This window comes from Labeo rohita, chromosome 5 (genome assembly GCF_022985175.1).
Source record: "Labeo rohita strain BAU-BD-2019 chromosome 5, IGBB_LRoh.1.0, whole genome shotgun sequence".
NCBI classification, from domain to species: domain Eukaryota; kingdom Metazoa; phylum Chordata; class Actinopteri; order Cypriniformes; family Cyprinidae; genus Labeo; species Labeo rohita.
Genome location: NC_066873.1, coordinates 897,124 through 1,033,066, shown reverse-complemented (window position 1 = coordinate 1,033,066; position 135,943 = coordinate 897,124). Strand labels below are relative to the sequence as shown.

General features: G+C 38.3%; 5 protein-coding genes across 5 annotated transcripts; all 5 read left to right on the top strand.

Annotated features, from left to right (window-relative positions):
* Positions 1–14,868: 14,868 nt before the first annotated feature.
* On the top strand, positions 14,869–27,410 carry stip1 (stress-induced phosphoprotein 1). Its single transcript, XM_051110518.1, has 14 exons — positions 14,869–14,985; positions 16,950–17,159; positions 17,277–17,418; positions 19,675–19,816; positions 20,859–21,024; positions 21,724–21,850; positions 23,648–23,750; positions 23,837–23,957; positions 24,111–24,207; positions 24,318–24,442; positions 24,668–24,704; positions 24,795–24,898; positions 24,994–25,166; positions 26,565–27,410. The coding sequence occupies exons 1-14, from the start codon at positions 14,977–14,979 to the stop codon at positions 26,635–26,637; spliced, it is 1,629 nt and encodes a 542-aa protein (XP_050966475.1). The 5' UTR covers positions 14,869–14,976; the 3' UTR covers positions 26,638–27,410.
* Positions 27,411–31,998: 4,588 nt separating this feature from the next.
* Positions 31,999–44,729, top strand: im:7154036 (fermitin family homolog 3). The gene is given in 17 exon segments (XM_051110517.1): positions 31,999–33,308; positions 33,495–33,624; positions 35,156–35,262; positions 35,265–35,324; positions 35,326–35,389; positions 35,599–35,715; positions 35,853–36,021; positions 36,185–36,287; positions 36,544–36,651; positions 36,802–36,930; positions 40,301–40,347; positions 40,498–40,622; positions 40,703–40,809; positions 41,466–41,681; positions 42,224–42,348; positions 44,020–44,161; positions 44,276–44,729. Coding segments are annotated over 16 exon segments (1,923 nt in total). The 5' UTR covers positions 31,999–33,308; positions 33,495–33,500; the 3' UTR covers positions 44,456–44,729.
* Positions 44,730–50,748: 6,019 nt separating this feature from the next.
* kat5b (K(lysine) acetyltransferase 5b) lies at positions 50,749–60,123 on the top strand. The gene is given in 16 exon segments (XM_051110521.1): positions 50,749–50,766; positions 50,878–50,915; positions 50,917–50,942; positions 51,403–51,471; positions 51,595–51,731; positions 51,911–51,979; positions 53,295–53,468; positions 53,680–53,751; positions 54,249–54,311; positions 54,691–54,939; positions 55,342–55,431; positions 55,611–55,751; positions 57,020–57,113; positions 57,309–57,468; positions 58,053–58,134; positions 58,915–60,123. Coding segments are annotated over 16 exon segments (1,614 nt in total). The 5' UTR covers positions 50,749–50,751; the 3' UTR covers positions 59,050–60,123.
* Positions 60,124–70,676: 10,553 nt separating this feature from the next.
* On the top strand, positions 70,677–90,550 carry LOC127165674 (phosphatidylinositol transfer protein beta isoform). Its single transcript, XM_051110525.1, has 11 exons — positions 70,677–70,708; positions 73,698–73,728; positions 75,179–75,324; positions 75,458–75,549; positions 75,765–75,772; positions 76,268–76,342; positions 76,883–76,966; positions 81,874–81,951; positions 82,855–82,965; positions 83,212–83,334; positions 89,109–90,550. The coding sequence occupies exons 1-11, from the start codon at positions 70,689–70,691 to the stop codon at positions 89,154–89,156; spliced, it is 816 nt and encodes a 271-aa protein (XP_050966482.1). The 5' UTR covers positions 70,677–70,688; the 3' UTR covers positions 89,157–90,550.
* Positions 90,551–95,950: 5,400 nt separating this feature from the next.
* mn1b (meningioma 1b) lies at positions 95,951–110,426 on the top strand. The gene is made up of 3 exons (XM_051110508.1): positions 95,951–96,237; positions 96,668–101,367; positions 109,152–110,426. Exons 2-3 carry the CDS (start codon positions 97,884–97,886, stop codon positions 109,358–109,360), a joined length of 3,693 nt encoding a protein of 1,230 aa, XP_050966465.1. The 5' UTR covers positions 95,951–96,237; positions 96,668–97,883; the 3' UTR covers positions 109,361–110,426.
* The last annotated feature ends 25,517 nt before the right edge of the window (positions 110,427–135,943 follow it).

Below are 135,943 nucleotides of genomic sequence, written 5' to 3'. Positions count from 1 at the left end.
AGCGATCTGTAATTTCTATCTTGCAATAGCACGCAGTTGTAACTTGACACCTTATTAGAGCCCAGCGGCTTGTGTAGCGCCACTCTGTCTGGGCTAAGAGAGCGCCTGCGCGCAGAAAGTTGTTTACCACAGGTTTATCGTTACATATGGAGAAATATAATAAACGTTGCATCAAACCGGAACATAACTCGTCTTATTAACAACACATGTAACATTTAACACTCTTAATAATGTAGATAGATACGTAAACACACAACTACGGGGCTATAGGCACACTTACTATGAGAGCACGCAGATAACTAATAAACATCGTTACCTCACAAGTATAATCACTCGTTTAAAAGAGCAGATTTGTCTTGCATCGATTATATAATTAACGATTCAAACTTACTTTTACATTCACGCACAACACTTGATCCAAAAGGCGATCTTTAAAGAGTCTGAAAAACGAAATAGTGCACAGTAACTTTAGCGTCCATCTCTGCCTCCCGCTGCACTGAACTACTGTCTCTGTGAGGGCGGGGGAGATCATGTGATCCAGGTTTCTGGACGCTGATTGGCTCAGGTGAAGTGCTCTATGTATGTGTGTGTGCCTCAACAAACAGAAGGGAAGATTTAAGAATGAGGGGTTAGAATAACAGAAAAAAACTTAGCCTTTTTTACAGTAAGCAAATATTCATTGCCCGCTTTTGACTTTGGTAATGGCCCGACACAATCCACTATAAGGCTATGTTCACACTTGGCGTCTTTTTTGACAAGAAAAAGTTGACAACGGCGCTTTTTTAGTAAAAAAAGAAGCTGGCAGCGTTGCAGCCGAGGGCGTCTTTTGTTGCTATAACAACAGCTGCAATCATATGAATCTCGAGAAAAGGGGAAGCTCGCTCTTGCGCTGGTGTTTTATTATTATTATTATAATTTTTTTTTTTTTTTTTTTTTTTTTTTTTTTTTAAACATTTTTGCCCTTTACTTGATAGGGCAGTATTTAGACGGGATCGGGAAGGATCTGCGAGTCTGCGGGACGCCCGAAGCGCAGCGGCGTTGATGTTGACAAAAACCGACGCGGGGCTCCGATAGCCTTGTGGGCAGCGCGTCGGTTTTTAAAGTTAACGGGGAGAAGAATGTCGGTTAACAACAATAAAATAAAAGTCTATCAATCGGCACCATCTCCATTTTTCTTGCTGTTCTTGTTGTTATGGAAACGACAGGTCTCGCTACTGGCTTGTCATTGGTCAGCTGTCAAAAAGGCGCTTGACGTAGGGCGTTTCTTTCAGAAAAGTTGAAATTTTTTCAACTTGAAAAGATGCTCTGAGCTGCAGAAAAAGACGCCGGCGGTGGCGTTTAAAAAAAGCGCTCATTACTTTTTTGAAAAGACGGTTTACTCCATAGAATTATAATGTAAAACAGACTGGCAGTTGTGTGAACGTAGCCTTTAAGGTGTTCAAATGGTTGACTAATAGCAGGAATTGGATAGAGAGGAGCTGGTTTCATAACCTGGTTTGGCTTACCAGTAAGCTGAGACGTTTGACAAGACTTGATGTATTTAGATACATCACGCTTCAATTTTGGCCAAAAGAAGTTTTTCAAAAGCAATTTGTACGTTTTTTTTTAAACTCCCAAATGTCCAGATGTATCATGTGCCGTTTTTAAAACAACTTGACGGAGCGATTGAGGTACTACAACTTGCACTACAGGATCGCCAATTACAAATTCTCCATGTGGTACCCACTTTCGACATAACACATCTTCCTCCAGATAATATCCAGAAGGAAGATCAACAATTGTATCGTAGGGAACAACTCGATCAAACAACTCAGCGAGAGCAGAGTCAGAATTTTGTTCTTTAATCAAATCATTTTGTGACACAGACAAGAGGGAGGGGACTTCTAGAGGTCTACTCACCCTCTTTAATTCAGGCTTAAGATCAGGTTGCTTTTTAGCCACAGAACGTGTTGTCACATGACGGGAAAACATTTGACGAACAAAAAAATTTGTCAGCACCTGTCTCAGAAGTCACAGACGGTGTTACCACCAAATTTGGTGAAACATCTCGCCAAACTCGTTCACCAGCCAAATCATTTCCCAGGATTACCTGCACTCCCACACTACACTTCCACAGGCAAACAGGAACGCACTGCAACCTCCACCTCACCCTGGATCAAATCAGGATGCAAAACAATTTTATGTATGGGAACAGATATCACATTCAAACCAATGCCTCTAATCAACACATTGTTTCCAGTATAAGAGTCATTTGAAAAAGCTAAAACAGACTCTAAAACAAAAGTTTCTGCTGATCCAGTGTCACGGAGGACCTTGACTGATACGGCCTCAGTAGAAGTAACCAATCTCACTGAGCCGTCTGTAACAAATGGAGAGAAAGCTGAACCGACTGACGAACAACTCTTTTGTATATTATCTACTTCTGAGGTAGTCACCACAAAAGCTACAGGTTTAACTGAAGGTAAAGACTTAGATTTCGTTTTAGCAACGTCTTTTACTTTCAAAGATGGACACTCATTCTTCCAATGACCAGTGGCGGTTCTAGACAAATTTTACTAGGGGGGCCAAGAAGGGGCCAGTGTTTAACCAGAGGGGCACATTAAAAAAAATGACAACAAATGATATTTAAAGATTATAAACTTTATTTTACTTTAAAATCATACAAACATTTATTATGTACAAGAGTGAGTGCAGGTGCAAAAGAGGTAGGGCCATAAAAAAAATGATAAATACAGTACAGTGTACAAATACAGTGTGTCAATTCAGTTGAACAAAAACTCCAGCGTACAACATGAAATTGTTTCGCTTACCTTCGACTCTTGCAACAGGAGAAATGAATCGTAGCTCCTCTATCCAAGAGTAGTTAGTTGTTGCTGCGCTCTCATTCACCGAGCAGCGCCACAGTGTTTCGGTGAGCCGCTCTAATTTACCCGTGTAGAACGATGCGTCGCATTAGTTCCGCTTTTGGCGCTCGTGTGTAAAATCTTAATAAATTCATAATTGTTTTATTTGGTCAGCACGGGGGGGCCACAGGGGTGGCCAGGGACATGTCTACAGAGGCACGGGCCTCCCTAGGCCTCCGTGTAGAACCGCCAATGACCCATCATGTGGCAATAATTATGTTTGATCTTTCTTTTTCCCCAACATAACCTAAAAAAACATAACCTTGTCTATCAGGTAAAGCACGTACAAATTTAGAAGACTTATTAGGATCATGCCACGATTGTTTCGGAAAATTTCCCTCAGTCTTTCTGTGACCAAAAGAGGTCTTATGGATCAGAAAAAACTCGTCGGCCATAACGGCTGCCTCACTGACCGTATCGGGTTTAACGTACGTTCATTAATGTATGTTGCTACGCGTTCTGAAACGGAGTTTTTAAACTGTTCAAGCAACATCAATTCCTTCAAATCTTCTAACGTTTTTACGCCAGATGCTGTACACCAACGATTAAAATAAACGGAGATATCGTGCACAAATTCAACATGTGTTTGTTTTTCCGTTTTTTTCCAAGATCTAAACTTTTGTCTATAAGCCTCTGGGACCAACTCGTAAGCCCTCAACACAGCGTTCTTAACAATCAAATAATCCTTAGCATCTTCTACACTAAGACACGAATACGCTTCTTGAGCTTTACCTGTAAAAACAGACTGCAGCATAAGCGTACGATCTTCGTCTGGCCAATTACGCGCATCTGCCACGCGTTCAAACAACAAAAAGAAACGCTCAACATATTTCTCATGAAACCTAGGGACCAACCTCATATTAGCCACTAGATCAGAATTATACGAAGCCATACTCCGTTCCCCACTATGTTCTACACCTCCAGATAAAAATAATTTACCCTCCTTTATTAAATCTAAACGATAACGTTCAACGTCTAGTTGTTGTTGTTGAAACTGAAGTTTAGACATCTCAACACGACTTCGTACTTCCAACATTTTTTCTTTCATCTCATTTTGAATTAACAACAACTGTTTTTGCTGCTCAAATGTTAAATGAGACATTGTAGACGTGGCATCAACTAAATTGGACAAATTCTCTGAAGGCTGAGACGCTAAAATTCCACCTTCAGTTAATTCAGTTTTTATCAATAACTTAACGTTATCTTTAAGACGTTTGTCTTGGCTTACCAAATTAATTTCATAGTGGCCTGCAAGTTCTATTAGTTGATCCTTAGTGAAATTATTTAATAAGTCTTCCGACGGAGCAGTAACAAATTCTTCAATTTTCGAAGTCATTTTCAAATCAAACAGATCGCTATTAAATCTTCCAAAAAATATTTGAGGAGAGTAAAACTGGACTAAACAATTCCCTCTAACTAAATTTTAAAACTACCTAAACTCAACCCTAGTCTTCGTACAGTTACTTGCAGCGGGTTCTTATACACTATAAACCAGTGTTTGCAATAGCGACCGATTAACAAGTCACCAATACCAAACACGGACGTGTTCCCGAGACAACTGACCTAACTGCTTTCACCGTACAAACAAAACAAACTAAAAAAAAAAAAAAAAATCGAAGTATCCTATTAAGGATACCTGGCTAAACCTACCCAGGGAAAAGCATAATCCAAAGTATTCTCTCCTCAAATATACAAATAATAGCCGACACTTACCAGAGTCGAGCTCCCGCAACCTAAGAAACCAAACCAACCGACATGATCCTCCAAAGAATTTGTACAAACAATACAAATATTACTCAAAAAAAAAAAAAAAAAAAAAAAAAAAAAAAAAAAAAAACATACTTAACGAATTTGTTTAAAATTTAACGAAATAAACCAATTAAATAAACGGACGATCCCCCATATTTGTCACGACATGCTCAAAGCCGCGACAAATCAATGGAGGACAAAGTCTTGTTGGTTAGGTTGCAACGAAAAAGTATTTATTTAACATAAGTAAAAAACACATAAGACACAAAACCAACTTCCAACTTAAACACTATTTCGGTCGGACCATGATGACAAAGAGTCCGACAGAACCAAGGTTAACTCATAACGAAATCTAAATAAACAAACAAAACAAAACAAAACAAAAAAAAACGGGAGCAGGCCACCCCACCCCAACACAGCCCCAACATTTATGGCAGGAAGAACAGGTGGAGATCGTTCACTTGATGAGTCTCCCGGCCCCGCCACTGGCCAGTGTTACAATATATTCGGTTCCTGAAATATTTGATTCCAATGGGCGGCGCAAGAGTGAATGTTAATGAGTTTGCACTTTTGTGGGCGTGTCGTTGAGACAAAGCGCAAACTAATGGAACTGAAAATATTAGTGCACGCTCCTCTAATCGCTGCTTGTCTAATGGATTATTCGGAAAAGGTAACGACGTTTCAGTGTTAAGCATTAAAGCATTAACTGCAACAGTGTCAAAACAATGCATAGTTTGTGTAATATGATAAATATATAAGCTGTTTTGCTTGGTTTGCTTAATTACAGGCACGAAGCAACGCAAACAATAAGCGAATAACCCATGTTAAGCTTGGTTAAAATTTTGTCTCTTCGAAGTGTTTAACTTTGTATACTTAATTTGTGGTGCTTTCATTTTTGCTTGAATAATTGATTAGCCTTTACTAGTTGTCATTGGTGACTATTGCTGCAGTACTGTATACAGTACGTTTGAAGTGGATCCAAAAAAAAAGTTCATCAAAGTTGTCCTATAACAAGAACGGTATTGTTTTGGTTTTTAAGAACAACTTTGATGAAAGTTTTTGATCCACTTCAAATGTTGACTAGACATGAAACAAACCTCTACAAATGTATCTGTGGCAAAATAAAATGTATAAAAAACTAGACTGGTGTGTGTCATTCATAACTTTTTTTTTTTTTTCTTGCAGTTAAAATGTTAATATTGTAATCATGATAATTTGTAATCGATCAGACAGTGCATAAACCTTAAAGCATTGTTCTGATGGCACAGTCTTTTTGGACATAGGACATCAGCTACTCCAAGAATATCATTTTTAAATTGGGATAAGAAATCATACGTCTTCATTACCAGTGTCATGATGGCAATGGCTTTGATTTGTTTTTGTGATGTTTCCACATATATTTATCATCATGTAAAGTAACTGTCTGTTTCAGATTGGATGTGAAAGCTGAAGTCACTGGTATCTGGTAATTGTGTGAACATTTAAGTGGACATACATAGAGGCTGTTTTCATTGAGTGCCAAGGCCTGACACCAGACAGTCAATTAATTTTGCATTGCTTTATTCTACATACATAAAATGTCCCTTGTCTTTTCAATTTGAGTTATATTCATAACAATTGATTTTGTTTACAATTTTTAAAGTATTTGTCAGAGTGACAGTTAATGAATGTAACTAATAATTATAATACAATTTTCAAATTAAAAAACTAAAAAGGATAGTGTCTGTTAACCTGTATGACATCGGAGAAATGTGAACATAAAAGTATGTTGTTTGTAAATTACTGAAATATTAACTTTAATTAAAGATATTAATCTCAGGAGGAGACAGGAGAACAGAGTTTGGCTGACAAAGGCATTTTCGGTTCCATTGTATGCATGCTTAGATTTTTAAATGTTAAATATGCTTAACAACACTATGGGTTATGAATTTTTGGATGTTTTTACAGACCATTCGTAAAAATGACATGAAAAAGGTTTGTCAGTGCAAAATTTGGTCAAAGAATGGACACAATGTATGCTTATGCCTATGTTATTTATTATAATATTTAGTAAGTAGTTCTTTTTTTCTGATTCCCTAAACTCTTAAGCAATGTTATATATTTGGCTGTTAATTAAATACAATAAAGAAAAAAACATGACATGCTTTTGTGGGTCCATTTTAAAAGGATAGTTCATTCAAAAATAAAAATAAATAAAAAACCTTAAAACTGTTGTTTTATTCTTCTGTAGAAGATACTTTGAATATATATATATATATATATAGTTTTTTTTTCATACTGGTTTCAATTGGGTGACTAAAGTTGTCATTTTTGGGTGGACTTGGAGATTGGTAATTCTCAAACAGGTTTTTTCAAAAAAGTAAAATTAATAATAAGAGAAAATATGTGTCTGAATTTGAATATAGTTCCACATGATATCCAGTTTAATATGAAAAAAAACAAGAAATTACTAGCTAATAGACAAAAAAAAAAAAAAAAAAAAAGTGAAAGAAAGAATAACACAGGATACTCACACCAAGCTAGCTTTTATACAGTTTATTTGGTCACAAATACATTTGTAATGTTTGTTTCATGTATAGGTTAGCAAAGGTTATTAGTTTCTTTTTTGTTTTGCTGTGTGCCTGTATTCAATCAAGCTGCACAGCTTATAGACGATTTATCATATCACACAAATGCATTGTTTTGACACTGTTGCAGTTAATGCTTAACACTGAAACGTTGTTAGCTTTTCCAAATAATTCAATTAAACAAGCAGCGATTAGAGGAGCGTGCATTAATTTTTTCAGTTCCATTCGTTTTCGCGTTGTCTCAAAGATACGCCCACAAAAGGGGAAACTCATGAATATTCACTCTTGCGCCGCCCATTGGAACCAAATATTTCAGGAACCGAATATATTGTAACACCGGCCGTAGTAGGGAGAACCGGAGACCCGTCACAGTAGGTTTTGATGCTGGTTTAAGCTGGTCCTTTGCTGGTTTATGCTGGTCATGTTGCTGGTCAAAGACCAGCATAAACCAGCAAAGGACCAGCTTAAACCAGCATCAAAACATACCTACCAGCATATTTTTCACCAGGGCAGCTGTGACACTTGGTGAGTTGGCAGCATTCGCATGAGCTTTGACAATAAAAATGACTTCCAAGAAGGAGACTGGTAAAAATAAAGAAAAATAAAACAGACCGGCATGTGTGTATCACATGTATGCTCTGAAAATAGGGATAAAATTTATGCCAACTTAAAATTACAAGCCAAGTACCTTAAGGGCAGTTTATGGGCTCCTAACCATTTTTAAACATACTAAAAAATATGGAGAATCTGTATGAAACTGTCTAAGAGAGAGGGGGTTCATTGAGACACTTTTTTTTTTTTTAATTTATTTATTTAACAGGGGTGTCATGGCCAAGATATAAATATTGAAAGCTATTTAATAATTTATTGTTACAATATAATTATAAAGATGTTTCTGAGTTAATACCTCTCATGTCTCTAAACCTTAAAAAAAGTGCCAAAGTAGTCCAAGAAAATGATGTGTTGCATTTTAGGCATACAAATAAAGGCCCATGTGCATATTTAAAATATTATTTGCAGATTTTCCTGATAGAAATGATACGCGAAAAGCAGTAAATCACCATTATATCATCCACTGTGATTGAAGTTGAGTTGGTGACTCCGCTGCTGTTTTTATTGCAACTGTGGAACAAACAGACTAATTAGACATACTTTACTTCTGTGATTTTCTGAGCAGAAACACGAGTCTAAGCGAAAGTCTAACAATACAGACCATACAAACACTGTCCATATAATCAGTGTGTGTTGATACATACAGTTTACAGACTCAGTCTGTATGTATCACACACAATTTGACAACATCTGATATTACCAGATACAAAACACCAGACACCATTATGTCTTTAGAACTGAGAGAGGTGCTTGTGGAGGTTTATGTCAGTGGTGTTTTCTACTGCACTGACACTTACTTGGTGTCAGATGAGCAACATGTGGAGTCGGACTCACCAGTGCCATCTATGACCATTTCCACAGCTATAAACCAGAAGACACAAATGTGCAGCTGGAGGGTGATGTCAACGTGTCTCTGTTGCTGGTCTGAAAAACTGACCAATCCAGTAGGGTCTTCCACAAAAGTGGCAGGAAACAGCAATGAGATCGATTAGGGTGGCATGGATGCTTCTCCTGGAACCTCTGAGGAGAACATCCCAACTGGTAAATGTCAACAAAGCAGCTGAAATGCAATATTGCAATGAGTTGCAAATAAAAATGTCAGACTAATGTGCAGTCACATTAGTGATATTTCAGTTAAATTTAGCTGGTAATAGAGATTTATTGTTTAATTTAATAATTTCATTACTGAATAAAATATGGTTCTATCCTTAAATATACAGTCTGTCATTACTGCTGCAAACAGCTGCAACACACTGTTTGCGCTGAAGTTTTTTTCAGAATTTGCCAAAGTGAGGAAGACAATTAGTGAGTTCTTCTACACTGGGATCTCAGCACATCCTAAGATGAGTCGCTGTGTGAAGTGTCTTCTGAAATATCTCAGGAGAACATCCCAACAGGTAAATGTCAGAAGAGCAGCTGCAAGGCAACACTGCAATGATTTGCAAATAAAAATGTCAGACTAAAGGTCCATTGTGAGCACATCTCACACAAAATATATTCCGCACACAGAGAAGTTCTACATGTGCAGTGCTTAAAACCATGTTGCAATTGTTTCAAACCAAGCAGCTTTTCATTAGTCACCGTGGTGAATTCAAGTGACCCACATGAAATTAATTGAAATCTGAAATTCATGTTTAATCTGTGGTTAGACATGTTTCTATGTTTTAACGTGTTATTTTTCTTCTTTTTCAGAATTTGCAAGAGTGAGGAAGACAATTAGTGAGTTCTTCTGCACTGGGATTTGACAGACAAAGGTGGATCTGACTGTTTCTGAGTTGCTGTGTGAAGTGGCAGGAAGCAACACTGAGATCGATCAGGATGGCATTGATGCTTCTCCTGAAACCCCTGAGGAGAACATCAAAACAGGTAAATGTCAACAGAACAGCCGAAATGCAACACTGCAGTGAGTTGTAAATAAAAATGTTGGACTAAAGGTGTGGTACACATGCGTGCCGAACCCGTTACACCTCTATTTTAAAACCAACAGCTTTGTATTGTTCAGCATGGTGAATTCAAGTGGTGATTTTTTTCACCCTCACTTGAGTTTGCCGAGCAACAGGTAACCGTGACCACACTTTAATTGTTCTTCTTTAATCGGTGGTTAGAGATGTTTCTAATAACACTGTTTTTCATCTTTTTCAGAATATGCCAAAGTGAGGAAGACAATTAGTGCGTTCTTCCACAAGTGTTGTGAGATCTCAGCACAGCCGGATCCAGAGTCACAGTGTGTCCCAGATGCAAGCTCTCCCGATCCAACTTCTGAACCTACAGAGCCTGAATTGGATCCGGTTGATCCTGAGGAAATGTGTATTCCAAGCAGTTCTGAACCAGAACCTGTGTCCTCAGAAGGTTTGGTGGCTGACATCAGCGATGCCATCTCAGAAATGAGTAGCCCAGCGCTGGTGTCTGAAGATCTGGCTGATCCAGAAGAACCTTCAGCAGCAGTGAGACTGACGCTTCTCCTGAAACCCCTAAAGAGAACATCCCAACAGGTAAATGTCAACACAGCAGTTGAGTTGCATCATTACAATGACATGCAAACAGAAATGTCTTTCAGGTTGGACAAATTATTCACGTTTAACCTGTTGTCAGAGATCTTCCTAATAACATATTGTTTGCCTTGTATGCCAAAGTAAGAAAGATGAACAAAATTAGTGTGTTCTTCCAAAAGCTGTTTGGGATATCAGCACAGCCTAAGATGGATCCGGCTGTTCCCGAGTGTGAGGGGCCAAGGACAGCCCGAATGGCAGGACTGGATATTGATGGGCCACTCCCTTCAACGCAAATCTCAAGAACGTTCTGTGACAGGGTGCTAACTGGATATGAAAGTTACCGAGTCATTGTGTGTGCCAGAAGCAAGTGCCCTGAACAGGAACCTCAAGTGACAGAGCTGTCAGTCTTAGAGAACAACATTCCTCAAAATGTTTTCCAGTTGAAAAACCGTGTGGAGGAATGTACACTGTCTGAGACACCTGTAACTAATGTCTGGCCCAACATCTTCTTGGGAAATAAGTAAGTCTGCAACACATATAGACTGACATAAACCATATGATCAAGTAATAATGCAATGCAGGAGTATTTCTGTAGTAGAACTGTAGTTCTATGTACATTATAATTCCTCTTTGGAGAAAGACTAATCTAGGTTGTTGTGTTCTTGTGCAGAGAGACAGCAAAGGCCAAACCAAACTTAAAGAGATGGGTATTACCCATGTCTTAAATGCTGCAGCAGTGAAGAAGAAGCAGAGGGTCTTGTTGGGAATGCTGAAACAGAAAGACCTGAAAAAAAAAGATTAATACAGGAAAGAAGTATTACCAAGGCATGACAATCAAATATCATGGCTTGCCTACAACACACAGAGAAGGTTGCGACATGGGCATGTACTTCTGGCCAGCTGCCAAATTCATCCACAAGGCCCTGAGAAACCCAGAAAGTAAGATCTTTTATCTTTTAAATGTTCTGCTGTGACAGATTGTTTGGGAATGAGGTGTTTTGACCATCTTTCTTTTTTTTTTTACTTCCACAGATAAGGTGTTCATTCACTGCAGTGATAGTGTCAGCCATTCCCCTGTACTGCTGCTGGCATATCTGATGATCGAGTGTGTGATGGGACGTGAGCTTAGAGCCAACACTGAAGCAGGCCCAGGGTGGTAACCAAGGTTGTTTTCTCCAAGCATCCTCTGAAACACCCTGGTGTAATCCAAGATCGCAGTTGAACTGAGTCTATAACTATTCCCAGAAAGGAGACTTGCTATCAAAAGGTTCTTGGTTGAATTGATTCTCAACTCAAGATGCTCCAGATGGTTGAGCAAAAACAACCTGTGAGCAATACGTTTCCGTTCTGATCTGGCTAGTATCAGACAGTCACCGAGGTAATTCAGAATGCGGATTCCCATCTGTCTCAGAGGGAAAGGAGTCTCGTTCACGCACTTCGTAAAAGTGTGAGGGGCCAAGGACAGTCCGAATGGCAGGACTGTATATTGATAGGCCACTCCCTTGAACGCAATTCTCAAGAATGGTCTGTGACAGGAGACTATCTGGATGTGAAAGTACTTGCTTCCAGATCCAGAGACAGAAACCAGTCCTCAGGACATATTTGCATGAGGATCTGTTTTAAAGTTAACACTCTGAATGGCCATCACATGAAAGTGTGATTCAGACACCTGAGATCAAAAAGTGGTCGGACGCCGCTATCCTTCTTGGGAACGAGGAAGTAGCAGCTGTAAAAGCCCAACTCGCTGTCCGTTAAGAGGACTGTTTCTATGGCACCCTTCGCAAGCAATGTTTGTACTTCAGACCGAAGAATATGTGCTTCGTTGTCCAGTACCAAAGTCTGGGTATTTTTACTAGCTCAAGCACCACCAGATTAGCCATGGCTTTGCCAATCGCTTAAGCAGTCACCTTGGTAGCATGCAAGGCCAAGTCCGTTGATATGCGCTAGGATCCTGGCCAGACTCATCCATATCCTGGAGAAGTTTGGCCTGAAACACCTGGAGCACCAACATAGTATACAGGGCTGAGCTGGCCTGGCCAGCAGCAGCATAAACCCTGTTGGCCAAAGAGCATGGTAATCTGCAGGTCTTACATGGATGCACTGCAGCCTTAAGTCCTCTAGTAGACAGTGGGCAAAGGTGAGCAGTCACTGCCTCTTCAAGAGAAGGGAGTTTGCTATACCCCTTCTCTTCAGCGCCGTCAACGGAGGTGAGAACAGCTGCAATAGAGGGGTTAACACGGACCGAGTAAAGGGCTTGCCATGTCTTGGTGAGCTAGTTGTGGACTGCTGGCATAAACGAAGCTAGTTGCTGGTGGGAGGATGGCTGAAAATATCCCTTTAAGAACCACTCGTCGAGGAGGCCATGGACAGACCATCCATTTTTGGCCGAGTTCCTCCAGAGCCCTTGACAGAACACAGATCAGCTCAGAATCAACTCTCGGGCTGCACAGACTGGGACAGAGAAGGAGCTTCAGGCTTCTCGCCGGAACACACCCACTCCTCAGCATCGGACGCCGCCAAGGACATTGAGTCTTTGACGGCAACCTCTTCCTCGGACGCGCCGAAAGAAACTAAGCTGCTCGCAGCCGACGAGGGGGCTTTGTTCCTCCTCTGTGTAGCACAACGAAAAGACAAGCACCGTGGGGAGAGCAAAGCACAAGGACGATGGATGGATGAGACCCACTGCTCAGGAGAGAAAAGTAATGGGAGAGCAGGCCCAGGAGGACCACCTTCATGAAAGAAGGCAATCTGCGAGTGAAAACAGGCAAGACTCATGCTCTCGCAATGGGAACAGGTTTTCATTGAACGCATTCTCTGCGTGGGCGCTGCCCAGACAAGCAGTGACTCACTGTGTCCATCTGTGTCAAGCAAGGGGTCCTTGCACGAGATGCACTTGTGGCACGACATTTGAAACAACACCGCTGAATTTACTCTAGGAAATTTGCTCAGGATTTGCTCTAAGAGAAAGCCGGCTGGATCTCTTCCGTTGCTGGGGCTCTTCAATGGCAATGAGCAGGGTGAGCTTCTTCTTTTTCTTCAGCTTTGTCACAGAGTCAGCGAAGAGATGGTCTCATCGCTGAAGATTCTGATGAAATGGCGCTCTGAGATGGCTTATATAGCCAATGGATCCTCCCATTCTGGCGGGCTAGAGTGCCATTGGTTTGTGCAGCTACACAAATGTGAAAAAGTCAGGCTTCAGTATCAGAGTAAAACAGAGCTTTCCTCATAAGCAACGCAACGCAACAGGAGAGGCCGTTCAATAGGAAATTTGTTGGTTTAGATGCAGGGATAAGTTTATTCAGCTTTTCCTGTTCTATAGTTGGTAAGCACTGCAGTGTTTTTTTAGGTGTGATGAATCAAGCTAAATTACAAGACACTATAGATTCTACACTTGTTATTGTATTTCTGGTTCTGATCTATTTTATCGGTGATTAGTACTAAAATCGTTACTACTAAACTGTGAGGGAATATTTAGTTTGGGTGATATCTGATTATTTTCTCATTCTCGCCACTGTGATAAATAAAAACCTTGGATTAAATGAATTATGTTCTATAAGTTCGCAGTTTGGCCCTGGCAGCTTGAACCTGTCTATAGCTGGACATATTGTTTTCCAACACAAGTGAATTTTTCTCCATTGCACTCAAGATCATGGTTTTGTAATAATACATGCATATGAAATTCTTCAAACAATCCTTATAAAAATATTTATATACTGTATACTGCTTTCTTCTGCATAGCAATATAATCACACAATAGCATAAAATTTTATCATCAAATAAATAGCTGGTAGTCAATTTTGTTTTATATGTTTATTGTTGTTGTTATTGACAATAACAAATAACAAAGAAAAATAATTGTAAATTGCACAAAAAAACCTCCACACACTTTACACAAACAGTTTACAAACTTGAATAAGTTTTGAGAAGAATTACAAGACAGGAACAAAATTACAAACATAACATTTTACAGTTGTTTTGTTCTCAGATAACTTAATCAAGAGTCAGTGCTCAAATGTAGAGAGAGTGAGAGAAAGCCTTCTGAGTGTTTTTGGAAACAGTGTTTTTACAAGATGGAGGAATTTGATGTCAAAAACATACGAGATTATCCTGGAAAAAATATTTTCCATTTGGACATGGCATGCTGCAACGCACAGAATTCCAGAACAGTTCTGGAACATTCAGCATTACTTTCCTCATCAGCTCTAGCGTTTGTTTAGTCACCAGTCCACCACTGATCCAATCAGAGACCGCAGCGCAGCTGACGCGGTGTAAAAAGTAACATTTCCATGTTCTTCGTCTCGTATGTCGTTTTCACTCGGGTTGCCATGCATTACGCATCGATTGTAAATCCGTGGCAGAATTTTCTAGAGTCGATTTTGCTTCATGATTGCATATTCCATCTTTTATGAGCTGTTCATATGAACGAAAGCATAACAACTTTAAGTAAGTAGTATGTGTGGCTACGGACAGTTTTTAGAATGTAATTTCATTTCTGTTATGCATCCTGACATAACACGGTTACGCTTACAAAACTTTATTTTTCAGGGTTAAAGTACGATACCTGGCAACCCTTCTCTCGGCTACACTGATAATAGGCAGAGAGGCGGGGCCACGCTAGTGTCTTGGTAGATTCTGGAACCTCATGCCCACGCTATGGAGAAAGTAAGTAACTCCTATAGAAAATATTCTACATTACATAGTATGAAGGAGACGCGGCTTTTTAAATAATTGTGCAGAATAAGCCTTGTTAAAAGTGTTATATCTCTTTACGGCTTCAAGACATGCGGAGTGTAGCTCATTATAAACCGCATCAATGACAGTAGGAGCTAGTAAGCTAACAACGCGTTAGCAGCCGAATCTGACACGCTGTGCTTTAACCTGCCATCTGTACAAACAGTTGTTCTGCAAGGCTTGTCTTAAAGAAGATAATCATTCCTAGTAGAGATTTCGATCTGTGTCAATAATGCACGTTTATTCATTTGTTCGATCTCCTCCATCAGTTAGCACGTTAGCATAAGCTCACGTCAGGTCTAGAGACTTCTGTGTGTGTGAAGGGCGGATCGTCATTTCATTCAGCTGCTGATGGGGTTTCCTATCTGTTATTGTTAAATATTATTACACGTCACGTCAACCAAAAGTCCTGGAGGAATATGTGTAGGTTTGTGATTTCTTCATAATCCGGATCACGATGCGGAACTTCCTACAGGATCCTAACACTCATCAGAAACGAGTTTTTAAATTGCTCTCGAGGAGAGCACACATAATCCTGTTTATCCCGACTTTTTTATTCCATTGAGATTATGCAATTCCTATTGGTGGCTGTTGAATAGTTCAGTTATTGAACGGAAATGTAGATAGTTTGAGCAGTGATTTAGCAGGCAGAAGTGCTGCAGACAGTGAGCAGTGATGAATGTGAATGTGTCAGCTGTCAGTGGCGTTTATTTCGAGTCTGGACAACAGATGCTGATGCGTCCATCTCCCACAATCCACTGTTTCTAGGAGATTCCGTTTAACTCCATACCAACGCCAGTGCATGTGGGACCAGTGTTAAATAAATAAGTACAATCAATATTTTCTTTGAGTACAATAACACTTCTTTTTGTAAGTTTAATATGATGCAGACACCAACATGGGACATCTCATCTTTGTCCTGCGTACTGTAGTCAAGGATTAGTTTACCCAAAAATAAAGCCCAAAACTGATTGTAGTGATGGTTTTAAAACTAACACAGGATTCTGTAATGTAATGCGTAAGCTCGTCTCACGATGGTACTTGCTCATAGAAACAAAAATGGTTTATTCTCAGTATTTTGACGAAGTGCAGCGGTCAGCTTCTGGAAGGAAAAACTCCATTCATTTTTCCCATAGGTGAAATCATTTTTAACAGCAACTTACAAACTTTTAAAGGCAGACTGAAGTTGTTAATCGTTGGTGTTTTTGTTTGAGCCATCCATTTGCATTATTATATTAACTTATTTTTTAAAACAAACATGTTTAACAGCTGAGTTCATGGTGAAAAATGGTCAGGTCCGAAGTCTGTCAGGAAAAACGCTGATCTGCTATTTTCCGTGGCCTCTGCGAATGTTTTATGTCGTTACGGTTCAGCTAAGTTTAAAATATTTAGTAGTGTGTAAGTTGTAACTTTGGGCCATTTACGCCCTGGATGATAACTATAATAATAAAGATGTAGTTTTAATAATTATACTCAAGTTAAGATTATTGCCGAGTCAACACTGTAATGATGACAAGAGAAGAATAAAATTCAGAAGAGTCTGAAGAACATTAAAAACATGGACAGCCAATCAGAATGCATCCCTGCTCTAAAGCGCTTGAGGAATCAAAGCCACAGGTGACAAAACTGCAGTGTGCTTATAATGAGCAGAATGTTGTGGACACTAATGTAGTCATCGTCAGAGTTTATAATCTTTATAGTTATCACTCCTGGTGTGAACAGACCTTTAGTGGAGCTCATGTCAAAACAACGCTGAGTTATAACTTACAGCTGCACACAGCCCTGGTCTCCTCCAGTGAAACGCTGTTTTCGTGGGCACTGTTGTTCTCTTCCTTACGTGTTTAGAAAAACATATTAAATGTAATTGTGTATCTTCTCTCCATCGTTCTCCCTAGGCATCACAACTGAAAGATCAAGGTAACAAGGCGCTGAGCGCAGGAAACGTTGACGAGGCGGTCAGGTGCTACACCGAGGCGCTGACGTTAGACCCGTCCAATCACGTCCTCTTCAGCAACCGCTCCGCCGCGTACGCCAAGAAGGGCGACTATGACAATGCCCTGAAAGACGCCTGCCAAACCATAAAGATCAAGCCGGACTGGGGCAAGGTGAGCTGTGTTTGCTGTTAGTGACGCTCTTCTCCTGAATTCTCCTCCTGCTGCCGTTTCTGCTTTAGTTTTTGTTTTCTTTCAGAGTTGTAATCTTAAGTTTTTGTCTTTTTTAAGGGTTACTCAAGAAAAGCAGCTGCTTTGGAGTTTCTCGGGCGACTAGAGGATGCCAAATCAACCTATCAGGAGGGCTTACGCCAAGAGCCGTCCAATCAGCAGCTCAAGGAGGGTCTTCAGAACATTGAAGCCCGGTTAGCAGGTAGAGAACTGACACTAAGCTCAACACTAGAGTGGATTTTTATTTCAACATCCTCCTACTATATATATATATATATATACACACACACACACACACACACACACACACACACACACTATCGTTCAAAAGTTTGGGGTCAGTACATTTTTATTGTTTCTTTTTGTTTTGTTTTTTTAAGAAATTCATACTTTTATTCACCAAGGATGTATTAAGTTAATAATTAAAAGTTTATTAAAAGTTCATAATAAATAATTTACATTGTTATAAAATATTTATATTTTGAATAAACACTGTACTTTTTAAACTTGTTATTCATGAAAGAATCCTGAAAAAAAAAAAAAAAAAAAAAAAAAATCACAGGTTCCAAAAAATATTTGGCAGCACAACTGTTGATATTATCCAACATTGATCATTCTAATAATAAATCCGCATATTAGAATGATTTCTGAAGGATCATGTGACACTTAAGACTGGAGTAACAGCTGATAAAAATTCAGCTTTGCATCACAGGAATAAATTCTATTTTAAAGTATATTAAAATAAAAAACATTATTTTATATTGTAAAAACATTTAGCAATATTACTGTTTTTTTTTTTTTATATATTAATCAAATAAATGCAGCCTTGATGAGCATAAGAGACTTCTTTAAAGACTATTACAAGTCTTACTGACCCAAAACTTCTGAACGGTAGTGTGTATATATATATATATATATATATATGTATATGTATGTGTGTGTGTATATAATAAATATATATATATATATATATATATATATATATATATATATATATATATATATATATATATATATATATATAAGGGCTGTAACGATAATCGCACGATGTCGTGAGGCGCGTTTAGTCAATGAAGCCGGTACTTTGATTAGTAGTAAAGCTCCATCACGTGCGTTCAGCTGGAGCGGCAAGTAATACACAGAGCCGTAAAGCACTGACAAGCTACGCCAAAATCGCGATTCGATTTTGCTTTACTACTAATCAAAGTACCGCCTTTGACTAAACGCGCCTCACGACATCGTGCGATTATCGTTACAGCCCTAATATATATATATATATATATATATATATATATATATATATATATATATATATATATAATATATCAGAGGTTGCGTTAACCAAAAATTGTCCGTCATTGACACCATTTTTTTTTATCAGTGATGGAAAACTCTGAAGGCCATCTGTCACTTTGACAGATTACACTGAGGGTGATCCATATTAAATTGTAGCTGTAATTCCCACCCCTGTCCAGTTGGTGGCGAGTGCGCTCCAGTTTAGCAGCAGAGCACAGGATCCAGAATAAAAACGAAACTGTCATAAATGTTTTCCTATGCGTTTGATTACACACAGGCAAGTACACAGAAGTTACAACGATCTCTCACACCACATTAAAGGGCACCAAAACGGTATTTATTGCTTGAGTTTCCTGATGAAATTGACAGAATTTGAAATCTGAGACTTTGTTTCATATCAAAAGTAACACAAAGCCTAGCCTATTGCTGTTTATTGGAAGAAAGACGCACTATGTGCTGTTCATTCATCAGTTGAAAACAGCATAGACCAAATGATTGATTGGGATTTAAGAACTGATATTGGTTCATAAAAATGAGAATCTATTAAAACCGCTGTGGGGTGTGGTTTTGAAAAGTTACGCAGTCTCATCTGTTCATCTGCTCTTTTCAAAATAAATGCATAAGCGTATGTCGTCCTGTAGGTTCTTAACTAAAAATGAAAACGTGTCCACGCTAATAGCGGTTAGCGCGTCGACATATAGTGCAGCTGCACTCACGGCGAACCGAGTTCGATTCCCATCTTGAGGTCCTTTGCCGAACCTGCTCCCCTTTCTCCTCCCAGCTGTTTCCTGTCATCTCTCTACTGTCCTATCACAATAAAAGGCATAAAAAGCCCCCAAAAAATAAGTTAAAAAAAATCAATTAAATGTGAACAAAAATAAAATCAATTAAATGTGTTATTATAATTAAAATAATAAAATTAAAATCACAGGTAATAATAGATTATGATGGAATTTTTATGACCCTGTCAGTCAAAATAACAGACAATGTTAAAGTCTCCCACAACCTCTGAGAGGTTATATAATATATATCTCAGAAATTAGTGTTGTTTTTACATTAAATTAATTTTTAAATGAAATGATTGTGTGTAGTATGAGTGGAGGAGAGTGGTGAGAAACTGAAAGAGTTGCTGTGAGTTCTGATGTTTTCATGTTATTTTCAGAGAGAAAGATGATGAACCCGTTTTCCATTCCCAACCTGTACGAGAAGCTGGAGGGCGACTCTCGAACCCGAGCGCTGCTGTCTGACCCCAGCTATAGGGAGCTGCTGGAGCAGCTCAGGAACAAGCCCTCGGAGCTCGGCACGTAGGTGCTCTGTGTGTGTCTCTGCTGTACCCGCTCGCTTTGTCTGTCTTGGCGTATAATGCGCAGTCAGCCGTCGTCATCACATCATAATCTGCAGCACTAAGCAGAGCTCTTTTGTACAGTAGTTTGCTGATATTTAGCATTTCTTGTTGGCATCAGCCCATAAATGTCTGATGACTTTGACATCACTGAGAAGTTGACTTAAGTTACTGTCTTTGACAAACAGTTCTAATAAATTGGTAAACAAAGAAAAGTAAACTTTCATTATTAATAGAAAGATAAACACTATAAATAAGGCAACAAAGTAAATAGTATGTATCTATTTACTAGTTATTTTCTGTCTTGAAATAGTGGGATATCATATTTGTCAGTTTTGTATTAGCCCCTCTCCTCTCTAAAATATCAGCAATGGAAAAAACCCCTGCGTCTCTCGACCGCTACTCTTCGTATGATGCCGGTCTGACTGTACAGTGTCCTGCGTGCACTCTGTTATTTCGTTTGACACTGGACCTGAAATATCGATTTGAGATTTATGTGAGAAGAGAGAAGACAAGTGACACAAAACTGTGCAGTTCTGTAGGAAATAAGTTGTCTGGTCTGCAATCACTTACACAGTTTCACAGTTTTCACACAAACATTACGCAGCACAACTGTTTGACATTGCATACGAAGACGTGTTTCTTGAGCACCAAATTGTATGAAAATGATTTCAAAGATCTTTTGACACTGAAGACCAGAGTAATGATGCTGAAAATTCAGCTTTATGATCACAGGATAAATTACATTTCAAAATGTATTCAGTTTCTTAAAGTGGAATAATATGTGCACACACATCTTTTGGCATTCCAGTTAAATGAGGCAAAATAAAGTTAATATTGCCTGGCTGAAATTCTTTAATAGAATAACCCACACAGTGTCCTGGTGTACTGCACATTATGGCAAATAAAGTAGTTCATCTGATGTTATGTGGGAATGTAGACATGAGCATGTGTTCTCCAGAGTTTGTGTGTTGTAATCTCCAGTCATGTTGTTGTGTCTGTAGGAAGCTGCAGGACCCGCGTGTGATGACCACTCTCTCTGTGCTGCTGGGGCTGGATCTGGCCGGCATGGATGAAGAGGAAGAAGCGACTCCACCCCCTCCACCCAAACCCAAAGAGACGGCCCCGCCCCCTCCGAAAGAGGAAGACCTGCCCGAGAACAAGAGAATGGTACTCCGTCACGGCACATGTGCTTTGCTGTCGCTCTGCTCTACATGTACTGTATTTCCCATAAAACGCACACCTGCGTAAGCCGCAATGAGACAAAATTGCACTGTTGAGAGAATTTTTTTTTAAGTTGCATGGTGCATGTGAGTGCATTTAAAAAAAAAAAAAAGAAAAATGGGAAATTATCAGTAAATAAAATATTAATAAAGAAATACTTGCAGACATTATAGTGCCATTTATTCTAGACATCATATACAAGTATACACAGGCTAAAGCGATAAACTAATTTGTTTAAAGTGAAACTGAAACCAGTTTTGGGCTCACATCCAAATCTTTTAATAGCCTGACGTTTGCTTACTAAACTAGTATTGAGTATGTACACAAGTCTTTGAACTTCACTTGTGTGCGAGTGTCTGTGTGAAACGGTTACAGCGGTCACGCTGACAGACACAGCCCACATTTAACAGACCATTTAAACTGAGCTGATTGACTCTTCTGTGTTTCAGTTTTATGATGAATAGGCTGCGATATGAAGTTAACAGTGCTAGAAATGCGAATAGACGACGTGTCATATTGTGCGTTTTGCATGCTTTGGAATAGAACTTGCAGTGCGTTTCAGATGATTAAAAAAATGTGGCTCATATTCAAAAAATACAGTGAAGCTGTGACTGGTGTCTGTCTTAATCTTGATGGTTTTTCCAGGCCTTGAAGGAGAAGGAGCTGGGAAACGCAGCGTATAAGAAGAAAGATTTTGCTGCTGCACTGAAGCACTATGAAGAAGCTCTAAAGCACGACCCCACCAACATGACCTATCTGTCAAACCAAGCAGGTAAGAATTATTCACACCTTAAAGCTGCGGTGTAGTCTGTCGTCCCTTTTTCTCGCTTCTTCCGCCTTCCTGTCTATGTCAGCTCACAATAGACAGTGGAGGAAAAAAAACAAAACATGCATATAACAAATGCATATAAGATGCAAAGTAACAGTTAATATACTGTTGTTTAGGACTGTTGTTACATAACTGAATACACACTAAATTAGACAAGTGGCCACCTAATACAGCAGGGCTCTATGCTTACTTTTCTTTTTAGGAGCACTTTAGTAGCACAGTCAAAATTTCAAAAGCACCTTCTAATCAATAATCAAAAAACCTGATTTAAAAAAAAATAGCCTTTCCATTACGAGGTGGTATTTGAGTGATTTACAGGGGAATTTTGTTTTTACCTTTGTAATGGCATGTTTCTAACTTTATTAAAAGTATGTCATATTAAGTCAAATTTAAAAAAAAAATTATAATCTTTTAAAAATTTAAAACAACACAATAAGAATATGTTACCAATTAAATGAAATCTGTATTAACAAAATTAATTAGTACTACAGAGGTGGTTTAGAAGAACACAGAAGTGGCATGTAGGTGTATTTTCATGTTTAATGAGGCTCAGAGGAGGCATGAGTGCAATCAAATTCATAAATTCATGTCGAGATTAATGTTTTAAATAAAATCTTTTGAATACAGAAATATGAAATGATTTAAGTAACTGAAGATACTTTAAAAATGAAACTAAAACTGCCAGTAGGTGGCGGCGAGTCACTGATTTAATTATTGAATCATTCATTCATTTGATTCATTTGACTGTCGTTATGAATGGGAAATTAAATCACTGACTCACTAGGTTCGTTAAAAAAACGCACGTTCATTCATAAACGAAACACTGCTGCGTTTGAATGGAGATGCGCAGCCGCTCAGTTGTGACTTGTTTCAAACTATTTTTGATGATGAAATAAAGCAAAATCGGGCAATAGTGTTATAGTCAGACAATGTAAGTCACTTAATATGAACTTTTTGTTTATTGAACAGTTGTGTTAAATCAATATCTCATTTACAAACTCCCTTAAAAATCATTAAAAGCTGTCAGTCATCTTAGTTCATCACGATCTCACAAAGTTCCATTATAATGGACGCAGCTCTCTATACTGCACAATCAGTCTCTTATTTACACTCTCTCTACACTTTGTTTATGAGAGGATTGGTGAGATATGTGTGTGATTCATTACTCAACGTTGCAAAAACTTGTAGAAGCCTTTGAATCTCCCCTCAGCGCAAACACACATATGCTGATGGGGTCAGTCGCACTGATGCTCGTAAATATTTTTTCATAGTTGCACGCAGTAGTTTTCAGTCGCAAATGCAACTTAAACGGTCGCACTGTAGAGTCTGTGTAGTAAAGAAATGTGTGTTGGGTGTGTTAATGTTATCGGGAAGCTTTATAGGCACAACGATATGCAAAATTGATGTTAATGTAATTTGTTAATATAAATGCTCTGTACTCTTAACACTTTTATTTTATTTTAGTGAAAAATAATGCAGTGGAATACGATAAATGCGTTCTTTGTGCGAATGACCGCTCACAGCAGTGAGATGCATAGCACTGCGTTGTGTGTGCACAGCTTATGGTGTTTGTTAGGCTTTGCTCTTCCACTTCCGCTCTCGTTCAAATGCGCAGATAAAAGCGTCGATGAGGTTTAATTTAAAGTCTTACATAATAGGAAACCACTTTAACTACTCTCACAAACCCACAACTGCTATAAGTGGACACTTTGGAGTAAGAGCGTCTGTTTTCTCTCTCAGCTGTTCATTTTGAGAAGGGCGAGTTCGATAAGTGCCGAGAGCTGTGCGAGAAGGCCATCGAGGTGGGCAGAGAGAACCGTGAGGATTACAGACAGATCGCCAAGTAAGTTTTCTGTACCGGAACACAACTGTAAAGTGTTTGTTTATTTGTACCTCCGTACTGATGGATTTGCCTGTGTTGGGCTGCAGGGCGTACGCCAGGATTGGAAACTCCTACTTCAAGCAGGAGAAATACAAGGAGGCGGTCCAGTTTTTTAACAAGAGTCTGACAGAGCATCGCACGCCTGAAGTGCTCAAGAAGTGTCAGCAGGTCATTGCTTTTAAAAAATTAATATGGTGAAGTTTCCTTTCTTTTGTTAGAATAAAACTTGGTAATAAGTGTCCAGTGAGATTCAGTGTAATGAGACTTAAACTCAGCAGTAAAATCTCTGTACTCAAAACGCCTCCTCCTGCCCTTTTACAGGCGGAGAAGATTTTAAAGGAGCAGGAGAAGCAGGCCTACATCAATCCAGATTTGGCACTGGAGGAGAAAAACAAGGGCAATGACGCCTTCCAGAAGGGTGTGTACACGAACCAGAACAACGCTTCTGTAAGACTCAGATTTAATAAGATGTGTTTGGAAATGGTTTATGTTGTGATTTGAGTGTTTGTGTTGGTGTGTCATGTGTAGGTGACTATCCTTTGGCCATGAAACATTACTCGGAGGCCATCAAGAGAAACCCGTACGATGCAAAACTCTTTAGCAACAGAGCTGCCTGCTACACCAAACTACTGGAGTTCCAGCTGGCCCTCAAGGTACCGTCTCACACACACACACACACACACTCGGTGTGTTACACATGCTGGTTAAAGTGCAGAGTGAAGTGACGTGAAATGTAAATGAAGTGTTACACTGTTGTGAAACAGTAGAGTTGCTGTTTTTATTGCCAATATCAGAGCATCATCACATGAAAGCTATCTGCATTAACCCATAAGAGCACAATCACAGGAAAATACTGATTCTGTTTGTCTGTTTATCAGGACTGTGAGGAGTGCATCAAACTGGACCCGAACTTCAGTAAGTGCTATACGCTCTGTTTGCTCCGCTTCAGTGACGCTCAGTTTATTTATTTTGCAAACACCTAATTCTGTCCACTCTAATGTTCAGTAAAGGGTTACACGCGCAAGGGAGCCGCACTGGAGGCTATGAAGGACTTCTCTAAAGCTATGGATGTGTACCAGAAAGCTCTGGAGCTCGACTCCAACTCGAAGGTACTAAAGATCCGCTCCGGCATCTCTGAGCTCTCCAGCAGGATTGTGCTGGTGACATATTAACGTGATATCTCTCCTCTTCTCCGTGACTGCAGGAGGCCACAGAGGGTCTGCAGCGCTGCATGGTGAGCCAAGCCATGCGTAACGACAGTCCAGAGGACGTGAAGCGGAGGGCCATGGCCGACCCCGAGGTGCAGCAGATCATGAGCGATCCTGCCATGCGCATGATCTTAGAGCAGATGCAGAAAGACCCACAGGCCCTCAGCGAGTAAGAAACCATTCAGACTGTATTTTTCACAATTTGGCTTCCCAAGTGCACTGGTTCTAGCATCCTCAATTCAACTTGCATCTTATTGTTGTCTCTGTACGAACTGAGCTGCAGTCACACTTTAAGTACACTGCAACTCTTCTCACATATAATCTAAGTTATAATACATCCAAAATGTAAAAAACATACCTCCTCCACATTACTGCAACTCTGCAGTCCTGAATTTGAAAAATGTGGTGTGACCACCCTTAAAAATGTGTACTGGGAGATTCTCAAAACAAATTAAGAAATCATGGTATAAAAAATTCCTTCAAATTCTCATGATTGTACGGTGTTTTCCCCCCTATACTTTCCTGTTATTTACACTGATTACACTACCAGTCAAACGTTTTTGGACACTAAGATATTTAATGTTTTTTTAGAGAAGTGTCTTCTGCTCCCCAAGCCTGCATGTATTTGATTCAAAGTACAGCAAAAGCAGTACAATTTTGAAATATTTTTACTATTTTAAAATAACTGTTTTCTATTTGAATGTGTTTTAAGATGTAATTGATTTCTGTGATCAAAGCTACATTTTCAGCATCATTACTCCAGTCTTCAGTGACACATGATCCTTTTAGAAACCATTCTGATTTTCAATATGCTGATTTGCTGCTCAACAAACATTATTATTATTATTATTATTATTATTATTATTATTATTATTATTATCAGTATTTAAAACAGGTCAGTACTTTTTTTTTTTTTTTTATTTATTTATTTATTTTTTTTAATGGAAAGGTGCAAAGATCAGAATTTATCTGAAATAAGAAGCTTTTGTAACATTTATACACATTTATTTAGCAGGGATTCTTTAAATTGATCAAAAGTGATGATAAAGACATTTATAATGTTACAAAAGATTTCTATCTCAGATAAATGCTGTTATTCTGAACTTTCTATTAATCAAGGAAACTTTTTCAATTAAAAAATAATAATAATAATAATATATTATTGAAATAGTGATTTCTGAAGGATCATGTGACTACAGTGATGCTGAAAATTCAGCTTTGAAATCACAGGAATAAATTACATTTTAAAATATATTAAAATGAAAAACAGTTATTTTAAATAATAAAAATATTTTACAATTATACTTTTTTTGTTGTATTTTATATCACATAAATGCAGGCTTGGTGAACAGAAGAGACTTCTTTAAAAACATTTAAAAATCTAAATGGTACATGTTTGTGTGTTTGTGTTTTTTTTTTTTTTTATTATTATTATTTGTAAACCCTATAGTTTTATTATAAATATGTGCAGACATGTTCTTGAATTTGTGACATTCATTTCATTTGAATCCCTCAAATTTTTCTGTATGTCTCATTTCATCTGCTGTTTTCTTCTCTGTCCATCCAGTCATCTAAAGAACCCTGTCATCGCTCAGAAAATTCAGAAACTGATAGATGTTGGGCTAATAGCGATTCGGTGATCAAAGGAAGCAGAAGAAAACCCAGGACATTATTCATCTACAGAACAGCAGCAGAAGACTACGACAGATGGCGGCATTCCAAACAAATTATTCACCAAATATAACAGAACCCTTCTCCTCCCACTCGTCCCAATACAAATGAATGTGTGTTTTTGTTTTTTGTTTTTTTTTTTCCCCTTAATTGGATTAAAAATATGGCATGATTGGTCTGTCCTCAGCACTGCATTCACTAGTATCAGCTATTATGGTTTTTGGACATTTTATTGTTCATGAAACAAAAATACTTGAGAGCATCTGGTGAGACATTAGCCTGTTAAAAGAGTGGATTTTGAGACTTCATGTTAAAAGCAGTTTTATTATTTTTATGTTTTGTATTTGTTTTCTTTTTTTACATCTCAGTATTTGGTAGATTAAATGCAGATTCGTTATGAATCTGTCCTCTTATGGTTTTTGTACATGGGGGTTTTGTTTCTTCGTGTTTTGGAGGAGAGGGGAGGGAAGCGTTGTGACATTCGCTCGCCATCACTGATTAATTTCCACACAGTAGGCCTGTTAGAAACCTGTCTGTCTCTGAATGTGAATGCGTCGCTCTTATTCTACTATATAATGCACTTCTGTTGGTGGGGAGAGGTGGGCAGATCAGACGGCTCGTTCAAGCTCAACTGCCTCCACCTGTTTGGCTTCGGTTCATAGTTTGCGATCGATTGACTGTGATTTCAGCTTCACCGTATTGAAATGCAACATCAGTTTAATAAAAGTTCTGGATCCATGAAGTTGTGTGATGTTTGTATAGCTCAACATGCATTCATTGTGTGTATGTTTGGAATGGTGCACTGCCATAATACTGTATTTAAGGTAATGAACATGAACATGATGTAGGGAATGACAGGATTACCTATGGAGTATAATACAATGTGCAGTATATAAGCACAGCGTTTGGAGTACTGTATTCCACAATGCAATGTTTTCAGCTCAATCAGTTTTGAGTGTGAATCAACTGAACAGGAAGTAATATCAGCTGCCGTTTTTGCCGTAGCTTTCACACCCTGGCTGTTTAAAATGGGCTGCTATTATTTAACACTCTCCCGGAAGAGATCCAGTTCAAGACAGCAGGTCCGCTGCTTTGTTCACTACCCTTGGTATGTACACTGCTTTGAGAGACAGGAGTTTCTGAGATGACCACAAAAGTAGCCTTCTTGTCACCTGGAGACAACGTGCTGATCTGGTGCCACCCTGGGGTTGATGTGATGCACTGCAGACATATTGTCCATCCTTTTCAAAACATGCTTGTTTTGCAATGATGGGAGAAAAGTCCTTAGGGAGAGGTAAACTGCCCTGAGCTCCAGCACATTGATATGTTCTAAGGTCCAGGGAGGCTCCCAGAGACCTCTGACAGATCTGCCTTCACAAACTCCCCCCAATCCTGTCAAAGAGGCATCCGTTGTTATCGCTGGGATGTTTCCTAAAGGAACCCCTTGTGATAGCAACCTCTTGTTCTTCCAAGGGCGTAGCATCTGGATACACCTCTGTGTAACCCTCATCCTCACACGCCTGCCTAATTTGGGATGCAGTTTGAAGCCGTTTACCCACCGTTGTTGTGGATGGGCTCTGAGGAGGCCAAGAGGAATCACAATCACTGCCGCTGCACTCATACCCAGCAACTGCTGGAACTTAATTAGCTTCATCCTCCTGTTTAGATTAAATGACTGAGCCACACTGGACAACTTTGTCACCCTCTGGGGAGATAAAGAGGCCATCGTTAGTTGGGAATTCATTGAAATCCCCACAAACACTGTGTTCACGAGGACTTGCTCTCGTCCCAGTTTACTTTGAGACCGAGAGCCTGAACATGCCGAATTACCATTTCCGATTTCCATGTCGTTTATAACTTGACTGCAAGTAGGTCCACAGATTAACCAGTCATCCAGGTAGGGGATGGAGGGGATGAAGGGCTGCTGACACCACCCTGGTGAAGACCCTTGGAGACAATGAGAGGCCAAATGGTAGGACCCTGAACTGGTTAACCCGACCTTGAAAGGCAAAGCGTAGAAATGGGTGATGATCTTGACAGATGGGCACATGGAAATATGCGTCCTTTAAGTCTATGGAAGTAAAACATTCTCCTGGTTCAATGGATTTTAAAATTTGCATTGTTGTCAGCATCTTGAAAGGCAACACCTTTATAAATCGGTTCAGTTGTCATAAATCCAGGATGGGCCGAAGTCCACCATCCTTCTTTGGTACCAGGAAATATTTCGAATAGAATCCAGTGGGCTGTTCGCTGGTGCTTACCTGAACAGTCGCCTCTTTCTGTAATAGGGTTGCAATCTCATTGGCTAAAATTTGTGCCTGGACTGGGCCTTTGACTATGGTCATATGAACCTCTGAAAAAGTAGGAGGGTGCCGCAGGAACTGTATCCTGTATCCTTTCTTGATGATATCTAGGACCAAGGGACCTGATGTGCATTTCTCCCAACTGTCCAGGTGTAGTTGGGAGCATGTCCCAGTGACTCCAAGACTGTTGTGCAGGGCCTCCCCGGGGTTCAGAACTTCTTCAGAGGTCCCCCCTTAGCTGGAGGTTGGTCAGTTTGGGGGGCTTCGTAAGATTGGCTGGTACCCCTATCATGGGACTGATAACCCCTAATTCGCCTTCTGTCATACCCCCAAGGTTCTGAAAGGGCTGAGTACCTTTATGGCCATAGCTAGTTGGTCCAACATGACCAAATGTTTGTTGGACAGATTCTCTAAGTATCTAACATGGACTGAGAGTCAGGGTGGAAAACTACCAGGAACAGCCGGCATATTAGTCAATTCCTTCCTAATAGTTTCAGGCAAGGAAGTCTGAGCTAACCAAATCTGCCTCCGGGCTAAAATTGCTGAAGACATAGATGCACCAACATCTCTGGTAAGCTGTGATGTGTGATGAGTGTTGCATCAGCCAGATTCATAGCATCAAGATCTTCTGAACTGATCACCTTTCTTAAGGCAGCCAAGACTGTCGCTAAAGTGTTTCCCGATCGGGCTGCTCGAGTAGCTGCATTACATGTTTGGCACATTAGCTGATCTGTCTTCTGACAATCTCTACCAGGGCATCTAGGATTATCCGTGACCCGATCAGGTCCCAAAGTGGTTAAAGCTGCATTCTCTCGCTCCACTGAAGGCATGTTACCCACTCTCAGGGGCATAATTTTATCCTGACAAATTGCCTACAAGATGCATTAAATTGGAGTGCTGCTTTTGGATTATTCCAGGCTTTTCTTAACATCTGGGAATAATCTTCAGCCACAGGAATAGACACAGGGGGCTAAGTTTTACTTCAAACGTAATCCACCGACCCGGTCTCAGATGAGGCGAGAAAGGCAAAGAGGCAGTGGTTGGTCCATCCGGATGTTATATAACAGCCAACCCCTGTTATATAAGGTCAGTCACCTGACATTGTTGTCATTAGGTCTCAAGGATAAGCGGAAGAATGGTGTCATTCAGGATAAAAACGTGGTGATGGTCTGAGTGAGGTTGAAATAGATCAACATTTGTATTTTAAATGGCAGTTTGAGGGTACGCATTGACGTCACTTTCCCGCTGGAACACGTCCCCTCAGCCGGACTGAGTGGCAAAAGAAGCAGCTGCATGAATGGATTTAATAGGGAAGATGCGAAAACGCAAGTAAAACAAAACGATAATCATGTTGCTAGTATAATGTTCCTTACAACTTACCAAATATCCAGTGGTCCATGGATATTGATATGCAGCCAGGAATCGTGTTTCCTGACATTTATATGTGCCTGGCTTCAACGCTGGGGAAATAAACAACGCAGATTTGCCTGTGAACACGTTTTGTAAATACAAATTAGGCTGGTCTAAACCACGATGATCACTTATATCAATGTTATATTTATGGTCATATGGTCCAGCCCAAAATCTTATATAGTGTTTATTTAAAAACATCCAGTTATGCAGAATTTAAGATGGCAAATATTTAATTGATGAGTTGTCAGTATGATATATGACAATACAACATATAGGGTGCCATTCTACCGCAATATTCAACATATTAACATGAAATGATAACTGCAAATTCATATTTTGCCACCTGGAGTCCATTTGTTTCTTTGAATTGCAGCAATTGCAGCAATTTTTTTCTGTAGCTTTTGGCAGCCTGTAAAAATATACCTCAGGTTTCTTGTCAGTCTTTTTGTACAGTCAATTGCAAAGCTCGTTCTGGTTTTAGAGGTGTTTTGTGTATTCTGTGGCAGCGTTCACTCTGAAACCAATGCTGCCACTCAGTGGGCGGAGCCGCACTCACTCCAGCTGACGGTGACGTCATGTGCATACTCTCTATTACATTACATTGTGCATTTTTTGATAAACAATAACAAAATGTTATTGTGACAGATGGCAAAACATTCATCCTCCAAACGATGTCTTTACCCAAATATTCTTTGATGATCTAGTTTTAGAGCTGTCGGGACGGATTTCGCGGGAAGTTGCATCGATACGGCATTCGCTCGTGCATGTCAGATAATTTCCGCCCACTGAGAAAGTAGCAGACTATTGTCGTAACAACTAACAGAAAAAAAAGTAGCATGGAATTTAAATAAATGGCAAACCCCCGGAAATCATGGGGTGTTAAAAAACACCTTATTTATTCATTCATCCTCTCTGCTATGATGTCTGTACACTGTACACATCCATCCACTCGCAGCAGCAGAGCCGAAACAATATTCTGTCGCAAGACGCATGAAGTTGTACTTTTTATCCACTGGAGGGCCAACAGTTACATACTGTAGTTAAACAATTGAATGGATTGGACCACAACAATGGTAATGGATTTTCATCACCTTTGGGGAAGAAAAAAAAAAAAACGAAAACTTATGGTGGTGATGCAAAATCTACCCAGCAGGGAGCACTCTATAGTTACCTTTATAATAGTTGATCTGTAAGTGCATTAGTCTGAATAAAAGTCACGTTTATCAAACTATACTGAGGGAGCAGAAGTCTTCTAGACGTCTTCTATTAAAAAGGGAATAAATACACATATACATACATGCATACACAAACAAACAGACTGGTGTATATGGCTTTGTTTTGTTTTAAAAGAGCATCTCTGTCACAGGAAGAGGAAGAGAAACCTATTTATGGTCAGCTGAACTCTTAAGAAATCAGCCTGAAAAAGAGAAGAGCTATTGAGTCGCAGAGACGGGTGAAACCTCAGCAGAGAAAGACAGAAAGAGAAGAGGGAGGAAGTGACAGCACATGTCTCACAAGGTCTTGAGAGAGACTGATAGAAAGTGCTAGAGACCAAGGGCGTAGTCTGTACATCGCTTAACATTTTTTGGAACCACAACCCTACGAGGTAAGAAACTGAGAAAAAAAAAAAAAATGCAACACAAGAGAAAGGAAGGGTGGGATGTTCTGTCTTTTATGAGGTTTAGACACGAAGAGAGGGGAGCACACGCACGGCCTTCAGGCCTGCGGCACACCGCTGACACAGCCTTTCTGCTGTCACAGTGACTCCTTAAGCTTGTTTTTTAAATAATTTAAGTGTAAAATATTCTTGGTGCACCTGCTGCATGTGAATAACAAAGGCTTGATCTTGTGTGGGTATACTGAAAGGAAAGCAAAGGCCACTGATTACATGAAATGCACACAGCATGTTCATTCATCTCTTTTTCTGAATGATTGAATTTATGTTTTTGATAATTCTATAATGTTATGCAATGTTTACACAATTTGCTTATATATTTTGCACGCAGATTAAAACAATCAAACACAGTTTAGAGAAGTACTAAAGTGCTGGGAAAGTGTAAAAAAGTCTTTATGCAAAGTACTTTCACACAAGCAAAAATTTGAATTAAATTTACATTTAAATAGTTTATAGGAATCTCTATATATGTGACCCTGAACCACAAATCCAGTCATAATGGTCAATTTTTTTTAAATTTAAATGTATCATCTGAAAGCTTTCCATTGATGTATGGGTTGTTAGAACCAACATTTGGTCAAAATGCAACTATTTCAAAATCTTAAATCTGAGGGTGCAAAACATTCTAAATGCATATTACTAATTGAAAATGAGTAATAATTACAAAATGTCTTCATGAAACATGATCTTTACTTAATTTCCTAATGATTTTTGGCATACAAGAAAAAACAATAATTTTGACTCACACAATGTATTTTTGGCTATTGCTACAAATATACCTGTGCTACTGAAGACTGGTTTTGTGCTCCAGGGTCACATATATGTGCAGTTTTGTAAATCATTACTTTAATTTAATTACCGTTTTTACCTTGAAAACTAAAGCAAGGGATAACTCTTAATTTTTCTGTCAATTAATTACAGTTACTTCTGATAAAATTGAATTAAATACTCTGTAGAATCATTCTATATAAAACAACAGTTGATTTAATATCAAAATGTAACAGCTAATGTTAAAATGGTTTTAATTTAATCTTCTCTTTTAAATGCTTTGGTTAGTTCAACAATGTATGCAGTTTTGTGTTATTTGTTTGATACAATTAACAAAACAATGTAATGTCTTTCTTTGTTTTGGTAAAAATGGTCAGGGTTGACATAGGAAAGTTGATTAGTAAATTAGTAGATAGTAATGTTTTTTTTTTTCTCTCTCTCTCTCTCTCTCTCTCTCTACGAGTAACTTACCCATCACTGTGTATGTATACATATTTATTACTATACACTGTTCATGTTTAAAAAAATGAAGCATGTTATGTGTCAACCACCTGTCTGTAACTGTGGTGATTATAGCTAGTTAAAGCAGGTTAAACAGACTGAATGCAAAACTGTAAAAAGGGAATTAGCTGAGATTGTGGTGACGTCTCATGGCATCTGTGTTCAGATCAGAATGGCAGTGTGGGATCTGTCCGTCACTGTGGAGGAACTGGGACCCGAGGCCCCGCCTCTCAAAATCAGTGTCACCTCAGATCTACATATTGGTGGAGTCATCCTCAAAGTGGTGGAAAAGTCACGTGAGTCGATGTCTGTAAATTTTAGTATGATATGTTTTTGCATTGGTGCATCAGGATTGTTGATTGCAGACACGCCCACAAGTCTCGAGGCTCAGTCTCTCAAAGCAAGTCTCAGATCCATTTTGTAACAGTTTTCTACACGCTTATTTGTTATTTTTATTATTTGTCTACATACTACAAATTGTTTTTTTTTTTCCAGTCAAGTCTCAATATTTCCAAATTGTCCTATTTTAAAGGAGAAGTCCACTTCCAAAACAAACATTCACATAAAATGTACTCACCCCCTTGTCATCCAAGATGTTCATGTCTTTCTTTCTTCAGTCGTAAAGAAATTATGTTTCTTGAGGAAAACATTTCAGCATTTTTCTCCATATAATGGACTGATATGGTGCCCCGATTTTGAACTTCCAAAATGCAGTTTAAATGGTCACAAATGCGATTGTAAACGATCTCAGCCAAGAAAGAAGGGTCTTATCTAGTGAAACGATTGGTTATTTTAATTAAAAAATGACAATTTAAATACATTTTATTCTCAAATGCTCGTCTTGTCTTTCTCTCCCTGAACTCTGTGTATTCTGACTCAAGACAATTAGGGTTTGTCGAAAAACTCCAATCGTATTTTCTCCATCAACTTCAAAAATCATTTCAAAATCATCCTACATCGCTGCAGAAGTACAGACACAGTCTTTACAAAGTGAACATGCAAAGAAGATCAAACACCCTTAACAAAAAAGGTAAAACAGCGATATAGGACGATTTCCTCAGCTGGGATCGTTTACAACCGCATTTTTGATCTTTTGAAGCTGCATTTAAACTACATTTTGGAAGTTCAAAATCGGAAAATCAAAATTAAAAAAAAAAAAACATAATTACTTTACAACTGAAGAAAGAAAGACATGAACATCTTGGATGACAAAGGGGTGAGTACATTATCTGTAAACTGTTGTTCTGGAGGTGGACTTCTCCTTTAAGTTTCCTATTTCATTTTCAAAGTCTCTTAGAGTGTAGTTCTGTTTTCCAAAAAAGGATCCCATGTTGTTCCAAACTTCTGTGATGTTTATTTTATTTTATTTTATTTTATTATTTTTCTTCATATTTTCACAGTTCCCCATACAATGAAAGCACACAGTCAACTGGACAGGTCACCAAAAAGGACATAAAAGTATCTTAAAAGTAGTCCATATCATTAATGTGTTGAATTCTACATCTTCGACAGATTGTGTCCCTGTATGCATTTCTGTCTTCTGTGGAAGATAATTTAAAAATCAAATAAGTAAGTAATAAATTCATTAAAAAAAGTCAACGAGTTGCCGCTGACCACTGACTGACAGAGACTGGAAAATGAGTGAATATTATCATTTTTTAAACAATTTCCCCTCCGTCATTCCCTAACTGAGTAATGTTTGCACGTATTTAAACATCTCACACGGTGTCGCGTTTGACATGTTTATTTGTGTTCCACAGATGAAATAAAATCATATTGGTTTGGAACGAGACAAGACTGATGACAGGATTTTCCTCTCTTCTCCAGAAATAAAGAAGGACTGGTCCGATCACGCCCTGTGGTGGGAACAGAAGCAGCAGTGGTTACTGAAGCCGTCCTGGACGCTGGATAAGTGTGGGATCCACGCAGACGCCCGGCTCTGCCTCACGCCGCAGCACAAGCCCCTGCACCTCCTCCTGCCCAGCGGCATCACCCTCCGCATGAGAGTCTGCTTCTCCAGCTCCGTCTTCCGCACCGTCATGGGCATCTGCAAACTCCTGAGTGAGTGATGAGCTCAAATCAGCTGTAACTCATCAGCTTTTACCTTTCAGATCATCTATACAGAGACTGTCTGTTGCTGAAAGAATGCATTCATTTATGACCAGCACATGATCAGCATCTGCAGTTAATGAAAGCCTTTCAGCTCTTCTAAACAACATGTGGCTTGATTTGACTATTGCACATGACAGCTTTTGTGTTCTCTTCTTTAGACATTCGCCGTCCGGAGGAACTATCCCTACTGTGGCCAGTAGAAGAGAAGAAGAAAAAGAAAGATAAAGATGCTGAGAAAGAGGTGTACGACATCACACGCGCACCACTTCCTTCAGGTGAGCCTTTACACGGATCAAAGTATGCTTACGCTATATTTATTTACTTACCACACACACAAGAAGGTCAGGTCAAGCTGCTCTCATACTGAAAATGTGATGAATGTGTAGACATTTGTTCATTTGTGCAAACGCAGGCACCATCCCGACGCTTGCCAACGGCATGCCTGCTTTCTTTGCTGAAGCGCCCGACACTGAGGCTGCGTACAAGATGTTGGCGGTCAGTCAGCCTGTTCCGGCCCCAGAGACCATCGCCAAACTCTATCGCTCGACTAACATCATGGAGAAAGCACAGATTAACAGCAGGCAGGCTTCACTTTTCTCATTTCTTGTTGGGGCCTCATGATAAAAAGCTTTATTTTTCCACATCATCTACACTCCATGCCCCAAACACAGTTCATTGAGAGTATGATGGAAGAATCATTGAGAATATGCTGTAATGGTCATATGTACTGTGATCTCTGCTCAGGTGGTTGGATTCGTCCCGTTCTCTTCTACAACAGGGAGTCAAAGAAAATGATAAACTTTTACTGCGATTCAAATACTACACCTTTCATAACATCACACCACAGGTAGGTACAGTATGACGAGTGCTGTCCGTAGCATAAACACTTACTATACAAACTCATTTCTATAGAAAGCATAGATTTTCATTTCTAATGTGAATTATGTCACTACCTCAAATATGATCATAAATTTCACAATGCATTTTTCATAAAATCTATTAAGAACCTTGTTACATACAGTACAGACAGTAAAATGAATTATCTAACTCTTTCTGTTTTTCTTCTATAAAAATCATCGAAATCACACAAATGCATTTTCCAGACTGACGCGGTGCGTCTGACGCAGCTGTATGAACAGGCAAGGTGGGCCATCCTGCTGGAGGAAATTGAGTGCACTGAGGAGGAGATGATGGTCTTCGCTGCCTTACAGGTATAGATGATAGAGAGCAGATATCAGCTCACCATACAAGTGAACAATGATCTGTCGCTGTGATCACTGAGATTGGGAAAAATGTTCTAACACAATTGGAGCTGAAGTAAAAGCTTATGTTTTTATGATCTCTGTGTGTGATCACATCAGTACCACATTGGGAAAGTGTCTCTGACCGAGCAGATTGTGGCATCTTGTCCAGCTATGGACGACCTGGATTCAGCTCTGCAGTGTCTGGAGGTGAAAATGGAAGGAGAGAGCAGTGCAGATGACATGCTGGTCAGTGTCATGACATATACTACACCAAACCAATCACATACTGACATATTCTTATATCCATTGCTGGATTGTTCCAGTATATACCTCAACATTTTCTACTGGCTTCTTCTACAGAGTCTTTATTTTAGTATTTTGAATATAGATATTAAAAAGCTTGATAGTTACTGAATAATAAATATGTTTCATTCTGGGATGCTCTGTTGGTTTTCTGTCCTCTATCTGTCCATAAGGCAAGTCTTGGTACCCTAAGTCTTGGGAAAGTCTTTACTATCACAAAGCTTTTGAACACTTTCTCCATTATTGGCTAGGAAATATGAATGCTGTTTATGAAACATGCAGTGATACTATAGCAGAGTATGTTGTAATCTGAATAAGTTGTCACAGGGGGAACCCTGCTCCTGGAGAACTGCCATCCTTTAGAGTTTAGCTCCAAGCCTAACCAAACGCATCTGAACCAGCTAATCGAGGAGTTAAGGATAACTAGGAAAATACAGGCAGATGTTGGAGCAGGACTGGAAAGGAAGGTAGCCCTCCATGAGCAGGGTTGGCTTCCGATACAATAAACAAAGCAGGTTCCCACTGAGACAAATTACCCCATTTAGCATGACAACATGCCCTGATATAGTATTATTGTGTGTGTTAAACAAAGTATATTAGTATTTGCTAGGCAATTATGTGGGAAAGGTTCAAAAGCTTTGTGACAAATCTATGCAGTTCTGTGGGTCCCCAGGACCAGACTTCAGAACCAATGCTCTTATAGATGGGAGTCTGGGAAGGGGAATGAAGTGGACTGCTTTGGGAAAGTGACGCATCATGGTGAGGACTACAGTATTGACACTGGGTGGAGGGAGACCGGCAATGACCTGGAGGTGAAATGGTATCAGGAGGGGGAACATGGGGCAGCAAAGTGCTGCAAATCAGCATCTGGATTACATTCTTAGAGCAAGGCCAATAAGAGAGAACAAAATCAAAACATCCAAAGAACAGAGCCCAGCAAGCCTACCTGGGTTGACCAGATATACTCCATAGCTGTCCCCTTAAGTTACTCTTCCGAATCCAAACAGACCACCAGCACCTCTTTCCAATATTGTAGTTCTGCTCTGCAGAAGACAACAATGTGAATAATAAAAAGCACATAGATGCAACTTGTTATCCTGAAGGGATATTTAGAAAAGGACCTCAGAACATTCAGAAGAAGTGGTGTTACCCAGTTGTAACTGCAGAAAAACTGTTGATAGAAGTTGGCAAAGTCCAGGAATTGTCAGCTTTGCAGAAAGGGTCAAGTAGTGCCCTCTACCTCAAGATAAAGGACTCCAAGAGCAGAACTGGTTGGAAATAGATTTACTTTTCTGCCTTAACATAAACCTGGTTCTCCAGCAGCCTCTGGACCATGCATCTGATGTGTTGGATGTGCACCTGGAGAAAGGGTGATACAAGATACAGATACAAGGTGTCAAAGGTCTGCTCTGGACAGATAGATAGATCATACCAGCCACTGGACAGACACAGACAAATGTGTCCATGAAATTGCCCTCTGCTCCTGAGTCGATGAGCAAAGAACATTGACGAGTTCTGTTGTGGAATATCAAGGAGACTGGCAAGAGTGTACAAGGACTGGTAAATAGGAGGACAGTTCTGCTTACGAGGATTCGCCTGATTACTGACAGGTGATGGCTTATACTAGAAAGAGAAATATGACCTTGACCCCGCAGTTACAGGCACAGACCTTTGGAAAGATGCCATTGTTTCTCCAAAATAATAAGACCCAACCTACCAGTCTGCATGGGCTTAGGCTAAGATGCCACCACAGAATGAAACAGACGGGAGATCAGAAGAATCAGTCCATAACCTGATGGAAGAACCCTGCACTCTGATGTGTAAATCCATGTGATTGTCCAGGTGGAAGGCAAGGCTGATTAGAGCATCACAGACCTCCAGGAGAATACAGGCATAGATCTTGATGTCTTGATGCTCCTATAGACACTTAGCAAAGCATGCCAAGATTAATAGATGGCGAATGGTAAAAGCATGCAGATATACCCCAAAATTAAGCATTCTGACAGTCAACGCAGCAGCAACACTGGGCATCAGATTCCCATACAGCTGCTTCCCACTCACAACCCATCCGTTGAGGAGAAAGATCACATATGGAAAGGAGGAAAAATGGAAGAAAAGATGTGACGTGACCAAGTATCATCACTCATATGCCACCTTGGACCTCTCCATAAGGTATGTCTGTGGCTGGAGAGGAGACACTGCTTCACAACCATAAACAGCGGTTAATCCAATGCATGTGGTAGGGACAAAGAGTGGTGGCTCTTGGGAGCCCAAAATCCTCACTTGGGTCTACACTGGCCCGAGTGTGAAGTCAGGTTCTATGAGAGACAACCCAGAAGCAGAGAGATACTGAACAGAAACTTTATTGAGAGTCACTTGAAAACAAAATCAAGCAGTTGGCCACCGATTCCGTGAGTCGAGCTCCAGCTGGCTGGGCACAGGGATGAGTCGAGACGGGCCAAGATCAGAGCCAGGACCACAGACTAATCAAACAAAGTAACCAAGTGAGAGTCAGAAACAGATTCATAAACAGGCAGAGATCCATACTGGGAAACAGTCCACTAGTGCAACCAAATCCAAGGGATGATCAGAAGATCACGACGGGCATGGAAAACCTGAGTCCTAGTCTTGCTTAGCCAGACCTTCAGACTGACAGCAGAAGGTCTGGACTCCATCACAGCTTTCATTGGACAAGAACCACCCAAGAGGCCATCTGACTACAGCAACCAAATTCAATCAGTTTGTTTGTTCAGTGTCATGTTTAGTGGTGTAAAATGTAAAGTCCATTACTGTGTCTCATTTGGAAGGCTGTGCCCTTCCAGAAGTTGCATTTGTCAGTCACCTGCATCACTGAAGATGTCTCATTTCAGAAAATTAACAATGATAAAATTAACTTATTGTTATTCCATATGCAAAGTAAATTACAGTAATTTTATTTTTCTTTGGAATGTAGTGGTTACTTTTCAGATGAGACACAGCTGAGGTCTCTACAATAACAGACAATTGCTCAGACGGTAAATCATTCCAAGACCTTAAGGTGGACATTTTTACAATTACACTAAAAGGCCTTTTACTTGCAATCAATCAGATGACAGAAGGTGTGGAGCAGATTGAGTACAACATGTTTTTCAGCAGTTTTGATCATGCTGTTAATTGTAGCAACAATTTAGAGGCCTTAAAAAGTATCATAATTTTGACTATCAAATATGATATCGCAGGCTTTATAAAGCTTTACATACTACTGTAGCCATGTTTCAAAACATCACAAAGCACTGTTTTGGTGATAGTCTTAACATCTTAAGTGTCCACACAGGAAACGATGACGGCACCAGAACTACACGACTACTTGAAAATATTCCGGTAAGACATAAATTCCCCTCCCACAACGTCTGTTTCATGTTATTAAATCAAAAATGCTTTATCCTTACGAAAGCTAATTAGTAAGTAGTAATGACAGCATTGTATTGCAAAAAGTGCTATACAAATACACCTGGTTTCACTTTTTCTCAGGCCGAAGAGGCTGACACTGAAAGGATATAAACAATACTGGTTTACATTTAAGGACACGACCGTCTCCTACTACAAGAGTAAAGAGGAGAGCAGTAAAGAGCCAATTCAACAGATGAACCTTAAAGGTGATCACACTCTCATGTAAGAAAACATCTATGTAAACATCACACAAACACACAGACACACAACTTTTTCTTCAACACAGGTTGTGAGGTGGCTCCTGATGTGAGTGTTGCTGGGCAAAAGTTTTGCATCAGATTGCTGATCCCCGGACCAGAGGGCATGAATGAGGTCTACCTGCGCTGTGAGCATGTAAGTCAGTGATTATCAATTAATATTATATATCACATAAAGGCGTTCAGACTTGATGGGGGCATTTACATGACCACTTTCAACTAAAAAAGGGAAAAATTGTAATGCATTTTGGACATTCATTTACACAACAGTGGCATTTTTGACACCAGAAATTGCAAACTTTTGAACATGCATATCTTCAGACTAGAGCAATGTGTATGTGCACAGGTACAAGTGTTTCTTTACAAACTCATATTGCCAACTACTGGCCTGGCATGCATAATGCAGCATTTTTAGTTGCTCTAAATCTAACTACTAAATTTAAGTAGATCCAGAATATAAGAACACTATAGGGAGTGTTTTTCCTCCACAGTGCTCCCTGCCATAGTTTTCCCTCTTGTTGATTAGTCATGTGTTTCACCTGTGTCTTGACCCTTGTCCCTTTTCTGGTGTTAACGTCTTTGTGAACGTCTTGATATGCTACATGCTCCAGCCAGCCCTGCGTAACCCCTTGGATTGTTTATTAAAGACTGTTGTTCATTATTATCCTTCACCTCCTCGTTCCTCACTCCAACACTGTAGGCAATACTGACAAGAAGGAGGCCTGTACAGTGAATAACACAGGTTCACCAACACTGGACAGTAGAACATTGTGTGTGTGTTCTGTGTTCTAGGAGCAGCAGTACAGCCGATGGATGGCAGCATGTCGTTTGGCCTCAAAAGGCAAGACTTTAGCTGATAGCTCCTTCTCTACCGAGGTGCAGAGTATCCAGTCGTTCTTGGCCATGCAGAAAACCACACCGAGTAATAACACAGCTCAGTCAGATGAAAGCATCAATACACACAGCCTCGTCTCTCCACGCTACCAGAAGAAGTACAAACCCAAGCAGGTACCACATTTGGAATACAAGTATCAGCTGGTTAACTACAGCATTATTCATCTTGGTAACACTAATCTACTAGGTAAAAGAACCTTTGCAATTACATGTCAACTAGCAGTCATTAGCGTATTAGTAGACAATCTATGTAATATCTGCTAATGGTTTATTCTGATGGCTTCCTGACAGTCATTCTACTGACTACAAGTCAACTTATTCTACTAACGCAAACCTAACAGTCTACTAATACTCTAATGAGAGTTAATAGACATGCAGTTGCAGAGTTACTTATAGTTCATAGAATGTCCAAAGTGTCTAAATGTCTAATGCAGGGGTGCCCAAACTCGGTCTTGGAGGGCTGGTGTCCTGCAGAGTTCGGCTCCAACATGCCTCAACACACCTAGAGGTTTCTAGTATGCCTAGTAAGGTCTTGATTAGCCGGTTTAGGTGTGTTTAATTGGGGTTGGAGCTAAACTCTGCAGGACACCGGCCCTCCAGGACCGAGTTTGGGCACCCCTGGTCTAATGTCTAAAGCTTTCTCTGTAATTGTCCAGCTGACGCCGAGGATCCTTGAGGCCTACCAGAACGTGGCTCAGCTCTCATTAACAGACGCCATTCAGAAGTTTCTTCAGATCTGGCAGGCTCTGCCTGACTTCGGCCTCTCTTATATTGTAGTCAGGTGAGTTTAGTCAAATGTGTCCATAGGCCGAGGCCTGTAGGGGTGTCAAGCACCTTTTTTTTATTTGTTTGTTGGGTTTTGTTTTGTTTTGAGGGAATGCCAGGGGCTTGTTCCATGATAGTGACTGAAGAAACTCAGGTTTACAGAATTAGTTCAAGTTGACAAAACCAAACCAATCCAATCTGGCTTTATTGGTACCATGACACTGATCATCAGCTTTGTCAACTCAGGCTTTGATATCGAGTTCATCGAGCGCTCGAACATGAAAGTAATGTGGAATTCACCTTTCACAAGAGATTCACTGCCAAAGGTGAAAAGATTTACACCTTTACACAACAAGATGAAAGAGATAAAGAGAGACTCAAAAACCTAAGATCATATGTAGTCATATTTAAAGCTTTATCTACTGAATCTAAAACTTATTTATATTGCATAATATCTGTATATATTTATATTGATTTAAAATAAAACCTTAATAATAATTATTAAAATGGCTTTTGTAATGGATTAAGGGTATAAACATTATATAAATCATGTAAATTCATTTAATTCAGATCAAGAGAAACAGGAGGAGTGGCTTGTGTCAGACATGTGTCACTTTGCTCACAGCTGATTGGTTACATTTCAGTTTAAGATCTCTAAACCAGAACATAACCTTCTCTGGTTAGTTGTGGAGCATTAAAACCACTTTCATGGTACCTAAAACTCAGAGTTGGTGCAAACTAAACTGAAACTTACCTGGCTAGCCAGCCCAACCAGCTTCATGGTACAGGCCCAAGCTCTGGCACTTCTTCATAAGACTATGAGTCCTGCTAGTCCAGTGGTGTCATTTAATGCATTTAATCAGATTCTGATATTATATACACATATAATATGACATTTTTCAAAATAAACCAAGGTAAATTGCAACTGAACTCAACAGCCAGTGATTGTCATGCATTTTCATATATGGAAAACAGTGGGATTGACTTTTTGTTTGTGTTTCATGGGAAAAGCCAACTATATATATATATACCATAACAGCTAGTTACTGCAAAGTTAAACTGTCTCTGCATTTGACAGTACATTCTGTGAATCAGAGACTCTGTCGTTCCTTTAGAGAAATGACACAGACTCCTCAGTTCAGCTGATCTGCAAAAGTCATTCTCATAAAAGCCTGACGTTTAAATGAACATTTTGCTAAAGAATCATGTGTTAAAACACTAGAGCACATGAGGGTGCAAAGTAAAGGAAATCACCCGACCTGCAGCAACTAATGCGATAATGCACAGAGAACAACTGAAATAGACAAGGGTCTGACACACTGATGATAACAATGAGCTTCCATGACAACAAACGAACAGCAGGAGAAACCAAGGCGACACAGGAAACAGGAACTAAACAAATGAAACAAGTCGTGCCAAATGACGCACTACTTACTGTGTGCTTAAGATAGTTATCTACTTAACCAAGTAGTGAATGAACCTTAAAGGGTTATTTCGTCATTCATCATTGGAGTCTGATAGATGAGTTCATTGAAGTCTCCAACATACCACACTAAAGTGCATCATCTGGGTTTTGAACTGAAAACTGTAACATAACATAAAAACATTCAAAATAATCAAAGAAAAATAATGACAGATTGTAAATGACATCAGAAAAAACACGTTATTTCTGTTTACATAACCGCAGGTTTAAGGGCTGCCGCAAGGACGAGGTGCTCGGCATCGCCAACAATCGTTTGATCCGCATTGACCTGAGCGTCGGAGATGTTGTGAAAACCTGGAGATACAACACCATGAGGCAATGGAACGTCAACTGGGACATCAAACAGGTCATCTGACTTTATATATTTCTATGCCAATGAGATTTGTCAGGGTTTCCAAGCTCTCATGTTGATATAAAAATCACAGCGTGAGAGAATAAATTCCTCTCGTATCTGTTCCAGGTTGCCATTGAGTTCGATGGCAATGTGAACATCGCCTTCAGCTGTGTGACAGCAGACTGTAAGATCGTCCACGAGTACATCGGCGGATACATCTTCATGTCGACGCGCAGTCGGGAGCAGAGCAACGTCCTGAACGAGGAGCTGTTTCACAAACTGACAGGCGGCCATGAAGCTCTATGAGAAAAGAAAACATCTGTGCATTTATGGACTGAAGAGAATAAGATCTGCCAAGAAATGTTCATTCATGAAATAGAAAGCATACACATACAGATATGGCCATTCAGGAGTACTTACCCTTGAAAAACACTATTGTGTCTTGACAGGTTTGTGAGACCTGAGGCGTTTCATTTCTGCCTTTGTTTTATTTGGCTTTGATTGTTCTTATGCTAGGATATTTTCAGTGTTACTCTCAACACCGCATCTTGTAGTTATTAAATTTCACAGTCAAACCTTGTCAGCCTTTTGCTTTAATTCATAAGCATCTTACTGTTATTGTTGACTCTTTATTGGTTTTAAGTGTAAGTTAGAGTTCGAGGTCTTGCGCTGTATTAATACAGTATGAAAATCCATTGTGTTGCCAGGCAAGGTTTCAGTGTTTGACTTGCAGCTCAAGCGTTAAAAACGATACCGTGTGACATCACTTGGTGCAGGAAACCACAGTGCAAGTTTCGCAAGCATTGCGTATAGCAGACTATGAAAAACAGCATCCTGTGCACTAAAATGAATTCTGCAGAAGAATTAAATTGCAGTTATAAATAGCAATTCGTTTTTCCATGGACACCTACTCAGAAGTTTTTGTTTTTTTAAAACGTGAGACTCATTATAATTCTAGTACATCTCCTAAAAATGTGACACTTAGCTTTATTTTCCTGTCTCCTGTTAATAATGTCAGACTATTATATAGAGTATGTCTACTCAGCAACCTGTCAGAAAGAAGCGTCTCCTTTTCCCCCCTTTTTGTTTAATAAGCCATACAGATCTTTAAACAATGTCTTTCATGCTTGTTCAAGGAACCATGAACAATTATTGCACTTGTACCGTAACACACTTACAATTTACAGGTGGTAAGCAATTAATGTTGCAATTACAATAATTTTGGACATTAAAGAGAACTTTCTACCGATTTATGTTTAATATACACTGGCAAAAAGTTGCCATTTGGATTTAAATAAGCAAATACTTAAAGGAGAAGTCCACTTCCAGAACAACAATTTACATATAATGTACTCACCCCCTTGTCATCCAAGATGTTCATGTCTTTCTTTCTTCAGTAAAGAAACTACGTTTTTTGAGGAAAACATTTCAGCATTTTTCTCCATATAATGGACTGATATGGTGCCCTGATTTTGAACTTCCAAAATACAGTTTAAATGCGGCTTCAAACGATCCCAAATGAGAAAGAAGGGTCTTATCTAACAAAATGATTGGTTATTTTCATTTAAAAAAACAAAAAATACATTTAAATACTTTTTAATCTCAAATGCTTGTCTTGTCTTACTCTCCCTGGACTCTGTATTCTGGCTCATGACAGTTAGGGTTTGTCAACAAACTCTCATTTCATTTTCTCCTCCAACTTCAAAATTGTCCTACATCTCTTTTTTTCCTTTTTTGTAAAGGGCGTTTGACCTTCTTTACATGTTCACTTTGTAAACACTGGGTCAGCACTTCTGTACTTTCCTAATGAAAGTCTTTAGGATGTGCTGGAATCGACTTTACAAAGCAGTTCAACTCTCCCATTGTGAAAACAAGATCTCAGCCAACAATTATTGCAGCTCTTGATGGAAAAAAACAATGACTACGTTTACATGGACATCAGTAATCTAATTATTTATCTTGTTCTGAATAAGACAATATTATGATTAAGGTGTTTACATGAGTTGATTTTAGAATATTCTTTTCATGTTACCGTTTTACATGTTACAGTACATAAACCGATTAATGGCACACGTCATTACGTCCCCACGCGACACCATCTGACTTTCCCTCTACAATTTGACCACCGTGGACTGTTTAGGTATAAAGGTGTGTCTTTTGAAAAGGCTCCATCCCAGTGGCAGCTTTGTTAAGCTCCATTAAAAAAGAATATTTTCTGAGTGTTCTACTATTTTGGAGAGTGGGATCAAAATGACAATTTTCAGTGATATGGAAATCTCAGTGTGGCTCTATGAGCAAACATTTTCAGTGCCCAAAACAGCAGCTGATACTTTTTTTTTTCCTTTAAATGTCTGAAGAGCAAATGATGTTGAAACTAGTATTTATTTTCCAAAGTTTTGATGTCCACTACTCAAGATGTATTCACATAAAACAACAATGTACATTTTTCAAAGTCCAAAAATACACTGTTATTAAGAAAAAGGAAAACATGGCTATTTAACTGGTGTGATCATTTTATTTCATTTTTGTATTTCAGCTGTGTATATCTACAAATCTCTGCAAGGCATAATTTATGTTTTGAATGTCATCTTTCTCAAACCGATACTGTTTACCAGCGGTCGTTAACAAGACACAGGAGGAGAGACACAGAATGTGGCTGATTGGTCCTCATCAGCACTGTCAGGTATTGAGTAAGGAGCTGTGAGGACAACACAAAAATCAACAATCAAACAAATATCAAATAAAAACTATTCTAAGTGGGAAAAACACTGGAGCAAGATGAGGCAAGACGGGGCTAGACACGGCAGAGCGGGGAAGACGGAGAGCGACAGGACACGGGCAGGATCAAGCCATGTCAGATAGATCGGATTTATGAGCTAAACACATGAACGCTACCACAAAGATGCACCATCTGTGTTGACTAAACATTTATTAAAATGACTGAAATTTTGCATGTAAAAAATACCACTGTATTGTACAATGATGGTACAAAACCTCCATGACACAAAAAAGCAAAACACACATCATATTCATCATGTTTTAGAAGTAAAAAAAAAAAAATTGTATAGAAATGGTTTGTCACCATCTTTCTCTGACTGAAATGACTTAAACACATTTGACATCATCATTACAAATTCACAAATTGTAGATACAATCTACCCAGCATAAATGCACTTAAATAGGGAAGGAAATTAGGAGGATAAAGAGGGACAGCAGGTGGGGCAAATAACGAGAAGGGCAGGGTTAAGACAATAGACAGGCACACATAGAAACAAACACAAGTCATGCATTCACCCTCACAAATAGTGTGCACCATTAAACACAACAACACAGGGACTACTAGTCAATGAAAACACACCAAACTAAGAATAAACCCAACTGAAGCGACCGGCAAACACATTCTGGCCAAGTATCTGCCACTTGGGTCAATAAAGACACAAGAACATCCTTCCTCTCATCTTCACACTTCACTATGATGACAATATGTCACTTCTGATTGTAGACTGTAAAAAACAAACAAACAAAAAAAAAAAACACAATTTGTTGAGTCAACTTTAAATAATTTGTTACCCTGCAGCCTTAAAATTTGAAGTTGAATTAACTCAAATATCTGAGTTGTTACTTAGTACAACTTAACATTTCAGGTTGACTAAACTTTTTTGAGTTGAGTGAACTTAAAATTTTAAGGCAGTCATGTAACAAATTATTTGAAGTTAAATCAACACATTGTCTTTTACAGTGACACTGCAGCAGTGCATTGTCCAGGTATATACCGCTTCATGTTGGGCAGATCTTCAGAAGCCTGGACTAAAGCGCTGGTGCTGCCAGCAGAAAACCAAAGCATGCAAATCTCACCTTGTGCATCTGGTCTAAAACAATGGTGGCTTCTTACCACGTTCTCCTTAGGTTCTTGAGCCTCTATTGTTTCCGCTCCCTGCATGGGCCATGGAAACATACAATCGTGATGTCTCTGGTATGATTTTCCGTCCACTGGAACAACTGGGGAAGAATGAGAATATGGTTTGCGACACAAGCCTGCAGACTGCCCTTTGTCACCAAGAATTCCTATACAATCGCAGAGTAATCTGCCATTGTGGCAATAAAATGCCATTCTGGAGCTGAATGTCTGAAGTCTGCTTCGCGGTGCAGGAGGTTCTCAACATTTTTGAGATTTTTAAACTGACTTGCTGCCTTTGTGATGCCAAGTGCACATTCTTGAGATGACTTAAAACGAAGGAATATACAGTATTTCTCAACATATTCATATATGATGTACATACATGCACAAATAGGTGTATCAAAGCAAGCATTTCAAAACATCATCACTGGAACAGCAGATCTGAAACTAAACTTACCTGATGTTCAGCAGCTGAATCATGTTTTGTGTAGTGACTGGAAGTGCAGAAACTCTTGCATCATCCTTCAGACGGCTCACTGCACAGGGATGAATTGTTGCTTGAGTGTTTTCACAGTAATGTTCCTCAGCTGCATCCTGAGTAATGAATGATTCATTTTCAGCAAAGTGAAACAGCACTGTTGTGCTGTCTGTTGTTAGAGATGCCTTACATGATGAGAGGAAACTGCTTGTGACTTGCAGTGGGCTATGCAGTGGGGTGTTGTCAAGTTCTCCACTTGCCCCGTGAGCTCCTCTACAAAGCTTTCCATCCATGTTATTAGTGTGCACTTTCTCAGAGTGCGTCCACTGCTTGAAGCTGACTACATCCTCATCAGACACGTCCACTGGTCATCTCATAATCACTACTGCCTGGACATTCACTACATCTGTGTTTGCTGTAGATGTCGCGTATGGTAGCCGTTCATATTTAGATGAATCTCACACATATTAATCCGTGTGTTCCTCTTGCTCCAACCGTTACACACTATCGGGATGCAGCTCACAAGACTCGGAAATAACAACTTTGCAGCTGTCTTTGAACTGAGTATAAAGAACTCTTCTCTAATTTTGTGTCTTTTTGCCACTCCCATCTTTCACAAACTTAAACTCCTTTTGTCCAGTTCACATCATTGAATACTCATCATTGTCATTAAAGACAAAGACCTTGTTTACAGGTTTTTCTGACTCAGCTTCTTTCCCTTTTTCATGTCAACCTCGGCTAATACTGTACGCCAGCACTTCTAGCCTTCTTCATCAAGTTGAGACAGTGAACTTGATGGGGCTGATCTCAGAAAATCTGACATTTCCTCTGCATGACGTCTGAAAGCATCATCTTACCAAAACGTACAGTTTTTCACACACTTGCTTCTTTCCCTTACAGGAGAGCTGGAGAAATGTTTAAGCCTACGGCTACCCTCTGTCCTCTTTCTTTTTAGATTTTTTCATTTTTCATGTGGATAATACTGAGAGTGTTCTGTGAAACAGTGATTCTGTCCCTGTGGAGGGTTGTTGGTCCAGAGTGTTTTGTGTCTGGAGTGGAGAAATGAGTACTTGCCAAGAAACACTTCTTCATGATGCGAACAAGGACGCTGTAGACTCGGGTTCTGAGAACGAAGCCCTTCAGAGAAACAGATCATAATCAGCTTCAGGAAGATCAGAAACTTTATTAAGTCCACATTTTCTGGTAAAACATTTGCTGGGGCACTCATCGTCTTTACCCATATATGTTAAAACAAGAGGAAAATTCTTATAATGACAACTATTAATACTAATAAAATCATTAAAGTAAATAATTAAATGCAATTACATTTTTCATTGAAAAATCTAATCTTTTTAAACCTTGTAATTATTTTAAACAATGTCACAAGAGTGATACAACTGTAGGAGTGTTTAGCAGATATAATTAAATGTTTGTTTTTAAAAATATGATAAAAAAAAAAAAGCCATGGGACCCTCTTTACCATCTTTAGAAAAGAATATGAAAAGTGCTTTTTGCCAATTTCGATTTTTTCCCTCCTGAAGGCCAAAAGATTTTACTAATCTAACAATAAAATTGCGCTGCATCAGTTCATCATTCAGATTCCGTTATTAGAGTTTACTGTGCACAGTGTAATTGATTTGTTTTGTTTACTTAAATATAATATTTCCAACTTGATTGCTTGACATGTAATTATAATGAATGCCAGACAGACACAGACCTGTTACTACTGATGACAGCTGTTCTGGGGTGAGTTTCAGAGAAATGGAACAATGCAGCATGGAATCAAATCATCAACAATTCTATTCAAACACGATAATGACGCATGAAGATCTGGCGCAGTGTTTACTCTCCTTAACTGACGGGATTCGCGACAGCGCTGCGTGTGTCACGTGATACGTACTACTTTTTACCGCGGTGGTTACGATGGACCAATCACAGTCGTTTTTGATCACTGCATTTAAAAACATTTTGTGAAGATTAAAAGGTTTTTATTACTATTATTATTTTATTTATTTATATTATTTTTAAACGTTAATTTAATACGTTAAATGATGATATAATTTTAGCACACAGATGTCTGGAGTGAACACGTCGTTAGATTTGATCGCAGCTCGGCGGATCGAGCAGGGCTCGAGCTTTGAGCGCCGTGCAGCGCCCCCTGCTGCAACAAGCCGGCGTTCTCTCTTTACCCACAACTCTGTGCGCTGGAGGCGTTCTGTGATCAAGATGGCGGACTCCTCGGTAAGCAGCTCGCAGTCTATGTGTATTATTGTAGTCTGAATGATGTTTTAAAACGCATTCGCGCTGTTGACATTGGTCGCTGTGGTTCATGAAGGCATTGTCTCCCCATAGGTTGAGATCATCGAAGGCTGCCGGCTTCCTGTGCTGCGAAAACCAAGAAAATGAAGACGAGTGGCGTAAGTGTGAATGTAAACAAAAGACTCGCGGCTGCGCTCACTGGTCATCACACTCGCTCGCTCCAGTGTCAGTGAAAATCGCTCTGCCTGTTCGTTTAGTGAGGGACTGTTTTCTCACCTTAATCACCTTTTCGGACGTGAGTCGCTGGTTGTAGCGCGTGTGGCGGCGCAGTGACGGCGTTAGTGCTGCTGCGCTGTGTGTGAGCTGAATGAACATCATGTGGATGCACCACTGTGTGGTTTATGCGTCCCAAGATGCTTCAGTTACAGTAGAGCTCCCATGGTGCACATCCAAAATACTATACTCCATTTAATTCTTAGTGGCAAAGGTGTTTTCTGTGCTCTTCTCATAATGTTTACACATAATGCATTTTAATTCCTCATTAAGTTAAGATTATAAGTTAAGTTATATTGACTTTCAGCTGTCTGAATGTTCATTTATCCTTTTATTCCTTCAAAGCGTTGGCTGAAATTCTCAGTGTCAAAGACATTCCTGGGAGAAAGCTTTATTATGTTCACTATATTGACTGTGAGTATGAACCATTTGCTTTTACACATGTTTTACGTATCACAAATACAATATGTTTTGTTCACCCTTTTTGCTAGCTGTAGAGGAATATATTTACGTAATCTGTTTTATTTTTTTGTGAAGTCAATAAGCGGCTGGATGAATGGGTGACTCCAGACCGCCTGGACTTGAAGAAGCTCCAGTTTCCCAAGAAGGAGGCGAAGACCCCGACGAAGAACGGCCTGCCGGGGTCCCGTCCCAGCTCCCCGGAGAGAGACGTGGTAAGAATGTCTTTTCCTGCTTATTTCAAATCTGCCTGCAGCGCTCGGTTTTCTTTAATTATGTGTTACGCACCTCCACCTCAGTGGTTGACCTTCATTTTGAAACGTTGTGTCACAAAGAGTTGTTTGTGTGCCATGTAAACCTTTACCAATCTCTCTTCCTTTCTGTTCAAATTCAGAGGAAGAGTCTAGATCTCAACGTTCAGTCCGCTTCAGCTCCTTCAAGAGGCAAAACCCTCCCCACACCGGTACAGACAAACCCGCCCATTGTACACGAATAAAAGGCAATCTGTCCAGAAAGAGCTTTCAATCAATGGGCTAAATTCACTTAAAAAATATTAAAAATCTTACATCACACTTTGCAACAAGTGTGAGGGGTGCAATTTTTGCCTCGTCTCAATTTCCGTTGCCGTTTGGCGAGCGGCTTGAACATTTATGTGATGGTAATGTTGGTGTTGTTATAGGATTAGTTCAGCAAGAAATGAGAATTGTCATCAGTTCTCACCTCATGCTGTTCCAAACCTTCAGTTGTTTTCAAAATGTTGGCTTGTGTTTTCTTCAAGAAATGTTCTGCAGAAAAAAGTATGTCTTAAAGGTTTGAAACAACATGAGTGTAAAAGATGAGAGTTTTCATTTTGGGTTGATCTGTCCTTATAATCAGATGTTATTCTAAACAGCTGCCAAACTATACACAGCACTGTATGTAAAATACATTCATAGTATCTGTTTCAGTTCATAGTATTTGTTGCAGATGTTTTTTTTGTTTGTTTGTTTTTTTTCTTCCAAAACTGAAGTAAATCTATTCAGTGCTCTTTTCCAGTATGCATGTTTACTACTAGTGAAATGTTTGGAATCATTACACATCACACAGTTATTGCATCTTTGCTGAATAAAAGTCTTCCCCAAACACTTTTCAGCATTGATGCTAATAAGAAATATTTCTTGTCCAGCAAATCAGCAATCTATTAGATTGATTTCTGAAATATCACGTCACCCTGATCATCAGTTTTGGCATCACAGGAGTTATTTGCATTTTGTATTTTAATATTATAAGAGACATCTTTCAAAAATGGTTACAAATCCATATTTTGACTGGTAGTGAATATGAAAGCATTTTCCATATTTTTCATAACATTATATATTCTCATCTGTCATTACAAACAAACTCATTATCTCCATTTTATAATGTGAGGTAAGTGGCTGGAGTTCACTCTGTTTATTATCCGTATTAATCATCAGCTGATAGTGGTGATTATTGTTATTAATTAGAGTTGGGGTTGGGGATTTGAACAAACCCCACAGACTGAAGGAGAGACCCAAGCCACATCTAGAGACCAAAAAATCAAGTAGATTTGTTGTGGGAATTTTTGATATGGGCCACTAAGAAACAGAACGACCTAGCAACATGCTAAAACCCACTCGTCACACCTTAGAATAACATATAGGAACAGCCTACCAACTACCTACAACACCCTAGCATAGTAATTATGATTTTTGTTGAATGTTGTGCTTCATTTCCTATGCTGATGAAAAAGTTATCCGTCTTTCTGATTGCTCTTTCAGAAGAGAAAAGCAGAGTCTGTGTCTTTGGCCACACAAGTGACCGCAGCCACTCCAGTGCCTTCGCTTCCAAGTTCTGCAGAGGCAAGTCAGGCGTCCGTCTTTCCGGCCCTGAGGGACTCCACCTTCAGCATTAAATCCAGAGAAGAACATGAGCAGCTCACCTCTCTCACCACAGTAAAAAAACCCCCACAAACAAATCCTCTCAGATGATTGAAGTTCTGCTGGTTAAATCTGTCTCATAAATGTGTCACTGCCATTTATTGATCAGAGCATGAAGAATATGTCAAGAGCTTTTTTTTTTTTTTTTTTTTTAATGTGACTTGAAAAATGAATACTGATTTAATTTTCTTTTTTTTTTTTTACCCTTTGCTTTTTCTTCTGGAAGAATGGCACAACACGTCGTCTTATTCCTTCTCAGCCTGGGAGAAAACGGAAAAATTGTGGAGGGACGGACGAGGTAGGGCCCGCAGCTCGATTTACAGGTGTTTTCTTAGTAAACATTATGCACCTTTTTTTAAAAAAAATCTAAAATGATTAAATCCCAAGTTTTGATTAACACTCAAATATTTTTAATTAATTTCTACAATCAAACATTGCACATTTGTTTGTTTGTTTGTTTGTTTGTTTGTTTGTTTTTGCCTAGAAGTAGCTGGCATAGGGTTAGCACATCCTGTCCGGATTGATTGATTAAAAATTGATTAAAAAATATAAAAAATTAAAAGTGAGCCCTTTTTTGCTTTGCATAAAAAAAAAAAATACATTTTTAGACTTTTGAATAAAACGAAAAATTGAGTCCACAAGTCGCATTGTCCCCTAATCGCCAAACCTGGAAGATGTTTTCTATTCCCTGATCATAATTTGCTGAATTTTGTTTTGTTTTCTCTCTCACCTGTTTTCCTCCACTCTGAAGTAAAATGTCCCAAAGCTTTGCATCCACTTGTGTTTTTCTGTTAGATGGTAAAGGTGTTCCAGAATAACAACCCTCGCTGCTCCACCATCTATTTGCCGCCAGGAGAGGTCCGGCTCCTTTACTTCCCATTGCCTTTATTGTGTGTGTCTGTTACAGTGGAGGCGTAGGACTTCTAGACAAACGTGTGCAGCTCAAACTATAGACATCTAGATAAAAAGCCATTGAATCTTTAAATGCAAGAGTCGGTTTTACTTAGGCTAGTGTGGTATTTTATTCACTAGGTCTCTTGTTAGCTCATTGAGTAATAATAAAAGATGAGGGAAATTCCTGGTATTTACTGGAATGAATACAAGAGTGTAATTGCTCTCCCTAACCATATAATCAAGATCAGAGATTTGTTTTAAATGCAAAGGATGTCCACTGTTTTCATTTGCTGCTGTTAGACGGCGTCCCAGCATCCCTCTTAATTCCGCTCTCCCCTCTCAGGATTCCCAGGACAGTTCTGACGGCATCCCGTCCGCCCCTCGCATGACCGGCAGTTTGGTGTCGGACCGCAGTCACGACGACATCGTCACGCGAATGAAGAACATCGACTGCATTGAGCTGGGCCGGCACAGGCTAAAGCCGTGGTACTTCTCTCCGTACCCGCAGGAGCTCACCACGCTCCCCATCCTCTACCTGTGTGAATTCTGTCTCAAGTACCTCAAGAGCCTCAAGTGTCTACAGAGGCACCTGGTAAGAGCTGGATTGAATAGTCAACATGCTGACGGCATCGTATATGAGTTCTGTCTCAGTGAAACTGCATGCGACAAACACAGTTTTATTTCCTTATTTGTTTTTGAGGCACACAAACTGATTTTGTTACAGGTCTAATATTAAATTCAGTGTAAAGAGCTTTCCAATGAGTAAAACAAAGATTAATTATGTACATTTGTATTTATACTATACTATTATATTTTTAAGGTTGGCTATTTAAAAATTATACGTGCGCATATAGAACCAGTTTATTGTTTTTGCTTATTTTTATTTGCCTGCTGCATTTATCTTTTTTCTGACCCAGAAACATTTACATGAGAAGCTTGAGTCTTGTCGTGTACATTTGCACAGATAAATGTCACCTGTCTATAACATTTACAGACAAAATGCAACCTTCGACACCCGCCAGGAAATGAGATCTATCGTAAAGGAACTATATCCTTTTTTGAAATTGACGGCAGGAAAAACAAGGTGGGTAACCTTTACTTAGTAATGATTCATGTTTAGAGCTGAGTGATCAGACAGAAGCTGTTCAACACTTCATTTACTGCTAGTGTGGTCAAACTGAACATGGTGATTTTAAATTGGGTCGTGAGGCACATTATAAAAAACATTTGACCTTTTTTGTCTTCTGTTCTCCCACCGTACAGACATATTCCCAAAATTTGTGTTTATTGGCCAAATGCTTCCTGGACCACAAGACCCTGTACTATGACACAGATCCATTCCTCTTCTATGTTATGACAGAGTACGACTCAAAGGGTTTCCATATAGTCGGCTACTTCTCCAAGGTAAACTACAGACCTCCTCGCATTAGTGCAGGAACCTCCAGCTTTATGCTTTCCTTGTCAAACTACAATGACTGTTAAACCTTGTTTTTATTGGACTGCACTGTTTTTAATCTAAATAGACAAGAGTTTTATTCAGAGATCTGTTTGAAGGAGAAGTCCACTTCCAGAACAAAAATGTACAGATAGTGTACTCGCCTCCTTGCCATCCAACATGTTCGTGTCTTTTGTTCTTTAGTCGTAAACAATTTTATTTTAAAGAAACGTTTCAGCTTTTTTCTCCATATAATGGACTGATATGGTGCCCCAGGTTTGAACTTCCAAAATGCAGTTTAAATGCAGCTTCAAGCGATTCCAGTCGAGGAAGAAGGGTCTTATCCAGTCTTGCCTTACTCTGCCTGAACTGTTTTTGTTCAGGTTCATGACAGTTAGTGTATGTGGAAAAACTCCCATCTCATGTTCTCCCTCAACTTCAAAATCGTCCTATATCGCTGTTTTACCTTTTTTGTTAAGGGTGTTTGATCTTCTTTGCATGTTCACTTTGTAAACACTGTGTCGGTACTTCTGCAGCAATGTAGGATGATTTTGAAATGATTTTTGAAGTTGAGGAAGAAAATACAATTGGAGTTTTTCGACATACCCGAACTGTCTTGAGCCAGAATACACAGAGTTCAGGGAGAGTCAGGCAAGACGAGCGTTTGAGATTAAAAAGTATTTAAATTGTATTTTTTTTATGAAAGTAACCAATCGTTTCGCTAGATAAGGCTGGGATCGTTTACAACCGCATTTGGGATCGTTTGAAGCTGCATTTAAACTACATTTTGGAAGTTCAAAATTGGGGCACCAGATCAGTCCATTATATGGAGAAAAATGCTGAAATGTTTTCCTCAAAAAACATAATTTCTTTACGACTGAAGAAAGAAAGACATGAACATCTTGGATGACAAGGGGGTGAGTACATTATCTGTGAATCTTTGTTCTGGAAGTGAACTTCTCCTTTAACTGATGTATTTTTAAAATATGTATCACTTTTTTTTTTTTTTCTCCATAGTACCTTAAATGTAACAATAACCTTTAATGTCTTCTATAGCATCTTGTTAATTGTATGACTTTATTTACTCTGCTTTAGCCTTGCTGCTGACATGGAATAAAAAAATTAATAAGTAAAGCTTTAGTGTAGTGATATTCAAACAGTTTGATGTTTTGGCTAGTCCCCTTTTCTTGTACGGTAGCATTGTGTTTTTATGGTGTGTGCTTTCCTCCTATTACAGGAAAAGGAATCAACAGAAGACTATAACGTGGCCTGCATTCTGACTTTACCACCTTACCAGAGAAGAGGCTACGGCAAACTACTAATTGAGTTCAGTGAGTAATTGTATGGTTATTTAAGTCTTTTTTTCTGAGGCACATAGAATGATTTGAAATCATTTCATTAATGTTTTGTTTTTACTGTGCGTTCAGAATGATTGCTTGCCGTCTCAGAATAAGCAGTGGGTTGTGTAAGTTCAACTTTTTCAAATGATAAAAGCTGAATGTTTGGTTTTTGTTCACATTTGTAAGGTTATGAGCTCTCGAAAGTGGAAGGAAAGACGGGGACTCCAGAGAAGCCTCTGTCTGATCTGGGTCTGCTCTCCTACCGCTCGTACTGGTCTCAGACGATTCTGGAGATCCTCATGAACCTCAAATCAGAGAATGGAGAACGGCCACAGATCACCATCAAGTAGGTGTTAACATCTTTCTTTAGATTAACCACATTATCAGTTTTATTGACAAACATCTGAACCATAAAGCGTATTTGAGTGAATCGTGCCTGTTTCTTTTTTTTCCTTTTACCTGTAGCATCAAAAATGGTTTTGGATACATGTGTATTTTAAGACATTGTACCCAACTTAGAAATTGCAGTGTTGTGACAACACTAGTACATCTCAACCCCAATTTTCAGTACTGCAAGGTAAAAAATGAATTTTGTCAAGGGCATATTAAATTGTAAGCATACGTCATGGTAAGATTTGTTGTACTGCCTTTAGTTTGTGCAGATTTTATTAAAATTGTCTACAACTGATGATTCCTGTGATTATTACAGTAATGAGAATCTAATGATGAACATTTGTTTTTATTCTCATAAAGAACGCTGCAATGATGATCACAGCCCTCTTTATGCAAAATCTAGTTTTCTTGTGATTTTTGGGGGTCAAATATGACCCAAAGTTTCTTCCTGAGATTTACCCATTTCCGTTTTTGTTGATTGGTGTTAATGAAGCTTGTTTTGTTTTTTAATATTATATCAATTGTGGATTCTCTCAGTGAAATCAGTGAGATCACCAGTGTCAAGAAAGAGGATGTGATATCAACTCTTCAGTACCTTAACCTCATCAATTATTATAAGGTAAATGATCCTTACGATGCTTGTTTTCAGACTTCCCAGACTCCTGTGGCTCCTTAAAACATCTTCAATTCAGCTGTATCACATGTAAGGTCATAAAAAAAGTCTTCAATGCAGTTAATGCTATGAGAAAATATTTAATTATGATTTCAAGAGGTCTTAAATTTGGGTACAAAAAAAGAGGTATCATGATATGGCTTCATAAAGCTGTGTTTTCAATGAATGAATGTGAGCTCTGCACTTTCAATGTCAAAATATGGTGCTGTTTCTCATTCTACAGGCTCTAGTTTCAGCAGTTTGCAGTAGTGCACATTTATGCTAAGCAACTCTGACATTGACGTTGAAACATGAAAACAGTGAGGAGTTTTGTTTGTGTGGTGAATTGAAACAGACTGTCAAATAGTGCTTAAATACCATATTTTCATGCAGCATACATGTAGTGTTGTCAGTGCTAACTGGTGGATCGACAAGATGCTGATGTGCCTTTTAAAAATCGAACAGTTAGAATAATAAGGTATAGACATAATAATGTGTTTTAAATGAATACACTTGTTTATAATCTTGATCTCAAAATGGTTTAAAGGCTGAAATGCGAGGTTTATCATTTTGTGAAACATTTTGTTTTTATCAACCTGTATTTGAACTGGAGCCCTGTTATTAATTTTATTTGTGCAGAAACGTATTGTAAAACTCAACAGATCATTGCATTTGGTGGTTTATTATTTATTTGATTGTTTTTTTTACATTTTTGTTTCAACTTGTTTTTTTTTCGTCTCCCTGCAGGGTCAGTACATCCTCACCTTATCAGAGGACATAGTGGACGGTCACGAGCGGGCCATGCAGAAGCGGCACCTCCGTATCGACCCCAAATGTTTGCATTTCACTCCTAAAGACTGGAGCAAGAGGGGCAAGTGGTGACGACCGTAAGAGGACCGACCGCTGGCGCCCAGCTAACACGCCACGTCCCGTTCACAAACGGACTCGACCGGAGCATGAGCCTGTGAAAGAGGACTAAAACAGTGTCATGTTGTTAAAGACTCCACAGTCCACATCTGCATGTTATGTGACTTAATTGTGAAATTCATGTCAGTCTGTTACTCGTCTGTATGTGAGAATGAAGGAATGTCTATTTCAATGCAAACGTCTGTCCCACCGTTTCACTACATCCCCTAATTATGTTTACAGTTATGTTTTCAGTGCTATGTTTTATTACTTTGACCAAAAACGGCAGCATTCGATTGCAACATGATTATCAGCCACTGTCCTTTTGGTTTTTTTAGTGCGGGACAGACATTATTGGCTACAGGCTATGTATAATTTGGTGCATATAGCTCTTTATTATATATAGACAACTATAGATTGTTGTATTATACATTTGATCTACAGCATTCTTTGTAAATGCACTTTTCCCTCCAGATTTCCATGTTGTTTTCAGTAACATCTGTTAATGGTGGAAACGCCCACTGGTGACCCACAGTAACGCTGATGGATGTCGTTCCATGTTGTTGATCTCAAATCAGTTTCAATTCTTTCCCATAAAAATAAACATTCTGGAGAGAAAAGGTGATATAAAAATGGGATCAGTGCATAAAAAGTAGAAAAGATATGAAGGTAAAACAATTCATGGCCTTTGCCATTGCAGCTATCGGTTTGTGACCAAAACAACTGATCCATTACAGATGAACAAATGTGCGTTTGTAAGCAGCCTTATTTAATACAAAAAGTTTATTTTTAACAGCTACATATGCTGACTCTTAAGTTCTCCGTCTCGTTGACACAGGGAATCTGCTGCTCATTTGCATAAAGTTACACTTTCCTCAACTTTGCTGCACAGCTGGACACGCCCACATCCTGTCGCTCTCTGAAAATGAAGAGGATGGTGTCAGCTTGTCCCTGTATGTGTCTGCTGGTGTGAATGGGGCTGAATGGGTCTTTACAATGTATTGTGTTGTACAGAACATACTACAAATAAATGTCTTTTCTACACTGGTATTTTATGTGTCCAGGGTCAAATCCAAAGGGATGTTGTTTTTTTTTTTTTAAATGTATTTATTTATTTATTTATTTATTTTACTGAATGTAAACCAGCAAACACTCTCTACGCACAAGTGTTGTATTTTAGGTAAAAAAAAAAAAAAAAAAAAAATGGGGGGGAACAAACATGGGTGTTCAGGTTTCACTGCAATAATAATGCAAAAAATAAACATTTCAAGCTAAACAAAAATCTAAACTTTGACAAAAAGTAGTTTTTGATAATGTCTAAATACATATCCAAATGCAAAACCTAATAAAAGCGAGTAATTCTGTCTGAAAAATGCTGTTCTGAACTACTACATGTAATTGTCTTTATTTCTATCCACCAGATGGCACTGATCTGCCTCCATTCACTGGATTTTAAACATTTTTGCTTTGTTAACTTCAATGCAGCGTTTATTTAAAAAAGAAAATAAGTATAAATGTGTGCTTTTTAATACAATTTGTTTTATTATTTTGCATAAAAAGAAATGATGCATTATTTAGAGGTGAATATTGTGTAATACCAAGAAATCCCCTGAATATATAAAATATTGAAGAAAGAATATTATTAAAATAAAATATAACGCATTAATTTGATATTCATTGCACTTTTGACAATGCACCAGAGGGATAAAATGCCACAAAGACGCGTCCTCGCAAAGGGTTAACGCTGTTCTCATTCAGGAAGCACAAGCACTCAGTAGTAATGTTCAGTTCAACTGCACACTTCTGGAGAAGTGCAGAAACCCAGCTGCAGAGGCTCCTGACACTGCTTTGGTTCAGGCACTGAGGTGAGCTGGGGAACACAGTGAAGCTGAGGTTTGCTAGAAGCGCTTGACTGTGACCATCGGGCAGATTTCCTCTTGGGAGCAGTTCTCATTAAATGATCAATTCCGATAGCAAGGGCAACACTCAGAAAATAGAGAAGAAAAAATAATTTTCACCCTTGCGATCTAGTTTGCTTTGTAGATCAGCATTGAAACACAGCCTTCAATAAAATGTGGTTCCACCCACTCTGAGCCACTCTGCATCGATACATTGTTGCCCCCAGTGTGATGTCTGAACACGTCTCGTAGCTGTTGAATGAAGTAGCCATAGGAAGTTCTAAGCAGCAAATCAGCTTCCCAAACGGCCGCAGCCCAATCAATCGTGCTCGTAAGTGCAGGAGGGAACACGCTTCTGATGATCCTTGTAGACGTTCAAGGTCTAATACACCTCAATATAAACAAGGAAGAGCCGCAGTGAACCAAGACACTCAAGGCCTTCATATGTTTAAAGCAAAGTTCTTTTTAATGTTTCACTTGGGGTGAAAAGAAGTCGGAAAAGGCTACGGAACTGTTTTCTGTTTTCGAACGTCCCGACACCCCCGTGCTGCTGGATGTAGATTGAGTATGTAGATATGTGCTCCTTGCTTTTGTCTCAGTAATAAAATAAATACACAACAAAATGACAGCAGTGAGAAAACCGCAGTTAAGAAAACATCTGATTCACTCCGATCACATAAAGTCAAGCCACGTTTATTTATATTGCACTTTATACAACAAATTGCTTTAAACCAAACAAATTTACAGTATTAAACATCAAAAACAGAGTCAGTGCTGCCTTTAGGTAGAACTACACTTCAGTTTGTAAACTCATCTGTCTTTTATACTCCTGCTGTCAACCTCAGAAGTTGACCTCTAGATCCTGTCTTTGAACTCTAGCAAACTCAACCAAGATGAATGATGTTCTTGTAAGTTTCTAGGAATAGAACCAGTAGGTTTGCGGCAACCTAGGCAACTCATTGTTGCATGTGTTTGTCTTTGAACAACCAGGAAGGTCCCTTGGGGATCTCAAGAGTGACTAGAAGAGTTGTTTTACGCTTTCTGTCGTCTACCACTAATCCGCCTGGTGCTCGGGAGGGTGGCATTGGGTCATCAGAGGGTCCTCATTTTTAAACTTCCCAGTCAATAAGCAGGGAATCGATTATCTTTTACCTGCCATAAGAAGGTACAGGTGACAAGGGAGCTTCAGTAGAACAACTGTAGAATGAACTGTGGTCATATGATATTTCATCAGGCCATATTTTAAAAACAAATGTTCCTGTCCTGTCAGCCGTTATACTGTGCTCGGTGGGTGTGATGTTTAATTGCACAAACAAATGTGGCAGAGAACCCTGTAGCTTCTATCATTTCATATTAATGCACGAATGAAACTACAAGCACGCGTGTCCGATCCGCATCACGTTCAGCAGCGGCAGCTCTTAAAGTAATAGCAGCCAAATAAGATAATAACCCAGCTGCTATGATGTCTGTCAAAGGACAAAGGAAAAAAGAGAAAATCAATAATTGTTGTAGCTTTAAGAACTCATATATATTTCATTTAGAATTTAGTGTTTGATAACACTTTAATTTCCATTTATTTTCTGCTTACTGAAGTAGTTGCTCAATTTTAATTTGAACATTCCTTTATAAGGTTCCTTTTGTAATGAAATCTGTAAATTCACAATAAAAAAAATCCCATCTGCTTTGTCATCATTTATGAAGTAATTCAAATAAATTGCCAAATTTAGAGCAAATGATTTAATACTTTACATTAATGACTCTTGAAAAGTATAAATATATCTTTGAGAGCAAATGATTCTTTCAATACAGATCCTGGTTGTTGGGATAAAATACAGAGTAAAGTATGAGTATACTGGACCTAAAAGGGATCAATTCAATTTAGTTCAATTCATTTCAAATCAAGTTTAATTGTATATTGCTTTTCATGATACAAATCGTTGCTTTACACAAAATTAAAGTTTCTACAATATATTTAGTAGTAGCTTACTAGTGGTGACTATGTCAAGTTGATGTACATATGGCAGAGATGTGTGCCCTTGAATACCTGCATAATTTTCTAGTCGATCTATGAGTATGTCATGATCTATAGCGTTGAACGCAGTACTAAGATCAAGTAAAACTAGCAATGAGATGCAGCCTTGGTCTGACGCAAGAAGCAAGTCATTAGTGATTTTAACAAGTGCAGTTTCTGTGCTGTGATGGGACCTATGAAATCTCTTCATAGAGATAATTTTTGCAAGAAGGAGCACAGTTGAGCAGACACAACTAAAATTTTAGACATAAACGGAAGATTATAAATGGGTCTGTAATTTAGCAGTTCACTAGGGTCTAGTTGTGGTGTCTTAATAAGAGGCTTAATAACCGCCAGCTTGAATGTTTTTTTGATGATCAGAATAATAATCAAAATAATAATGTGCATGCGTGATGGTGTGTATAAGCATAATAAACATCACTTTTAAAAATACATATATATATTTCAGATGTGAACTTGGAGAGTGTGTGGCCAGAGAATTGTATTTTTATTCACCTTCCAAAGGAAAAATGTTTTGCTTTGCAAGTAAACTTTTTCATATTCACAAGTGGATTTAGTGATTGGAACACAGTGGATATGAAGGCTCTGAGACACACTGTAAAGCCATGATAACTTTTTCGCTGGAAACTGGGGCTGAAGAAACTATTTCAAACGTAGTGTGAGTACTGTACTGAAGTATTAAGAAGGGATTTTTTGTACACATCTGTGCTGACTGCTTTACAGGAGATGGAATATATACCTTGATAATTGCAGAGAACAATGTTATGATAACACCAACAACAAGGTGTCAAGGTATTGCGCATTAAAATGTCACGGTTCTTGGGTCCGTGTGTTCATTCTACTGCATTTTAGTCATTGCCTAGACGGTCATCAGTGCTGCCATGACAACCCACTGCACTTTAGTTAATCAGTTAATCAGCGAGTTAATCAGGCCAACTCCACCTGCTGCCACTGTCACGCAGTCCCCGTCAGGATTGCCGTATGCGGAAGCGATCAAGTCAAGTCAACTCAAGTCACCTTTTTTTATATAGCGCTTTTAACAATACAGATTGTGACAAAGCAGCTTTACAGTATTAAATAGAAATATTATAGAAATAGTGTGTCAGTAATGCAAAAGGGCAACAGTAAACACTCAATTTTCAGTTAAAGGCAGTTCATCGCTGAATTCAGTGATGTCATCATTCAGCTCAGTTCAGTTCAAATAGAATACGATATCACTGGAAATGAAGTGTCCCCAACTAAGCAAGTCAGAGGCGACAGCGGCAAGGAACCAAAACTCCATCGGTGACAGAATGAAGGAAAAAACCTTGGGAGAAACCAGGATCAAATCATTCACGGACCTGCATTGAGAACCAGGAATGCAAATTCCAAGCCCTCATTCTGGCGCAGCAGCAGCACCGCAAGCTTTTCTGCACCTGGATGAACAGGGAGATTCCATCTAATCGCATTCACGTGCCATTAACCAAAATAAGCCCACAGGACGACCCAGATGTTTTTGTGGACATGCTCAAGTAGACTCCACAGGCATGTAAATGGGTGGGCCTCATCTCCAGAGATTCTGGTCTGTGGAGGCCTTTCTTGATGACCCAGCAGCTCTGGGATGCCTGCCACAGATGGTTTTTTGGCTGGGGAAAGCGATGCTTCTTGATGTTGGATTCTTGATGTTCTTAGAGAGGCTTGGGAGGAAGGATATTCAGAATGAAATTCAGTATCTGCTGAACCTGCAAGCAAAAGCTTTCCATGGAGAATTTGCTGCCGGCCCAGGACAAGCAGACCTGAATGCACGACGGGGGTGCCAGATTACGCAAACTTACACCGGGAGATAAAGTATTGTAAAGATAAAGTACAGACAGACAGGAACAGGGAACGTCAGATCTATCACCTCTATCTCCTTAAAAAATTAAATAAGATGGAGCCTGTGATGGGAGTGAGTGGAGAGGATGATCTTGGACCTAAAGCATGTATCAAAATGCAATGGCTCGCTCTTGTCCAACGAGGAGATCATCTCTCACTGATGTGGGCAGGTTGCAAGCAGAGTTTGGAGACGTGTTCTCGTCCTGCATAGCTGGACTAACCTGATTCAGCACCACATTGAGACAGAGCCGTGGTGCATGGTGGTGCACTGCAGGCCATAACATTTACCTGAGGACAAAAAAAACTGAATGAGAAGCGATGCTAAACATAGGAGTACATGGGCTAACCCGATAGCTGTAGTACCTAAAACCAACAGCTCAGTTAGATTCTGTGTAGATTATCGCAAGGTGAAAGCTGTCTTAAAATCCACCTTGGTTTACTGCTTCGCCTCAGTCTCCATCTCTGGCCGTTCCACCACTGCCTCCTGATCTGCCAGTTACACCACGGTCATCATCTCTGCCGTGGTCGTGATCCCCAGTGGTCTTCGGCTTCACCTTGGTGGTCAACTCCAGCGCCACCAGCCTGGTGATCAGGTCTGTCTCCTGCTCCACAGCTGCACCCTGAAGGGCTTTAGCTTCATGTGTGCCTGAATAATGGCGTCCACACATTTCATTTCCAGTGTTTTTATATCAGGCCCCTGGTCTCAACTACAACACTGTGTTGTCCGCTCAACCTACTAGCTATCTTACCTTACCTGCATTAATATATCTAACCAAAACAAATCTCATATTACCTGTACTATATTGATAAGAATATGCAATAATAAAGAAATAATAATGAAATAAAAATATAATATTTACTCAGGAAAGATAAAATATTATAATATGATGTTTTATGACACACATTATATCCATTTAAATTACAATGGATTATTGTTCCCAGAGTATTTTAACTTTTTGAGGGGTGAACTATTCCTTTAACTTACATAATTGTAAGTTCTCCACTGCCTGCGTAGTAACAGTTAATCGTACTGTGAATGTTTAAGATGTTAATACACAGAATCAGAAAATCTGTTAATTCCGTATTACAGTTTGCAATAGCTCTACCCTTACACGACCTCATGGGGTTATGAGTTCCTTTTCACAGTGCTGTTTTAGACTGTTGTGAAGCTGCCATACTCAAGGTTAAAAGACGTTATAGTCTCGTTATAGACTCACTATCAAGTGTTGATTATTCTCAGGACTAAAGTGAGTAACCTGAAATTGTATCGTAAATTGTAAAAGTATTTATTAAGGTGATCACACATTTAAAACTGTAATCTTAACCACAAAAGAAGACATTGGGTTAGTTCTATTCCACCTTAAAATGTATACCACATATTTTCATAACAGAACATTTTCGTAACTTTTATAAATAACAGTGCAGTATTTTGTCCTTTCAAAGTTCACTTTTCTCATCCACAAGAATGACTGCATGTTGAAAAAAAAATCTAACATTCAACATTCAAGGCCACACAGTGACGTGTCAGTTCACAAAGGCATATCTGATTCAGGCTCACAATAATCTTCTTAACAACAACAGATTGTTCTTTAGTCCTACATCCAACAAACTTCCAGAAAGGGCTTCAAGTGTCTGTTATCTTTGATAACATCTGCAGTCCTCATATAACAACTGTTTGTCACAATACAGGAAAATATTTCATTATGTTAAATATATATATATATATATATATATATATATATATATATTTATATAATATTATTAAATACTAATATTAAATATTAAATATCAGTGGTGTTTTTATTTTTATTTTTTGGAATAAAATGACTAATGACACACAATAAAGATATTCGGTTCACATGTCTCATATTTCATCTCAAGTGTGTGATCTTCACTGGCATTGTCGTCTCCTAATCAACCGCAACACACAAACTTTATTAGGAGCAAAATAGTTGTTTACCAAGAGAGCAATGATTTTGAGAGTGTATTTTGTATAGATTACCAGTTTTAAATATGTAATTACTCAGATTTCTGTATTTATTAGAGATAGAATGTTTGAGTCTGTGACAATGTATGCATTGAAGTCATTAGAAAAGTAGCAAAAATAAGCTGACCTTAACATAAAAACAATGAAAAAGTGGATAAAATTGTTGTTATCTGGCTACGTTTGTTGTTTTCTTTTATAATCGTCGTTGCAATGAAGGATAATAAGGGGGCTGTCGTGAAGAATTTGACGTAATGAAGAAAGCGCTGCTGATCTCTCTCTCTCTCTCTCTGTCTCTTATTATTATTATTTATCTATTATCTATTATAGTTATCTATTATTATCTATTATTTAAAGAATGCTCAATCTTCCCCGTTGGTTTTTCAGATCATAGTCTAGTTAAGTGTATTGTAACCATGGGGTTTATTATGCCTAAGAGTGCTTATTGGCACTTGAATACTAATGTTTTATGTGATCTTTCTTTTTAAGATGTCTTTAAGGATTTCTGGATTGGTTTTAGATCTAGAAAAGCATCCTTTCAATCTATACAACAGTGGTGGGACCTTGCAAAGATACAAATTAGACAATTGTGCCAGCAGTATACCTTTAATGTGACAAGGGAAAGGAGAAGTATGATTGAATCATTAGAAAAAGAATTAAAGGATATACCACAACATGGAGATGCCTCAGGCGATTTTTGTTTTATAAAGAACTTTCAAGAGAAAAAAAAACACTTTTAGTTAATTTATTGGATCTGACCGCACAAGGAGCATTGGTCAGATCAAGGTTCCAAAATATCGAATTAATGGATGCACCTTCAAAGTTCTTTTTTAATTTGGAAAAAAAGAATGGGCAAAAGAGGTTTATATATAACTTGCGTTCTGAGAATGGGGTTTTATTGTCAGATCCAGTTGAAATAAGAAATAGGGCAGTTGGCTTTCATCAAAAGCTATATCAAAGCGAGTTAGTTTTAAATGAGTCAAACGTGAGTGCTTTTTTTGAAAATTTACCTCAAGTACCTCAGGAACTGAATTCTGTTTTAAGTAAAGCTGTTACTATTGAAGAGTTACAAAAGGCGCTCCAAAGTATGGAATGTAATAAAGTGCCTGGTATTGATGGCCTGCCGATTGAATTCTATAAGGCTTTCTGGGCAGAAGTCAGTATGGATCTGTTGCAAGTACTTAACAAAAGTTTGGCAGATGGGCAGTTACCTTTAAGTTGTAGAAGGGCAGTTCTTACTTTATTGCCCAAGAAAGGCGATCTAAATGATATCAGAAACTGGAGGCCCATTAGTTTGTTGTGTACTGATTATAAGTTACTTTTCAAGGTTTTGGCCAATAGATTAAGTGAAGTTCTTAGCTACATTATTCATCCCGACCAAACCTACTGTGTTCCAAGAAGGCGAATATTTGATAATATCTCGTTCATCAGAGATATTTTAGATATTGGAAAAAATTTTAAGTTGAATTTCGGCCTAGTGTCGATTGATCAAGAAAAGGCCTTTGATAGGGTGGAGCACACATATTTGTGGAATACATTAAAAGCTTTTGGTTTTAATAAGAACTTTTTGACTATGTTAAAAACTTTGTATAACAATGTTGAAAGTGTTTTAAAAATTAATGGGAATTTATGTGCCCCTTTTAAGGTCTTCAGAGGAATCAGGCAGGGGTGTGCCTTATCTGGCATGTTGTATACTTTGGCCATAGAGCCTGTTTTAACTAAAATAAGATCAGAGTTATGTGGACTGTCTATTCCGAATTGTAAAAATCATTTTAAATTGTCTGCCTATGCTGATGACATTGTTGTGTTAATCAATGGACAAAGTGATGTGAACATGTTGTTAAGAATTCGACATGATTTTAATAAGATCTCTGCTACAAAAGTGAATTGGTCTAACAGTGAAGCAGTACTGGTTGGGAGCTGGCAAAATGTAAAGCCAAAGCTCCCAGAAGGGTTATCTTGGATTAAAGAGGGTTTTAAATATTTGGGAGTGTTTTTGGGGAATAATGACATGTTTATGCAGAAAAATTTTGAAGGAATCATTGAAAAGGTCAACGGTCGCCTTGCTAAATGGAAGTTTCTGCTCCCTAAAATGTCATATAAAGGACGTGTATTGATTATTAACAACCTAGTTGCATCTGCTCTCTGGCATCGATTAATTTGTGTGGATCCTCCACGAGATTTACTGTCAAGATTGCAATCAATTTTAGTAGACTTCTTTTGGGACAAGATGCATTGGGTATCAAGATCTGTTTTGTACCTACCCAAAGAAGAAGGAGGACACGGTTTAATGCATGTACAGAGCAGAATAGCAGCCTTTAGGATTCTATTCATTCAAAGGTTGCTTACTGGACCAGTGGACTCAAGTTGGAAGTTTGCTGCTTGTGCAATCCTGCGAGGATTCAGAGACTTGAACTTTGAGAGATCTTTATTTTGGTTGGATCCGCAAAAGATGGACTTGTCTAAGTTACCAATTTTTTATCGGAATTTATTAAAAGTGTGGTCTCTGTTTAAAGTGCAAAGACATGATGTTACAACTTCTCTATATTGGGTGCTCCAAGAACCGCTGATTTATGGATCGCGCATAGACTTATCAAGTGAGGGGATTTTCCCTTCTGTAAACGAGACACTTATTAAGGCTGGGATTTTGACATTTGGGCATCTTTTTGATCTGGCTGGATTGGCCTTTGAGAATGTTGATGCAGTCGCTAGTTGTCTGGGGATTAAGTCAAAACGCATAGTGGCTAAATTGTTGGAAAAATGGAAGTCTGCTCTTAGACCTGAAGAAGCTAAGTTGCTGCGTGAATATACTGAAGGTTTAATTACCCCAAACTGTAATGACCCATTTCCAGATTTGTACTTGTTGACTGATTTTAAAGAGTTTGAGGGGCTTTTTTTACAAAACAGTATTTTGGTTTTAAGGGGGCCTAATTCTGTATCTGGAAGAACTGTGTATAAGAGTTGTGTGAAATCCTTTAATAAGAGTGTTTTACACAAAAGAGCTGACACTCCATGGCGTGCTGTTCTCCATTTAGGGGAGAATGTTAAGCCAGAATGGAGAATTTTGTATAAATCTCCTTTGTCAAAGAAAGTAGGAGACTTACAGTGGAGAATTCTTCATGGCGCTATAGCTGTAAATGCTCTTGTTTCAGTTTTAAATCCAGGTAGCAGTGATGAATGCCCTTTTTGTTTTCAGAAAGAAACTGTATATCATACTTTTGTGTACTGTAATAGACTCTATCCATTGTTTAAAGTTTTAAGTGATTTATTTAATCGTTTTGATGAGACTTTTTCATTGGAAGTGTTTATTTGCGGATTTAAATATACGCGAAAACATCGATTTTGTTGTCAGTTGTTGAATTTTCTTGTGGGTGAAGCAAAAATGTCAATTTATGATACTCGGAAAATTAAGATTGAACAAAATGTAAGTAGTAACTTACAAATAGTTTTTTTTAATCGTGTGAAATCTAGAATTCTGATTGATTTCCGGTATTATAAAACTATGGGAGATCTTATGTGTTTTGAAACGATTTGGTGTTGTAAGAGTGCTCTGTGTGAAGTTGTCAGTGAAGACTTGGAGTTTGTAATGTTTTAATTTATGTATGCATGTGGTTTTTGTGAAAAATGAGTAATGTGTTTGATTGTGTAATGTAATTAGAAACTGTATTAAAGGTTTTTTTAAAAAAAAAATTCTCTCTCTCTCTCTCTCTCTCTCTCTCTCTCTCTCTCACATACACACACACACACACACACAGAGAGAGAGAGAGAGAGAGAGAGAGAGAGAGAGAGAGAGACTGTTTATAAAGGCGCGTGACGTCAGTAGAGTGGCGCGGCCGCGGAGGTGGAGATGGTGCTCGTCAAAGAATAGTAAGTGTTACATTTCAGCTTTTTAGACTTTGGAAATGTTTCAGTTTGGTTATTTCAGATTCGAATAGTTTGAATTGCACTTTACATTGGCGGCTGGAGTCTCGACATAGTTTGTGTGACTTTTACGTGTTTTGTGAAGATGTGTGTGATGCGGGTGAGTTAAGTCAGATCTGCTCTGACAGTTATTAAAGCACATGCAGGTGATCATCATCTTCACTGTTTCACCGTCACCTTCCTCTATATCACATGACGTCATTTTTTTAAAAAAAAGTGTCGCCGTCTTAATATCGCAGTCAGCTCATTTGTAACTTTGTCTGCTTGGAAGTTTTGTGTTTAGGTAGAACTGGCAGTCACAGGTACTAGTAAATATAAACTTTTGAGTCAGTAGTCTATATTAGCGTTGTTGTTGTTGTTGTTGTTGTTGTTGTTGTTGTGTGTTTTTTACTTGATTAATCCAGGTGGACATTTTTGTGTCAATTATATATTACTCTATATCATTATGATAATTTCATATAATTATATATTTTGTAGTATACAGTTACAGAAACCTCAATAGCTCAGGATTGTCTTGGCTTTTCTAGATTTGTAGATTCTAGATTGTGTGTGTGTGTGTGTGTGTGTTTTATTGACCTCACTTTTGGCTATAAAGTGTATGGAGAGAAGTTCTCCACCATAAAAATTTAGAGTTTGAGATTCTGCTGGTTACAGAGCAAGTCCAAATGTGGGACACTACCCCGTTCACACACATTGGCAATAGAATCTGTGTTGCTACAATGGCCTGTACTTTATTTTATTAGTTTACTTGCCAGGCTTTTGACACACTGACACAAAACAAAGATGTGTATGTGTAATATGTATTTCTCTGAACAGGGTTTTTACAAACTGAACTGATAAACAATTTCATGTCATCTTGATCGGACGATACCTGTGATGGGCATTAACGCTGATTATATTGAAAAAACTCAAGGTCTTTTAATAGTACCAGTGTTTGAAATGAACACCGGCCAAATGTGGGTGACAATGACGGGTAACAATATCAACTCACTTTTTGAGGGTAATAATTCATAAACGGTCTGCAGAGCAGGGTAGTAACTTTTACATGTCATCAGAAATAAGTGATCCGATTCCAAAAATGAAGTACTTGTAATTAAAGTAAGTTACATTTTAAAATACTCGTAATCAGACTACAGTTACTTTTTTTATTGATTATATGATAGCATATTATTTACACAATAGCAATACATGATTCATCATTTATTCATTCTCTCTAATTCCTCTTTTTCTTCATTTAAGTTTTCTCTTCTAAAATAGTCTACTGCTGCTGTATACACTCAGAAAGTCTTACAGTTTTGTGGACATTCACACGTGGACTAGTCATTATTCATGTGGCGACAGCATTTCAGGTTTAAGAAGTGTTTCAACATTGCATCAACTACTGATAAACACATTCATTTTTATTTGAATTATCACTCAGTAGAAAGGCTTTTGTCTTTCAAACGCATTCAAATTCTCGTTATTTCCTATTTGCAGACATTCTCAAACTTTTTGTCATCTTAACCTCTTTCACCTGACATTTACTTTAAAGGGCTGCTCAATCAGAAATTCTGTAAAAAGAAAACATCTCCCTTTGCACTGAACTTTGAGTGTTGTACCTTTGCAGATGTACAGCAACATTACACACTCACTAAATGTAAAAAAAGTGAAATCATAATCAGCGACCACTTTAAGTATCACTGAGATTCTAAAATAAATGTTTTAATAATTAAGTATCACATTTGCTTGGACATTGGTTAGTGGTCATATTGTTTGCAGGTAAACAAAATGTTTCATCTTTTTTAGTAAATATAAATCATTTTAAATATCAAAATAATATTTTCATTGTACATTTTAATGATTTAATTACTTGTTAGCCTTTCATTAAACTCACGAACCCCCTGCAGTTCCTTTACCACCCCAATTTGGGAAACCTTGATGTAATATCATGTTTAATTCACTTCATGTTGTTCATTACAATGAAAGGAATATATTTTCTCACTCTTTGTATTTTTACATTATTATGGTACAAAATTATCCTGTTTAAATCAATGTGAGAAACGAGTATTTAAAAAGTAGTCAGATTAAATGACCTAAAACGTGTAATGTAATGGATTACGTTACTGACTACAATTTTTGTCATGTAATTTGGAATCAGTAATGGATTACAATTTGTAAGTAATCTACCCAGCTCTGACATTTCTGATTATAAATAAAGCTGCAGAAGTCATTCAGTCAAGACAAGTGAATGATTCTCTCATTTTATTTTGTTGATTGATAAACATTAATGCCCTTGAGTAGCAAAAAATCGGTCGCAAGGCCTAAAAGCAAGCAAAAAGAAAAAACATTTGTGACACAACAACATAGCAATGTAATTTGTACGAAACAATAAATAAAACAATTGTCAGATATACTTAATATAAGTAAAGTCAGTGTGTGGAAAACACTGAACCACACATACAGCCATTAATCTAATCTAAGAAATGATGCCTTCTCTTCACTTTAAAATGAAAAGCATTCAGAAGACTATCCTTCATGAAATATGTGACCATGAATTGAAGACTTGCTGGTATGAGTTGGGACCTTTTATGGCCTTAGTTCGGTTCTGTCTTTCTTCTGCAGAACACAAAAGGTGATATTCTGAAAATAATAATATTAATAATTATAATGATAATAAATTGTATATAGATATACAACCTATTAAAAACAATACTGAACACCATTTTTGAAAAACAAAACGAAACAAAAAATGATAATAATAAAAATCTTCCTTTGTGTTCCATAGAAGAAACATATAAATCATACAGGTTTGAAACAGCATGAGGTAAATGACGACTAAATGATGTGTGAATCTGTGCTTGTGATGTTTTTGACTCATCAAGAATACATGTGTGCGTTCTGTCGCATCATCTATTTTGTCTGAAGTCTCAACTTAGTGTCTCTCTGTGTGTTTCAGCCGCATTGTTTTGCCATGCACTGTTGAAGAGGTGAGTTTATTATTTTATTTATTTATTTATTTTTTAAATAGTGCACAATAGTTACATTCGTTCATGATTTCAATAACTTGCGTTCTATGAAATGCATTAACTATGAAATAACAGTGAAATATGGAAATTATGTAGTAAGTAAGCAAAAAGTGTCAAGCAAACCAAAGCAATCTTAGTAGAGATGGACCGATTTTAATTTTCTTGGCCGATTCTGATTTACATTTTTTTTGTAAGTGTGACCAGGCGCTTCCAATTTTCTTTCTAAGAGCTATAATTGACAGCATATACAAAAAAAAGAAAAAAAAAGAAAATAATTGTATAATAAAAATGCTAAACATTACAATTCTAAGTTACAGATATTCTCTGTAAAAGCATTTACACTGCAAAATTTCAAATACCTGAATAATTTTATAAGACTAATATTTTAACTTTTTTTTTTTCAGTTTACAAATAAGAAATGTTTGGAAAAATGCCAAACCACCAGTAGGTGGTGGCAAATGAATGAGTCATTTAGTCATTCGTTTAACTGATTCGTTCAAACGGCAGATTCGTTCAGAAACGAGGCAAGTGACTGTCTGTTATGAATGGGTTTCTGAATCACGGACTCAATTGATTCGCTCAAAAACGTGGATACATTCAGTAACGTGACAGTTCTGCTGTGGCTTTGATTGAAACTATTTTCATCAGCGAAATTGAGAAAAAACTGCCAATATTGTGTCTAAAATGTCACTTAATTTAACTTATTTTTTTATTGAACTACTGTTTTATAAAATCAGTGTCACTTTGCAATCATTGTTTCTTTACCCAAATCATATATTATAAATATCTTTTTTTTTTCCTACTGCACTCTTCATCTGTGACTTTCTGTCAGTGCTCATTTGTTTTGATTTCTGCACGAGTCTCTCACACATATTCACTCAGGCTGCACAAGCCTCATCTGGCACGACACAAATTCATTATCAGTCGCTGTAAGTGTGACGTCAAAATGGACCGAAAAACTAATTCTGCTGATTCCGGTCCCTGGCTGGTCGATCGGTGCATCTCTAAATCTTAGATTTGAAAAAAGTATTAAATATGGTGTAGTTAAGAGTGATTTGACCAGGGGCCTCTTCAAACCTCTAAACGGAACAAAACAAGCATTAAAATGCACTAAAACAACAGCAAAAATTTCTGGCTGCTCGCATAACCCAGGATCCCTGAGGTGAGGGCTCGAGACTCTGTTTGATTTATATATTTATCTCAAAAAGCTGCGGCTCCTTATTGTAACACATGTGTGAATGAAACAGCTTTTGGAGTGAGAAAAAAATGTAGGGCAGGATTTAATTGAATGATTGATTGATTTACCGATGTATTTCTTTATTTGTTTGCGACTTTGACCCATTGTGCAGTATGCAGTGACATGTTCTCTGAACATAGGCGAAATGTTGTGGCCTGTTGTGGTTTGTTTCAGTATCAGGTGGGGCAGCTGTTCTCTGTGGCAGAAGCCAGCAAGAATGAGACCGGTGGAGGAGAGGGCATCGAGATTTTGAAGAATGAGCCCTGTGAAAAGGATGGCGAGAGAGGACAATACACACACAAAATCTACCATCTCAAAAGGTGTGTATCAGCAATGCTGTAAGACTGCAGAGAAGCTTGGCTTAAAATTGAGTACAATTTGACAACGTATTAGGAGCATTTCAACAATTCACACATCAGTTGAGGTTTAAATTCAGTATATTCTGCTGCCCAGCAAAGTACCAGGCTTTGTGAAGGTTATTGCACCTGAAGGTTCGCTGGTGTTTCATGAAAAGGCCTGGAATGCCTATCCATACTGCAGAACAGGTGAGTGCACAGCTTTAAAACAAACTCGTCGGTTATCTATCACACAATGTCAGCTTGGAGAAGTGCACAGTATAAATATTCACCACCCAGTAAAATGCTTTAAAATGGTGTCTACAGCTGTTGTACCTGTATCTACATTAGATCTCTAAAATTCATTGGTGTAACCTCTAATCCTGTCTGTTTTTCCTCTTGTATGCTCTCCATGTTTGCCCCAGTTGTAACGGTAAGTGCTTTGATAATATTAACAAACAAATTAAAAGATCTTGTTTGTGTTATGTGAAAGGAATGGGAAATTTAAAGCCTGCGTGAAATCGAATGACACACAGTTTTCTCTGAATTTTTTGCGTACATTTTCTGCTCATCAAGGCTGTATTTATTTGATTTAATAATGCAGCAAAAACTGTAATTCTGTGAAATATGATTATGATTAAAAATAACTCTTTTTCTGTTTTAGTACATTTTAAAAAAAATTTTGCTGAACTTCAGCAGCCGTTGCTCCCGTCTGCAGTGTCACATGATTAGAAATAAAATCCTACTGACCCCAAACTTTTATATTGGATATAGATCCCATTAACTCCCCACTTTAAAATTTTACCTGCCATTAAGATTTATTGGATTGATGTAAAAGATTCTTTAAGAATTTATCTTTTAAGTAATTGTGTGCAAATTGTCATTTACTGCATAGAGAAGAAAATGCTCTATTTTTTAATTCTCCCAGAATGAATACATGGAGGATGATTTTTTCATCAAGATTGAGACATGGCACAAACCTGACCTGGGAACGCTACAGAATGTAAGTGTGTTTGTTTATACTCATTCAACAATAGATTCTCTGTTTTCATGAAACATGTCATCTGCGAATTCAGTCGGCTCGTGAGCTCCTAATAAACCTGGTATGGGTAGTCTAGACTAGTGTAAACGATATCAGATCAAATTCAGTTTTAACCTTACCATTAGGGTAAGCAGTCTTCCTGTAGACATGATTAACCGGAAGAATTTCAATTATTGTGTGAATTACAGTCACAAATGTTAAATGCAGTTTTGCCAGATAAACCATCAAGTGACTTCAAACCTTTCAAGCGCAGTCAGACAGGAACTCACTGTCTGATACATGGTTTCTGTGAACACACACACAAAGCTGCTGTTTATAATATGCCGCTGTTTAATAATAATAATTAATGTTACGATAAAGATAATGTAGTTTAAACTACTAAATGTAGTTTCCTACATCCCAACCAGACAAACATTTTTATTATATGGTTAAGGAACAGAAACAGTATAATTCCTGAATATTTGTTGAAATTGTATTTGTTGTGTTCATAAATGATTACAGGTTCACAATCTGGACAGTTCTACATGGAAGTCTGTGGAGGTCACACCTATTGACATTGCAGCCAAAGAACAAGTAGCTCCTGGTGTAAGTACACTGATTTATTGAACTGTTACACTCTCACGACTGCTTCAGTTACTAATACAAACGGAAATGAATCTTCCTCGTTAGACACTACTATATAGTTGATCATTTTCAGGGTTTCTTTTAAGAAAGAAAACAAACGCTGAAAATAACATTGGCATGCTGGGCAAATATTTCTAACTGTGGGACACAGATCCTTCATTGAGCCACATTTATATGTCATGATTTTATTAATTTTCTTACTAGTTTCTAATTAGTTTAGATAAAGTACTGTAGTATAATGTTTACATTCATGCATTCGAGGACTTATCGGTTCATTCGTTCTTTGGGAATCAAACCCATAACGCTGATGTTTGCACGTTTCATGCTTTACTTTTTGAGTAACAGAAATGCTTTAGAAGTAATAGACTACTTTCTGTTCTGTTCCTCTTTGAATTCCTCCACTGTGATAGACAGGCCGCATTCAAGACTCTGAAACCACAACTGTTATGATTGAGTAACGGTTTTGCACATTGCAAAATTGACAAATGCCCCATTACCTATTGTAGACATAGTGTTAGGATCACAAAAAGATGTTTGTGTCTCCCCTGTATTAATTCTCCTCCTACTACATGTGAATTTCCTCGTGGGTTAAAGGTTTGAAACATTGCATTAATTCCATTTGGCTGAAATGCTTGTATTGAGAGATTTATCATTCTACCTACGATAAAACTGTGCTACATGTTACTTTTTGTGAAGGAGGGCCACTGGTAGGAGCCTTTGAGCTGTGATCAGTGCTTAATGTGCTTAACAGTGACTGTAAAATATGTTTTTTTAGGTTTGTAAATCACACATTTTGAGTTTTGATATTTGATGAGCACAGACCAGTATTGATATTTTTGTTAATACACAGTGAAGTTGAAATTATATGATAGATATGAAAAGTAGGGCTGTCAGTCAATTCAATTTTTTTAATCTAATTAATTACAAGATGTTTCCATTAATTGGTCTAATTATCGCAACATTAATTTGACTGTGAAAATACACACAACAGATTATTTAAAGCTATTTTTGTGTTAATTGAGAAAGTATCGAGTCGACATTACAAATGGTAGCTTTACGAAGAAATATTTAATTTGATTCAACATAAAGTTTGTTACACATAAACATTAAACATAAACTATGGAATATGAAAGAAGATCATTTGAGAAACATATTTTTTGTTCATACAATGAAAGTCATTGGTATGAGTCATTGATTCATTTGATTTGTTCAAACGACTGATTCATTCAGGAATGAAGTAAATGGTTCTCTTTATGAATGGGCTTTTAAATCGTTGATTCACATGATTCGATTGGTTCAAAATGTGGATTCATTCAGAAACTAAACTCTGCTGTGTTGGTCAGAGACACACAATAATTCTGCTATGGCTTTAAAGGTAAGATGGTCTTGACAAAATTGAGCAAAAACACATAATATTGTGTTTAAAATATAACACAATATCAACTTCCTACTTACTGAACTGTTGTATAAAATCACATTTAAGCTTGTAATAGATTGGGACAAAATCCGCACTCAAGTCATATTACTCTTGCTGCCTGTATAAATATGAGACAAAAACACATACAGGGCATTTTTTGCACCAATATCTTGACTAGTTTTGCACCAATATCTTTAGGGCATAACTGCATTTATGGAGTTGTTGCCCTGCATCATATTTGTCAAATGTAAGATGATGTACAGGTCTAGGGGGCAGCGCTTTAACTGTGTGTGTATATATATATATATATATATATATATATGCATAAATATTTTAATTGTGTTATTTTTTTCCATAACTAATTAAGTTAACACGTTAAACTGACAGACCTAATGAAAAGATACACAAAAAAAGCTAAAATGCAGTTGCAGGTTACTTTACTTCCTGAACAAGTGTGGACCCAAGTTTGATGTGCTTTCACACCACAAAAATCACGAAAATCACACCACAGAAGATTAGTCCTCAATGCCATGTCTTTATTTATATATAAAAATCTGGCATTAATTTGATTTTAAATGGATTAATTAAAAAGTTATCACTCCAACTGTGTCACAGTGGTTGAACAACACATTTGCTTCAATATTGTTTCAGGAAACAGTCGTATCTTTAACAATGCATTGTAATTAAAGTTAAGCAGTGAGTGTCGCTGTACAGGAGACACATCCGTGGACATCTCTTTGTCTCTAATATGGCCTACATTTCATTTGCATGTTAATACTGACAGTATTCAAGCCTCTGTCATAAGCTGATGTGTGAACAAGACATTTCCAGACTCACACATAAAAGTAAATGTGGTTTTCAATCCCAAAGACTCGGCGTCAGTTTAGCCACAGCTAGTCTTAATGTTTTGTGTGGTATTGCGGTGTGCACCAGGGTCTGCATGACAGATTTCTCATGCAAACCTCTATTTTGAACTAAATGATCAGTGTAAAGCCTCATATCTGTTAAACATTCTCCAGCTCAGTCTTTGATCCTACTTTCTCTCTCTCTCTCTGTGTAAACCTACTAAACCAAAAGTGCGTTTAATCCCCCAAAACCTCCATTTGGTAACAGCCTAATTTGTAAAATCTGTATGGTTGTGTTTATTTTACTCCCTTGATGTTTTAGAGTTTCATCCCTTCAAGCTGTGTGCCTTTGTATTGCATTGTGGCTGAATTATTGATTTAATTTAACAAGTGTGCTATTTGTAACAGTCACACTAGTTTATGTGTGTGTGTGTGTGTGTGTGTGTGAGCACAAGTGTTTGTGTGCAAGTAGGTCTGTCTGTTTTGCACTTTTGATGTTTTTAGAATTGAAACCCTTCACTACGCTGTTTTGTTTTTACACATTGTGACTGATTTGTAGATTGTACATAAAAATACATAAAATCTAACATTTTTATGGTCACTATCAACGACTACCACAGGGTTAAATGCATCTGCCCACAGTGCATTGTTTTCTAAGGCCAGCAGGTGGCGGTGGCGCTGCAGTGCTTAGGCCCGTTATGGCCGCTTGCAGGTGTTTAGAGCCCAGGCGCTGAATGTGTGCAGTATGTTCAGCCAATTGTGAGACGTGTGGATGTGCCGCTTAGAAATCATCCTCTTATATTTATCCAAATTACTTCAGACCTGGGCGGAATAATGTCAAAGCATGACTAATGTCAAAAGGGTTGTTGGTTAGACAAAGGCAAAGCTGAGGAAATGCTCTGCAGTGCCCCCTTTTCACCAAGAATAGTAAATATATTGTTCTCATCAAGCTAAACAACTTTGTATATTACAGTCATTAGCTCTGCTCAACATGGATTTGGCTTCGGACTGAATGCTAATTTTGGAACGATTTCACTATGGCAAAGAAAAACAGGAAGTGTTTCACATCTTCTAAGTGCCTTGTCTAATTTAGATTAAATTTGTGTTGTATGTTTGTCATTTTGGTCAAATATTCAGAGAAGATTCATGAATAGCAACCGTTTTAAGTAGACTGTGTCACTTTTATGCTCAAATGTTTGTGTGTAATGACAGCAGCAGTCACAGTGTAGCCTAATGCCAAAATCATTTGTCTAAAAATGTAAAATAAAGTCAATCAAATTAAAATGTTTATTTTAAATCTCTGCAAATGCTGTGAATTGGGTGAATATATGCCATCCTTCTTCCCAAATGTTTAAACTGCTGTATAGTCATACTAAATGGGTTCTATAAAAACTGTATAGAGTCCAGGTGAGTTTTTTTTTTTTTTTTTTTTTTTTTTCCCTGTATATCTTCACCTGTAAATCCACATTTTGAAGCTGATATTTATATCCTTGCAATGTATTTGAAATATTTTAAGATATTTATCAGTACCATTTTGCTTCTTTAGATTTCGCCTCTTACTAATTATTTTATCAAGTGCAGTTAATGACGTGTATGAGAAAGCAAGAGCGATTTAACAAGGTCTTCGGTTTGAGGAATCTGCGCACACGTGAGAGGGTGGAAAAGCACTTTAATAATGTAATGCTCCCCTCCGCCATTGATTAGCTAGTTAGGAGTGTTTGTGTGAGGGGAAAGAGGGATTACGGTCTAATGAAGCAGTTTTCTCTGGTGTACGGCTGTCCGTGTCTTTGGGCCCTATCAGGCTCTGGCCTCGGGCATGGCTGCGGGCGTTGTGCTGAGAAGCGTGAGTTGGGTTCGAGTAATTAAGGGCTTATATAGCCTGGCACACAAACAAACCTCTGCTTTACATGAATTCACACCAAGCATTGTTAGCGTGTCATCACGCTTTGGCCTCCAGACGGCACGCTTGGTATTAAACAGGTCGGTTTGTTCTCGGTGTGACAGTGCTGTGTGTGTGTGTGTGTGTGTGTGCGCGCAAGCCCTCGACGCTTGTTTGCCTCACTAACTGTACAGAAACTGAGAAGTTGTTATTTTGCCGGAGGCGTATCATGATTTATTTACAATTGCGAGGCCCTGGAGGTCCAGTTAAAATTAAATGCTTTTCGTCCATTTATTTTACCAGCAGCTGTTTTTCTCACCATCTCTCCTGGTTTGTACCCTCTCAGGTTTATTAAGTCTATTTTTTTTGTTCCCTGTCTGTTCTTAACCTCTTCTTACCTCACTGCATCTGCCCTTGAATCATTTTTAATGACTTGGGCTCTATTAGGCGTAACCTAAGTCTATATGGGCGTACTTGACTTGAGTTTTGACAAATTCCCTAATGAATCTTCTTACTAAGGGATTACAAGAAGAGTAGAATAATGAGGAAAAAAAAACTGAAAAGTAAATAGTGAAGCAGCTTTTTAAATGTTATTCCGTCTTTGGTGGTTTAGAATGTGATTATCTACTAAATGAAGGTTTATATTTAATTCACTGATGTCGATTATCCGGTCCCAGTTTAGTGCGTACATTTCAAACTAGGTTGATTTTCATCTGTTAATATGCAGGACTACAAGGCAGATGAGGATCCAGCTATTTTTAAGTCAGTCAAGACCGGCCGAGGACCGCTGGGACCAAACTGGAAGGTAGGGACTCCTCTTCGCACCCTCCAAACCCATATGAAGTTTTCCACAGAACACACAATTAAAGTTTTAGAGGATTTCTTTGTGTGTGTATGTATGGCAAAGGCAGCATATAAATCACGCTCCATTTGATTACACTCTGTACTGAAACTGATGTAATTTGTTGATAATCTTCCCTTCTTGTGGGCTGTTTACCACCGCAACTGGATGGATTTGATGAGATAAACTCAAGAACCAGATCAGTCTGTGAAGGATCACAGTTTTGTGAACTGGATCGATTGATTTAAATGTATCAGTTTATATAAATGGACTGGATGTCAAGTGAAGGCTGGCATTTCGGTCTGTTCCTCAAACAAAGCTATCATACTGCTTGAAATGTAGCACACAGGTTGTCAGGTGCCATCAAAATATTCCTTAAGTTGTTCAACTGTTTATTTAATTTGTGTGTTTTTCTTACTGGCCCTGTGAAATAGGTCATTGAATATGTCTAGTGCCATTTCTGCAAAGGTCTACGAGTGGAAAGTAGAGTGTTAGCGTGCGTGTTAGCGGAAGTGTGCTTCGGCTGAGAACTAATGAAGATGAATCGCTCTGCTTTGATAGACCGTAAAAGACACTACAGTGATTGGCACAGACTGAGACGCGCGTGTCCGCGTGAATATGAATCAGAGATGTCTACAGTTGTGTGAGCTGAAGATTAGATCCATCGTTTCAAGGCTTGTTAGGCTGTGGAACGCTTTAACTGTTTTTGGTTTATGTGTGTTTTTACTTGTGTAGGAATAGCGCCTGAATAAATTAGCCGTAATGTAATTCTTTGATTTGGACCTCTGTACTGTTTTAATGTTCAAGTTTAATTGAATTTGTGCATGGTCTATATAGCTTCATTCATTTGTGTTTGAACCCTCACAGAAAGAGCTGGTTAACAACCCTGACTGCCCACGAATGTGTGCTTACAAGCTGGTGACGGTTAAGTTTAAGTGGTGGGGTCTGCAGAATCGGGTAGAAAGCTTCATTCACAAGGTAAGATCTCCATACGCTCTGCTTGAGCACATTAATATTGTGTATTAGGAATAAAACGATGCCAAATTACACTTCTTTTTTTTTTTTTTTTTTTTGAGAAGTGTTGATGTACCTAGTCAATATATTGTATTCTGCGTAATTAGAGTAAGTGTAATTTCATCATGTAAATGCACTGTGTGTCTGCACTGGGTTACAATTCTGTGGAGTGGTTGAGATTTGTGTCTTGCGTTGCGGTCGTTTACTCAGCAGGAGAAGAGGATCTTCACCAACTTCCACCGGCAGCTGTTCTGCTGGATTGATCAGTGGGTGGAGCTCAGCATGGAGGACATCAGGAGGATGGAGGAGGAGACGCAGAAGGAGCTGGAGGAGGTGTGTGTGCACTCACACACATTTACACACTACACATTTGTGTTGAATCAGGAGTCAAACCACAACTTGGGGAGAGAAGCACTGGTTAGTGTGAAACATGTAGTTTGTGTATTAGCCAGATAGATTTCCTTTTCAGGTTTATACTATTGATTTATTTGCCATTATTAGCTACTGTATTTAATGTTGTAAAATATAATTTCATATTACACAAATATGTATAAATGTGAAATGTTAGACCACATCTTATTTAACTCTGCCAGGACACAATAAAATGATTTCATTTGAAGCATTTAATTTCACTAAGTTTGATCATTGTTTACATAACATAGATTCATATTCATTTAATTCATAGTGAAAAACTACAGTGCTGTAAAAGTAAAGGCTATCACCTGCTTTATAACACATTCATCAGATCAGACGGGTTACAGAAGTTCTCCGTTTATTGCCGTACACTCTGGTCAGCTAATGCTATCGTTTTGTACTCAGATGCGTAAAAGGGGGTCAGTGCGGGGAACAAAGGCTGTAGAGGACTAGCTACATCCAGTGTAACTTCAGGAAATGCTGTGTAAGTGCCACCGGCGGTGTTGTGGGTTCACAGCGGTGAATGCTTAAGTGCACTGTGTTAATTAAATGCACTTTTATTGCTGAATGTTATATATGCGTTCTGTCTGTTCACAGTGGTGGTATTTATGGAAAGGGTGCGTGCAGTACAACAATTGTAGTTTGTATTGTCATCTATTGGATTATATGTTAGGTAATACCTTTTCCAACTCATGGCCCACACAGCTAAACACATACATTCATTAATGTTCGGTTGCCTAGAAAGTGTGATCCCTTTATGATGATGATGATGATGATGATGATGATGACTACAACCTGTCACTCATCTTACCATAGTTCATCGCAAACTCATAAAGTGCAGCTCTTTACACTGCACAGTAAATCTCTTTACATTGTGTCTCTACGTTGTTGTTTTTTTTTATAATAAGAGGATTCTCGAGCATACAGAACTCAGCACTAGACAAAAACTCAGGCGTTTTGAGCAGTGAGTGGACTCTGATTGGCCACTGCATTCATGACAATACATATATCTGTGATTGGCTACGTTGCTCAACACACGTTGAAGTGTATCCTTTCCTGTAAATGAAGAAACATCTGTGTTCATCTTTTTCAGTGACTCTGTTGATAATAGTTTATCCATGTTTATCCTTTGAAGCTTAGCACAGTTACTGGCTTGACGTCTTTGCATATATTAACAAAATTGTTATTTTTATATGTAATAATTGGCGGCACCCCTGCAATACGGTTGCAAGCCACTGGGTAATGTTGTAATGTTGTTTTTGATTTTAGATTACTTTTGATCGAACTCGTTAGAAAGTACACTGCCCTCCAAAAGTTTGGAAACGCCCTGGAAAAGTGGGGTTTTGGACAATATTGGCATGAATCCTTTTTAATTTATGATAATTCTGCACTGATAAGAGACAACACAAACTATGAAAACACATTTTATTACATAAACAGTTTATACATAGAAAAAAACTTAAATTTGATTCATCAAAATATCCAGCATTAGCAGCTATTACAGCTCTGTATAATCTGGGCCTAAATTCATTGTATTCTTAACTTAATTGTCAATCAATTGTTGAAGCTATTAAGGTGTGCTGACCCAAAAATCTTTTAAAAACCTGGGCCAAGTTTAAAGCAGTAACCAGGCATCACAGCTGGCAAAGGGGCATGTCTGACTTTGACATGTATATATTGCCATTATTATGTAATCAAAATGAAAAATATTATTGCTGGTCTTCAATGATAATGTCAACTTACTTTAATGTATTTGCACCAAAAAATGATGCTGATTTATGCTGATATCATCCAAAACCACACTTTGCCAGGGGTGTTTCCAACATTTTAGAGGGCAGTGTATATTCCATTCTTTATCAGCATAGTTAACATCATTAAATACTACATTATGTCATGGTTTCCTAAACTGAGGTTCACGAATGGACTGCAGGGTGTTTGTGAGTTGATGAAAAGCAAGTAATCAACTAAATCATAAATTAGTATAGCTAATTAATAATAATAAAAAAAATGGTGAAAAAAGATTTTTTTTTTTATTTGTTTACCTGCAAGTTACATGACCATTGACAAACATCAGAGATTATTGTGATCGGACTAGTAGATGGTGTGTGCAAAAACTGGAAAAGTGTCGGAAAATAATCGGAAGGCTTTTCAAAAACAGTATATATGTATGTAGGTGGTAAAATTTTTAGAAAGAAAATTAAAGAGATTAAAAAAACAAGAGTTGGGATAAATCAACAAACTATAATTTATTTACTGCCATTGTTTAAATAATATGTAGTTTTGTAATCTATAAAAAGTAAGCGAAATCTGAATTCTAGAATTCTAGAATGTAATATAATTTTATTACGAGTACTCAAGTTTTGTCAGTTTACCAGTAATCAGTTATTACCCAACACTATATATATTCACACACTACCAGTAGTGTAGTGTAGTGTATACACAGGAATTATGTGTATGTTGTTAATATGTAACGCATCAACCTGTAGCTCTACATTGGAATCAGTGAGAACTGGAAGCAGATTTTGCTCGCTGTTCACTCTCACTTCACAGCAAGAGTGCAAGCTGTAATCCATCTGTCTAGCGCTCACCTTTCACCATTCGCATCTTAATTTCAACAAATCACTTGTGTAAGCGAACAACAAGTTTGTTATTCATGAGCTCAACAGCCTGCTGTGCAATGCATGTGTTAATGTGAAGGATACTAAACTGCTCATAATATGAGGGAAGACATAAGCAAAAAATTAAAAAATAAATAAATAGAATAAAATAAAATAAAATAAAATAAATAAGTACAGTTTTATTATTCAAACTTCATGTTGTTAAATAGAGCACGCCCTACCAGCCTGTGAGAGATATGTGATGTATGCCTACACAGTGTCAGTATAAGGTATAGCGTTTTTCCACTCTAAGGATATTTTGATTAAAATTCCTCAGATTGACGTGTTTATCCATCGATCTGCTCAGTTTGATGCCTTGCTGCATATCTATATTTAAGCATTAGAGTGTGGATCTGAAGCTTTTTAACTTCATGAGAAAGATAAATTCATTCCAGTGTGTCAAAACGTACCGTCTTGAATGCGTCTGAAGACTGTAACTGCTCAGTGGCCCAGCCGTACTTGGCTTTGAATCCATATGAAGCCTGTACAAAGCCAGATTTTGTGCATTGGCCTGTAATCGTTTGCCTAGAGGACCACCCACCCTTCAGTACGAATCCAGACAGAACGAAAATAGCATTGTCTGGTTGCGCTTCCAAGCCTAGCGTGCTAGCAGAGTTTCTTTGGAATTTAGTCCAAATGCAGTTCTTCTGTCATCCACTGACGAGTAACGGCTAGAAGAGAGCTGGAGGAAAAGAAAAGAAAGAGGAGATGAAGTTGAGCAGATGGAGCTATTTAGTTTTTAATAACCCTTGATGGAGTTGGGGTTTAGACCCTGTTTTGAATTTCAGATTGATCAGTATTCAGATGCATTTTGCAAATTTATGTATTTATTCAAATATATGTATACAACGTCTATACAAGGACAATTCAGGACCACTTATTGTCGGATCGTTCTAAAATTGATGGCACGAGCTGTCACTCTCTTTTCAATTTGAAGTTAATGTACACAATTCCTTTAAAAATATATTCCTTTAAAACACTTACTGCAGGAAAATGTCCACGATCTCATGAACAATATATAAACAATATATTTACAAACTTGAATCTCTTACCTAATCTACAAAAAATAAATCAAATAAATGTTTGAAATGTGCATGTAGGTCAGACTTTTGGTCCATCTGAAAACTTAAAAACAAACTTAAATATGCAACTGCATCGAGCAGTGTTGAAGGGACAGTCCATCCAGAAATGAAAAGTGTTACACTCATCCTCATGCTCTTGTTACCCACATTCTTTAAAACATTTCCTTTTATGTTCAAAAGACAAAAAACATTTCATCTAATTTCGGTACAGCTTGATAGTGAGTAAATGATCTATCCATTAACACGGTATTGTTCGGCTATTTTACAGCTTTAATGGCTTGTCCATTTAGAAATGAGCCATAACAATGCTGTAAAATTAGTGAGCAAGTGCCAAATGTGAGTAAAAATGCAATTTCTTTAATAACTTTTTTTGTCCCCAACATAACAGTGGCACCTCCAGGATAGTTTTAATGGTGTGAAATAGTTATGTCAAGTATCCACTTCTACCTGATAACCCATAAAAATCACTCTCTTGGATGGTTGACTTGGATAAAATCAATTATTAATTATATTATTCCACAAGAAGCATATTGTTTAAGACTTTGTATGTTACCTGGAATGAAAAGAGAGAGAGAAACAAGTAGCATGCACTGTAAAAAAAAACAAAAAAACATTTATTGTTTCTAGCTATTGTAATTGTACTTTATATGCCTTGTAATGCATTTATATGCCTTTAAACATTCTGTGAAACACATCTTGATTTAAACCACATTTGGCACTTCATATGCTCCATTTCTCTATGTGAAGAAAAACTATACGTTTTAGTATTAAGTAAAACCTTTCCAGAATTAAGGGGGAAAAGGTCATTCTTAATTTATATACAAATGTGATACAGAGAAGATGCACCTTTGTAAAACATCCGATTTTCAGTTCAGAGTACCAAAGACCAGCTCCAAAATTCAACTGTTTTTCATAATTTTTGTTGTTGTTGTTGTTGTTGTTTTTTTCTTCCCATAACTCTGACAAATGTGTGGAATAATTATTGTATTAAGTCACCGAAACAAATCACAAAAGACAAATTACAATGGCTCAGTGGTTCATCTGTGTCAGTAATATGCAAGGAAAAGAAAACAACTAAATAATTCAACTGTCCTCCTACAAACAAAAACACTTTTTGTATTTGCATTTAAAAAATAAAAAAAAGGCAAATACAGTTTCTAGGCCAGCAAAAAACAGCCAGTACGTTTCACTCGGCACTGGCAATGCTATGCGCATTAAAGATAAATAACATTTGTATATAATACTTCTCACATTTGTTTTTAGTTTGTAATTATTTTGACAGTTAAAGTATCTGCAGCATGTTTCCAACAAGAAGAAACTTGCATGTGAAATTTTCCAAGACCCACTGCCAAGTAATAGAATCAGAGAGTAATTTCTGTTGTCTGCAGAGGATGAATGGATGAAGGGTGGAAGATCTGCTCCATTACCTGGGAAATGAATGCGTGTTATTGACTAACAGCGACTCTGTCCAACCTCTGACAAGTATCTCTGACTGTGTGACATACTAACAGAGTCCGTGTGCCGTGCGCTCGATGTGCGGTCGTCCGCGTGTGGCGCGCTTCAGCTTCCTCGAGGGCTCATTAACATACAAATGGATTTCCGTGCTTGAAAAGCACCTGTGCCGTGATTCTAAATGAGGAATGGATGGGTTCGTTCCCGCCGCCTGCTGCTCAGGTGATATTGAAGTTTGACTGTTTAGGAATTCTTACCGAGCTCCACCAATTTCAGCCACTAATTGGCTTCGTCAAGACTTGAGCTCAAGGTCCTGAAGTCAAGCCTGTTCTTCCTACAGTCGTTCGCACAGTGAAAGATCTAGGACTTTTTGAATTTCCGTAGGGAAAAAAAAATTGCTTTGCTTCACCTTTTATATGGTAAATAAGTTTTGTGGCGACTACATGCAGTGTTGCCAGAATTCATAACTCTGTCCAAGAACAGTTTGTTTTGTTTTTTTCAGCTTCGCAAACAAGGTCCAGTGCGAGGAACCAGTGCCGCTGATGAATGAGGCCAACTGTGAGCACAACAGCTGAGGACGGCAAACCTGTCCACAGCAAGAGACGCCACGCTGACCTGTCCAAATCGGGGTGAGAAAATCAAGCAGTTGAACCAGGTTGCATTATACTTTACATTCAGACGTGTTACTGTTACTTTAGATATAGACCTCTCTTCCCCGCAGTGCCTGTATCACAAATGCACAAAAACAGAGATTTTGCTGTTGTTGTTCATTCACTTGCTCATTTAAAGCAATTTTCCAGACGTTTGCCTTAGGGCAGGGCCAGGCCTCGTGTTAACTTCCTTCACTCTTGTCTTGTCCTGCCGCCTTGCTCTGAGAGCACAGCATTTACCAGCACTCCTTACTCCAAAGAACACCGTTCGACAAGCATATATGCGCACATGCGTACACAAACACTGCCAGGTGTGAATTCCTTTGTGGTGATTCCCCATAAGACCTTTTTGAGTTGCTTTCATTGCATTTAATCACACGCTGCTTCTCAAACGTCTTTTGTAACAATGGCCTTTTGAAAGACTTCACCATGTGTTGTAAGATCGTGCACTATGTTAAACGAATAGTTCAACCAAAAATAAACGTTTTGTTAATTTACTTCAAAAGGGGTTGGAATGACATACAAATAAATCATGACATTTTTTTCAGGGGCCTGTATTGCATGAAAGTCATTAAAGACCCAGTGTTGCAGTACATTTATCAAGACGGCTTTATACTGCTTTCACAATATTAACCTTTTAATGTGTTCCTTCTTACTTGTACTGTCTTGTCCTGCCTTACTTTTTTCTCTCTCTGCTTTAAGTGTCTATTCGTACTATTTACCACACTCAAAACTGTTGCCTTAAACTAGTCAGCTGGTTGTATGTTATACAATATTTCAAAATGGGTCTTTTGAGAAATTTGAAATAGTAGAATACTTTTTTCCTTCTTCCTTCCTTTTTTTTTTTTTTTTAGTACATGGTGGCATAAAGGACTGTTGAATCAAATCATGGAATCCTCCACCTAAAAACTGCCTTGTACAGAGTTTCACATTCTATAATAATGGAGCTCTGTGGTGTTTTGTTTACAAACCACAGTTGAAATATAGTTGAAAATTATTGTGAAGATTTATTTACACAAAAGAAGCTGAGCACTGAAGGGGCACTTTTTACTATGTTACTGTCTAGGTGATGATGGTGATTACACAAGCACTTGCTGGAAAATATACTTGTATGGATGATCAGAGTAGAGTACTGTGACTGATTGCAGACAGTATACAATCAAGTATTTAAAGAGAATTTCAGAAATTTGCCATTAAATGTTTGTAGAAATAAAAGTGTAATATTTTGAATGAATTTTATTTTGTCTAAATGCATCTGAAATCCAAAATAGTGTGAATGTTGTTTTGTGGGTGTTTAAACATATGCAAATATAGTTGTCTGATTAAATAAATTTCATCACAGTTTTGTCTCGTTGTGTCAGTTATTTTTGCAAAGGCAAACATCCAAGGTTTTTGCTCACACACAGACTTTAAGAAATTCATTTATGTAGATATTGGTTCTTAATCTTCCTTTCTGGGCAGGATTAGAGAGATTATTACAGGAACGAGAATAGTGTTTGTTTGTTTGTTTGTTTTAAAGGACCAGTTTAAACAGTGTATTACTGAAAGATGTTTGAACATTTACGATTGTTATTTTTCTTTAGATAATCAAATCAGATTTTAGGAGCCATATCCTAGCGGTTCAGAGAACAGAAAGCGCAGCAGAACTGGCATGAAGTAAGCAGGAAGAATGTGGAGTCTGGCTCCAGATCTCTTGGCTCGCATCCCTACCTTCCCTTTACTGGCTGAGTGTCACAGGAAAAACAGACCGAGCCGTAGAAGAGGCCCTCAGACTGTTTAGAAATGTTTCTGAAGTGTGTTTGATAGAGAGGAACATTGATAGAAAACACCTGCCATGTACGCTGTGCAAAACAGAATGTTTAGGACTCCTGGTGACAGGATTTGGATCTGCCTCTCACCCCTCCAGGGAATCATTCTTACAGTCCCCAAACAGGCCTTGACGATATGTAAAATCATATCTCCTGCTGCTCAACATCACACATCTCTCATGGCATTTTATATCATCTTTACATTTCATGATCAACATACTGGTGAATCTTCTTTCTGCTGAATTTTCCCAGTTACACGTATATGAGTTTGATCGATTGATTGGAATAATGTGCACTGATGAACTGTTCGCCCATGTATAACACAAATGGGTTTGAGTCATTGTATAATGGTCACACTTTCGCTCTTCAGAGCGTCTCAATAACACATATAAAAATAGCAGATTTTATCTGAAGCCCATAGCTGGCCCAACTGACTACGGTCCCAAAGTTGAGCCTTTATCTTGACCTGCCTGAACCGGAGATGCGTGAAGCGGCGTGCTCGTTTTGGCTCTCGGTGTTGGAGCTGCCATGAACTTCCTGCAGACCCGTACAGGATGAACACAAGACCCCGGGAATATTTCCTGTGTGACCGGAGACTGGGAAAATGACACAAAGTGTCAAAATACTGTTTGTCTTCTTTTTGAACTGTACCGAACAGTTCACTTTTGTGAATTGTTTTTGTGCTATTTTTTTTCTTCTTCCATCTAATCCAGTGCCATAGAAGTCATAATCCTTCTGCTGTCAAAAAGGAAACTTTCGAAAATATGCATTTTAATTGTGTGGATAGAAGAAACACTTAAACTGATTCTTTTTTATATTGCATAAGGGCCAGATACTTCAAATTCAGTCATTTGCTGCCATCGCTCTGCGTCCCTGGTCTTGTGTTTCTGTGCACGGTTGAGTTGTGTCGCCCAAACAGAGGCTGAAATCTTCTATGAAGTAGAGCACGGCTGATCCTCACCCAACTTTACTCCTCCTGCACAGTTGGTTCTGTTTTAGGTAATGATACTGTTTCAATCTACATATTATTTGTTGTTCCTCAGCACCTGTTGTAACTTTAATCATGCAGAAATCTCTGACTGTGTGCAATGTATTACTACATTTATTTGTGTTCTTTCACACACACACGTTTGTTTTTGTGAATTGTGGGGACTTTCCATAGACTTCTATCGATTTTATACTGACCAAACGATATTGTCTGTCCCCTAACCCAACCCTAAACCTAGCCCTCACAGAAAACGTGTTTGCATCGTTACACTTTCAGATAAACATCATTTACTATTTTTAATCATTTTTTAACATTGTGGGGACCGCAGGCCTCAGGTTTTTCAGGTTTTGCTATCCTTGTGGGGACATTTGGTCCCCACAATGTAGCAAAAACAAGTACACACACACACACACACACACACTTGCTCTATGTCCATTTCTTTTCTCTCTCTCTTTGAACAACTGCTTTCCTTTGGATGACAGATGATACTTAAACCCTTGACCTACAGCACTAAACTGACTGACAGCGCTGGATATTCTTCAGAGAAAGAGTTGCATTGTCCTGCTTCCCATCCACAAAGGAAGGACAACTGTGAGCAAAATAATAATAATGCTAAAAAAAAAAAGAGAAAGGATCTTTCGATGTCATCAGTTTTGAAAGCAGGCAATTTCAAAACAATTTCTTGAGCTTTGCCTCGTACGGCTGCCAACGTCTCTGTACTCTGAGTCGGTGCAGACTCGTGCTGTTACAGAGAGATCAGTTCTTTCGCCGGCTGATATTTGCTTCCTGTTGTTTTAAGAATGTGACTTTTGGAAAAATATTTTCAGCAAATTACTGATAGACTAGTCTAAATGTAGACTAATCATAGTTTAATGTCAAGTGTTAGTATCGTTACTTGATAGCGACTCTTAAACTCCAGTCTTATTACTGCTAAATTAAGCACGATATGTTCCATTATACTCTGCATTATTTATTTTTTTCAAATAAATATTTTTGGACAAAATAATAATACAAAAAGTGCTTCATTAATTCAAAATGATCGGATCAAAATCAAAAAGCAATCACACACCAAATCAAAAATCTAATCGCTAATTCTAAGTGACATGAAGACGTTCAGCTGAAGATCCATAATCAAGCTAATTTTACTGCAGAATTCTAAAAGAAATATTTGATAAACTGTTGGAAGGTTTCAGTCCATATTTAAGCAGTGAAGATGACTGCATTTACCATTATTCTTCATGTTCATCTAAAATCTGTTCTTAGACACAAAACCTATAGTTTCTCATCCTACATTTACAGTACACTTATTTTGTAACAGTTTACTTTTTATTTTACTTTAAAACTAGTTGACATTGAATTGTTAGGGAATGTCTCTATTGTATTCTATTCTATTCTCCCTCATTTTACTGCATTTAGCTGTTCATATTTAATTTTCATTTTTGTACACAAGTTTTTTTTTTCTTTCTATTGTTGTACTCTTCATTGCTTCCCATGTTTGCCACATTCCTTGCAGTCAACTGTGAAAAAAAAGAGAAACGGTTCTGTTGTGCCAGTGTTTCTGACTCCATCATGTTCTCTTCAAGTCTTTTTCCATACCCCCCCCTCTCTGTCTCTCCCGCTCACCACTGCCTTCCTCTTTATTTTCTCAACAGCTTGTACCATTGCCATTGACTGCCTTGTCATGTGCCACTGATTAGATTTTGGGACAAAATAATAATCTCAATTCAAAGTATCCTTCCAGACACTGAATGCAGACTGTTTTTTTTGTTTTTTGTTTTTTTTATTTTTATTTTTTTTATTTCCCTGTTATGTTACATAACCTGCTCTATGAGTCTCACTGTATTGACCAATAACTGACATATACAATCAGGCAGTTAAACAGCATTTTTCCTTTGAGTCTTTTTATTTTATCTTATTCACAGAGTGCATTGAAACACCAGATTTAACAACAGAAGGATCTATTAGTGGGTTACAAGAATAAATTATGATTATTGTTAACAACACATTGTGCAACTTTACTTAACATTTCCAAGAGGTCGTACGCTCACTGCACAGGCCTAAATTAAATGTTTCAGCAGCCTGTTTTCGTAAGTACACTCTTAAAAAGGAGCTTGAAAAGGTTATTCACAGTGATGCCACAGAAGAACCATTTTTGGTTCCACAAAGAACCATTCAGTCAAAGGTTCTTTAAAAAAACATCTTTTTTTTTTTTTTTTTTTTTTTTTTTTTTTTTTTTAAGAAATCAATAAATTAATCAGTAACAGTATTTTGTTTAGTTCTGGACCGTTTTATTTCATCATCATTGCCCTAACCACATGAACCTACAGAGAATAAGCGCTTTGGAGAATGGATGGGTGGATGGATGACTTTAGCCATTAGTGTTCAGAGACGCCAGGCTCACCAACACAGTAATGGAGTGTTTGGGGGTTGGAAGGATCATGCTTTTTTTTTTTTTTTTTAGGTATCAAACTTCAGTTGTATACTAGAAGAGTTTTGCACACTTGCAGGTTGTTTATTAATCGCTAGATGGCACTGTGCCTTTTTCACCGAGTTTCCAGAGCGAAAGCCATTTACAGGGAAATTACTTTAAGCCAGAGTTTTTTTTTTTTTTTTTTTTTTTTTTTTTACTTTATAAAAGTCTGTTCAACCCAACTCTCCAAGTATTTGTTGTTGAGTAACCTGTGCTTAAATGGCTTTACACCGCTATTGAATATTTGTGTTATGTTACAAGAGAAAGATGATTTAAACTGTCATTTAACCCTCGTTTATTTACATGTGTGTGTATTTGTCATGCACGATTAATTTAGGAGTTAAATGTCCTTTGGGTAGAATATTCTTGTAGTAAATGTGTATAGTTACTCATTTCGACTGAACTGTTTACCACTATTGCTATTGTTATTGTTTATTATTATTATTGTTGTTGTTGTAGAAGGTACAGAAGATGTTTTCAGTTGTCACTATTGTGATTTAACTCTCGTTTATTTACACTGTGTGTGTATTTCTCGTGTAAGATTAATTTAGAGTTAAACGTAGGCTACAGGTCCTTTGAGTAGAATAACAAATGCTTCTAGTGAGTGGGTATGATCATCATCTCGGCAAATCGCCTTAATTAGTTGATATTATTAATATAAAGCAGCTGTTTTTTAATTTACGTCTAGGGACATGAATAAAGAGGGGGGAATGCTACTTTACATGTTCATGTTTCGTAAGAAAAAAACAGATTGAGCTCCGATTGATTTATTGGTTTAGGCTGTTTCGTAATTTAAACGAGAGACCCTGACGTGTGTGTGTTACTCTAAACAGAAAGGCTGATTCTTCCACTTCGAGTCGGGCACGTTCAAAATTGTTTGTTTTAATGGTGATCTTTAAGTTAAAATACACCCACAGACAGGTTTTCTCTCTTCTCTTCTCTTTCTCTTCTCTTCTCTTCTCTTCTCTTCATTAATTACATTATTGTGGTAACTGAAATGCATGCAATTCCTAAATACTTGTGGATAACAAAAGCAATTTTACGCGCAGGCGTGTCAGTAACTAATACATGTAAAGGGATTTAATCAGTTATCACACTCCATTATTACTGTGGCCAGTGATGTTTTGGACAGGCTTCATGTTTGCTGATATAGATTAGAGATAGATAGATAGATAGATAGATAGAGATAGATAGACAGATAGAGCTGCTGCCACGAACTAAATCTAATTAATTAGAATGCAAACAGAATTATGTTAATCGATCAATTAATCTGAATGGAAATGTTAATTCGCTGTTTGAAGTGCACTAACAATGCAAACTCCGGGTGGTAATTAAGCTGCGCATTTGCGTTTTTGTTAAACATTTTCGTGGGGATGGACCGCGGCTCTGTGCCTACAAATGAACTTTTTTCATGCGGGACAACCTTCTGTTTTCACCTGGATATTATCGAAAAGTCCACAATACATGTCAAAGCATCAAAAAACTCTCACAGAGCTGTTCAGTTCACAGCAGCCGTAAAACAAACAAAGGAATCACAGCAGCTCGTGATCGACGATGATTTGATAAATGGCATTTCGGCGACTGTATGTTTTAAAGTTCCCAACTGTATCATGTATGACTGAATCATGCTGTACTGACAGTGCCAACCTGTCTGAGCTTAAAATCTGAATGTAGCCTAACTGCAAAATGTGCTAAACGACGAAACAAAAAACTGGGTAAGACTTATGACACTACAGTAACTTCGATATTTTCCTGTGTATTAACGAAACAACATAAAATCCAATATAACACTCCAATGTATGTAATTGAGATAAGAATAAGAACGAGTAATTGTTTATATACAGTCCAAAAAAAATCTTTTTGAACAATTTGACCATAAACATGTAGGCTATAGGCTAGGTATTGCCTCGTCAAATTGCTACATTTTCTCCACAAATGTTAATCATACACATATTTCATACTTATATGATTATGGCTAAGTTTAATAATACTTACATTTATATAATAGTATTTTATAATAATACGCCTTCGTACTGTAAAATAGATTTTTCTCTGCACAATCATTTCAGCATAGAAGCTTTTACAGTGAGTTTTTACAGGGAATGGATTTGGGTCCAATGAACATTTTCTTTTCTCTCTCTCAAGCACGTGAGAATCCTTTCTCTGGACACAAACAGACAAATCCTGGACTACCTTAAGAGATCGTCCCTCCCTCGGCACGTATGCCATTGGCTGATGTTCGCAGTGGAGGACCTTGCTGAAATGCAAAACTTGTTGCTGGTGCTTGCGGTCGGCGCGCGCAGTGCTGAGCTTCTCAGACATCAGTATGTGATCTACCGCTGAATTGTTTCCAGCTGGAGTAAATCTCAAAACTGCTGCTATTAGAAGAGGACTCCCAGAATGCGTAAGTGTTGCCTGTAATTGAAATTGCAGTCAAACTGTTCGATTGCGCGGAAAATGAGCAGGACCGATGGGACTGTGTTGCCCAGCAGCTCAGTGGTGGCGGGCTTTGGATAGCGCATGTGCTGCCTATCGCTTGGAGCTCCAAAAGACGGGCGCACAAAGACGGGCGTTCGGGGTTTACCCCCTCACACACTGGACTTTCTTCTGGTCGGCGTGATCGCTTGTTAAGCGCAGCCCAAGGGAACTATTTCTTTTCAGCGTATGCAATTTGAAAAATCTCATTCATTTCTAAAAAGAAAAGTGGATACCAGATAATAGGCTATTCTGGATTCATATGGACGTGGATTTTATTTTTACGGTACTCTGGATAGTGTAATGATGCGCGCTCCAAAGGGATTTCTAAACAGAAACGAATGTTTACCTCACTCTGGACATTTGACAGCACATTGGAATTACAGTCTGTGGAGAATGATGTGACGGAACATGTTTTTTTATACATATATTTTTTTTTCTATGTGTTGTAGCTGTTGTCTGATCGCAAGGTGAGAGTAATTTTGTGGTAAGGAGGTTGTTTTATAGCAGTTTTTTTCGCTCTACAGCAAAAATAATTTATTACTTTTTATGTAATACTTTTAAAAACAGTGGAGAAAAATATGCACAGATTATGGACTAGGCCGTGAACTTTTTAGTTTTTTTATAGAGCATTTTGTCGTACAATTTCATAGTCATTTACAATATGATAGGCTTTCTCAGTAATTCATCATTGCTTACTGTGGTTTTCAACTACAAGCATGTTTTTTAATTGATGGCGATATCAAATTAGATTTTATTCCAGTATTTTACACCTTATTGTTGATATCAATTGAATTTGCCAAAGAAAAAAAAAAATAAAGGAGACTGTGGAGACTGCAGTGGAGCCAGGCGAGCTGGCTGTCATGCGGGATTGATTGTGGGAAGTATGTTTGGGCTGGAACAGTTTGGTCCACAGATTAATAACAGAAATTTTGGCCACACTGAGAAAAACTTTAACCAGCCAAAAGTGAGCATGAACCCCCATTACAAGAGCCCAGGTTTTCATGCTGGAGGCCCACAAGGGACAGTCGAGACTGGTATGGGCCCACTTAACGAGCCTCCTGTGATTGAGATGAACATTAACATGAACGGAGGGGAACAGTACGGTGGATTTCAGCGAGGAAATTCTGAATTGCATGCAGGGAATCTCCAACAACAACAACAGGCCTCAATGCATGGATTTTTTAACTCTCAGCAACCTCACAATCATCCTCACGGCCCTCAAACACATTCACACCAACACCATCAACACTTCGGGGGGAACTTTGGACCTGAACCTGGGTCCTCTTGTTTGCACAGTGGAAGGATGATGGGTTATAATAGCAGTATGGGGCTCCAGCAAGGATTCGCAGAGGGTTTTGACCCACTGTCTGAGGGGCAGTCAGCAGATGGCTTCTCTCAGCAGCAGTCCCAGCAGCAGCAGCAGCAAAGGACAGGCTCCATGGCTGATTTTCAGCACCACGGACCCCACAGTGGAAATCACCCCGTCCCTGCCCCATGTCTTCCCTTGGACCAGTCACCTAATCGTGCTGCCTCGTTCCATGGCCTGCCTTCTTCATCCTCTTCGTCAGAAAGTCACAATCTGGAGTCCAGACGAATGCCCCCACCAGGTGGTGTTGAAGGACTGGACTACAGCTATTCTAATGAGCCCTCATCTGGACATTTTGAAGTGTCTGTGTTCTCCCCCTCCGAATCGGAGTCTCAGCTTTCCCATTTTGGGCCTGGCCGTCAGGTGCCAGGGCCCAGCTTTCCTGGAAACCCAGGGTTGTCTCGAGCTCCTGGAATGCAGGGCATCTCTAAAGAGCACCCCCACGCCCCCCCTCAACAGCAGCAGCCCTCGGCCCAGCACAGTGTGTTCTTTGAACGTTTTGGGGGTGGACGCAAAATACCAGTGGGGATAGAGCCTGGTGCCAGGCATCCTCTCATGCAGCAGCAGCCAAGCTTGATTGGCCGACAGAACGCTTGCCCACCATCTCTCCCACAGCCCCCACAATCAGAGACGGCTTCTGCTAATGCCGGTATGCAGGAGGGTGGCGTCATGATGCCTGGCCAGCATAATCAGTTTGAATACTCTATTCACAGACCAGAGAACAGACGGATGCATAGTTACGGTGAGCCCATGTTCAACATGCAACAGCAGCCGCCCCCTCCTCAGCCGCCTTCCAATCAGAGACTGCAACACTTTGATTCTCCTTATTTAAATATGTCTAAGAGGCCCAGGCTCGATTTTCCCAATGCCGCACACGGCGGAGAGCGTTGCGGCAGTTGGAACAGCGGTATGCATAACCCTCCCGGTATGGAGAATCATCTCTCTCCCGCAGCCTATCCTGGCCTGCCCGGAGAGTTCACCCCTCCTGTGACGGATGGCTTTTCATCAGGCCCGTCACTGCAGCTTACAGGGCCTGAGCAGCAGTCGATGCAGCAGCAACAAAACGCAGCAATGATGATCAAGCAAATGGCCTCTCGAAGTCAGCAGCAGAGGATGAGACAACCCAATCTGCAGCAGCTGGGTCATCACGGTGACGTTCCTCAAGGGCCCCTGGGACACGGGGGAGGCATGCCTCAGTCGAGTTTCGAGAGAGAAAACGGTGGGAGGCTGGTCAACTTTGATGGACGGAACGCACACGTGACTCTGGAGAGTGGGTGGTTTCCCGGGACGCATCCACCTGGTGATGTGCTGGGCCATCGCATGGGCGCAGGTGGAGAGGTGGGAGTTCCTGAAATGCAGCAGAACGGTCCTGGCATGATGTTCAGAGCTGGTGTGAATGGAATGGGCATGCAGGAGCCTATGAGGATACCAGGGGAGGGCCACGTGCAGCCCTTACTATCGCCTAACATCCACTCACAGTTCAGCAGTGGCATGGGGAACCTTTCACAGATGCAATCTCCCAGCACAGGTGTCGGATTGCCCAACACACCATCCGAAAGGCGCCCTAATGACTTTTCAGGACCACCCGTGGGCGGTCCGTCCTCTTTTCCCTACGGAGGCTCTAATCGACAGGGAGCCTCTCAAGGGGTGAGCACCTCACCGGGGAGTTTTACGTCGCAATCAGACTTTCCCACCAGCCAGCGTTCCTCTGTCAGCAAACTTGGGGGACTCTCCTTAGGGAATTTTAGTAAAACGAGTGGCAAGGACAATGTTTTTGGACAGAGCTGCCTGGCAGCCCTCTCTACTGCCTGTCAGAACATGATTGCCAGCCTGGCGGCCCCTAACCTCAATGTGACATTCAACAAGAAGACTCAGGGAGAGGGAAAACGAAAGCTGAGTCAGACAGAACAGGACCTGAATAACAGTGCGGTTAATGGCAGTGGGAATGCTGGGACCGAATACTTCTCAAGCATTACTGGCTCCCAAAGTGGACAAATGCCTCCCGCTGGAAATAGCAACACTAAGCCACCAGGTCAAAATCAGACGGTGCAGGGGGAAGCCAGCACCCTCTCCCCAAATTACAATATGGACACTACCCCTTGCAGTGAGGGGAAGGCAGCAACAGGGAGTGGGAGAGGGAGAGGGAGGAGAAAACGAGACAGTGGCCATGCGAGCCCTGGGATATTTTTCCCCTCCGACAACAGTAACCCTGTTGTAAGTCCCGGCCAGCAGGTGACCTCAGCAGCTAGTGTGGGGGAGAGAAGTACAGGCACACCTCAAGAGAAACCCCACACCTCTCCCTCATGGGGGAAAGGGGGTGACCTGCTGCTGGGTGATCAGGCCGACCTTATGTCATCTCTTGACAGCGGCATCCAGAGCGTATCAAAATCCGAAGTCTGTTCGCCTCATGTGGAATTTACAGATGACGTGAGCACACGTTATAGCAATGAGGATGAGGTTTCATCAAGCTCAGATGCTCCAACCTCTGCGAAGGCCAGCCGCAGCCCTTTGTTAGGCTCGCCCAAGTTGCAGAGAGACACTGGACTAATGGGAGGGCAGAAAGGGCAAGGCATGGGCCTCTCCAACCACACTACCTCAACGTCGGACGGCTTCGGTGGAGTGGGCCATCCGGGTACACCAGGCACGGAGCAAGTCCGTACGCCCTCCAGCACCTCTGGCCCTGATGAAATTCACCCGCTAGAAATATTGCAGGCTCAGATTCAGCTTCAACGGCAGCAATTCAGCATTTCGGAAGAACAGCCTGTAGGTGTGAAAAATAGCAAAAAAACTAGTGAATGCAGTGGCCAAAATGCAGATGAAGAGCTTGCTAGCTGTAGCCCGGATGATGGGAAGGACTCTGTGGGCACTATTGATCTGGACACACTCATGGCTGAGCAGCATGCCACCTGGTATGTGCCCAGTGATAAATCTCTGCTTGAGGATTCAGAGGAGGAGAAGTCTGTGTGGGAAAAAAATAAAGTCCAGGGAGCCATCAAAGAAGGTAAATATTTATCATTTTACTAAAATACAGATTTTTTGTATGCACATAAAAACGTTGCATATATTGTGTGTGGTGGCAACAGTTCAAGTTTTTCATTTTTAAATTTATAGACATTTCTTTTTACTTTCTCTGTTTACTTACACACACACACACACACACACACACTTGTAGGCATGCATGCCAAGAATGCTTTCCTTTACATTATAGCATTTTCAAGCAAGAGCAATGATTTGAATGACTTTTGCTTGAGTTATTTATTTATTTTTATTTTTTTCTGCGTAATGACATACAGGTTTTTGGAATACATTTATTTAATTATTTTTTTAGATTTAAGGTTGTGATTATGATAGTAAGGGCTTTCAAAAATGGTACATTTTTATTAATGTTATGAAATTATAAAAATTATTTGAACTGATGAAGAAAAAAAAGTCAAAAATTGTTATTTATTAAATGCATTTAGTGTATTTTATATATATATATATATATATATATATACATATACATATATATATATATATAAGTATATAGTAGTATATATATATAAAGTTATAGTAGTAGTAATATCATTACTAATATTACAAAAAAAAATCCCATTGACATGACACATGTATATTTTTGTGTATAAGTTCACTGTGTGTGAAACCTAAAGACTTGAGCAATTGGTGTAGACTGTAACTGTGCAATAATAGCAATAATATTAATTATTCAATAAGTTATAGAATGCATGTTTTCTAATTATTTCGATGCTTCTTAAAAGCTAATCTGTTATGCCCCTTTCTGATCATAAGATCATCATAATTTGCATTAAGCAGCATAATTATGTAAACCGTGAGCTCATGTATTTGATGTGTGTGTCCTTCACTTGGCACTTGTCCTTTAGTTTAATCAGTATATGAAACGGTAATTGTCTTTACTGAAAAGGCAGCGGGACGGACACGCATAATTGAATCGCCACAGCCGGAGCGCGCTTTCACACGTGTTAATGGTTCGCCCCCGGTGTGCATTATGTGCCCCTTTGTTTGGGCTAACTGCAGGTGGGAGGGTGCAGGGGGCTGCTTTCAGAGAAGGCAACCTTAAGTCAAGGTCCATTGTTTAACATTCAGTGTTGTCAAGTGCACCGTCCCCATCTCTCTCTCTGCTTATTTTGTGTCACAGACTAGCGAACGCACCCACCACCACACAGCCAAATGGATTTGTCTCGCATCTGTCTATGCACTCGATGTAAACCAAATGCAAAACATTGTATTTTTCTCTCAGTGTATTTCCCTCCTTTCTTTTCCCCCACCAACTGCGCGTTGCTCTCCTTATTTTGCAGTCAGTCTCCTTCCCTCCCTTTTTTTTTTTTTTTTTTTCTCTTCTCCTCACATTCAAGCCCCGGAGCTGTAAACGCACGTTGCGCTGGTGCGATCGATAGCTAGTTAGCACAAATCACCAGCCTTGACAGATTTTCATTTGAGTGGCGTAGACAGCAGAGATGAGAGAAGGGTTACAAAGTGTTTGCGGCTTGTGAAATTGCATCGGATGCATTGCACGCCGACACACAAGGGGACTGTTAAATTCTATAAGAGGTTCATTCGCACCATAATATTTTACAGGCCTTTAGAACACTTAACTTTCAAAGTATAGGAATGCTTCAAGTCATTTTAATTAGGTGACTGAGGTGCTTATAGCACATTGCTAATATAGATTTATAGGATGCGGTAATTCATTTTATGAGTCTCAAGATCATTTTAAGGCGCCTTGAAATTAATTGCACTGCTCTTTATAAAGTGAAAATGTGCAGTTGTGAACCAAAGGAGCTCTTTCTAGCAGATATGACCCATAAAATTTTTGCTTGGTGTAACCTAATGTAGCAAAGTATATTCAGTCATATTAAACCATGTTTTTGACATCATAAAACCAGTTTATGTCAAGGTTAAGTCATGAAGTACTTGATGAACAACCGAGATTTATACCAAGATTTTTCACAAGTGCATGTTTTTTATTTAAGAGTAAATGCTTTAGCTCATAATGTAACGATTGTGAATACGTATGTATTAAGGCTTTTCATTTGATTATATTCTATACCTTTTTATTTAGGTTTTCACAAAATAACCACAAATAACAGACCACCTTACACAAGGAATATACATGGATTCAGCTGTCAGTTCTAGCAGCGCAATGCGGCAACGCCTAATCTAAACTGAACTAGTACTAGACTTTTTTGTGCGTCAGTGTGTAATTCTATTCATTTTACTAATAAGATTTTAAGTACAATTTGAGTGACAGGTTATATCGATTGCATTTATATAATTTGCATAATGTGCAAAATATTAATTGCAACATCAAAATCAACATTTTTAGTTAAAAATAACACTTCAGTTCATTTTCATCTAGTATTGTTTTCATGTTAGAAAATATCCTTGGATATTTCTTAAGTCCTTCCAATCATCACACACACACACACACACACACACACACAAGCACATTTTTACATTTCACCACACCTTTTATTGCCAAGTATGTATAACACATACCAGCAGACTTTTCAGATTTGATTTTGAGACTTTTTTTTTTCCTCAAGTCTTTTCGGGTCAGATTGGATTGGATCAGTGAATTTGATCTTTTCTGAATCTGAGCATGACATGTTTTGTTTTTGTTTTCCCCATATTTAGTCACTATTATGCTTGCAAACTCTAGAAGTGCATTCACTGAGTCATTTTATACAGCTATGCATTTTAAACACCCGGCTCATACAGAGTGTTTTGTAGAGCTCTTACTATGAGTGACTGTTACTGATGTCTGTAGCTTCTGAGACGTATTTTAGAAAACATACTGAAACTACTAATCCCTTCTAAAACTACTAATCACAAAAATACTTTTAATATTAAAGAATGCTACAGTTAGTCCCAGTATAGGTATTTAGTGTGTGTAGTTTTTGCTGGTGATCAGTCATTGCTGCAGTAATGCACTGCTGAGGGTTTCCCATTGAGCCCCTGAAGTGTGCACTGCAAATGCTACTAATGGCCCCCACTGGACTCTTTGTGGACTTGATAAATGACAGAGCAAGTTAGGAGAGGTTTTATTATGCCTGACAAAATTTCTGCATTAAAACCGTACAAATCAATACAGCGTAAAGCCAGCTGTGTCTGTCCCCCTTATGTGTTGAGGAGCTTTAGATATTAGACTTTATGTATTGGTGGAGAGCACTGACAGGTCACTAAACACTCAATTTGTCTTTTCTAGCTTATGACAGGGTGTAGGCATCACACCTTACTGATGTTTCATTTGTGACAAGTAGCAAAACATGAACAATTTTAATTACTTTCCCTTACTTGCTTTTTTGTGTTTCTTTCATTCCATTCCTAACACCCCAAAACAAAGCTGTGATTCACATTTGGTGTAAAATGGAAAAAACAGCTCAGGGCAACCTGTGCTCTCATTCTGTCACTAGCTTCTTATTGACTTCCTTTACAACGTATGTATTCATTGATTCACCAATCACTTTATCTGTGGTTGCAAATAGGAAATGTATTAAGATAAAATATAAAATATTAATTTTACTATTAAACCCAGGAGGATTTTTAAAGTGAAGTCGTTTCTGTCAGACCAATACACAAAGCAGTTCTTTAATAGCACTATAGTGTTCATGCCTTGAAACCTTCAAATGACTCTGCGTATTAAGATAGGAGAGGAGAGAAAAAAAAAACAAAAAAACTTTAAGGTTTTGTAAAAGCTTTTTGGATACCAAGTACACTCTTAAAAATAAAGGTTCTTTATTGGCATCAGTGGCTCTGTGAGGAACCTTGAACATCCATGGAATCTTTCAAATGCAGAAAAGGTTCTTTAGATTTTTAAAATGTTCTTCAAAAGGCTTCTTTTAGGAACTGTTCACTGAAAGGTTCTTTGGGGAACCAAAAATGGGTTTCTATGGCATCACTGCAAAAACACCCTTTTGGAACCTTTATTTTTAAGAGTGTATAGCATTTTTTTTTTTTTTTTTTTTAGAAAATGTAGCCAAAGATTCTCTCCCAATAAAAAGTAGCCAAAGATATTTGAGGATGTGTTGACAACTGCCATCTCTGATGTGCACATGTATATCTACAGCTGAGCGCATACTGACATCTCGTGTGACAGCTGTAGGCTTCACAAGCGCATGATACGGATTTCTCTGCTTCAGTTTGGTTCTAGAAGCTTCTTCTTTGTGCATGCTTACATTTGCTTTTGTCTTCCTCCTCTTCCTCTTCAGTCATTCATTCTTTCTTTCTTTAAATGTGTTTTGCAAATACTTGTGTTGGTACTGTAACATGTCTGAAAAAAATAATAGCAGGCAGCTAGGGGGAGTTATGGGATTTGAGATGCAGGTTGTTGTCTGGCAGTCATAATTCATTTTGGAGAAAAATAAGATAAAAAAGAGATAAGAAAATAGATAAAAAAGAAAATAGTCTTCAGATAGTTCATATGTTAATTAAAAATATGGTTTCAGAATGCATAGGCTAAATGTTAAACTACACTGCTCTCTTCTGCTTTTAGACATTCAAGGTCTATTGATCATTTTTGTGCTGTTGAAGGAAAGAAAAGGGATGCAAAAAAAGAGCTGATCAATTTGCACACTTGGGCAGTTTTTAGGAAAGTATAAAGGAATAAGTTTATAGATTACTGAATTACTATTATTATTTATATTTGTAAGTGTATTGTTATTATTATTATTATTATTATTATTATTATTATTATATTATTACTTCAGAATATAAGATCAGACAGTTATGTCATTTCCTCCACTTAGAAGTCAGATAGAAGCTGGACTTGCTGAAGATTTATGTCCTGCAGCAGTAAATCACTTGCCGTGCTGCTGATGTGTGTATTAGTCTCCCAAGTATGTGTTCTCGAAGAGGGGGAGGGCGAGAGAGAGTAGAAGAAGACAAGAGACTGTGTCTGCCTGAACTCAAACCTCCCACCAGACTCCTGCAGGAAGGGGAATTTAAGCTTTCAAACCTTCAAATAAGTCTTTTGCAAATTCTCTTGTGGATGCAATTAAAGAGGCAACATGGAGTTCAGAATTAGCATCTTCTCTCTGGAATCCCAAGATCCTTGGATCAGTGCATTAAACTGTTAAATAAAGTCCTGTTTCTTGATCAGAAATGAACGGGACCATGTGGGGGGTGGGGGAGAATTTAGAAGAGTCTACTTACATTCTGGAGTAATTCTGAACAAAAAAGGAAGTAAAAAATTGTATTTTGACAGTTGCTGACTTTTCTTCCATTTTCTTTTGAGTTGAAAGGATATTTAAAATACATCTTTCAGAATTGTGACACTTTAGATTCATATCATCATCATAAAGAACATTAACCATATTTGCATTTGTGAAAGAAACACCATGTAAAAAATAGTATTAAAATGGTAAGCATATATATATATATATATATATATATATATATATATATATATATATATAATAGTATTATTAGTATATATATATTGGAGTTTGTATTGATGTAAGCTTTATGAGAAAATCACAGTCTTCAGATCTTCAGTCTTTCTACTTCAAAATCGAATGTTTCATTCATTGTGTTACTTGCCATTTCTTTAAAATTATAATTTCTTTATAATTTGTGAAATTTACTAGCAGTTTGTGAAAATTGGTTTAAAGTAAATCCTACACCTTTTCCAGTGTAGTGATGTAAGACATACAAGACCAATAATTCAATATAAAAATAATAAAGAAAGAAGACCAATCACAATTCAGTGTGCAAATATAATGTCGCTGTTGATGTCATTTCCATAAGCAATGAGAGATTTTTAAATCAAGCTTTAATCTTAAATTGGTGACCCGAACACCTATTCCCTAACACACACACATACAGAACACACTTAAGATTGAAGTGATGTACAATGTCAATTTATTTTTACATTTAATTATTTAAGTGATCCAGGTTTAGATGCTTAGTTTTAAGTTTTAGGGAGAAAAAACACATTTCTAAAAGAAAATTTCTAAATAATGTCAATACAGGTGATAATATTTATGTTTGCCATACAGGTTTTACTTTTTAAAAAAGGGTTATATGTTGTGTGTGGATTTAACATCGAAAGTGCTGTGTTTGTTATATGTGCACACTAGGCTGCTGTGTTTTGGGATAGAGATGGGGCCTCTTGAATGCATGCATTTGTGTGTGAATGTGTGTGTGTGTGTTTTGGGGGGTTTCACAGTTGTCACTTGCTTTGTATGTGTGTATGTATGTGTGTGTGTGTGTGTGTGCATTGGGGGTAGCAGCAGGCAGCTTGATGGCTGCTGAGCAGTTTGTGTGTGTGTGTGTGTGTGTGTGTGTGTCGGGAATGCTTGGTTGCTTATCCAGGCCGTAGTGCAGCATGCTGTGCCCAGCTACCACGGACTATTGGCAGACTCTGCAGGACGTAAGACAAGAGAAAAGGACTGTGTGTGTGTGTGTGTGTGTGTGTGTGTGTGTGTGTGTGTGTGTGTGTGTGTGCTATTGCCTTAGGCATGTGAAGATGGGGAGGGGCTCTATGTATATATGAACTTCTAGCTGTAGTTCATAGCATATAATAGTTTAAGACACAACATGCAAAAAGGATGTTTTTTGCTTGTCATTATTTACCGCACATTTAGGAAACTCGACAATTAAAATGATATTAGGATATGAAGTCCCACAGTTTTCTGTCTTTCCCTCCTCTCTGGATTCCTTTTCCCTTTATTTTTGTTCCTCTGTCCTTAGGGTTTGGGGGATGGTGTCAGGTTATTGACCTTTCCCTACACCTTACCATTTTTTTTCTGCAGTACTGGTTCAGACAGGCTCGAGGGCGAGACCAGGCGCCCGTCTCTCAAAATGGCTGTGTGTATTAGTGTTGGCGTGTGTGTGTAAAGGTGTTTTTCCTTTAGGGGAGAGTGGGATAATTGTAACACATTTTGGTTTTTGCATTTATTGAGAAAATGTTTAGCCCAAACTAAAATTTTCCCTCAAATGTCTTTGGCCTGTTTGGCATGATTCAATTTATGACAAAAATGTTTTAGATGCCATTAAACATTTCAAACATTTATTCTGTAGTGAAATGGATGTAAGTGATCATTTTTGCATCAAATGAAATAGAGCTATATTGTCTGCAGAATTAAAAACAAAATTATTGCTTATTTCTTATATCAATTTTTACATGTATCTGAACAAAGATGTGAAGGACCAAACTGATATGACTGTAGTGTTTGAAACCTCCATTTTTCCCAAATTCTCTGTCTGTCAATCACTTCTTCTCTCATACTGACATTTCAAAAACAACCCCTTATAAGCGTGGGTATGGATTTTGTTTTGTGCAGCAAATGAAATGAGGGCAGGGGTCTGGCGTGTGGGTCAGTGCTTTGGTGGGGTCATTATGCAGGTAAATTAGGTCAAGCAGGGTCAAAGGTCAGTTTTCCCAGAGTATTGTGACTCTTTGACTGAAAGGTCACTCTGGTTTTGCGCGGCTGAACGGGGTGAATAGGTCCTAAAGCCAATGCTAATGCTTCCCTACAGTGACACTAGTGATCACCACTCACAGTTATAAAAAGTCTAGTGTGTTAAATCTGGGACAGTAATCAGCCAATATTGGTCAACTGGCAAAAGTAAATGGTTGAACAATTTTCCATAGATTAGATGTACAATTTTACATTTTGTGGTGCCCAAAAATCACTCGATTAATTTGGTCTATCACAACGTGAGACATTTCTAAAGTGCTGTTTGATATCATCAGCGCATAGACTGCAGTGAAAAGTGTAATGGTTAATCGACCTATTGAATTTTCCCCCTTCTTTTTTTCAGACGGAGACGTCTCTCAAAGCAAGACCACCGGAGGATCGGGTTCCTCGGGGAGCACTGGAGGTATGGGTTCTCATCTCCAGTGCCTGTCAGTCCACTGCACCGATGAACTCGGGGAGACTAAAGGACGCGGGGGACCCGTTCCTTCGTGGCGTTCCCTTCACTCGGACATCTCGAACCGTTTCGGAACCTTCGTAGCTGCGCTGACTTGAAGAAAACCGAGCGGGAGGAAAAAAGACCTTTCGACTGCCGGGAGGAGAAAAGGGAAACAAGACTTCCTGTTTAAGCCGGATAAATCAGTGTTCCTTTGTCAGGAAAATGTGTGCCCTTTTTTGTAGAAAACACAAAAAACATGAGGATCGTCGCACTGAACTTACAGTAGGAGGGTATATAAAGGGTGGGAGATATACGGTGTACCAGTACTGATGCTGTTCTTAAATCCAGACCTCAATATTCTTTTGTATGTCTATGCATTCTGATGGCTGTTCTTTTGATCCATTTTTGTGTATCTCTTTTTTGCCCTCTCTGGGGGTCTCTGTTTGTTTTCATCTTTGAAATAATGATTGTTTATTCTTCTTATTAAATGCCCCTCGTTCTGTATAAGATGTAGAGTCTCGTCCTGACCCTCCAGCCCACGTGGTCGACCTCCGGGCCCTCGGGGCAGGTGATTCCGTTGTCATCAAGGGACACAAGCATGCTTTGAAATGTGCTCCTTGCGAGCCTGCTGCCTGCTGGCTTCTTGGAATCAAGTAAAAGGGCAGTCCTTTTAGAACGTGTCTCATAGAAGTTCAACGATGTGCCGTGTCTTTTCAAACCGACTCAAAATGCCCCATCGCTGATCACTGGTCCTTCCCCAGCCTTTCTCCACCGTATTGCGGTTACTCTGATCGGTTGGGTTTCCAATCAGAGCGTTTTCCATATTTAGTCCATCAGATTATTCTCAAACTCCCAGGATGCTTCAGCACTGGTATGCCGCACAGCTAAGAGGAAACCTTTTGATGTTAAGTGGATAACAAATAGAAACCAGAATATTGGTATTGCACATGTAATTTTTTAGGCAATCTTATACTCTTTAGAAAACTGCTTCAGTTGACCTTGAATGCCTGGAAAAGGTTAGATGGAAGGTCTCGATGGCAGTGTGAAGATTTACGGAGGTCCTTGTTTCTTTTCATTTTTTAAAGTAATATGTAAAGTGCAGTTGTCTGTTTTCCTGCATATTGTATATATATGTATATGTTTTATTGAGTAAAATAACAATAAATATGATGTTAATGGTGACAGCTGTTGTCTTTTGTTTGTTGTACTGCTTTTGCTGTCTTGACTATCAAGCAACATTTATCGTTCTATTACATATTTTTACACCTCAGTCATTTACAGACATTTCTTTTTTCAAAAGAAGACCTTACAAGACACTGGGTTTTGTAAAATTTGAATTTTATACCTTTTATTCCTTTACAAGGAGTGACCAAAATTCCTCTCAAGACTTTATTAAAAGTTAGCAGTAGAAGTAAAGGACGGCATGTGCTTATATTACAACTTTTAACTTGAATTCATCTATATAAATGTACAAATGCAGAATTAATGCTTTTGACATCTGACTTAGCAGTTTATGCTTTTTTATCCTTTGTCCCCAAACAGAACATTTTATAATATCATTATTATTAAATTAAATAATTACATATTGATTGCAAAAGTAATTTCAAATAGAATGTCATGAAACCATATTTTTAGAGATACTCATATCAGTAAATGAACTACCGCTGTGTTAACTACCAATCTGTTAATTTCCGTTAATGAGGTTTATTATAAAATGTTTCCCATATGCTTTAGCTGTAATCTGTTGTTATTTTTATCAGCAGGCTCATCTCCTGTTTGGTCTGACTAAGTGTAAACCATTCAATTAAAATCCCCCATGGAGCTTTGCAGCTCAGCAAATACTGTAGAAAAAGCCAACTGGCCTCATGCTGTTTGAGCTGGATGCTTAATTCCTATAAATACACAGCATGTTTGTTCAGGGCAGATATGCATCTTTGGGAAAATACCACAATGTTGACCTAAGTTTGCTTCCTCCCCCCTCTGAAACCACGCCGCTTACGAACGCACCCCTCCACCCACCCTTTACAAAGACCCAGAGGTGAATGTCTCGGAGAGGAGAGAAAAAGAGAGCGTGCGAGAGAGGGAGTGCTGCATTTGCGTCAATAACGGAGGTGCTGAATTTGCTTTACCCGCGCTGCCTTTCACTTACAGGGCTGCTTTTACTGAATTGTACATCTTAAAAAGGAGAAAGAGAGCAAAGCAAGAAGAGAAGTCAGAGTTGAAATAAAGGGGAAAAGCAACAATGCCAATCACAGGTTATTCCCATTTCGTGAAAGAAACTGAAGAATTGTTGTGGCTGTAATCCCATGATTGCTCTAACCCCTGGAGAGACTTCAAGTAGGTGAAAGGTTTATCAAAGCCTTGAGACACCGAGTCAGATCATTTCAGTCTTAAGTGTTCTCTTTCTCTCGGTGTGTGTGTGTGTGTGTGTGTGTGATAGTAATAGCAGTACATTTTGACCTTGGGGGACAAATTTTTGGTCCCCATGAGGAAAACAAAAATGCCTGTAGTTTTGTGTGAGGGGCAGGTTTAGGTGTAGGGTAGGTGGAAACCAGTGTGTGTGTGAAGCGGTGTCTCATTAGTGTGTACCCAGAACCTAATCTAACAAATCTCCCAAAACCTCACATTCGGAATGTCCTTGTTTGCCGGAAGCAATGAGATCAAATGGAGAGCAATTTTTTAAAAGCCGCATGGAGAGCAATAAACATATTTTAGTTTGAGAAAACAACACCATATCAGTATCCCTTTAAAGTTTCATAAAAGATCTGATGTCTAAAACTTTCCTCACATCAGAAACGTCAAAGTGTCAACACTGTACTAAATTGCTGCCTTAAAGTTTTAGGTAAAATCAAGTGTTACATTGCTTTTTTGTAAACGTTAAGTTAATTATACTTTTTTCTACCACTTTGAATTTATTTACTGATGGAGAAAATGCTAATAAGTGTCTCATTTGTGTTGATTTTAATTTCTAAAAATAAAAATATAAATATCTATGTGCATCCTTTTAGCAGTTTTTCGCTTTAGGAAGTTTTGCAAGCAAATTCATGATTAAAACTCATCGCATGCAACGGCAGATGAGCTCCAACATTCAAACGGACCTTACGTCTTAACAAGTTTTTTATAATATATAGCTGGGTTTTTCTTAAAGGGAAAGAATTTGTGTGTACTTATAAAACAAGAACATACCGCAAAACTGTGTGTCTGTGTGAATGTGTGTATTTGGTCTGTGCTGCTGATACTGAAGTGTTTAGTACAGATGTGTACTGCAGAACTTTTCTCCTCTGTTTGGCCCAGTGGTCTGGCATTTCTTTCTCCATTTCTTTATCCTGACGCCTAGTCTTTGCAATAAATCAAATCCAGATCTACCGGTTGTAATCATATCGGAGAATTGATTGAAGGTTATTGAGTACCGCTAATGATCTACAGCTGGTGTGCAAGTGAGAAAGTGGAAAATGTACGGCCAGCAGCACAGCAGCCCTTCCATCCGTTCTTTCCCAAAAGTCATACATCCACATACACGCATTCCTTCACATGCTCTCAGCTCTCACCTCTGCTCCAGAACATTCTTTTGCCCATTTTTTAAAACGTGTGTCAAATACTCTCCTAAAGCCTTTTCTCTCTTCACTGTGTTTGCACTCAAAGCGTAGTTCTAAATATACTCTAATCATTTGTGTTCGAGATTGTGATGTAAGTGATCATCCTAAATTCTTAAAATGTTACAACGCATCTGAGACTTCTCCAGACGTCCACACCTACAGCTCCAACAAATCACACACACACACACACGTTGTGTTTCCATGTTTTATGGGGACATTCCGTAGGCGTAATGGTTGTTATACTGTACAAACCGTATTTTCTATCGGCCTACACCTAAACCTAGACCTCACAGGAAACTTTTACTTTCTGAAAAACTCATTCTGGATGATTTATAAGCCTGTTTCCTCATGGGGACCTAAAAATTGTCCCCACAAGGTCAAAATTTACTGGTATTACTATCCTTGTGGGGACATTTGGTCCCCATAACATGATAAATACCAGGTACACACACCCAGTCCCTCATACTTACTCACACACAAAGCACTGTCTTCTACACACATGGGAAGTGGGTCTGAAAGCCAGTAAGCCGTTTAGCTCCTACTTTCCACAACAAGAACTCTTTTCCCTTCTACCGGCTTGGGGTTTTTAACCAGCAGTTAACCACAGGGGAATATATGTGTTTGGCAGCCTAGTAGAGGTCAGGCTCTTGAGCTTTCAGTGGTGAGCCTTAGATTTTTTTCTCTTGTCAGATTGCTAACATGCATTGGTCAAAACTGAAGACACACAGTCAAATCTCTTCACACAGTGAGCAAAACAGAATATGTGTGGACCAAACTGCAAAACAGTTTTATTGCTTTCACACTAACGCATTCAATGACCACATTTTTCAAAACTAAACTTTTTTTTTTCCTTTAAATATAGTGCATAATCTGTGAATTTGCAAACAATAAATATAAATTTACATATAAATATTTTTAAATATATAACATAACATATTTTTCTTAAATTTGTTCTTCTTGTGTTTTTTTGTTTTTGTTTTGTTTTTTTGTACTATTTTATGTTTTAAACTTACATTTAAAAAATTTATGCAAACTGGCCTGTACATTGAGGTAGATAGGTACACTGAGTTTTGGCATTGTTTGTGTCTGGGTGAGAGCTGTAACGATTATTTATTTGTTTATTTATTCATAGTATTTTGTGCTGTCAAAAAGTTGTGTTTTTAGGCCTAGTCTTGAGTCCAACGTTATCAGATGTAAAAACATTTATTTACTTATTTATTTCAAAGAGGCATCTTCTATGAAGTATGATCTCATTTGTGATTTTATTTTCTTTGCGCTGTAATACACGTCTGTTGGCAAAGATTTGAGTAGAGCTCCTCATGCTGTATATAGTGAGTATATAGTGAGTACACTGTAATGTGCTGGTGTGCGGCCGCTTGTGTAATACGACACAGGTCAGTGTGAGCGTGTGCGGTCGTGCTCTCGTATGCGTGTAGCTGTCCTAGTCGTCTTGTCTAAATCTTTCGACCCTGTGGGGGGCTAATTCAGGAAGGAGCCCCAGGTTGTAAGACAGAGCACAGGGTGGGTTGTGGGGGCGGTTTGTGCTCTTTCTACCCCATGGCATGTTGCCATCCCCATCTGACTGAGCAGAGATGACTGCCCGCCCCCTGGGTGTCTGTGTGTGTTTGTCTGGGATGTCTGAGGAGGATTTATGTCAAGCTTTCTGAACCATTTTAATTCATTGTTCACCATCTGTACCAGCCAATATACAGTCCACACGCTTCCTGATGACTACGTTCCATTTATTTTCATCCTACGGAAGTATAATTCCATTGACCAACGTATGGATGTTCCACCATTCTACGTGAGCTCAACGTAACTGACAAAAAGAGGGCAATAAATTAACAGGGTGTACCATGCGGTCGAAAACTGTTTCTTTTCACAAACATCTACTGCATCGCTTTAAGCAGGACCCTACAGGTGTCATCTAGGTGCAGTAACCGGTTTCCACACACTAGGGGTAGTTATTCGACTTAAAACAGTAACAAAGTTAATGGTTTCTTCATTAGCTAAGTAACAAGATCTTCTCTAATTCAGGTGGGATATTTGAAGAAAATTAAGATGGCTTTAACATTGTCTTTTACACTTGCTAGCATGGCCTTTCTATTAAATGTATATGTCTGTGGTTTGTTTCTGTAGAACATATTTGATACAAATATATTCATTTTTGTTTGATTATCTTTGATATTTGCTTTATCATTCACAGAGCACATAAAAGAAATTCTGTTATTTTTTACTCACCCTCACGTCATCTGTATGACTTGTACAATGCAAGAAAAGTCTGTAAAACAATTTGAATTAAAAAAACCAAACAAATAAAAGTCACAATTACAAGAAACAGATCTGCTGTAGATGACTTGGGATCGGGTGACTGTGTGTTTTCGTGGAGTGAGCAGGAGGCTGTTTAACCCTCTTTTCCTTATTTCCCTGTCTACTGAAGCCCTTGTGGACCTCAATTATACCTTGAACACCACTTTCACACACAAGGAAAAAAAGCTGATTTTCCAGGCATGGTAACAGTTGGTATCAACATCCATTTCGGGTGATTCAATCACAAGCAGACAGAGTCAAATACAGGTATGAAAGGGGTCCTCGAATGCATTTGTGATCCAATCAGATGTCCAGCTTTGAAGGTGCTCGGGGACACATATGGCAACATTTCATTTGTAGTGTAAACGCTAATGCGTCCTGATGTGCCCCCAGACAACAACAACCACAGACCACCTACCCACAGAACACATCACCAGTTCACCAAGACAAAGGGTTTATGCTTGGCCAAGTAGATACAGCTTCAAAATAAAACAACTGCGACACACTTATGTCAAGCAATTCTATTGATCGGACTTCATTTTAAAAGTAGTTTGTGAGTTCTGAATTGCTTTAAGGTAAGTTTAAGTAATAAAATGTTCTACAAATGTAAGTGAGTCATGGTTGGCAATACTGCTACTACTGATCTATGATAATATTGAATTATAATAATAATCTTAATCTATGATTAAGAGCAGTGTGTCCAGTGGGAGATGAGACATGATCACCCTTTATACATTCTACTGTAAGTAACTTTGCAGCTGCAGTACATGTCAACATGTCATTAGAGTATTAGTATTACAGACAGACTGTTTGCATAATAATGGTTTATTTTGATGGTTCCCCAACACATTCTACTTATAAAGTACCTATAAGTAGCTTTGTAAATACGTCAACATATTCTACTAACCCAAACCTTAACCCCAACTTAACAGTCTGCTGATACTGAGTTAGTTGACATATAGATGCAAAGTTACTTAATAATTAAGTTAATAACAAAGTTTCCGGTTAATGGATGTTTTCTTCTTAATCAGCTGCTTATTGACCAAAATAAATAAGGATTTGGATAAAGAGCAAAACTACAAAGTACCTGAAACAATTTACAAATCTAGTTCTTATAGGATTTTACAGGATCCATTTCTCAATACTTTGATCACTGGTTTCAAAATTTCTTCACACTGTTTATGTGTGCTAAACTGTGGATCATTTTCCATTGCTTTGGCACAAAATGCTTTCATTCACTACAACTTTCATCTCACATGAACTCTTTTCTCAGTCAAACACAACTTACATACTTTTTTCAAAACTGACTTCAGAACCAGAACATGATGCAAAACTGAACAAGTCAGCAATTTTATAAAATAGTCCACTTTAGACATTCTACTACATATACATAACTTTGCAACTACATGTCAACTAATTCTCAGAGCAGACTGTTAGGTTTAAGGTTAGTAGAATAAGTTGACATAAACTTGCAATGTTTAGAAGAGTGTTAGAAGATATTAAGCAGACAGTCTACTAATACTCTAATGACTAGTTGACATGCAGTTGCGAAGTTACTTACTGTTAGTACACTGTAAGCCCGGATTTTGTATCTAATTAAACCATTTAATTACAATTGAACACAATATTTAAGTTTTACTGCATTGCTTATAAAATATAAGTAGATTCTACTAATTTGTAGACATATTTGAACCTGTGAATAAACTTAAGTTAAATTAACTCGTATTATGAAATTTATCTCCTGACCACGCCTCCTCCACCGGTGCTGCGAGTAACAGCGCCATTTTGTCACTGTGATTGTGTATGAATTTAAGCTGTGGATGAATGTGGAAATTTAGATTTAGATAGTTCTATTGGCATTGTTTTCCGCCATTTATCTTTTATCACGTCCCTCGAGAAACTCTTTGTGATCGGCAAAAGTTGTTGTTCGTCTAAACGACGGGACATTTCTCATCCGTTGATAGCTAGTGTTCTCACTCGCCTGCGCTTGAACCCCTGACTGGCGAGTTCGACTAACATTTTTTGCCTTTTTCTTTCAATGATTTCTTTTTCACTCGAGGAGCTGTTGTTTGTGAGGAGTGTAAATTTAGTTTTACTCATACAGTAGCCGCGATTCCAGCCGAGGAGCGACAAAGGTGGAGCTAATATGGTGAGTGCAGTACGTTAATGTACCACGTTTAATTTAGACATGGCTATTGTTTGAAAGCGTAAGTTTTCGTTAATTAGCGGTATAAATACAAAGGCGGATGAATATACTTCTGTTCTGTCTAGGTTCAGAGTCCTCTTAACGACTATCTTGTTTTGGAAGAAAGAAGAAATGGAAGAGATGCTTTGAAAGTGTAAGTATGATCCTAATAACTGATAAGAGAGCACTGCTATTTACACATTTTCCTCCTGGTTTCACAGACAAGGCTTAAGGCCAGTCTCAGAATAAAATAACATGTTTAATAACATGACAAGGAGTCTTTACTGAATATACCTTGTAATGACATATTTTAAAATATGTCAGTGCCATTTTTCTTTTCTCAAGATGCACACCAGTAAAGTTTTTAAGGTGTTTTTATAAAAGCTATTTAAGTATCTTAATTTAACTAAGGCCTAGTCCTGGCTTAAGCTAAGCCCTGTCTGTGAAACCCTGTCTCTTTGTTCAAACATGGAAATTATTCAAGAACAAAACAATTTCCTTGTTCACATTTATGCCACCTTCACACCAAAGTTCAAGATCAACTGTATGTCGTGGGTTAACTGAGACCTGTTCTGAGGATGATCACTTTGACTAGCACAGTGTGTGTCAGAAGATTATTCATAATGATGATGGTGTGAGTCTGTCCTGCACTCATTCCTGTTGTTTACAAGCTTTCCTGAATAACACCGATCTTCCTGACCATATGCCAGTAGTGTTTGTATGTGGATTTTACTTTAAATATTCTGTAGATGTACAATTAAACGTAAACCCTAAAGTCTAATTACCATCTGTAAACTGGAAATTTTCTGAGAGCTGTACCACCTAACCACTGTATCTGACTGCTCCAGATTAATTTAGACATTGATAGTGTTGCCATAGAAAAGCGCAATTCCCAGTCTATTGACATGAACAGCTCACAAGCTGAACATCACAATGTTGTCCTCTCAGAATTAAAGTAATTATGACATGGTGTGAAGGCAGCATATGACTTTGAGTATTTAACAACAGCATTGTCTAACTGACTTGATAATGTATTTGTCGTTCTGTTTCTTCCTCTGTTAGGAGGCAGCTGACAAGACAGACTTCAGTAAGAATCCTCAGCGTTGATCAAGAAAGTTCACAGCTCACCTCATCTAGAGTGGGAATCATCTTGGAAGAAAGCTTGGTAATGGATGAACTGACCAATCTCAGGCCTTCTATGTCCATTGTTTTCAGACTGATTTCCCTGCCTACACCTGGACTATCCTAAGTGTATGAAAAGTATTTTATATTTTTTGTTGGGAAAAGGTGAGCTGACACCTAAAATTCAGTATTGCCAATAGTGTGAACTCAGAGTGTGGAAAAAACATATCGTTTTGATGCTGTTTGTTGCGATTCTGAGGAAAACTTGTTTGTGTGCTTAACGATAAGTTAATTTGTTGAACTAGTATCTTTTTGAACTTTTTTTTTTCTCCCATGTTTTATGGGGAAATGTTTTCAGGATATGAAAAAATGGTTTTGTTGTGTTTTCAATTGAATATTTGTAATTGAATTGATTTAAAATAAAAGGGAAAATTGCATTAATGTTCCTTTATTTGTTTGCTTTTTTCTTAATTTTCTAGGTTAACAAATTGGAAAAATAAAACATTTGATATAGATTTAACTTGGAAATTAGTATATTTGACTTAAATATAATAGTTATAATAATTGCAAATGAAATGATGTTACAAAACATTTTAAGTTAAATGAAATGACCTTTGTAATTCATATTACAAAACATTTTAAGTTAAATAAACTTTACATTACTTAAATTTTTTAGGGCAACCAGTTTCCTCCAATTTTTTAAGTAAATTCAACTTATCCGGGTTTAGAGTGTAGAATGTCTAAAGTGGACTATCAGAATAAAGTGTTACCCTGAAGAGAATTCTAGACAGTAGAAAGCTGTCTTTTTTGTGTGAAGAGTTTTGAAAAATGTGACCTAAGTATTGAGAAATGTGTCCCAGCGAGTGAGAAAATCTGCATACCAATGCAATTCATACTCTCAGTTCACCAAAACACACATATTTACTGTTCATTTTTTCCCTTCCGTTCTTTCTAGACCTCTCTTTTTCTCTGATACTTCGGACTTTTCACATAAACCGTTTTTCTCTCTTTCTTTCCTCGCATGTGTTCCCCATGCTTCTGGTGGCTAAAACTCTAGGGAAAATATAGTTTTTCTCTCCATCTCCTATTCCTATTTCTCCCTCTCCTGGATGGCATGTCACTGCGCAGTCACGACATCACAGGCTGCTGCTGCTGAAGGAGACAAGAAACTCCCTCGCTCCCCCTTCCCTCCATCCATTTCTATGAGTCCCACTCAAACACAAATGCATAAACAAACCTAATTAGTGAATGACAGCAAGCTGGCCATTGGAAGAGCCTCATTAAGGCTTACAAACTGCTTCACGTCAACTACTCTGGCAATGATTTATCATGTCTGGCCACTAAGTCGACATTGTGTATTTGTGTGTGTGCTGTTGCTGAATTCCTTTTTTTCTGAATGCAAGACATTCCGTGGCAGTATCTCAGTTCCTTGGAAACTTCTTCTCTCTAGTGGTCATACAAATTTGAGCAAATCACACTACAGCTCATTAGTGTACAGCTGAAAACAAAACTGACATCAAATTGCATCACTTGCCAGTCTCTACTGTTGGTCACTGCTCAAGTGGCCCTGGTGTATGGTGTAAATACATAAGAAAAAAAAGAGCAAACTTTTCAGTATCTCAGTTGTTTCTTTGACAACAGACCTTATATAAAGAGCCCCTTAGAGTTTCTTGGTGAAACAGTTTCAGTGGTGGTAGCTTCTGCAATTTGATCATCCAGAATCTAGAAGGGTTTCTAGTAGGGACCCTGGATGACAGGATATCAGAACAGAGAACAGAAAAGATCAGAACAAAGCCCACTGGGCCTGGAAGCAGTTATCTCCCCGTGCTAGCACTTTGGCGGACCATGAGATCACTGGAGAATGATGTAGAAGCCAGGGACGTCCCAGGAGGAGTGTGGAGTTCATCAGAACCAAGAAGGAAAGGGTTCACTGGTGAGATGTGAAGACTGACTGATCCATCCAAACTGTCATGATGCCCTACCCAAGTCGTTTCCCTACTATTGACTGAATCAGGACTGTGGTTGAGCAGGCAGTCATGGAAGAGTGGAGCTGGCGGTGGGTTTTTCCAGAGATGAAGTTACCGGTTGAGCCGAAGCCGATGAGTTTAGTTTACCATGGTGAGTGAGTACCAGTGGAAATCACTGGAATACAGGGAGGTTTTACAGGGCTTTCTGAGATGTTTGCTGATATGATCGCCACCTCCACGTGTGACGCAATGGCCTCAAGATCCTAGATTGAGGAAACAACATCTTTTTTACATGACCACAAGTTTTAACAACTCAACTCATTTGTACTTAAAAAAAAAAAAAAAAAAAAAAAAAAAAAAAAACCTTTTTAAGAACTACCTTCTTCACTTCCTCTAAAGAGATGTATTAATATTTATTCCTCATATACATCATTAAACAACCCACCACATCTTTTTCTGCCATTGGCTGATAAAGTGTTAACTCTTATAGGCTCCTCTCCCAAGAAGCGAAAGAGGACTAACCGGAAAGGTGGTTCAGCCAGGGTTTTGTCAACCTGCTGCATCCCAAGGCAGCACCGGTGTTTGCTTTGGCCAGCACCCCACATTTTTCTGCTTGTTTTTCCATTTTACCTTTACTGTTGTCTGATGATTTTGGGGCTTGGAAATTGTAGAGGAATGCCTAATTTTATTACAGAGTATACCTAGGCAATTACAAGCAGAATGGTACCAATAAAACATTTTTGCACTCCCTTTTTTTGGGTTGCCTAGAAAGGCAACAACACTGCTAGGTATTTGAACAAAGTGATACACTTCGGAATTATATACGTATACTTTCCCCTCAAATCATACAGTGTACTACAATACTGTGATGTTGCGTGATTATTGTCTGATATTTTTATTTTTTGGTTATATATCTAAGCTGTCTGTATACATTCTCACATCCATTCACTCTTTCATTAATTAATTCCAACTTCCTATTCACATGCTTTTGAGTGGGAGGAGTAAAGAAGTGATCCATGAAGAAAGGGTGAGAGAGAGAAAAAAGAAGGAGGGGAATGAGGCGGACCCCTTCTGTCTGTCTGCCTTCACAGAAAAGAAAAGCAATGAAAAAAAAACAAAACAAAAAAACAATTGGTGTGCAAATGGCTTGTTTGGAAAAACTCAAAGTGTATTCAATCTTTTTACTTGTGTGTGTGTGTACTTGTTTTTGCTACATTGTGGGGACCAAATATCCCCACAAGGATAGTAAAACCTGAAATTTCTGGCCTGCGGTCCCCACAATGTTAAAAAATTATTAAAAATAGTAAATGATGTTTATCTGAAAGTGTAACGATGCAAACATGTTTTCTGTAAGGGGTAGGTTTAGAGTTAGGGTTGGGTTAGGGGTTAGACAATTTCGTTTTGTCAGTATAAAAACTATAGAAGTCTATGGAAAGTCCCCACAATTCACAAAAACAAACGTGTGTGTGTGTGTGTATTTTCACACTTACAATCAATAAATGTTGTTGTATTAGATATAAACTAGAACAAAACATCAGACAAAGTGGTATTTATTTTAAACAAAGAAAGCGAAATGTACTTTTCAAGTTAAACATTTCACAAGTTGTGTTTTGGGCTCAAAGTAAAGACAAAAAATTCTGGTTGTCAAACATTAGTGGAACATGTTCATAGTCATAGACTTATGATTGTAGACTTGGGAAATCTGAGCAGAGATGTAATTTCTTCTGAGATGATTTATTCTCCCTTAGTGTCTAGCACAAACAACTGAAATATTAAAGAGATCTCATTGTGATTTTTTTTTAATGACTTTTGCCAAGACAAGTGGTTCAATCTATAGAAAGAGTAGAAGTAATTATGAACAGTAATAATAGCACTTATCATTAGAAGTAAATCCATTTGTCATTGGATCTGTTTGTAGCTCGTGTAATTTCAGTCTCCATCAAAATCATTTAACATGCTGAGGCTCAGTGCAGCACTGTTTACAGCTTTAATTCTGTCTTTTAAACAAGAAAACCCTACACGTCCTCTTTCAGGAAAGACCAGAGTCTGTGGACTGCAACTGTCCCTGTGTGGGGAAAACAACAACAACAACAACAACAACAACAACAACAACAACAATAATTATATTCACAATTCCACTTGCCATATAGGTCTATTTAAGAAAAGACTAGAAAAAATATAATTTATGTATGCCAGTTGTTCATTAAAGTTAATGACAATCACAAAAGATCTATTGAGTCAGTATTTTTAATGTTATTTATGATTCTGTATTGTACTTTATTTTTATGCTAGATACAATATCTGTACAAAACGTGTAGTGCTTTGTGTCCCCAGGAGCGGGATTTAAAACCATTGTGTCAGAAGCTGCTGTGGACAGAGTCAAAAGTTGTCTGAACAAATCAGATAGATCATAAAAAGGTAAAAGCATGCTTTATTTCTGTAGCTAAAAAACTAAAGCATGGTGTTAACAACACCTGTATCACTGCTTCAGTTCTTAGTAAACATGCGTGCAATGAGAGCTGCTTTGGGTAAATGTATGCTTCAGGTGATGCAGTTTGTTTATAACTGGTAACATTAAAGTTATAATGTAATGTCACCTCAAAAGATAATAAATGTGCATAATTTTAATTTAATACAGCGTATTAACCTATCTTGCTTATATGATTATTAACCCATGCACAACCTATTGTTTGATATCATTTTTAATCTTATCCTTTTCCCCCCCTATGCTTAATCACATATGTATTTTATGTATATATGAATATTCTGACTAACATTTTGTGTTTAGAAGAAAGTCAGTCATACGGGTTTGCAAGAAGTGAATAAAATATCTAAATCCTTTCCCTTAAAATCAGTGTTCCGTTTTTTTTTTTTTTTTTACACTTCATATGGTAACTGTGGTCATTTAGTGAGTGGAAAGGGTTTTAATTGGTTTCATCATGTCAAAAACTTTCATATGAACTTCAAAAAAGCTCATAAAGTCCAGTGTCTAGTCCTCTTGCCACAGGCTCAAGTTGTTCAGACACTTGTTGTTTGTTAGCCAGCTGCGGCCCATGTGAACTGTCATATTTGTTGTATATTGGATGACTGAGATTATTTGTGTGTCTGGGTTTATTAATAGCAAATGCCAAAGTGCTGGGACATGTCTTGCTTGAAGATTGATTGCTGCTTAAAGGAGCATATTGAAAAAGTTTATGAACTTATGGATAAAGAAAGCAAATGTGATGACATTTACGATACATGTTGGTTATAGTTCTCAGTGTGTTGTTACAGATGTTAACACTGTTCTGTTAAAATGTTCTGCCTGTTTAAATATTTGTTGACAGTCATAACATGTAAAGGGTTTAAAGTCAGATGTGTATGTTGTAAATGTCTTCATTTCCCCTCCTTTTTTTTTTCTTCAGCGATCAGTATGTCTTACAAACAGCAAAGGAAGAAGAGGTCACACCGCAGGAGTGTGTGTATGTGTGTGTGTGTGTAATTACATCTGTATGACAGCTTGAGCTGGCGGCACTTCCCTACAGTTTAAATGATGAATAATTCGTTCTATGAGAGTCATTTCAACACACTCACACATCTGTCATGTTCAGATATTTTAATTTACTTAAATTTACATTTGTTTATATTAACAGTTCAACTTAAACAGTGCGTACAGTTTCACTCACGTTCATATGTGCATAAATAGGCAATAAATAAACAAGAAACACCATTCTTTGCACCAAATGACAATATGAAGAGCATGCTCAAATGGATGAGCATAATTAATTTATATTTATTTTATACTTGATGTGCTTTATACTTGATGACAACCATTACCTGAAGGTACCAGCACAGTTTTGGCAGATATCCACCTACAAAAAATATACAACAGTTTTTTTTTTTTTTTTTTTTTTTTTGTGGTATTCGAATTTGATTGGCCGAGAAAAGTGTGATTTTCTAGTGATACTGTAAATTCAATTGTTCGCCATTCATATCTCTCCAATTGCGATATTTCTCACAGTGAGTGTCATGGCAAATGCCCAAATCCACTATAATTTTAAAAACAATACGTCACGGAATGTAGTTTTAAGATTTTTTTGGCCAAAATGTACTTATTTGGTCTTCAAATATGCAGTTTATTAATAAAGATAACATCTATTGAAAATTTGCTTCAATGTTTTCGGAGATGTGAGCTCCAGGGTGTCAGCAGCCATTCTGGAAGGTTTACCAAAGGCAATTTAAAGTGGCTCTTCTATTAAAATTGACTTTGCTTAAAGGAGTAGGAGATCTAAAGGCCCTTTCAGTTGTCCTCTCCTGCTTGGATTTTGTACTTCAGACCAGATTACATGCTCAGTCACTTCTCGAGGTGATGGTTCATTGTGAGCTCTTATCCAGAAGGCAAACCCAGGGGTAGGCAAGTTCGGTCCTAGGGAACTGCAGTCCTGCAGAGTTCAGCCCTGAAAAAAAATAAATAATAAAATCTCACCTGCTTGTAGCCTTAGTAATCCTGAAGACATTGATTAGCTTGTTCAGGTGTGTTTAATTAGGTTTGGAGCTGAACTCTGCAGGACTGCGGTTCTCTAGAACCAAACTTGCCTAACCCTGGGCTAACCACTCCTGCCTGACTCCCTTTTGGAGGAATGGGAGTCAGGCTTTTGCACCCTAACACTCGAGTCTTGCATCTATGTGAGATAATGGGGGTCATGGAGTTGGCCGAGGAGCTTGAGATGGGTGTTCTCCTTACTCTTGCTTTACTCACTGGCTCGGAGGATCTCATTTTGTATTTGGAAGGTCGCTGAATGAGGATCCATTGCTGTCCACATCTGGCTCTGAGAAGTTAGATGTGGTCATGCCTGACACAGTTACAGCCTCATGTGGTTACAGCCTTTTGTGACCAATCATCTGGTCATACTTCAGGCCTTTGGCAATTTGACAACAGAAAACTGAAAAAAGTTTACCTAGTCTGATGAGTCGGAATGAAGGACATGTGGAAAGTACTGGGAGTGGCCCCAATCAATGAGAAGATGGGGGAAACACGTCTCCTTTTGTACGGACATGTCGCCCACAGTGGAGAAGAATCAGTTGCCAGACGAGCATTGCACCTTAAGCCCAATGGACGGCATCCATGAGATGGATGGACCAGATCAAACAAGATATAAAACAAATCAACGCTGCCCCTGAGGACGCCCTGAACTGGAAGAAGTGGAGAGCGACGCGCCGAACCGACCCTGCGTCAGTGCGGGATAAATGTTAGGAAAGTGAGAGATTTACATGAAAGGAACCCTAAACCAAACCCTAATCCTAACCCTAACCATATAGTAAGTACATGTTATTCATTAATATTATTCAGTACTTTAATGTAAAATTAAACTGTAAAAAGGACACCTTAAAAAAAGTGTAATCCAACATATAGATGGTAGGGTCAGATTTTGGCGTACACAACATGAAAGCATGGATCCATTCCGAGTGTATATGCAACCTTTTCAATGTGAAGTTGGGAAACATAGGAATTTATCAGTGAAGTGTTTAAAAATGTATTTTATTTATTTATTTATTTTTAAGGTAATATTATTATGAATTTGTGTTAATAGAGTGCAACTATGCATGCAAAACTTGCATGAAAGTTGATTCATGGGGACAAAAATTACATGGAAAAGAACAACAGGTTCATTCTGAAAGTCATAGATGGCTGCAGGCGAGTAAATAATTGCACAATTTTAATTTTTGCAAGAAGTATTCCTTTAATACTGTGAGGTACGCAAGTAGACACACATTCCAGACCCGCTGCTGTTCTGTTGCGATAAATTGCACACAAAATCACAGCACATCTCTTTGTTCTGCCTGACAGATCATCAGTTCATTTTCAATGCTGTACCAGACCTAAATGAATAACTGCCAGCAGCTAATTAAAAATCAAGCTTTTGCCAACTTCCCAAAGTGCTTCAAATGATTTTGCCTTGCATACTGAATAACAGTGACCATAGAAGACTCTGAAAAGGTTTCCATGTCTGTATCCATACTACAACAACAGAAGTACTGCAAATTACTATATTTCTTGAAAAACCATCCGGAGTGTTTTTAGATTAGTAAGATCCAATGAATAGATACCCATGACCCACTGAATGCCCCTCTGTCAGTCTTATAACAAAAGCTAACAAAGGAAAGAGTAACACTGCAGTTCTTGAACAATATTGTTTTAACATAAATAGTGCAGTGAAAGTGCTAAAGGGGTGTGCTTGGTCTGTCCTTATTGTTGCCTGCAGAGAAACAGATAGGACCCAGTAGTTGATTAATGAGCCGGGTGTAAACAAAGCCCTTGAAACAAAAGCGTGAGTGTAAAGAATTAAGATAAGGAGGAACTGCAGTCAAGTTTACCTTCATCCCTCTTCTGCTAATGACCTCAACTGTCGCTTGCCATCTACTAGAGCACAGACAGAGAATGAGCACACAAGTGTAGAAGCAAGAGTGAAGAGTAGAAAAGGGGCCCCTGACATTCGTTCATTCCTGAGATGAAAAGAGGTTATTGTATGTTAAATAACTTTATTATTAGCAATGCCTTTACTTAAAAAAAAAAAAAAATACATAAATAAACCAAATAAAAGATGACCCACTTGAAATATGTTCAAGGCCATTTGGATTCTAATTTAGCTAAAAAAAGATGCAATCCCGAACACTATCAGTACTTGCTAAATATTAAAGTCATGATGATTAAAAGAGAGGAAGTGTGCAGCAGCTGGATAAGTAATATCTTTTATTAGTAAAACAGTAATATCTGTTTTATCCACATAACACAAACCACATGGACATCGACTAAGGTACACAACATGGGTTGAAGCGCATGTAATAACAGTTAATTTTATATTTTTGACCTGTTCTGGGATGACAAAAAAACTTTAAATGTATTGTTTCACTGTGCACAATTGCCACAGCGATAATTTCCCTTCTGTATAGGACTCAAAGTTTGAGACGTAGGACAACATGTCATGCACCGAAAGATTTCTTAAGTTTCTGGAACATTTATATACAATCATCGGTGGATGTTGGAAAAGATGACTCAATTCAGGACAACAAATGCCAATGTTACTTTTTTTTTTATGTCTCTTATCTGATAATGTGTTGATGAATAAGTAGTAACAAAAGAAAACAAACAAAAAAAAAGTAAAAAAAAAAAAGTATTTTGTCCATTTTGCCTTTTTTTTTCTCATGCCAACTCATGTTTTACAAAATGCTGCATCAAACCCATCATTAGCCCATTTTGTGGGATATCCTCTATCTAAAAATGTATTTTTCATAGTACACGACTTTTCAATAAAATCAGAATCTGAATGCCAAATCCTTCTTAATCTATAGAACTGACTCTTGGGTAAGCCGATCAGTTTCTTCCTTCATGTTTATATACCCACATGTCCAAAAAATGAACTTTAGAAGGGCTCACTTCAAGGGAAAATTCCAATTCCTCTACAAAAGTATTCAAAATAGTCACAAATTCATGAGCGTCCTCTAGGTTAACAACAACACTGTATCTTTTAATCATGATGTGTCATCCTTACACTTTTTGGGGATTGAAAAATTGTGACATAGATATTCTTTTATTAAGACATGAATTGTTTCGGAATGTGACTTTGCAAACTGTATCACCCTTGGGGTTAAATGATGAAACATTATTTAATGTAATGTTGTAAAGTGAGCATTTGATCAAGAGGCGATGATATTGTAACCTTTTTAAGATGCAAATTGTTGATATTGTGATTTTCCAGACATGATTGTTTTTGTGTTTGCATAATGGAACATCATTTATTTGTGTTTTCTATTGGATACTTGAGCCCTTGTTATTTATAACATATCAGTTGGTGATTGTCCACATGTAGTGTCGATGACATTCATTGGTTGGGACTGTATTTTAAAATTGTTTTGTCTTTAATAGTATACACACGCCTGCTGAAGGTCATTAGACCGAAACATCGCTTCTGACAATAAACTTTAATATTTAGAAAGTACTGATAGTGTGTGGGACTGCATCTTTTTACATTTTTGAGTTGACTATTTGACTATTGACTATTTTTTGATTGACTATTTTTCCTACGCACCTATCGTTTTTACTTTTCAGGTATGTTGAGATTGTGTTGATTGATTGTAATTTAGGTGAAATAGTCCGTAGGATCAGGTCACTGAACTGTAAATCCTAAGCAGATGTGTTCTCTGACAATGGTTTTAGAAATCTTTAGATTTAGATCATATATTTGTATTGCTTTCATTAAAAAAAAACAAAAAAACAAAAAAAAAACCTTGTGTAACAATGCATGTAACCACAGCACATTTAAAAGTGAAAAAGGCATGCTGCACACCAGCGAAGCAAGTCTACCGCATGTTAAAACTAAGTGGAAGGACAGGTAGATGTTACAAAATCTGCAACCATTGTCATTTTGGGTAATCAACTATGAGCAATCTTTCACAGATGTGTTTTTTTTTTTTTTTTTCAGTTGTCTTCCTGCAACAACCACAGCTGGACACAGGACTGTTCAGCCATCTTTTACCCCACCTAGACATCCATTCTTTGCAAGACTTATGCAGTACAATGAGACTGACAATACGGGTCTGGACACTAAACTGGAGTCGGGTCACAAGTCAACATTTTCAGTTAATATTGTAGTACCAGTGCAGCTTCCTAAATTTCATTTTAATAGATGACCTTTTCGTTTTAGTTTATCTTATTTTTATTTTCATAGACTCTTAGACTCTTAATTTCCATTTGTTTACCATTATGCAGTTCTTGTTAATGCATCAGTTGTATTTCCGCTTCTATCTTTGTTAATTGTTGAGTGTGTTATTAGACTTTTTTATTGAACACATATAAAATCAATATCACATTTGCACTCATGCTATTTGGGACAAAAACAGCACTCATTTGATTGCACTCTGTGCGTAGCCTGCTCCAGTCCAGGAGCACTCAGAGACCTCTCTGGAAATTGTTCTAGTCCAGTAGTCTTCAGTGTCCACTCCAACGGCTGCTCCAGAGTCCAGTGTAGAATGCACCCTAGACCGGGAGCCTTCAGAGTTTACTCAGCTCCAGTCCAGGAATCTGCTCAGAATCTACTGAAATTTAAGAATTTACCCCTGAGCTCCAGCTCCAGATCACACTCTGGTCAATGAGTTTACTCTAGAATCCATTCCGGCCAAGTTTCTTAGTTCATTCCAGAGTTCGCCTCCATCTATGAACATGCTCCTGAGCCCGCTCAAGTCTGTGAGTCTAGTCCGTGCAAATCCACAATTTCATGCCAGTGTTCGCTTCCATCTAGGAATCTGCTTCAGAGCCAGCTCAGTTTATATACGAATTTTTTTACAAATTCACCCCTGAGCTTTGTCTGGTCTACGAGTCCACTCCAGATCACACTCTGGTCTAGAGTTCACCCTAGAATCCACTCCAGCCCATGAGTCTACTCCAAAGCCTGCTCTAGTCTATGAGCTTACCCCAGAGCTTGCTTCATCTCACGAGTCCACACCAGAGCTCACTGAGTTGATAAGTTTGGTCATGAGCCCTTTCCATTCTATGAGTCTGGTTCTGAACTTGCCCCAGTTTATGAGTGTCACTCAGAATTGGGTTCTAAACCTCTGGAGGTGGTGGCTTCTGCTGCTGAACTTTCTGAGGCGGTGGCATCCGCTTCAGCTGCTCTTAAGGTGGTGGCACTCACCTTTGAACTTTATTAGTTCTGTACCTGCCAAGGAGGCTGTTTATGAACCCTCCACCTGTCTAGTCATTGACAAGAAGGTCGTTTCTGAATCCCTTGTCTGCCCGAACGAAGCCATGTAGGCCTTTATTTTGTGGATTACCTTGTGCAATGTTTTCTGCTTTTTGCCTTGATGTGGATTACTGTTTTGGGACCTCTCAGTAAAACTGCAACTGGATCATCTTGTTACAGAGTTTTCTGTGACAATATCAAGTGCAACAAAATTTTACTGCATTTTGACTCTACAGAGGAAAATAAAGATTAGACAAACTTTAATTATTGAAGATTTATTTTTTTGATAACAGTGCCAAAGTCACTGGCTCAGTTTCCAGGATATGCATGAACTGATAAAATGTATACAGTGTCCTCCACTAATATTGGCACCCTTGGTAAATATGAGCAAAGGAGGCTTTGAAAATAAATCTGTATTGTTTATTCTTTTAATCTTTCATTAAAAAAAAAAAAATCACAAAATTCTAACCTATCATTGAAGTAAAACAATAGGAGGGGGAAAATCTCAATATGAAATAAATGTTTTTCTCTAGTTCATGTTGACCACAATTATTGGCACCCAATTATTGCAACGTCCTTTATTTAAGATAACACCTCTGAGTTTTCTCCTTTAATGCCTGAAGAGTTTGGAGAACACCTGACAAGAGATCAGAGACCATTCCTTCATACAGAAACTCTTCAGATCCTTCAGTTTCCCAGCTCCATGCTGGTGCTTCTTCTCTTCAGTTCACCTCACGCATTTTCTATAGGGTTCAGGTCAGGTCAGGCAACTGGGACGGCCATGGCAGAAGCTTCATTTTATGCTCAGTGACACATTTTTGTGCTGATTTTGATGTTTGATTTGGATCATTGTCCTGATGGAAGATCCAACCACAGCTCATTATAGAACTTCTAACAGATGCAGTCAGATTTAGATTTTTTATCTGTTGGTATTTGCTAGAATTCATGATGCCATGCATCTGAACAAGATGTCCAGGACCTCTGGCAGGAAAATAAGCCCACAACATTAAAGATCCAGCAGTGTATTTAACTGTGGGGCACTTTTTGTACCAAACCCATCTCGTGGGTTTGCTGCCAGAAAGCTCTTTTTTTTTAGTTTCATCTGACCACAGAAGCCAGTCCCGTTTGAAATTCAAGTTGTGTCTGACAACTGAATATGCTGGAGTTTGTTTTTGGATGAGCAAGGAGGATTTTTCCTAAAACGCTCCTGAAGAACATGTGGTGATGTAGGGGCTGTTTGATTTTTTTTTTTTTTTAGTCTTTTGACCCCAAGACTAAACTAATCTCTGCAGTTCTCCTGCTGTGATCCTTGGAGAGTCTTTGGACACTTAAACTCTTCTCCTCACCATGCATTAGGACGATATAGACACACATCCTTTTCCAGGCAGATTTGTAACATCTTTAGTTGAGTGGAATTCTTAATTATTGTCCTAATGATGGAAATTGGGATTTCCATTTCCCTTTTCTTACAGCCACTTTCTATTTTGTGAAGCTCAACAATCTTGTTCTGCACATTAGAACTATATTATTTGGTTTTATTCCTTGTGATGGATGATTAAGGGAATTTGGCCTTTGTGCTCCTCATATTTATAATCCTGTGAAACAGGAAGTCATGGCTGGATCATACTACTAGTCATTCTAGTGTGCCAAAAAAATGCAAATATGAATGGGAATATACTTCAGAGATATTTTACTCATTATCATTTGTAAGGGTGCCAATAATTGTGCCCGCCATGCATTGCAGAAAAACATTTATTTCATAACGTAAGTGTTCCCCCCACTTTTAATTGTTTTACTTCAATGAAAGGTTAGCATTTTGTGAATTTTTTGAATGTAAGATCAAAAATATAAAGAAAAAAGATTTATTTTCATAGCCATCTTTGCTCATATTTACCAAGGGTGCCAATATTAGTGGAAGGCACTGTACATGCAATGCAGTGCAAAAAAACAACCACCACTGAGACTGAGAGTGCTTCATTTTCAAAAGCTTTAACTCAAGTTTACTTGGGGTCTCATCTACTGGGGACACATTAGCACGTCTACTGACATTTTGCCCCTTTTTAACACTATCACCTGGGACTAAGATCTCCAGTGTAGTCACAGCTAACCTGCTGTGCTGAAAGTAACCAGATAGGCTCCAGACAATGCCTTTGAATATGCTTTAATCACAGCCGGAGGATCTCATACCAATCACAGAGAATCCCACCAGCACAAAAAAAAACAGTTTATATACGAAAAGTTGCATAGCAAAGGTAACATCATGTCACATTAACACATTCCCGTCTAATATGATTGGTTCGGGTATATGTCAAATCAGCAACCCCCCGCTGTTACTGATTACATCTACTTCATTCCCCAAACAATAAGGTCATATGGTTTGTTAAAATGTGTTCATTATTACTAATGGTTAGAACATTTTTGTTCTTCAAAATGTACTTAGAAGTTAGATCTGCAGAGAAAGGAACCTGTTAGTCATCATTTCTGATCAACTGATTTTATGATTAATTTGAAAATGATTACATTTTAAATTTCCTTCACATCACTCATCACATCAAGTTAACATTAAAAACATTCAATTCCAAAATAACAGCAAAAATAAAAGGTCAGGATTTAGAGAAATTAACCAATTTTCTGTCCCTACTATTTATCTTTCAGTTCCCAGGAAAACCATTTGCTTATGGCAAGGTTTAAATTTGATGAATAACAGGTTTCATGAGTAGCTCCCTGAGTCTCCTAGCAACACATGAGGAGCCCATGGCTGTAACTGTTACCTTACCATCCCACGACCAGGATTCTTCCTTTTTCAAGTGAGAACACTTAGGAAATATGTTAGGAAATATAAATTGGAGAGGCCAATACCCTGCCCACCATCATTTCATTCCCAAACACACACACACACACACACAGTCTCCTCATCCCCCAAAGCAATGTCATGCACACCCCTCACCCCCACCCCGTCGAAGGGCATTGGCCTCACGTGCTTTACCCCAGCAGCAATTGTTCTTTGAATGGTAGCCAACATAAAAAGAGGCAGATCAGAGTGACTGCTCTCTGCCGCAAGTGAACATGAGGAATAACTGTGAAGCATGTGAAGATCAGGGATATTTGAAGAGAGGGAGACAGAGAGAGAGAAGGCATGAGAAAGACGAAGAAAGAGGGAGATACAACACCTATGAAACTGTCATAAGCCACGCTCTTGAGTCTTTGCCTGATTGAAACTACAGTACAGAATGGTAGAAGAAGATGTATGGGATCTTGATACTGTCCCCCCCCTTCCCCTCCCCCTCCCCCTCCCCCCCCCCCATTCTATTTTCCTTAGAATCATTAGATTTTAGAATATTAAGCTTTTTTTTTTTTTTTTTTTTTTTAAAAAAGAAAATTATAAAACATTAGAAATACCATTGTTTTTGGAATTCAAACCACACTTTGTGAATAAACTCTATCTATCTATCTATCTATCTATCTATATTGAAAGAAGAGTTATCTATTTGGGTGGGTCTTTGGGTCAGGTGGAGAGGAGGACGGGTAGCATTGTCCTTGCAAAGCCATTGGTGTCACTCCTCCTGAGTAGGTGTTTTATATGTGGTGAACATTCATCAAGTTTATCTTGGGTACTTTTTGTAGAAGATGTGCAGAGAGGAATAAGCCAGAATTTACCTCAGAAGAAGAAAGCAACGCGATGTGCAGCTTTGCAGGTCCTATGGCTGAGAGAGAGCCTACACAGGTGAAAACCGCTTCAGTGAGCTCAGTTATGGTAACGCCGCATTTTATTGTCAGTAACGGTAATGGCATTGTAATGGGGAAACAGTAATTGGTTTGATAATGCATTAGTAACGCCGTTCTTCTCTGGCCAGACAAACCAGCAGTTTGTTCCATGTTGCAGGAAAGTCAGATGCTGCAGAGGACTCAACAGGCTCCTGTGGTCTTGTGCCGATGGCCGTCTATGTGACGAGGTCTTCACTGGGAATCTGTCTCTGGGGCTCATCTAGTTGATGGAGTCTCTGCTGACATTGAGGGCTGTAGAGGTTGTTTCTAGGTGCTGATCCACCATCTGGGCTGCATACAGACCTGATTTGGGTGGCTACGGTGACCTCAAAACAAGAACGAAACAGACTAATATTATAGATTGATGCCATTCTTCTTACGATGCAACAAGTACAATGGGTTCCAGTTTACCTAATTAATGGAACCTAACAATCCTTTAACAGATTTGAATATTATAAATGTGTTAGTGTGTTATGTGTGAGCCAGGTTAAAGAGATGGGTCTTTAATCTAGATTTAAACTGAGTGTGTCTGCCTGACTATGGCCAGAGTTTTGAGAATGCAGCGGACGTGAAGGACTATAATGTGATAAGAGCTCGCTCAAGTACTGAGATGCTAAACCATTTTTGTCAGGACCACTTTCATCAAAGATGACTGACAATTAGCATACAGTTTGGATTAGCGCTATGGTTCTATTTTGGGCAAGAACTTCCTGCGCATCCATGCAGCCTAGCATGGATAAGCACAGGGAGAGCAGCAATAACCCCAGAGGGTGTAAATATATATTTTAAATTAGTCAGATTCAAAAGAGAATCAGAAGGCAGAATCCTGACTGAACAAAAGGAGGAGTTGGAGATGGAGGAGGGTAATTAGATATTGAGCAATGCAAAAGCTGGTGACAATACTGAAGGACCTTATATATGGGTGCTGTGATAGGTGTTGCATCCCTATAGGTAGACATGGATCAGCTGAGAATGGTTTAGATTATTTAAAATGTTTATATAATTCTTCCTCTCCTATAACAGAGAATGAGTGGAATTGTTCCTCAGGGCATCTATAGCGCACTAACTGATGTGATACTGTAGCTGACGGCAGCATGGTTACAAGTTTATCTCTAATAGTATCAATCTTGGAAGTAAAGTGGTTCATAAAGTCTTTACTGCTGTGCTTTTGGGAAAAGTGAATGCCTGTTGATGCTGAATAAATACTTTGGGTTATGTTTGTTGTCTTCTAAAAGAGATGAAAAGTAATCAGATCTAGCAGTTTTTAATGCTTTTCAGGGCTGTAGGAGAATTCACGCCATGCAGTATGAAATACTTCTAGTTTTGTTTTCCTCCAGTTGCGCTCCATTTTCCGGGTTGCTCTTTTTAGGGTGCGAGTGTGCTCCATTATACCACAATGTCGAATGGTTTTCCTTAATCTTCCTTAATAGAGAACTCCACTTCCAGAACAACATTTCGATTCATGACACATATAAATACATTTAGATCACTTAACTTAATGATTGGTATCGGGATATGAAGAAACTTTCAACCAGCATAACAAAAAATGTTTCTGAAGACAATCACCTATTGCACCTTTAATGTATAACACTCTTGCTGCTATTGATAGTTTGTGAAGTGCTTAAAATTGTTAATTAAGCTTAACAACACACTTTTTCTCAACCTTTGTAAAAAAAAAAGAGTATTAGGTAATATGTGAACTTAAGTTTAATGACATTTGATTCAAAAGTTGATTAACAAATAAGCTTTTAATCACTGTTTCTGTTAAAATCATTTGTAGATTTTTAAAAAGTACATGATCGTATGAATTGAAATTTTAATAACATTTGTAAGCATTCACTAATGATTCATTAAGCATTATATAATGTTTGTTAATGATTTATTAACAAAAGTTTTTATAAAGTGTTAAAATGTCAGTGTAATATCCATATGGCAGTAGTATACAGCTGTAAGGTAGTACAGGTTATGTGTCTAGTTACTGTAGCATCTTTCATTCAATTAAAATGTGTCCTCAGAATGTGATCTGTGAAGTTTCAGC

What these genes read in the sequence shown, in the direction of transcription:
- stip1 (XM_051110518.1), top strand. An exon ending in TGCTCAAGAAGTGTCAGCAG is followed by an intron (nt 23,958 to 24,110) that starts GTCATTGCTTTT and finishes GCCCTTTTACAG; the next exon opens with GCGGAGAAGATTTTAAAGGA. An exon ending in AGTTCCAGCTGGCCCTCAAG is followed by an intron (nt 24,443 to 24,667) that starts GTACCGTCTCAC and finishes TCTGTTTATCAG; the next exon opens with GACTGTGAGGAGTGCATCAA.
- LOC127165674 (XM_051110525.1), top strand. Translation starts at nt 70,689, where the DNA reads ATGGTGCTCGTCAAAGAATA. An exon ending in TGCCATGCACTGTTGAAGAG is followed by an intron (nt 73,729 to 75,178) that starts GTGAGTTTATTA and finishes GGTTTGTTTCAG; the next exon opens with TATCAGGTGGGGCAGCTGTT. An exon ending in TAGAAAGCTTCATTCACAAG is followed by an intron (nt 82,966 to 83,211) that starts GTAAGATCTCCA and finishes TCGTTTACTCAG; the next exon opens with CAGGAGAAGAGGATCTTCAC.
- mn1b (XM_051110508.1), top strand. Translation starts at nt 97,884, where the DNA reads ATGTTTGGGCTGGAACAGTTTGGTCCACAGATTAATAACAGAAATTTT. An exon ending in CCAGGGAGCCATCAAAGAAG is followed by an intron (nt 101,368 to 109,151) that starts GTAAATATTTAT and finishes TCTTTTTTTCAG; the next exon opens with ACGGAGACGTCTCTCAAAGC.